The sequence below is a fragment of the Bicyclus anynana genome, chromosome 3, assembly GCF_947172395.1.
Source record: "Bicyclus anynana chromosome 3, ilBicAnyn1.1, whole genome shotgun sequence".
In the NCBI taxonomy this organism is placed as follows: Eukaryota; Metazoa; Arthropoda; class Insecta; order Lepidoptera; family Nymphalidae; genus Bicyclus; species Bicyclus anynana.
The window spans coordinates 10,012,840-10,142,334 of record NC_069085.1 but is presented as its reverse complement, the minus strand read 5'-3'; the positions used below and the strand labels follow the sequence as shown (position 1 = coordinate 10,142,334).

The 129,495-nt window shown below is 34.9% G+C and overlaps 9 protein-coding genes across 16 annotated transcripts in view; 3 read left to right on the top strand and 6 right to left on the bottom strand.

The window, feature by feature from the left end:
• The window catches only part of LOC112049737 (uncharacterized), a 4,642-nt gene extending 3,269 nt beyond the window's left edge, over window positions 1–1,373 (bottom strand). Inside the window, exon 1 of the mRNA XM_052891170.1 lies at window positions 940–1,373. Within this exon, the coding sequence (XP_052747130.1) occupies window positions 940–1,317 (378 nt within the window). The 5' untranslated portion in view covers window positions 1,318–1,373. The remainder of the gene's footprint in view (window positions 1–939) is intronic.
• An 11,795-nt stretch (window positions 1,374–13,168) lies between these two features.
• On the top strand, window positions 13,169–57,976 carry LOC112049384 (homocysteine S-methyltransferase). 3 transcript variants are annotated; one of them, XM_024087241.2, is made up of 7 exons: window positions 13,169–13,212; window positions 19,337–19,527; window positions 35,955–36,125; window positions 40,513–40,613; window positions 51,923–52,084; window positions 56,246–56,460; window positions 57,039–57,976. In XM_024087241.2, exons 1-7 carry the CDS (start codon window positions 13,184–13,186, stop codon window positions 57,232–57,234), a joined length of 1,065 nt encoding a protein of 354 aa, XP_023943009.1. In that variant the 5' UTR covers window positions 13,169–13,183; the 3' UTR covers window positions 57,235–57,976. The 3 variants fall into 3 exon arrangements, with proteins under 3 accessions (XP_023943009.1, XP_023943011.1, XP_023943010.1); XM_024087243.2 differs by lacking the exon at window positions 13,169–13,212 and adding an exon at window positions 13,240–13,394; XM_024087242.2 differs by lacking the exon at window positions 13,169–13,212 and adding an exon at window positions 13,521–13,685.
• A 5,139-nt stretch (window positions 57,977–63,115) lies between these two features.
• On the bottom strand, window positions 63,116–82,237 carry LOC112049390 (rho guanine nucleotide exchange factor 7). Of its 4 annotated transcripts, none has more exons than XM_024087257.2 (10): window positions 82,098–82,237; window positions 81,511–81,721; window positions 80,605–80,767; window positions 79,850–80,068; window positions 78,883–79,081; window positions 78,209–78,430; window positions 77,619–77,831; window positions 73,866–74,130; window positions 73,040–73,240; window positions 63,116–63,432 (listed from the first exon to the last, which is right to left on the bottom strand). In XM_024087257.2, the coding sequence occupies exons 2-10, from the start codon at window positions 81,692–81,694 to the stop codon at window positions 63,179–63,181; spliced, it is 1,920 nt and encodes a 639-aa protein (XP_023943025.1). In that variant the 5' UTR covers window positions 81,695–81,721; window positions 82,098–82,237; the 3' UTR covers window positions 63,116–63,178. The 4 variants fall into 4 exon arrangements, with proteins under 4 accessions (XP_023943025.1, XP_023943022.2, XP_023943024.2 ...); XM_024087254.2 differs by lacking the exon at window positions 63,116–63,432 and adding an exon at window positions 63,630–71,649; XM_024087256.2 differs by lacking the exon at window positions 63,116–63,432 and adding an exon at window positions 63,630–71,649 and having other exon boundaries at window positions 82,034–82,170.
• On the bottom strand, window positions 74,185–77,485 carry LOC128199914 (uncharacterized). Its single transcript, XM_052891410.1, has one exon. It carries the CDS (start codon window positions 76,827–76,829, stop codon window positions 74,868–74,870), a length of 1,962 nt encoding a protein of 653 aa, XP_052747370.1. The 5' UTR covers window positions 76,830–77,485; the 3' UTR covers window positions 74,185–74,867.
• A 3,106-nt stretch (window positions 82,238–85,343) lies between the features above and the next one.
• On the top strand, window positions 85,344–97,070 carry LOC112049385 (ankyrin-3-like). 3 transcript variants are annotated; one of them, XM_024087244.2, is made up of 10 exons: window positions 85,344–85,560; window positions 85,754–85,949; window positions 86,587–87,070; window positions 87,655–87,812; window positions 89,060–89,235; window positions 89,514–89,664; window positions 90,611–90,735; window positions 91,454–91,583; window positions 93,050–93,233; window positions 94,402–97,070. In XM_024087244.2, the coding sequence occupies exons 2-10, from the start codon at window positions 85,856–85,858 to the stop codon at window positions 94,778–94,780; spliced, it is 1,881 nt and encodes a 626-aa protein (XP_023943012.2). In that variant the 5' UTR covers window positions 85,344–85,560; window positions 85,754–85,855; the 3' UTR covers window positions 94,781–97,070. The 3 variants fall into 3 exon arrangements, with proteins under 3 accessions (XP_023943012.2, XP_052747368.1, XP_052747367.1); XM_052891408.1 differs by having other exon boundaries at window positions 85,344–85,637; XM_052891407.1 differs by having other exon boundaries at window positions 85,344–85,949.
• A 1,122-nt stretch (window positions 97,071–98,192) lies between these two features.
• On the bottom strand, window positions 98,193–105,017 carry LOC128197996 (ankyrin repeat domain-containing protein 39). Its single transcript, XM_024087245.2, has 3 exons — window positions 104,881–105,017; window positions 104,028–104,249; window positions 98,193–103,120 (listed from the first exon to the last, which is right to left on the bottom strand). Exons 1-3 carry the CDS (start codon window positions 104,987–104,989, stop codon window positions 102,933–102,935), a joined length of 519 nt encoding a protein of 172 aa, XP_023943013.2. The 5' UTR covers window positions 104,990–105,017; the 3' UTR covers window positions 98,193–102,932.
• A 43-nt stretch (window positions 105,018–105,060) lies between these two features.
• Window positions 105,061–105,431, bottom strand: LOC112049388 (uncharacterized). The gene has a single exon (XM_024087248.2). The coding sequence runs from the start codon at window positions 105,367–105,369 to the stop codon at window positions 105,061–105,063; it is 309 nt and encodes a 102-aa protein (XP_023943016.1). The 5' UTR covers window positions 105,370–105,431.
• Window positions 105,200–106,123, bottom strand: LOC112049386 (uncharacterized). Its single transcript, XM_024087247.2, has 4 exons — window positions 105,976–106,123; window positions 105,678–105,781; window positions 105,425–105,607; window positions 105,200–105,338 (listed from the first exon to the last, which is right to left on the bottom strand). The coding sequence occupies exons 1-4, from the start codon at window positions 106,055–106,057 to the stop codon at window positions 105,327–105,329; spliced, it is 381 nt and encodes a 126-aa protein (XP_023943015.1). The 5' UTR covers window positions 106,058–106,123; the 3' UTR covers window positions 105,200–105,326.
• A 20,019-nt stretch (window positions 106,124–126,142) lies between these two features.
• LOC112043188 (trissin receptor-like) overlaps window positions 126,143–129,495 on the top strand; it is a 112,895-nt gene continuing 109,542 nt past the window's right edge. The window contains exon 1 of the mRNA XM_052891231.1: window positions 126,143–126,338. The gene's annotated coding sequence lies outside the window, so the exon portion shown is untranslated. The remainder of the gene's footprint in view (window positions 126,339–129,495) is intronic.

Below are 129,495 nucleotides of genomic sequence, written 5' to 3'. Positions count from 1 at the left end.
TAATCCAGGGTATTACCTATCTTCGTTTTAATTTTCAGCTAAATCGGTCCAGTAATTGCAACGTTAAAGAGTAACAAACATCCAAACAAACATCCAAACAAACATCCATATAAAGTTTCGCGTTTATAATATAAGTAAGATTGAAAATCATTAAATATCGAAAGAGTTCAATTCTGATTGAGATTGTTAATTGTCTGAAAGAGATTATGTTAGAGATTATAGGGCCACTTCTTTAGTGTAATAATATTTAAGGGACTGAATATGTAGCTGTAATATGTTTTGGTTGTAACACGCAGGATGTTTGCTGAGTCATCACGGTTCGACCTATTTTGAGGTTGCACAGAACCTCCGGGAGAACATTACGAAGATCGATTATTTATTAGTGAGTTAGGTAATAATGGTTATGTTTGCTATTCAGTGCTCAATTTATGTCATAAATGCATTGAGTAATACGTAAAGCAATTTGGTTTTTAATGTGCCTTTGAATTTTTCATAGCAAAATATAAATGTAACAAAATATTAACCCTGGGCATTACATTATTAATTTTTAATATAAATTATATTGCGAACTATATCATATTCACTAGTCAACAAGTGCTATTTAGGTCAAAACTTTTCACCTTCTCCTAAAAATATGGTTGAGGTGTCATATGATTCGGAATTGCATGGAGATAGTTTTTGAAAAAATTGAAGGGCTGTTCGCAAAAATTGCAAAAGTTATAAACAATTAACAAAACATAAAAAAGGGGTTTGTTTTTTACTTATATTTCAAAAACTTTGTAAGATATTTCGAATCTGACAAATGTTTAAAAAAAAGGTCTTTAAATCCTAATTTAATGATCTAGGGTCTCTTATGAAGAGTTCGACATAGATTCTGTAGTGCGCCATTTTAAAAGGCTGATAACGATGAATAATGAAAATATTTTATAAATAACAAACCTTTTTGTCAACCAACGAAAATATAATCGGCTTAAGTTCTGTAGTTTCAGACCAGAAGAATATGATTTTCCACTGAGAGTCCACAATATCGTAGGCATTGAATCGCGCGCCGCGTTCAAACTCTTCGCAAGTTGTAGCGGGTTGTGAATGGTCTCCCTCAACACAGACGAGCCTCGCAAGGGCGAGAAAAACAATTTGAATTGTCTTCCGAGAAAACATCCTCTCTTTCAGGTCAGTAAGTATTTTTATACTGCTGTTTATGTTTATACATGTATGCTTTTTATATGAATCAATGTGAGCAAAGATTAGTTTAATTGCAGAATAACCGCACTTAATGAAAAAGAGCAACAAAAAAATTGAACTTTTTACAAATATCATTAATTAAAATAAATACTAATTACTGAAAATTACATGTTCTTAAAGCTTAGCTAAAATGTTTTGGGGGGCAAGGAGGAAAACTTCGCTATCTTAGTTAAATATTATTATTTTATACAACCCATTTCCATTTATATTATTGCGGTTTTCCACGTGTTACATATACACTAATACACTAATCTAATCTAGTGAATCGACTTATTTTGTACAACAGTTATATATAGTCTTAATATGTAATTAATACTGTGCAAGTGTGTTACAAAGATATGATAAGATATTTTGGAAGCTAAATAAGATCACTTCCTAACGTGCGATTGGACTCAAATTATGTATATTTGAGTATTCAAGGTAACACTCATTGATACCTATGGAGGCAATGCAGTAGTATGACACCATGAAACCTTAGCAACCCGTTAACTATATAGGATAAACGTATGATATGGTTGAGTTTTAAGCCTTGCAAACTCTGGTGTTACATCACTATATTTTAAAATATTAATGAATATATTAATTGTAGTATTCGTTTCAATTGAGGCTAATATAGGTACCTAATGTTATTCTTTGACAAAAATATGTTAAATATGTTGAATGTTATTTATCAATATTGAACTGTTTGTAAATAATAAACGAAAACCGACGAATCCAAAAGTGTACCACGTAACCAAACTCAAACAAAGCCAGCAAGTAATTTAACTGAACAATTTAAAGTAAACTAACTTTACGAAATTCGTAAGATAAGCCAGGAGACCAATAAACGAGTTTTTTTCCTTATTTAGGTTTAGGGTTACTTAGAGTGAGGTACCGTCTGTAACAAAATTCATCAGGAGACTTTACTTATGAATAATTATATATTTAAAGCCGTTATTTTAGAGGAGGTACCTAAACAGCCATTTTTTTTTGTACAGCTATGGAACGGCAAATAGTCAGAGGACTATTTGTCTTCGTCCTCCTCTACTCCTTACATGAAGTATGAAGTAAGGAGGTAAGGAATCCATTGCCCATAACAGAACATTACCTTTCCGAACGCACTCCGTAGGAAGACGAACTACTGGGTAGGTAGATAGGTTCCTATTACATAGGGTTGACAACATTTTTCAACCAAATGTAGTATTTTTCGGAGTAATCTATAAATAAATATAAAGTAGGTACACGAAGAAATAGTATAAATAGTATTGAAAACAAAAAAAAAATAGGAAGACAGTTATTATTTATATGAAAATTTCATTTCAAAGAGCTCTTTATGCTTATGCTTTATTAGGTACATTAAATTTTCAAATTAACGAAATTATTAAGTAATATTTTTATTAAATCTTTTAAAGTTTGGCAGATATAAGTTCAGATACACTACACGCTATTGAATCAATCAAGTTAATCATTTCTTCATTTTCAAATAAAATATTTGCTCATTACATAATAGATTTCGGTGTTAAAAATTTATAATAAATTTTTGTGTACTATATATTCTTCAATAAATATATATAAAGTATCTACTCAGACACAAATAACGTATTATATATTATAGTATGGTTGGCAACCCTAATATTACAATACGCTTCTCTGCGCCCTTTAACATCATAGCTTCATATGCCTGTAATTTCACCGGAAATCATAACATTGTTTGTTAGCGTCAGTGATACGAATGAAGGTAATAAAAACTACTAGCGCTGTAATAATACATACATGATACAACGCTACTAGGTACTACCAAAGAAAAGTGAACTACATTTATTTATTGGAGCATTAAAAAAAAACATTGTTTTGTTAGTACACACGTACTCGTATCAATTTCTGTATCCATGTATCCATGATTATTTTATTCAAGACTTAATTATTATCTCTTTTAAGAGATAACCCGCAAATGAAATGACAACGCTTTTGCTGACCTTGTGTACAAATAATATTAATTATTATTATTAATTAACGGTAGGCCAAGATGGAAGATAAGAAAATGAATGACAAATAGATGAAGAAGTCTATTTGTAATTAAATATACAGGATGCTCGGGAGTATTTCCCATAACTTCAAGGTATTAAAGATACCACATAAAGGAACCGAACCGCATAACTATTATTTTATTTACTACAAAAAAATATGTTTTAATACAAAGTAATTCAAATAATATCGACCATCCAATTAACACACGCCTTCACGTATCAAATCGACGACAATTTTTTTTAAAGAATATAACCCTAGAGTTATGGGAAATAACTATGTTGCTCCTGAGCAACCTGTACATCGATCTATTTTTGTTTCTATAACTTATTGTCTAACTAGCTGTGCCGTGCGGTTTTACCCGCGGAAATCCCTAAGGAACGTCTAAATGTTTCAAATTATAATCTACCTTTAAACCAATTTCATCTAGATCTGTTCAGCCATTTTGACATGATTGAGCACAAATTCTAATTCTCTCTCTTCTACTAACTCTACGCTGTAAATTACAACCGAAACTTTATGTTCGCTACTCAACATACTTACTCGTAAGACTAACCTGCCCCCTTTCCCAATAATCATAATTTATCATGACCCTCTTAGAGGCACAAAGCTTTGTTAAAGGTAGGAAACTGGAAATTATTAAATACCTATTACCTACCTACCTTTAAAATCCTTTTATGGATATTGCTTTTCGACTCGGATTATGGTTATGTTCTTTTTTAAATTAGCGGACGCCCGCGACTTTGTCCGTGTGAAAATCAATGAAAACTTTAAACCCCCATTTCACCACCATTTATATTTTTGCGTGTTTTATTATATAACTAGCGGAAAGCCCGCTACTTTGGACGCGTGAAACCCTACCCCTAATCTACTCCTACCCTACCTAGAGGTAAAACAACCTCTATTTCACCCCTTTCAAAGAATAGAATTATGAATAGAATATAAGTATAATAGTTACTGTATATACAGACGATTAAGAAAGTACAAAGTTTAATTAAGAACTGAGACTCAATTAGTCAATGTTGTTATTTAACAATGTAAAAGCAAGCATTGTTTTTGTTTACAATTTAATTTACCAGAGGTTCCAAGACTATGGTTGTACAATCAAAGATCGTACAATTTTGTTATACTCAAATCTTCAATATTTTCACTAAAACAATAATTTCCGCAAGACATGTGAAAAACTGAATTTGACCCAGACGAAGTCGCAGGCATCTGCTAGTTTTTTTATAAAAAGGAAATCTTTGGTCACTTTACGTACTCTCATCATCATCATCATTATCAGATGGACGTCCACTGCTGGACATAGGCCTCTTGCATGGACTTCCAAACAAAACGGTCTCGAGCCCCAAGTATCCAGCGTACTCTATTGTAATGCAAATAAAAGCTATTAAAAACATAGAATGTATGTACAATTTAATTTTTCCTTCGCTAGATAGAAGTAAATCTAAGCTGCAAACAATTTTCTCTCAGAAATGCGTAAACTAAGCGGTATGTAATGCGGTTAGAACGAACTGAGCACCGTGAATAAACAATGAAACTGAATTTAAGTGAAAAATCACACAAAGCCACAGTGTTGAAGAGTTTATTTAGCTTCAGTGACCTGAAATTATACTTTGATATTATATTTTTTAGTTTAGTACATATTTTATGGGTACATAATTTTTAACTGAATTCAAAAAAGGAGTAGGTTCTCAATTCAACGCGTATTCTTTTTTTCGAATGTTTGTTACCTCATAACTTCATCATTTATTAATCAATTTTGAAAATTCTTTTTTTTTAATTTACTTTTTTTATTTAAAAGAGAAAAAATTAACCTACTTCAAAGGTGCATTACTCTAAAAAGCGAAAAATAGCATCGTACCTATGTCCTTTCTATTGATCGCTTTGAAAGCGGTGCCAAAAAAGCAATAAACTTTAAGAGCCTATTTGACATAAACTTTAAACCGATCAATAGAAAGGATATTTGTGAAAAAGATTTTATTAGGGTTCTAAATACCTTTGAAATGTGTTCTATATTTGATTATCTTGTCAACACCTTTTCCTTTCTACTTTAGAACAGATATTCTATATTCTGGATACTCTGCTGAAAAGATCCCAAAATTAAAATTACATTCTACTGAAAACCTTTCTGTTAAGTGGTTAGATTTTACGCAATCGTAATAATTGCGTATCTAATGTCGACAGGCGTTATAAAGTAACTATTAGATTTACCGATTTCTATGCATTTGTTATTTTTTCAATGTTTACGGATGGAACCTTCGGTATGCATGTCTGACTCGAACATGGCCGGTTTTTTAAGTATTCCAGTTCACTTAGGGCAGTGATCCCCAAACTTTTAGTACGTCTTGAACGTCATGTTTATCGGTTTTGTTTACCTAACCCCTCTGCTTAGTTATTACGAGTACCTATTGCAGATGTATCATCATCAAAAATGTATTTTTGAATGCCGAAATAATACATTTTAAGTTTTACACATTGCTTGACTGGCCACTTTACATCACCACATTCACAGTCTCAAGATGCCTGTATCCAGTGACTGCCTTTTAACTAACTTTGAGTAAGTTCGGGTCACACAGCGGGCGGTAGAACGAGCTATGTTAGGAGTATCTCTGCGTGATCGAATCAGAAATGAGGAGATCCGCAGAAGAACCAAATTCACCGATATAGCTCAATGAGTTGCGAAGCTGAAGTGGCAATGGGCGGGGCATATAGTTCGAAGAGCCGATGGACGTTGGGGTCCCATGTACCATGTTCATCGGCTGATATGATGATGATGAAGTTAGGGTTAAAAGTACCTTTCAGAATGCATTAAAACACATGTCCTCCATACCCACATTAAACAATTTATGTTCAATTGCACTACAAAACATTGTTGTACAAAATCACTAACACGACAACATCGTGGCGGTACGTTGCTTAACAAAATCTGTTGTCTGTGAAGTCGGTTTATTGACGATAGTTGAACGTGACAACGTCGTAAGAAAATGGATGGAATGGTTTTTTTATTATTAGAATATACTTTATTTCTTGTAAAATAAGTTGGCAACCCTAGAGCGAGGGAACATATCCATCGAGTTATAACACGTCGTCACTTCAAAACCGAACATAAGTCACCAATCACCCTCTTATTCTCTTTTACTGTCATAACAAATTTATACAAATTATAATAATATTTTTAGCAGTAACTTCATAAGTTGATTAAAAAAAAGAAAACCAATGTCGAACAAAGGATTCACAATATTTGTCAGGACAACTTAATTAACAAATCGAACTGTAACCAAAATAAGATCCTAAAATGGAATGACCTTGAATGGAGTCACGCACTTGTGAACGTTGTGTGTAGGGTTAAAGGATCCTTTGACAGTTAACTAACACTCCCCTTTTCCACTCAAGTCACTCTCCCCGCCTATCCCAAGTAACTCATAAATAATTACACAACAAGAAATGTAAACGGCTAGAACGCCACGAGCATACTGAAGCGACGGGCGCCTTATATCGCAAGTCGTCCCTGCCAACCGATCGCTACTCCTCTCTAACTCCCTACTCTTTAAGGAAAAAAGTCGCGCCACCTAGCGTCCGCACGAGCCAACACGAAATTGAGCGACGTCATACCGTCTCAGACTATATTTCCTACAATATAATTTATTATAAATGTTAACACTAGCCGTACCAACTCGAGAAACTCTTAACATTACCATAAATAAAATTCAGTCACTATTTTACTATGTAGGTACGTAACCTACAATGCACTTCGCATCGGGAATACGCACAGTCAAATTATGATCATCGTAAACAACATAATAAACTATAATTCAAAAGCACCACACACACAGTAATCAAATACAGAAATATCTGGACTCTCAGTCCTCTAAATTTATTTTTACAGCGCTTTCCCAATATTGAATTCCATTGTTTAAACAAAGAAATTGGATTGTGAATTGTGAATGCTAATGTGAATACCAACTTATTGCACGCGCGCTACTTTGCACAATATTTACATTAGAGATTTAATTAAACTAGGTAGGTAGTCAATTTTATTGACGTTATTAACTTTTAACATTGGTAGGGTATTTTTTTCAGTTTTAACTGTTAGCACATAGTAAAGAAGATACAGAGTGAGTCTTTACAAGCAGCGTGGTGACGCCGGTGAAACCCATAAAAACAAACGTCACGCGTCTCATTGACATCCGCTTAAACAAACTTTTTTCATAATTTGTATTTCAAAATTTAACACTAACAACAATTACATAAATTAATATAATCACACTAATATTATGAATGGGAAAGTTGTGTCTAGGTATGTATGTTTGTTACTCCTTTACGCAGCGGCTACTGAAGTGATTTGGCTTAATTTTGTTATAAAATATTGTTTAAGTAGTTTCTTTTTTCATTTACAGTTTTTGATTATCAAAAATCAGCCATGTTTTATTTGTTTTTTCGTTATTAGAATGCAATTTTTTTTTAGCCCGCCAACCTAACGTCTAAGCTCCATATCTCCTCAGCTCCTGTAAGGTAGGGGGATATGGATATACAGGCCTGGCCCTGTAGTGAGCAGTTCAAATATTCTGATAGTGATGAGCTTGTAGAAGAAAAAAAAACATCTATCTCAGAATTATATTCCTTCAATTCCGTATTCTTGTCACGAGAAACTGAAATTGGGACTAGTTATTTAAAATGAGATGATCTGTTTGATTAAACATTGAGGTGCACAAGTATATAAATAACCGAGGGCACAGAATACATATGCCGAGGGTCATTTGGTACAACGTAGTGTACCAGACCAACGCGGAAATAATAAACTGTGACATCATTGCCCAAACAGCGACAGCGTGTTCCATCGTAACATGTACCTAAGTGGCGTGCACAGGATGTTTAACTAGGGTAGGCGTTATGCCGCGTGGAATTCAGTTTTTCTCAAATCCCGCGGGAACCGTGGATTTTGCCGGGATGAAAAGTAGCCTATAACCCTAAAACAGAATGTAATTAAATGTTTTTTTTTTGTTCCTCACCTTCTTGTAACAACGTGCTAGTGGACGGACGTATTGCCTACCTTGCTAAAATAATAATATTTTGGATAATAATATAGTCAGTTATATCCATCGTATTGTTTCAATACTTCAAAACCCACTAACCAATACGAATATTATTTAAACGGATACATATCACGATAAATAATAATAATATATTTGAACGCTTTTCTAACGTCCGTTAAAAAAACTCACGTGCGAATGAGGGGCTTACTGGCTTAAGCATCTCAAGTTGTTGCTTCCTATTTGATGCTTACATGTATATGAGATAAGATAAGCTTGTAGGTAATTACATTTAGTGCAGACAGTAAATACTGTCTGTAAAGTACCTACATACTAATGGTATTTATCTATTAGCTAACGATCCTGGCGTCATCATGGCACGATTCTTATCGAATGTCGTTATTTAATACAAGAGATAACACTGAACGACTGTCTCGCTAAATTTTATTTATCTAAATAAAGGAGAATCTACTCGTACTTTGTCGATTTTCCTTTAAACAGAATTTTTTATATAAAACTCCTCGAGTTTCTTTTGTTTTTCATTTATTGTAGTTACAAAAGTATACGTAAGTAATATTAGATAGGTAATATATGCAAGTATGAATTTCATTTTGTTTTAAGAAAGCTAAATATGGAGACATTTACAAAAATATACATTTACGTATTTAAAAATATATATTATTTGTAAATACGCGTTAGGTACGCAATTTCGTAGAATTTTCGGATTTTATCCTGATGAGTTCGTTCAATCTTGGTATTTTCGGTATACATATGTTATTATGACCTACTCGTCGTACCTAATAGTGCGAAATCCAACATAAGAAATATAAATATATTTTAATGTCGGATCTTAGACCATAACTGATATAATAAATTGACGTACCTTTGTAACATAAAAGACTATAATACCAATTAGAACGGATCAGTAACAATACATAGTACTCGTATTTTCTAAACAAATACAAGACGTAGCTCGGTAGTCCAGATTGTGAAGCTTTTCCACAACCTAAACAGTAGTCTGTAGGCACTATTAGTTAACAAGCGAGCAATAAATGCTCTGGTTGTAGTAGAACTGTAAAAATGAAGCGTTAAACTGGAGCAAACGATAAATAAGCAAATACGTTGGTGTATTGAGGTTAGGTTTTGGATTGGGAATAAATAGGACATAACCGAACCGACTCAAACAACTCTCTGTGTCTGTTTTGCGAACAATACAACTGTTTAACTCAATTTCGCCGCAAACATAATCGTATTAAATAGTTTCTGGCAAACTAACCCACTGCATCAAATTCACGTTTTACCTACCTGTCTGTGGGTGAATTCAAACGCAAACCCGGCGGCTGATAGGCATAATTGACTTGCATGAGGCAGATAGTGTGATTTGTAACTCAAGAAGTAATTGAATAGTGCAAGGTGCTGCTAAGGTCGAGATTTCTAGTAGGCATGAGATATTACCAAGTTTTTTTTTATTCTTTACAAGTTTGCCCTTGACTATAATCTCACCTGATGCAGTCTAAGATGGCAGCGGGCTCTCGCACTCGGGCCACTGACCACAACCACCAAACGCCGCTACTGGCATATTTCCTGTAGTTTTCACACATTTTATATATGGACTCGCCTCACATGGTTGACGCCGGTGGCCGCCACACGCTACTATCGTCGCTGCTCGCTGTGGTCCGCACCGGCCACTACACGTCGATACAAAACGCCACAACACACTAATCGCGCACCACTTTCACTGGGTTAAAAAAGGAGCAGCCTCCGACCACAAGTGTAGACCTCCGGCCACAAGTGGCTGTCGCGCGCTTCAGCTACTTTTGTGGCCCCTTCTTGCTTCTTGTAACGGCGTTTGTGGCTGTCGCGTGTGGCCCGTGTGCGGCGACACTAACTGTATTGTAATTACTATTTTAACCAAAGTCAATAACAACAGCAACTTTAAATTGTGTCAAATTAATAGATTGAGATTCGTTCGGAAAATAACTAAATATAAAAGTTACAAGTCACTCATTACGAAATCTAAAAAACGGCTTGACTTACAAATATGAAATTCGGCAGTGAGGTAGTTTATACTTAGTAGACGTCCACTTATGTTATCGCCGCGTTGCAACGACTTGCGGTTCACGGCTTCACTGTGCTCGTGAAATTCTTTATCTTGTTGTGTAATTCTTTATGGGTTACTTGGGATAGGCGGGGAGAGTGACTTGAGTGGAAATAGGAGTGTTTGTTAACAGTCAAAGGATCCTTTAACCCTACACACAACGTTCACAAGTGCGTTACAGTTTGATTTGTTAATTAAGTTGTCCTAACAAATGTGGTGAATCATAACCTTTGTTCGACATTTTTGTAATCACTTCTGAGTCTGCTAAAACTTAGAATAGATTTTGCGACAGGGCTGGATAAGGGGGTCCAAGGTCGGACGAAGTCGCAGGCATCCGCTAGTTCGATATATTGATGAAAGACAACCTAAGTTTCGTAATGTGTGTGTGAGTAGATGTGAGGAGTATTTCTGATGTTTTCCCAAACATTCATTGAAAACTTTGTATTAGTGTTTTTCAAAACAATACAAAGGCCAATAAACTACGACATACTTTCAATATGTGTATCGCTATACCTATAAAATAGTTCCATTTTAACTCAGTAGATATCGGTGTAGGTACATGAATAAAAAAATAGTGAGTTGTTACTTAATGAAAATTTTTGAAAAAATAGGTTTTTTTACCCATAAAGGGTATGATAGTCAATTATTTGTATTTCCTAATTACGTTAAAAAATCTTAATATAACACAGTATCTTGTACGTATTTAAGGTCCTTTGCCTTTTAAGAAAAACTTAGCTAAGTGTCTGGGAATTCTAATTAATTTGTCTTTATAATTATAGTAAATGTTTATTAAGCTTGTATAATAAAAAGACAATTGTCAAAACTCAATTGTCATAATATTTATAGCAATTTCTAAATTGAGCTTGTATTTAAAAAGAGGACAATTGTCAAAACTCAAAAGTATTTACAGTAGGTACATCTTTTAAGTCAGGTACTTTATAAGCGGCCGTTTACGTGCATGTGTAATTGTTGAGAGCGTGCCAAAAATGTTGTTATTACGACCACGCTTTGCGTTCTAATTTTTGTGAAACATGTGGATGGAACGTAATGCCAGTGAATGACCGATAGCGCGCTAAACATAGATAGTGTGTTTGTTCGATTTGGAAACAGTTTTACTGAGCAACTATTAATTCGTATTTTTTCTGTCTGGAGACCGTCTCCATTCGAGATTACATACTGATAAGGCTTGTCAGCGATCATTTCATAATGTAGACCCTGCTGTGTGTCTATAAATATAATAAACTATAACCATACTATGCCATATAGATTAGAGCTATTTTTGGAAACCTGATTGAAGATCGACTATTTAAGGACAGCAGGGAAAAAGAACCATCGTTAAAAGAACCACTGACAAAGATATACAATTTATATGATTATTTTTTCGTTATTTTTCTATTTAAAATTAATTAAATAATTAATGACGAAACTATCTGTCAATTTTACAACGAACCAAATGCAAGTTGCAAGTTCTTAAAATGTTATATTGAAATACAAATTATTTGTTGTTAATATAGGTTACTTTTCAAAATGTTTGACAATGAACAAACCAGCTAACCTGCCTGCTGCTGAACAAATAATTTTAATTATTTCTTCTTTTGCTAGGCTAGAATGTCCCAAAAAAACTATTTTAATATTTCCTATAAATTCTTCTAATGTTTGCCAGACTAGAACAGTGCAGCATTTGTAAGAAACGCAGCAGTTTCATATAAACCTTGGATGTTATTCCAACTAAATTACGTAAATTAAAGTAATTTCGTTGCAGTAATATTTTGTTAAAATAGCGTTACTACTTTCTACTAACACGAATCAGCTCTCACTGAACAATCTCCTTCGTGCCTTCTCCATCTACTCGACACTGGCGAGATAAACCATTAAGAAGAATTGAATTGAATTAACACGAATATACTAATGTCACTTTATGTAATGACGAATATGTCATTTATAATTGAAAAAATAATATTAGATGATCGCAAAAACGAAAATCTATGTAGTGACTCGTGTTTTTAATAGTACACCGAGATACATAATTGACAGGCAAGTCAAATCTGTTTTATATAATAAAAGGACTAAGAGACCAAAAATTGTACCCTGTTGGACTACTATTAAAGTAACCGAGTCCAGTGACTTTACATCCATAAAGAATATCATCACTAAATCCGTATTTTGAGACCAGCTTGTTTTGTAATTTTTTGAGATTATCTTTGTTTCATGAAAAAATTTAACTAATTTACGGCTAGTAAAATGTTTATAAATGAAGTAAAACAATGCACTTTCTTTTACGTTGCCTCTTAATAAACTCTCAGCTACAGTTCGTGAGGAATTCAGTGAATCTGTTAACAAAATAGGAACATTCTGGAAATAGTTTTTGCATCTCTTAAGTATTAATTTTATTATCTTCTGTTTTTCAACAGATATACTTTTATAAGTATATCTGTTTAAATACGTAATAATTAATTATTGACAACTTTTTTATAGTAATTTTATTTAATTAATTCGGTATACTGCCTCTTTATTGAGTGTCGAGTTCACTGTGTATTTATTTTAATTAGGGTCTTTAATTTTTTATTTTTTTATATACGAGTAGTACTCTAGCGCATTTTTGAATTTTGCAGATTTTTGTCCCGATAATTTTATTATTACAGAGAGTGATACACATTTGGGCGACGGCTTTTGAGTCCATTGCTCCAAGCTGATAACTCTATTAATATCTGTCTCGTCTTTTGGACCGCATGTTATTAGCCAATCGCTAGCCACTAACAAGCACCCAGTGCTCACGTGTTCAATGCACGGAGAAAAAAAAAATACAATGACTTACAAAAACATACTAAACACGACGTAAGTTTCGAGTTCGTATTATTGTAACGTAGGGAACTGTCGCCACACCTCACAAGTGCTCGTCCGAAATTGTTGACTTAGGAACAAGAATAGATGTTCCGATTCGGGTTAATATTATAACGCAGTGAAGAGCCACAATCGTTCGAGGCCATTGCCCGATATTCGGACATCGTTGATGTTGTGTAAGTTTTTGGGGTACCTATATTCGTCGCTCGCTTAGTAACCAGTAATTATTAAATGATGTTGTTGGTCGCATCACTAGAATAAATATATTTTATTCATTTTGTCCATAGCGATAATGATAAACCTCAGTGTGAGTGTGGTGCTGTCGTAGGAACAACGTGCGATACGCGACACGCGTTTTAGTGATTGTTTGCGCGTTGCTGTATAATGATATCTAAACAGACATAGTTGCAATAGCTACTCATAGTCGTTCTTTCGGTGATTTCATTAATAAATAATCTGTGTTTAAAGTGAGTATATATTTTCCATTTATGCTATATTTTTCTTCGCATATAGCGTGTTTGTCAAACGTTATACTAGTGTTTTCTTCATATAACAAAACTTAAATAAATTCATGGCAACAGCCGAAGGTTACCTCGAACTCGGAAAAATTTGACCCACCTACGTAAAAGTTAAATTATCTGTTTATATTAGTAATATCAAGGAAAGCTAAAATTGTTTCATCATATGATTTTTTCATTTATTTATAACTCCTTAGAAATGTCTTACGAGTTGTCGTACGAATTAAAATAAACGAGTTTGTACGGTTTAAGTGTAAATAGTCGCTTCCAACAAATTATTTGTTATTAGTAAATATAATAATAAGTTTATATTGTTAGCATTAATATAGAAGGGCATATTCGCTCCGCGAAACATCTTTATATATAGATAAAAAGTAGTAATAAATAGTTCACGTACATTTTAGTTAGCATAGTTATTAACTAAATATGTTTCTTTTATAAATCTTACGTATCTAATTTTATTGAAAAGCTTGTTTTGTTATGATGAGTTGTATCGTGTTTTAAATCGTTTTAGGCCCAAAAGCTTTAAAAACAAACACACGCATTTATAATATAAGTTATAATGTCAACGACAGTAATTTTTTAGGTAATTAGGTACTTAAGGTAAGGTCAAGGTACCCATAGGGTTTTACCTGTGAAATATTTTATATCTACCCTCACAGACACATGAGTAGCAGTGTTGTTGATTTTTTTCGTGGTGACAGATTTGACACGACATGAGTAGGTACTCCTTGGGGAACTTCGGCAAATCTTCAGATTTCTTGTTTGGAAGGCGTTGATAAATGTCGATCATTCTTTGGGATGATGTACGTAAATGTAGATTATACATAGGTAGCTACATATTGCATCATTTCTTCATTATCATAAATTTTCTTGTGTACGAGAATGAATGACCACATAAGTTAATAAATTAATAGATGTGATAGGCTCTATTATTAGTCTGGATAAAAAATACAATTTAATGGCAACTTGTTTATAAAACTAAAACTATAGGATTAACGCGACTTCGTCTGCGTGAAATTGGATTATTCCGGGATAAATATGTATTAATTTCAGGGTATAATCTAACTCCATTCTAAATTTCAGCCAAATTCATTGAGTAGTTTTTCCGTGAAAGAGTAAACATTCATATATCAATCTATACAAACTATATGTTTTATAATATTAACTAAATAGGTACCTAGGTACTTTAGGTAGTTCAAGGACTTCTTGAATCATTCCCTAGGTGTCGCTCCGTGTAAGCACGTAATTTTCTTAATGAATCCAGCTCTTTTTTTTTAATTTCCAACATTCCCCGACCTTTCATCATGAAATACTGAAGTAACGAAAAGTGTAAGAACATCTTAATGAATCATAAATCAGTGCGCGAAAGCTTGAAAAATTCGGTGAAATTGTAGGTGTTAAAATATCGTTTTTTGGTGACAACAATATTTTAGGCGCTTCAACATCCACCTGAGACGCGAATGTACTCGTAAAAGTGGGAAAAAGGAAAAGTGACAGTATTAAAATAATAAAGATGGTGACATTTTGTTAACTAAAGTAACTCGCCAAGTTTATATCGTATTCGTTGTTTGTTTAGGCATACATAGGTATTGGAGCAAATAAAAGTCAACATGAACTGTTAGAACGTACCTATCTACAAACCATTAATTTTTCTTGGTGACAGATTATCCCTGACTTTTATATACAAGTTATCAATATGATAGAACGATTATTATTAATAAAATAACACTTTCTAGTAAAATTACGTTCATCTACCTAACCTTGCAGACTTAAAATATAAAAATATTTTGTACTAGCTGACGCCGCGCGGTTTCACCCGCGTGGTTCCTGTTCCCGTGGGTATACGGAGGTAATATATAGCCTATAGCCTTCCTCGATGAATGGGCTATCTAACACTAAAAGACGGAACAGTAGTTCCTTAGATTGGCGCGTTCAATTGAACAAACAAATAAACTCTTCAGCTTTATAATATTAGTATAGATATATGGTGTAAAGGTATATTCAAGCATTAGTTTTCTTGTCGATTATTACTTTCAGTAGTTGAAAAAATTAAGAGTTAGAATATTAAATTCCTTTTTTACTGTCCCCGAGGGATATAACTTTCAGGCAGTCATCTGGTTAATATTAGTTGATAAAATTTTAATAAGTAGGTAATTCAATTAATCAGGCTAAGGCGCAGGTTACGTTATGATAAAGTAAACTTATACACATTACGAGTAGTAATAAAATTTAATTTTAATCTTGTTAATAAAAAAAAAATCTTATTCTAACGGCTCATCTTCCAAGTCGGGGCTTTTTCTAAAAGAGGGGCCTATGGAGCTAAGCCACTACACTGCTGCAATGCATGTTTGGGTCTTTAGGCGTTTTAGGGTGATGATATTTGACTTTAACTATCACTGTCTGATAACGACCACGAACTACGGTTCAAAGTGTTATTCGAGGCAAGGGGTGTAAGATCACTAACTTCCCTACTAAATAGATTATTGAGCTCCCAGGACTCGAACCCTTGTCAACCGAAGTCACGAGGGCTAACCGCTGGACCAACGAGGCAAGAAAATTATATGAACGAAACATAAATATACACAAACAAACCTTTATCTGAAAGGGAAATGCCATACGAAGTGACAGCGGTATTGTTTGGAGAATAATGAGAATTGATTTATATCCGCAAAAAGCAAGCAAAAGTAAGACCAAAGTTCTCACGCCTTTGTACGATAAAACTAATAACTGCCTTTGTCAATGAAGCGCGCCCTCCTTCCATTTCATCTGTGAACCCTTGTGTTGATGATATTGATCGCATTACACTGCGAAAGCAGACACGGAAACATCTCAATATTTCACGCTCCTAATTAACAGAACTTCAAATGAGATGGAACTATTGTGATAAATCCTGCTAAACGGTCTAGAATCTAGACGGGAATGTTTTAATAATAAAATTTCTAAATTTGTGACTGAAGGTAGGTATGCAAATTACACGAAAAAACACCTTACTGTTACAGTATAAGGATAGGTCAATATATACATATATGAGTATATATTAACAGTTTATTATTAATTTATTTTAAAAAAGCGTATGTAGGTTCAATTTATTTAAAAATATATTTCTATTGTATGTAATATAACTGTACTATTAATATTAGTGGGTAACTACCAGATAATAATTAGCTATAAATTTAACTAAAGGTATACGACATTTTGACAATATCTAATAGTAGGATATTATTTTAATAGCAGCTCTTAAAGTTACCATAAAATTCATTATTATTTATTGTTAACATTTAAGATTAACTACTATAATTTAATATATGCAACTATTATAATTAATAGATGAGATATATTATATTCACAGATATATACCTACCCATATATAGATATAACACAACTTTGACTTCCTTTTGATTTAGGTGCTAAATTAAAAAAAAATCGTTATTTCTGACCTACCCACCTACTTACTTCGTAAAATAACTATATTTAAAATAATTATGGTCTAGAAAAAAAGATTAGGGTGAATTTACATAGAAATAGCCTATGGCTTCGTTTTTTTGGTGTTGTCTTTTTATATACTCTAGACAACAAGTAGCTACCCAAGTTTCAAATAAACAAACGATCAAACTCACTTTCCCAATTGTTATATATACTCGTAATTTATAGTATAGTAATGATAGTCTGGAGCAAAAGTCAGATATTCTGGATAACATTTTCTCAAAAGTACCTAGCTCCAATAATAATTTTAGCAAGTCGTATGAATAGCTTGGCAACTTACTTCCCCGCACGCACGATTTCACACCCGCGCAGTCTTCCCCCCGTCGCCCGCATATCATGGGAGTGTCATCAACGAACTTGCCAGACTATAGACAGTAGTTTATTAACATTTTCTGAAAACCTATCTCTTTCCAGATTAAACAGGTAAAATACCTCTAAAATATAAAACCTAACAATGAGTTACTAAAACAGAAAAACGTGTAGAAATCTTCTACAATCTTTATAAATAGCTTCCTACGTTTCTTTTGCGTTCTAGTGCATAATATAAGATCTCGTGTCTAAGTAGGTAGGAATGTTACAATGTTGCATGGACATTTTGTTTATCTGGTAGCGGCTGCGATAACTTTACTGTATGTAGATTATATTCATACCTACTGACAATTGCATGCTGTCTTGTCTAGGACAAACAGCACGTGTATAGTGCAACTGTATAACCACCAATATCGAGCTGTTTTATAGTTAGTGTTAGTCATACTATTTTCCGTGGCGGACTGTTTATTAATTCACTTGTGAAAACATAGGGATCTAAGAAATCTATTTATGACTTTGTTAAACTTTGTACTTTAAAATAAATAAAATATTTGCCATTTTTTTTAAACGATAATTATTCCTGTTCCCCTTCAGTCGGATTGTGTTAGGAGTGCATACCTACGACAATAGTAGTCCAGCGGGCGGGTATCGAACCCATGATCTCTCGGTGTTGAGTCCAGTCCCTTTGCCGTTGAGCTATTGAGGTTAGCATATTTATTTATTACGCATGCACGGGGAGGATATGCATGTTATTCAGTCCGTACTAAAGGAACCTTCTGTCTCAAGTTATTACGTAATTAGTTAACCTAACAACATCTTAAAGTGACCATATCATTATTAGCAATATTTTCTATTTTAAATAACATAGATTGTCTTGGTAGGATTTCCCATGTAGAGACTAGATATATTAAGAAGGTATATTAAGATATTTGTATATAAAAGTACCTACCACATTGTAAGTCCACGATGATGTGTCGATATTAATGAAAATTTGTACACTGTCTAGTTTGCTCCAACTTGAGAGTTAGCTAGTTTTAACTCAATTAATAGTCACAATATTATTTCACACGTTATATATATTTGTACAAATATGATATTACTCTGTCAGTTAGTATGTATATTATGCGTATATGATGTTATATATATATTTTAGGATCCAAACATTAAATTATTAAATAAGCACATATACATTAACAGTTATTATAACTAAATTAACTCTATACAAAATTAAATTAAAATAAACTAATATTAAACTAAACTAATATTATTAAAAGATACTTATCAAAAGCCGCCTTTGCCGGGCCCATCACGAAGGTTATTGAAATTGCACAAGATAGCTGCCCAAGGTTCGCCTGTCTTCCTAAGACATTTACTCATCTCCAAATTCAAAATTCGAAATTGATTTGTAAAGATTCCACCACCACCGGTTCGGAAGGCAGGTTCTGCTGAGAAGAAACCGGCAAAAAAACTCAACAGTTGCTCTTTTAAAAAATTATATAATATTATAATTTACAGTTGATGACAACATTACAATTTCTTATAGTTTTACTTCCTGTGCGAAGGTGGAAGCTAATCCAATGGCCTCCAAGCATCTTTATCATTGAGGGACTCATCAATGGTGTAGTAGCCCTGACTAAGTCCTTGTGAAGAGTCTGTGCACTCCTGCCCCACGGACGCCAAACGAGAAGAAATCATATTGGGCCCCGAGACTATGATTTTAATACCTCCTGACGCTCCCGTGTGTCCGCCGCCTCAACAATTGAAATTAATTGACAACTTTAATTGAATTTTCCTTTGTTTTCTAGGTTAATAACAATGACTCCCACACAAGAGGACGGGCTCGAGCCGCCACACATCGTGGTGCTGGACGGCGGGTTCTCCACGCAGCTCTCGTGTCACGTCGGCCACGTCATCGACGGCGACCCCCTGTGGAGTGCGCGCTTCCTACACACTCACCCCAACGAGGTCGTCAACACACATCTGGACTTCCTTAGAGGTAACTGTTGTAAATCATCATCATTATCAGCTGATGGACGTCTGCTGGACATAGTCCTCTCGAAAGGGCTTTCATACACCTTGGCATTAATCAACTCGCAACAACCGGCACCACATTACTTCCTTGATGATCGGTCCACGACCACCACAATAGTAAAGGTCAGTTATTTTGCCAGTCGTGCAAACGGATTTTTAAAACTAAGTTTGGGTAAACCAATCACACCCAGGTACACTCTAGACGTTGAAGCCAACGTGTCGCCAATGAAGAATACGTCAAGGCGGATAATCTATAAAAGTATTTTCAATTAATTGAAGGGTATAGGGTAATTCTTAGAAAAAGACGTACCCACGTACGTAGCTCAAACCAGTGAAATCCTCGTCTTAGATGGGAAAAATTATGTTGCGTGAAATCTTTGGATTATTTTCATATTACCTACTTAAATATCCGCGTCATTGTAGGGAAAATTAAATATTACTTAATATAAACTAGCGGAGTAGCGGACCCTAAGTATCCTATGTCCTCCTGGTTCTAAACCTCTCAACAAATTTTCAGCCAAATCGATCCAGCCGTTGTTGAGTTATAAATAGTGAAACTATTTATTTTTACCGTCCGGAATTTAGCGGGACTGGCAGGCAAAATTTTAAATAAATTATTTTGACTTCATTTACGATTTCCGTAGTTCCTTTTGTTTGGGTTGTGTGTCCAATAAGCTCGTTTGATGGTCATTGCTTGGGTAACGAAGAATTTTACGTACTATTTGAAGAGGCACTAACGAGATCTTATACGAGCTAAAAATGTGAGCGATGAAAGCGAGCTTCTTACGAGTACTCTTACCTATGTATTGCTCATATTACTCTATGTATTACTCTTATGTACTTATCTAAGTATTCGTAGCAAAAATATCTTAATTGCACACTACCTGGCGCAAAGCCTGCCTGCCCGTAATGTAATTGCCATTCCATTACTCCGCTAATAATGAAATTAAACAAAATTTTGTAATACAAATAGTTGGAAGTTACATTAATAGAAGGATGGAGATGAAGACCAGAGCAGAGATGGTTGGAGTTGCGAAAGAGTAGAAGGAGAGTGAGTGGGTGTTTTGCTGTGTGGGATGAGTATAATGTTTACATCTTTAAGCTGGTGAAGTGAGGCGACCGCTTGTAATATTCTTTCGGCTAGTGGATACAACCGAGTGACTTATTTGAAATTATGAAAACAGCATTCTATTCTACTCGACCTAAGATTGAGACAAGATACCTACATATTTAATTTTGTTTCTAATTTATGTGAGAAATATGGTATTTCAGAACGCGATATACCTCTTTTGTCTTCGCATTTTCGTAATCCAAAAACTGATTGTAAGAAATCGCAACGAATCGATAAGGTCATGAGACACAGTTTCGTAACACTCCCCGATTATATACAAAGTGTAAATCTTAGTGGACAGCAGAATACAATAAGGAACTTAAGCTAACTTATCCTAACAAATATACAAATCATGGCCACGTGGAATGGTGACAAGAATACTGACTGCATTGGACTGGACAGCCAGGCTGATCCTTTGCGCAAAAAAAATTCTTTCTTATGTTATAGGATCCCCATAACCAGATGGCTTCAACATATTATAACTAAACCAAAGATCGAATATCATTATTTTTTTATATTTCACGCTTATCTTCCTCAGACAAGGTTGCGGATAACTGCCATTATAGATAAACAACGAATAAACGGGTCAAATATTTTATTATAAATAAATATGTATTGTTTCTATACAGATAACGGTGCCTATGTATGTAGCGTGCGTAAAAGCATGTCTACACTAATATTTTAAAAATTCTTTGACCAACGATTTTTTTACACAACAATTAGGTACTATAATATACGATACGTTAATAACCATTTATTTTCCAATAAAAAGCTTCACACTATCAAAAGTAATAACAGCTAAATATTATTAATATTTTAACATAAAAATGGAATCGACTTCAAACACGTATTTCAGTTATTTTAGTCTTGACACAAAATTACTATACCGATTTTTATGAAAATGAAACGGGACTAATCTGGACCTAACCTAACCTAACCTAACCTAACCTAACCTAACCTAACCTAACCTAACCTAACCTACTCTTTCAAACAAAAAAAAAATTCTAAATGACGAAGTTATTAGGTAACAAACATTAAAAAAACATACTAGTCGAATTGAGAACCTCTTCCTTTTTTGAAGTTATTTAAAAATATTATATTTTCAAAAATTTTAAAAATTGCAAAAAACTAAATTCAATGCGGACAATGTTATCTATACTTCTATACTAATATTATAAAGAGGTGAGGTTTGTGGTGTTGTAGGGGGTAATCTCGGGATTTACTAACCCTATTTTTTATTTAAATTCTTTGACTAGAAAGCCACGTTATTTGTGTCTTGCTATATTTTATCCCCGTATTTTCACGGGAACGAGAACCACGCGCGGCGTCAGCTATAGTCCCAAATAACCAATCGTTCTCGTGAAACATCTGTTTATGAATGATCTATGTCATTATAGGGATAGATGAAACATATGAGTCAAATTATTTCTGGCTCGGTTTAACTGTAGCGTGGCCAAGAAAAACTGCGTTGTTTATTAATACCTCTTGTATAAAAATAAATGCAAAAGACCGCAATGTCGAAACCACGGTTGGTCGATACACATCGACGCATTGAATAAACACGATGCTTCGATTCCTTTCTGCGTTTAATAATATTATATCAAAAGAACGAACTGTTGGACTGAAACTATACAGTACTGATAGTTCGGGGATCCGTAGAACTTTTTGTACAACTGATTACTATCAAGTTAATTTTTCGTAGGTAGCTAGCTTTATTTCGATGAGACGATCAACTTTTTTATTTACGAAAATTGTTGACACTGGTAGCTGAGTTACCAGGAAATAAAAATTTCTGAGCGTCGGAACGAGATAATGTACCACGCAATTTGTAAGACATTGTGGCTGTTAAGTTGTATAACTATTAATTAATCAACAGTAAAAAAAAATTGGTTAGTGACAACTTTTGATAAACTACCCTCCTCCCAACTTGTATTAATAACAAGGTTATTAAAAGTTGTCACTATTTTTTTACTGTTTCTTGAAAATAAAATGAAAAATGAAAATGAAATTTATGCGTTTTAAACATTACATTAAACAATAGGACTGAGACCTTCTTTTAAATAAATACCTGTGTCAGAAGGTATAGCTGCTTAATTAATAGTTATACTACTTAACAAAACTACGGATCCCGGACTATTACAAACATATTTCGATTTACAACTTTCATTAATTTTACAGCGAATTAAGGGGCTAATCCGTGCAGTGATAGAAATATTCATTAGACCGGATATTATGGTGCATGCGTGATCTATGCGGTCGGAATTTGGTGCAAAACCTTGTTGTGTAGTATGTTAAAATTAACAAAACACAGTATAGGATTGTAATAATTTGAATATATAAATATCAAAGGCTAAGGCATGATGTGTCTTAGCTTTGCGGGTGAGTTTTTGAGACGGCTATAAATTAAAACCTTTTTCGTGCGAAAAAAACTAGAGACTATTAATAAAGAGAGAAGAGAGAGAAATGAAATCGGACATTAAAAACAATAAGATCGCATCTCTAATTATAATCAAAATCGAAAAATAATGTAGGCACATCTTTCAAAAGGCAAAAACTTTTCTCAAAAATATTAAAGGAGGATGGCGAAAGTGGGAGTCACACTCTGAAATATTTATTTATTTATTTATTTATTTTTATTAGGATAACCAACAGCTATTACAATTTCACATGTTAAAGATTTACATTTAAATAAATATATGAGTAGTTATTGCACAGCTAATTATAGGTTAACACAGCGTACACAAATTAATATTATGTCAATACTACAGTTGTCAGAAATGAATGAATGTCAAATTACACAATACAAATTAATATGCAACAAATGTCAGACTACAATATACTAAAAGGAATAAAATTAAAAAACAAGTCATAAAATTAAATATAAAAAACCAAAAAAAAAAAAATATCTAAAAAATTACAAAAAAAAAACAAATTACATTACTAAAGATTACAAAACAATTACAATAAAAATATTATGTTATTACTTTTATTACATGTCATTATTATAAGTCAATTATAATATTATGTCAATACCAGTTGTCAGAAATGAATGGATGTCAAATTAAACAATGCAAATTAGTATGCTAAAAATGTCAGACTACAATAAACTAAAAGCAATAAAATTAAAAAACAAGTCACATAAAATTGAATATAAAAAACAAAAAAAAAATTACAAAAAAAAACAATTACATTATTAAAGATTACAATACAATTACAATTAAAATATTATGTTATTACTATTATTACATGTCATTATTAGTCAATTATTAATTAAAAGTCAATTATTACTGGATGTCAAATAATATTAAGTATTGGCTTTTAATACATTCGTTACTAAGCGCTTATAATTGTTGAGATTATTGTGGAATAAATCTATATCCTTTTGATGTTTCACACACTCATTGAATAAGTCCGATACCCGAGGAATGGGAGAAAATTTGCCTAATTTTGTTCTGTAGGTCTTATGATACAACAAATTACAAGGGTATCGAGGCCTACTTGAGCGCGGTGCTCTAATCGAAAAACTTTGAATCATATCAGAACAGTCAACTTGATGGTTAAATAACTTAAATAAGAATGTCATAGCCATTAAGCCTCTTCTAACTAAAAGACTCTCTTTCTTAAAGTAAGAGAGTCTGTCTTTATAATTATGCAGATTGATTTTAAATTTATAAGATATCTGTCTCAAAAAGCGTTGTTGTACTCTTTCAATTCTTTGTATATGAATTTTAGTATATGGCGACCACACGGTGCAGCAATATTCGAGTTTACTCCGAACATAGCAATCAAACAATCTAATTATAGTGGACTTGTGCTTGAAGTTTTTTGAACTTCTCATTACAAATCCTAACGATTTATTAGTCATTTCTAAAGTTTTGTCTATATGGGGTACAAAACTCAATTTGCTATCAAAAATTACACCTAAATCGCGAACTGTCTCAACTTCAGCTAGTTGCTTGCCATTAATATCATATAATGATAATATTTTGTGTTTTTTCCGTGTAAATTTTATGTGGTAACATTTTTCAACGTTTAAAAACATTTTATTGTTCTTACACCAATAATTCAATCTCCCTAAATCTTCCTGTAACAATTTTATATCTGAGTCACACCGAACAACTCTCGTCAATTTTAGGTCATCTGCAAATAGGCTCACATTACTGTTGTAAAATATTTTGGTTATATCATTAATAAAAATGTTGAAGAAGAGAGGTCCTAAGTTGGATCCCTGTGGTACCCCTGATAGGGCTATAAACATTCCTGACTTAAATCCGTCGACCACCACAACTGACTTTCTGTTAGCAAGATATGATTTACTCCACATCAACAAAGTGCCTGAGATACCATGAGCACGGAGCTTGGACAGTAACAGACGGTGATTTACCTTGTCAAAAGCCTTTGAGAAATCAGCATATATAGCATCCATTTGGTGACCATTATCAATGCATTCTGCAATATTTGTTACATGCAGCAGTAAATTAGTGTTAGTAGATCGTTTGCACATAAAACCGTACTGCTTGTCACTGATGTATTTTTCTAAGTGATTATACATGTGCTGGTAAACTAATGCTTCAAAGGCTTTTGCAACGGTCGATATAATAGATATAGGGCGATAATTCTTAACATCGTTCTGTTTTCCAGACTTGTAAATAGGAACTACTCTAGTTTCTTTCCAAACATCAGGAAACTGTCCATCTCTTAAAGATCTGTTATATATTATGCAAAGTGGCAAGGATAGTGGCCACGCGCATTTAATTAAAAATATTGGGGGTATGTTGTCAGGGCCAGCTCCTTTATACTGGTCAAGTCTTTTTAATTTTTTAAAAACAGTCGAACGGGAAAGATAAAGATTATCTATTTCATCAAACTCATTTAAATTTACTAAACTTAATTCATTTTTGTCTTCTGCATCATGTTCATATACTGAGGAAAAGTGACTTGCAAATAGTTCACTTACAGACTTAGGGTCACTTGCTTTTTTATCATTCAAGGTCATAATTGGAGGGTAAGCACTATTTTTATTCCGAATGTTTTTTAAATGAGTCCAGAAATACCTCGGATTTTTTCCTATGGCCATTTCTATTTTATTTATATAATCATTATAACAAATTGTTATTAATCTATCACAATCTTTACGTAAGTATTGGAATTCTAACAAATCTAACGGGTTTTTATATTTTTTTACCTTCTCGTGATATTTATGTTTTAACTTAATAAGTTTTATTAAATTAGAAGAAAACCAGACAGGATAAGTATTACGTTTGTGTTTGCTTATGGGAACGTGTGAACATATAATATTACGTAGAATTTGATAGAATTTTGTCACCATTGCATTTATATCATTACACATAGCAAATGCATCTATCCACGATATGATATTTAATTCGTTAATAATTTTTAAATAGTCTGCTTTATAGAAGTTCAGAGAATTCCTAGATTCATTCACCTGCTTAGAGTCAGCAATATTTTGAGATATTGTGATTTCTAAAGGGGGGTGATATTTATCCACCTTTCTAATTGAATGTTCACATTTGCTAACCGTTATCTCTTCGTTTGTTAATATTAAATCAAGAATTTTATTTTTATGGTTATACGTTAAATTAAATTGTTTTAAACCATTCAATGACATAAAATCTATAAGGGAGCTTTTCAATATGCAGTTACCGTAGTGAGATGGTTGTGCCTCAGAAGTATGATCAGATGATGCAGACCATATTATACCACTAAGGTTAAAGTCACCAGTAATTATTGTGGTGTTACTGATGTTATTTAGGACTTTATTAGTGTTATCAAGAAAATTTTCAAGTAATACGTTATTAACGGGTGGGGCTAAATAAACAGCACATACATGTAAAGATTTTTTACCATGTTTAGTCATAAGATCAATAGTGACCCATATATCTTCACAGTCACTTTCCCACTCAGTTTCCCGCCGTGAAACCAGTTGATTTGAGACGGCTATGAGTACACCACCCCCAGTATTTTTATGTCCAAATAATAAGGACGTGTCCCTATCACGTCTGTATACTGTATATCTATTATCGAAAATTTCTCTATCAAAAATGCTTTGGTTAAGCCATGTTTCCGTTAATATTATAATATGATAATCGTGATTAAGTATTTCATGGTATATTTCGTTAGTGGACGAACGAAGTCCCCTAACATTTTGATAGTAACAGTTAATTGAATTGAATTTTGAAAAATAAAAATAAATTGTCATGCATTACAATACATATAACTTACTAACTATTATCTAAGACTATTTTAAATTAGCTAAAGTGTCCATATTTCTAATGAATTTATATTCCGTTGAATCGCTCTGGCGCATATATATACACCCACGTTTAATCCAAACAAATCTATAATTAAGTTCTTTTGCCTTCATACGTGCAGCAGCATGTAAAGCCTTCTGGTTAGGTGACAAGTGTTCAGCTACGTATATGGGTTTTTGTTCACCACCAAGACCGACATGACTGGTATTTAATTTATCACCGACCTTCGCGGCTTTTTTGTTAAAGTTAATTACTGAAGCCAAAAACTCATCGCGTATTCTTGGACAGCTAAACTTAACTATGATGGATCTTGGCCTACGACTATCTTTTTGTATTTTTGACGTTCTAGTACACAAATGGATATCAGTTTCCTTTAGATTGTATTTAGTAGTATTCGCTATCTGATTGACTACTGAAAGTAAATTTTCGTTACGGTGTTCGGGAAGACACTGAATCTCAACATTGTTAGCTCTAGAATGCTGTTCTAATTGTGATAATCTAGTATTAAGGTCATTTATGCTAGTTTGTAAAATTTTATTTTCATTTTCTAAAGAATTAATACTCTTAATTTTTAGCTGGATTTCTTGCTTTAGCTCTTCATGCTTTTGCTCCATGAAGGATATAGAATAAGTAATTTGAGTGACATTTTCGGTTATTTCTTGAAGCTTAGAGCCAAACTGTGACATTATGTTGGTTTTGAACACATCAAGTAAAGCCTTTAGTTCTTCTCTAACAACCTGGCGCACATCATCCAATGTTAAGTCATAAGAAGCGCCGGAGTCACTGTCAGATAATTGAGATTTTTTCCTTTTATTTCTCTTGGTAACATTCTTACTGGTTTCTTGACTATCTTTGCTGGACGGGACACGAAGAGGAGTGTTCGAATTGTCTTTACCAGGACGTGGACGATTACACGCAGGACACAACCAACATGACAGAAAATCTGAAGATAAGTCCTTAAAGAGATCATTTGAAGTGTTCACACAAACAAAGTGATACTTTTTAATACATGCTGCACATTTTAGTATTTCTGTCGTTTTGAAATTGCGACTACAACACTCATACATCTTATCAGTTTGGGTTCTCAACGAGTCTGCCATTATTATATATATATTTTTATCGCAATTTTGATTTAGATTTTCAACTGAATAAATGTTCATGCAGAATCAAATTATTTTTTGATAAATATTAAATAGAAGAAATTAAAATCGAAAATTCCATTAATTCGGCAGTAGGTTTCGAACCCGGGTATATTGAATTACACTCCGACGTTCCACGCACACCGCCAATTAGTCCTATTCATAATGTGCGAAATTGTACATCAGTATTAATCAGTAGGCTTAGGTATGCGCAACACTAATGAATCAGTACTTTAATGTTTTGTTGATTTTGGATACCGTCGAAATGTATTAGCGTATGCGTGTGCCACTAAGTGTCAGTATGGTCTTATCGATAAATCCTAGCTCCATCTACTGGTATATGATGCAACTATTTAATCAATTGACAGTTGTCAGTCAGCGTCAGTGGATCCAGTGATCTGATTACATAAATTAGCGTTCGGCCGATAGGTGGCGTTAGGCGTAAGTCGATTGATAACGTACTGCACCAATTCGTCACTGTTTTTTTAAAATTCAACGGTTGAATTAAACTTAAACACTTGTTTTTAAAGTCTTATGCACAGTTTTCAAAATCGTCACAGTTTATTTAAACACACTTCAAAGAGTTATACGGTACAAAAGTAGTTTAATTGTAGTATATAAGTAAATAAATTAGTAGAATGTACAAAACTTAGTCATATTTGTTTACACGGTCAGATCTTATTAGCGCACTTTTATGTCGAGTCTTTTCATTCACTTCACTGAATTTTCACATTCACAACATTTGTAAGCCGCTTTAGGATAGATTTATAAAGATTTATATTTTTATTTACATAAACAATGCGGAGCCTGTGTAACTGTGTATTGACAGGACAACGGTGGCGCCCTCTCTCGACTATCGTACACTCATACATTTGTATTAGCTTGTAAAAAAATATTGAGATATTACAGAACGGGAATCAATAGAAAATCCACGGGAACCAATAAAAATAGTAAAATTGTTCTACAGTTGTATGTCAGCGGCGGTGTTTTTTAAATTTATGTATAGATAAGGTATCTACTAATTTTCCTTGCTTTTCAAGACTGCATACCATTTGCTTTTTTTTAGTTTAATCACGATAAACAACTCTTAATGTGTTTCCATTGTGTATGCTACTTCTATCTGCTAGTCCCAAAATACATGCAATCTCGCCATTCTCCTTTCTAGCAATTTTTAAATAAAGGGTGAAAATAAGTTGTGGCTGTTGTTTTATGATTTTAACAACCCGGAAGACCTAGTTGTGTAGAAGGTATGTAAAGTTTAGCAAAACACCGCATAGGATTATAATGATTTGAATATAAAAATATCAAAGGCAAAACGTAGACGTGTCTAAGCTTTGACTTACGCAGGGATGAGTTTTTGAGACGGCTATAAATTAAAACCTTTTTCATGCGTTCTATAGCGACAAAAAACGAGAGAAGAGAGAGATATTCGACCATTAAAAATAACGAGATCACATAACTTTTATTTTAATCAAAAGTGAAAAAAATAATGTAGGTACCCCCAACCTCACTTGTCGGCGGGTAATTGAACCGAACGTCAGACAGATTTATTCACTGAAATATGAGCTTGAGAGACAGGCAAATGTTCACATTGAGCTAGCATTCAGCGTATCTAATGTTCCGAATTCGAGTAAAATATGCTAAGAGTATCTTCAGTCAGGAATACGATGCCTTCAACCGGGAAAACCTATTTCAACAAACGTAATTCTGTTACAGATATTTTGTATGCGGATTATTTTGGTAAACAACATGTTTAAACCTTTTCACCCACTGCTCTCAACTCGATGTATAAATTGATTTCAGTGAAATATAAATAATTATACAGGGTGCTCGGGAGTTTTTTCCGTAACTTTGGGGTTGTTTTCTTTACTGAAAATTAATTTAAAATGTTTAAGGAACACGTGTTTTTGAAATGATGTTTGGATGTTTGTTACTCTTAAACGCCGCTACTACTGAAGCGATTTGGCTAAAATTTAGAATGGAAATAGATTTTACTCTGGATTAACACATAGGCTACTTTTTATCCCGAAAAAATCCATGGTTTCCCGAGATTTGCGAAAAGTGATGATTTTAATTATATGAATGTTTGTTACTCTTTCACGCCTCGACTACATAACCGAATTAGCTGAATTTTGGTAATGAGATATATTATAGCATGGATTACACATAGGCTACTTTTTATTACTATTAGGTTTGTAAAAAACTAAATTCAACGCGGACGAAGTCGCGGGCGTCCGCTAGTAAATAATAAATAGACAATCAAGAAAAACTAATAAATCTATGTAGGTACTATTGTTAAATAGCAGATACATCGCGGTTTCACCCGCGCAGTTTACATTCTCGTAGGAATACGGGAATAAAATATAGAATGAAAGAAAGAATTTTTCGAATCAGTTCAGTAGTTTCAGAGCCTACTCAATGCAAACAAACAATCAAATCATTCCTCTTTATGATATTAATATAGATAATATCGTTAGATATTATGAGATTTAAACCAAACATAAATACCAGCACACAAGTAAAACTAGCAAAACCATGTTTTTCTTAAAACATTTCAGAAAAACATGGAAGATGTCTGCGTGTTATATTGAAAAGATAAGTTTTTCTCGTGCGGTCCTTATGCTCAGGACCTCCTTTGCGTGCTTTGTACACAACACTCTAGGGGCAGGATCGTGTCATAGCGCGCTGATGAGGGCTGCTACAGTCAGATGTAGGTTAGCTTTCTTAGGCGAATACTTACGGCGTTTATTTAAACCGTACAATAATAATGTCTGAAAATATATGTTTTGGCCTATTTTTTAATAGCAGAGATGAATTATCTCTTATAGCAGAGGGGATATACAGTTTAAATCCAACACGCTGTTGTTCCAATGTTGCTCCAATGTAGTTAGGCGGGCGTAGTTTGAGTATCATTTTGTAAATAACTATTATTATTGATAGTGACAGGGCTTCGGAGAGCTCATTAAGCTCTCCGAAGCACGGTGCCAACCAGGTTCCCAACTCGAGACTGCCAGAGAGAATAATTGAAAGGAAGAATAATTATAAAGGAAATTTATAGTTTGACACATAACATATCCCAAAGGAATTTATGTTCCATAGCCAGGCTAACGAGGCAATGGAATAGAAAGAAAGAAAAACTTCAATATTATGTCTATTTTTTGATAATAATCAAAATATAATAATTATAGATATAAAAATTATGTTTTATATAAATCTATAAATCCTATTTTGTGGTATATCATAATTCATGACAGATACATTCTCTTTGAAAAATATAGCACTAGTAAAAGTATACAACGATTAAAATTTAGTGCAACAGCATCGCTACCAGTTGTCTAAAGTAGGTCGTATGATAGGCTACCAAGAGATACAATAGGTCCCAAATGTTTTTGTTTGACGATTGTACGGAGTTATGGTAACGTACAACGATTTCATAATAATAGATATGTTACGTGCCTACAAAATCACATCAAAATGTGACTAGAATTTAGCTACTCCACTGAGCACACACATGCACATTTTGTGTTTACTTAAATTATATAAATAATACGACAGACTCTACAACGTTATTTTAGTAGGCCCTTATGTCGGTTCATCATTGTCAACTCATATTCGGCTCACTGCTGAGCTCGAGTCTTCTCTCAGAATGAGAGGGGTTAGGCCTATAGTCCACCACGCCGGCCCAATGCGGATTGGCAGACTTCACACACACCACACACACACATTAAGTCAGTTATCGCCTTGTAAAGTACTACGGGACACCCTATATTTATGTATATAAAGTCACACTTCCTGAACACACAACTCGATTTTGTAGACAATATTTAGGTATTATTTGTTTATAATATATCTTTTGTTGTTTACTATGCGACTAAATAAAATTAAGACAATTAACCTCTTTTGTTTGCCCCAGTTTCGACGCGCTGGTGACTTATCTAATATTATAAAATCTTTGGTAACGTGTATATTTATGCTCGATATAAAAAGTATTTATCAAAGATATCTGCAATGGTACAATAAGCTCAAACAATGGTTTTTGATGTGTTTTTTTTTCTTATATCTTATAATAATATATTAATTACTATAACTTATCAAAATTTGTAACTGTACAATGTAAATACTCTAGATATGAGAATGATGTTATAAAAGAAGAGCGAGACCTTCTGACACAGGTATTTACTTAAAAGAAGGTCTCAGTCCTATTATTTAATGTAATGTTTAAAACGAATAAAATACATTTTCATTTTCAAAATTCATTTTCATTTTCATTTTCAAGCTCACACTGCCTCAAAAATCTCATATCAACCGACTCAATTCTCGAAGTTTCCGCGGATGTCTTCTAATTTGGTTAGTCCCATTCGGCGAGACTTCTGAAGTGCAAAGTAATTGCGTTGTTCTCTGTTACAAAGGCGCCATGCGAATGAATATCTAGACACATTACACGGAGCTGACTGCTAAATACGTACATACAAGTGCTCTATCAGTGTACGGTAGATACTCGCACATACGTGCATGGCTGACAGTGCCGGATTTACCACAGAAGCTGAAAAAGCTGAAGTTTAGGGCGGCGAAATTGCAGTGATAACGCTTCCTTACCCCATCACACCTTATAAGAAGTGCAGTAACAACAAGTGTTTTTCTTAGCTTGATATATATCCAAAATGATGTAAAATTAATCCCAGAAACTAGATTATTCCGTACAAAAGGAATTAACGTTATTGTGAATAGTGTACCTATTTTGAGAGGTCGACAATTTTATAGCTTTGCGGCGGCAAATGTGTAAATCCAGCACTGATGGCTGTTTTGACGAATTACACGTTAGGTCGCTTTTAGCTTGTCATTCCCTTGCATCTGAGAGCGAGAGTGTGACCTCGTCTCGTGTCATCGTCCTATGAAAGCGCTTTTCTTCGCCACAAAACGGACCGTTTCTTTTCATAAGGAAAGCTGAAAAGTGTCTGCAAGCAAATAACTCCCTAGAGGCGAAAAGCCTACTGCCTTGCTCTACCGCCCGACTATGATACGAATAAATATAAAAAACGGACAAGTGCGAGTTGTCCGATTTGCTTACCAAGGGTTCCGTATAAATTTGAAAATATTTTTTTTTAGTAGGTAGGTTGTGTTGTTGTATGTTGTTATTTATGTTGGCTATAAAAGTATTGCTCTAATGAAAAGACAAACTAGTTTGAGGTACATAACTATTTAGGTTATTGGAAAGTTGTTATTATCTCCATAGATCCACAAAAATCGGGGTCAGTGTATCGACCTAAAAAAAATAAGTTGTATCTTTAAGCATACTGTGAGGCAAATAAAAGTCAGTTAAGTCTTACTTAAATGCTAATGCTTACGAAAATATTGACACCTGCATTAAAAACATTACATTGCCAAATATCAAGATTCTAGGTCAATGGGAAGTAACCTATAATTTCAAAGGCGATTTCTTTGTTTGCAAATGAAAATTTGCTGCATAAATATGTAATGAATGGCTAATAAAAATTATCAAGATTTTCTAATGTCCAAGTGATTTTACATGGTTTTTTATTTATTTAGATCTACGGAACCATAAAAAGCATACTTAACTCAGCTCTTCGTGGTTTGATGTATCTAGCAGAGTTTACTCGTGCTCCTGCAACATAAAACACACACAGTATCTTAAGAGGCGTAAGCACCGTGGATACATGTGAAAAAGCTGAGCCTATCTTTTGCTTATGATAATAAATTTGGCAATTATTAACGATTCCTCAAAAACTCGTGACTTAATGTAGAAACATATTGAATGTTATTACAGACGGTTTTATAGAATACTAGCGGACACCCGCGACTTTGTCAGCGTGGAATATTTTTTTTGGAATGAAAAGTAGAATATGTGTTAATCCAGAGTAAAACCTATTTCCATCCCAAATTTCAGCCAAATCGCTTCAGTAGCCACAGCGTAAGGAACACACATACTTACACACTTTACACACACAAACTTTCGCCTTTATAATATTAGTACGATAGTGTGATACATAATGTAAAAATTGCCTACTTTCTGAATTACACATTCTCATTCCCATTTTTCATTGGATAAAATATGTTTTAAAACAATGCTAAGATTATGGGCAAAAGTATTAAGCTCATAAGCTATTTCATTATATGATCGCTGCTATGTACGCTGCCAAGAAAGTGCGGCATTGTTTATCGTTCGTGTATTTACGTTTAAATGCCTACATTTGCATAGTAGAGGAGACAGCAGGCGCTACATAGCCGCGTTTTATACCTAGTACATCGGTGATCGTCGGTGCTTGAGCTCTGAATACATGACGACGTCGTCATTAATCACCTTGTCTCTCTAATACGTTTTCATTCGGGCCCGTCTTCTGTTTATTACATAATTAATTTCTTCAGCCCAACGAATATTCCTTTCCTCGGAACTGGTTGTTATTGAACTTGGGGATCATGTTGCGTTTGCGATACAAAGTTTTAATGAATTGTTTATGGCTCTAGTTTATGCTCGTGCCATAGAGTAATGATGATACAGAGTGAGTCTTTAAAAGCAGCGTGGTAAAGCCGGTAAAACAAATAAAAAATTAAAATTCACGCGTCTCCTTGACATAAGCATATACAAAGTTTTTTCATAATTTAACACTAAAAACAATTACGTAAATTAATATAACAACCAATAAAAAAATACTCCATCTTATATTTCTTTTGCTATTTAAATATTTTAAGAACTGTTCTTTTGTGAACAGTTTTTAAAATATTTAAATAGCATAAGACGTAATTTTTCTTGAAAATCTTGAAAATTATTGATGCGATGCTTCGTGTCGTACTGACTCGAGAATGTATTCGTTTTTTAATTTTGTATTTGTAGCGGCTACGACACCGTCGTGTTCCGTGCGCTCTATCTGCTTAGTATTGATTAATCTGTGGCTCGTGCTCAGTGTTTACCCTTCTCTTAGTTAACAATGCCAACTCATCTTTTGAACTTTGACCATATTTACCTAATTTGATACATGTTCATTTATTATATAGTTTTGAGGGACTTTCTATGCTGTCGCTGTAGAAATATTGTTACCAAGAAATTAGACTCGCTTTATGTTATACAGCGTGTTCCGTAAATAGTACGATATATTTTACAGGTGAGAGCTGACATCAAAGCCAAAAGTACATACATAAATAAAAAAATCCCGTTTTTGGTAAAAAAAAAATTTTGGCGTAGGAAAATGTAAACTTTTATTACTTGAAACAACTATTCAAAAATAATATCCAAGTATACAATTAACGTTTAAGCACATAGTATGAATAAATTGCACGGTAGGTGGTGATTTTTTTATTTTGTAGAAAAATTAATATAACTTAAAAACCGTAAAATTTTTGCTAACAGAACATTGCGTTATTTTAGTAGGCCTTGATGTCCTGTAGAGTACGTCGTAATATTTACGGAAAAAGAAAGTCCAAAAATATATTAATTTCGTTATTATTTTTAGTGTCTGTAACATAATATAGAAAGGCTACTTCATGTTAAAGACACCAAATAAAACACCTTTTTAAATATACATATTTAAAAAAGACTAACGTGCAGCACCAAAACGTTTTTCTAGTTAGAAAATGAGCTCAAACTTAATGGGCTTACTTTAGGAGTTGCAATAGCCATCTTGCGATACTATCCACCACAACAACTCAATATAACAATATTATTGTACTATCATAGACACCAAATTATACCATAGAGTCCAATCGATATCGAACAAAAGTGCTTCTCATTTAGCTTTGAAGATTCGCTCCAGTAAAAGCTTGTAGAAAGCTCTGCGGTTATGTCAGAAATTATGATCAGCAATGAATGTAGGTAATGATCATTAAATGTATTCCTAAATGATGATAATGATTGCAGCTGGCGCTCATCTAATCATCACAAACACGTACCAGGCGTCGGTGGGCGGGTTCGTGGAGCACCTGGACATGACCCCCGAACAAAGTTATGATCTCATCATGCGAGCGGTGGACCTGGCCAAGCAAGCGAGGACCTTATACCTTGAGGAATACGAGGATTACATACAAAATGGTAAGAAAGTACAAAATTAACCACAGAATACCGATTTAAATTGCGAATAAACGATTATTCTCGCTGCGCTTTGTCGACGTGTTGACAGCGCGCATTTTCAAAGACAGCTGACAACCAATGTCAATCAGTGAAATACGCATTGGTAAAGCTGGATCAGTATGAAAATAATGGAATCGGCTTATTTTCTCTGTTGGCCAACATTATTTTGTCTAAGATTCTAATGGAGTAATCTAGTAAAAAATACAAGATTTTTTAAGATCGATTTTTCATTTCTGTACCGTTCTGAAAGTTTTCCAAAAATGGGCCTTATCAGGAGGCACTATCAGCATATTTCTGCTATGAGATATAGGTTTTCTTGATATAGTACCTATCTAATATTCGATGGACCATAAAAGGCCAACCTTTATTAAGTGGAAAAGCAACACCTATAAACAATCACCGCGAAATGTTGCTCACATTTCGTGGAGCGTGCAGAGAACACAATATCCAAAGTGTCTCAACCTGCTAGGCTAGGTGTTAAGCCTCATGTCACACGAGGCATAACACCTACGCCTCAGATTAAGTCAAGTGAGCTCATCACAGTGGAACAAAGCAATACTGCTTGGCGGTAGAAATAAGCAAGGCTCTAAAAGATACTATAAGATTGTAATAGAGAAATTATTTTTAGCCGCGAACAGAAAATTCTTATGCTTACTTACTACTCTCTTACTATGAGATTTTCTTACTATTAAACATTATTATTAAATGATTTTTTTTGGCTGGTTGGCAATTTATTCAATTCAGGCTTTTCACTCAATTAGAGAGATTTGGGAGCATACAGTTTAGACTTTCAACCCACCACACTTCATCTATGCAGGGTTGGTGATATTATAATGGTTAAATAAATATGAGATCGTCACTGTCTTTGATTAATTATTAATTAGATGGTTCTCGATTCGTCGCTTATTCCATATTCTATATTACTAGAATCTAGATCTTAATATTCATATACTATTCTTGAGTAGAAGCAGGCGTTACGTTGCGGAAGTTCATTATGAATAATTCGAATTTGAGCATGGTAGAGTAAACATGTCCTAGATGCACCGGTTAGAAATTTTTGTTCAGTTTTATATTTCCTATACTGTAATTCTCCAAATAAAAATAATGTATGAATTAAGACTGTGAAAGCAAATTAATATCTTTAATTGATTATTATTATTATAACACTAACTAAAAACTACACTAGCTAAACTCACGTAATATTAGGTCGTAATACGCAGTTTGGATCATGTCGCGATGCAAGAACCAACTCATGACTAAGGGCCCCGTATGGGTTCGAAACTAGTCGAGCATACTCTGACCTAATATCACGTAAGTTTTAGCCGTGATTCATAATCAATTAATATGAATAACACTCACGATAGTTTAAATTCTAATTACCTACTCTTTACAAAATGTATAAAAATTGGGTTATTAGGTATGTTACGAGTATATATACCTACAGTTTTGAAGGGAATGAAATGTCACCCTTGCTATCAATGAATAAAGTTGTTATGACTCAATATATTATGCTACAAAATAACCAGCGGCGGTGTCAACGTAGCCGAGGTTGGTCCCTCAAGGGACGGCTGCAAGCACGCATTAATTACACTTTCCGAGGGTTTACAATATTTATACGGATAATGTTAAAGCATAGGAAATGAAGTGTTGCACGTTATCCCGCGAACAATGAGTTGCTATACTCGTACATGGGTATGAAATTAAAATTTTATTATCGTTAAGGTTAATCATGTATCTTAGTAAAATGTATTACGTCTGATTTTATAACAACAAAGCATTTTCTTTGTTTAGGCATTGCTTAATGAGTCCGTGATAAACGCATTTAGGAGATTTTCACGAACGGAATTCCGTGCGTCCACTATAATAATATAAGTGCCTACTGCTTAGTTATATATATCGGGCTTTGAAATACTGAGCTTATATTTTTTACCTCTACATCTACAAGTTAGCTCTTGACTACAATCTCACCTGATGGTGAGAATCGGGTTAACTTGTTAGGAGTAGGATGAAATTCACACTCCTTTCGGTTTCTACACGACATCATACCGGGACGCTAAATCGTTTGGCGGTACGTCTTTGTCGGTAGGGTGGTAACTAGCCACGGCTGAAGCCTCCCACCAGCCAGACCTGGACCAATAAAGAAAACCTCAATCGGCCAAGCCGGGGATTGCACCCAAGACCTCCGTCTTGTTAATCCACTACTACGGAGGCCGTCTACGGAGGCCGTCAGCAAGTTTCTTTCTTTCTTCTAAGAAATTTTCTGTAGATATTCTCGGTCTTTTGGGAAGATGGTGATGTCACACAACCGTGTCACAGAGAGCAATTTAAGCCGTCAATCCTGTTATTATGTATCTCGGTGTATTCATATAATCAGACACTACATCGTTTTTCATCGTATTTTAATTTTTTTCAAATTATATAATATCGTCGTTTTACGTAAAGTTGTACCATTTTACCGTTGTATAGTAGTGGAAGTAGCAATTATTAACGTTATCTTAACAAAATACTAGTATTTACTTTTTAATTTTGTTGAAATATTGATGTTAGATGATTTTTAAAACAAAACATCATTGGCACTTGATGTAAAATGGCGTAGTCAACGTCATTTCGTAGAAATAACTATGTTAGATTATCACGTAAATACGACGAAAATCGATGTAGTAACTCATTTTTTGAATGGTACACTGAGATACATAATAAGACAGCTAATAATAATCATTAACATCTGATAGCGGTTTTAAAACATCTAAGCATTAAATCTCACTTCTCGTTTGCATAAGTAGCTATTATAACTATGGGCACCAACAACAGGCCCCATGTCCACAAAATATATCGTTATCTAACATTAATCAGTGCCGCGCTTTAGTAAGTAGTTTAGCTCTTTTTCATTTAGCCTAAAAACATGCTGAAGCAATGAAATTTCACTTCGAACTAAAGAGCCGGATTTAGACGTCATGTTCTTGTTTGCTCTGTAGAATAGCTGGCTTCCGAACCGGCAGTAGAGTCTCTACAAACAGATAAACTTCGTTTCAAAAGTATTTGTAAAGTAAGACTTCGAAAGCTTGTGGACAATAAAGTGAAACCATCTATTTATACTGCGGATACTCTGTCACAAAGCTACTGCTAAAAGCTAAAGTGCTATTCAATTGTCATAATACCGACACGTACGTTTTTTTTATATTTCCCTTAAAATTTCGATTGTGCGAGACCTCTATTGAGCAGACCCCGGGGTTATGGCCACGGTTTTCCTCCCCTAAATTCGGCCCAGCCGAAAATCGTCGGAGTTTTCCGAGAATAGCCGAACATCAGCTCAGCTACCCGGACGTCCGGGTAGGTGTTGTCAAACCGAACACGTTGCATTGATTGCGGATTGTGTGTATTTAGAGTGTACACGTAAAGTTTGCTTTTCGAGATTTTTCCATTTGTTTTATTTTATTATTTGTATGCGGTTATAATGTTGAAACGTAGTGAATACTCACACGATATAACCTGCTAGGTATATTTATTTATTATAATAAAAAGAATTGGTAATAATGTGGCACAGACAGACGGACAAATAAGTTGTTATAAATAAGAGACTCGAGACCGTTATGCTTGGAGTTCCATGCAAGAGGCCTATGTCCAGCTGTGGACGTCCATCGGTTGATAATGAAATAAGGGTTGTTGATTTTTTGGTACAGAAACTCTTTTCTCGGAGAGAGGTCTATGCCCTATAGTGAAACATAAACATGAGCTGTCTATGATGGAATACTACCGCAATCAACGATATTTTATACTAGAGATAGGGCACTAGCTCATCGAAACTGAGGCGGACAAATGTGCATAATTGTCTTAATTTCATTTAGTCGCTTATTAAACAACGAAAGTTATTTAAACATATAATATCTAAATATTGTCTACAATTTCAAGTGGTAAGGAAGTGTAAAAAAAATTAATAAAAAAATTCAACCGATTTCCAACTCAAAAGTCGGATCACTTGCGGTGATTTTTTAGGCACTTAACATATCTATAGTATAAAAAAATAATTGGTCTAGGCTCTGAATTCCCTCTTTAGGCATTGTCTACTAGTGGACCATTCAAATCTATACTAATATTATAAAGCTGAAGAGTTTGTTTGTTTGTTTGATTGAACGCGCTAATCTCAGGAATTACTGATCCGATTTGCAAAATTCTTTCAGTGTCAGATAGCCCATTTATCGAGGAAGGCTATTATCCCTATATTCCTACGGGAACGGGAACCACGCGGGTGAAACCGCGCTACGTCAGCTATAATCTGATAATGATGATGATACCATACAGCTACTCATCACATACCGATATTTAATTGTCATCTATTTGTTTAACACAGATCTCATCCCATTAGTGGTGGGGGCGGTGGGACCATATGGCGCCCATCTACACGACGGGTCGGAGTATGATGGCAGCTACGCGGATACCACATCTGTTCAGGTATAATCAACGCTTAATCTAACGCGCGAGTTTAATCCCTGTAGACTATAATAGCGTAGGTATTGGTACAGTTTACTACGTCGTAAATTGTGAAATTAAGTTCTAATTAGGTACTTAGATAAACCAATCATCATTACGATATCCTAACTTAAGCTAACCAAAGTTTTCTATGCGTTCCTGTTTAGTGACTTCACCCACCACCTTCACATTTCACCAGTGTTTTCTTAACATCTGATAAAACTATGAAAATCTCTATTGTTTTTTAACAATTTCTAGATTCAATAAAAATAATGTTTATAACTACCCGACTATATAAAAAGGAGTCTAAAACGGTGAAAGTCGAGAAGGTGAAGGTCAAGAAATGCATAGGTACAAAAGTAGCCAAGGTAGAGCGTCTTACCATGTACTAATGGTAACGGTGTTCCTAGCATAATTAAAGTAGGTAGAGAGTGAAAAATTTTGTACCTATGCATTACTCTATTTCCATCTGAAATATTTTCTTGTTTCGTCCTTTTTAGACCCTTTTCTACGTAGTCGGGTTATAGGTTCAAACAATATTTTTTATTGAATACTTTTCCGTTTCTGCTTTCTCGTGAATTTTTGAAATCTGCCGTTTTGCAGGAACGTGGGTAATTTTTCAAAATAAATATACCTAGTACCTACTTATTATTATGTTTTATATTCATTGTATGAAAGGAGAAATTTTAATTTAATGCCTGGTCGAAAATACCTCAAGGCATTGAGCCTATTGATAGCCTTTGTAATTTTTTCTTTTGTACAATGAAAATTTAATACAAGCGAACAAAATTTGGAGTTATCGCAATATCAAATAACATTAACAAGTATATGAAGTGAACACTATAAACCTGTTTTTATGAAAATTACCCTATAAAATATGTACGCAAATTTACAGTTTAAGATTATGGGTATTATGGTGAAGGAGAGCTTTCCAATAATATAGAAATGCATTATAATATTAAAAAAATATCACACACGGTATGAGTATGGTACCATTCTTTTGAAATACGTTCAGACGGCAATGTTCTGTACTTTTTTAACGTACGCGGTCAAACGTTTCTTGCTGTATTAACGTCGTGGGAACGGTTTATGAACAACGTATATGCACTATTTATTCGTTGAAATCTTGCAGGATAATGCAGTGTGAATCTGTTTACTAGTTTTATATAGGTATATATAAGGTATATAATATAGGTATATGGTAAAGTGAATATTTAACACTAGGTATTACCTTAAGTCAGCCACTGAAGATTAAGTAATCTCACATGCTAGCAACAAGCTAACGGCTTGATGTTCGATAAAACTAATCGTGTATTGGTCGCGATCGGCATGATGTCATGTACTTTGCGACCAACACATCAGTTTTATCGGTTGTCAAGCCGTTAGCGCTGCAGGCATGGGAGATTACTTGATCATCAGTGGCTGACATCAAGTTTAAGTGCGTTATGTTCTGTGATCAATACAAATGAATACTGGAAGAGGAAGTTATTTAACAACACACAGCTTTTTATCCCGGAAAAATTCATGGTTCCCGCGGTATCTGTAAAATAGGATAAAGTGTAAGTGGTGTTCCATTTTGGAAACTATCAGGAAGAACAAAACGTACGCTTAGTATAGGTACAATATATGAGACGTGCAAATCGATATCCAATGCATTACATTTACGGAGACCATGTTGTTCTAAATCAGTCACAAATAGAACAAACAACAAGGCTCGTGCTTACTACGTATTATTAGAAATTATGGTTAATTATAAATTAAGCTCGTAGCGAATCAGGTCTTTGTCTATTTCTATTTCCACCTGGCTAGATTTTAAGCGCCCCGGTCAGCCGATCGATTATGTATTAAAGCTTTTCCTCGTCCATCGGCGGAGACTATAAAATTGTAATTTGAATTTTTATTGTTCTTCGTCAATTTTCTTTCCTGAAACTCTTTCCATCCAGACGTGTACGTGAAATAACGTAGTAGGTACTTAGCTTGCTTATTGCCTTAAGTTTTCTCTGATACACTAAATTACAAAATTCCGATTAGTTTTGTAGTTGCTCGAAATACTATAAAAGTTATTTGCATTCACCTTGAGTGCAAATCACTTTTTTACGACTTTCACCGAGCGAGGGTTGCGCAGGGTGTCTGATCCACCTGTCTACGGAGAATTCTAGTGAGATATCAAGGGTTTAAGATAACATTCAAGATGTTTCCTCCTAAATGTTTCATTTCATTACATTCGGAGCGAGTGTTTATTGACGTATCTATCTAAATCTACTATATAAAAATAAGTCAGGTTTTCCTTCCTGACGCTATAAGTCCAGAACGCACGAACAGATTTCCACGGTTTTGCATTCGTTGGAAAGGTCTCGGGTTCCGTGAAGTTTACAGCAAAAAAAAATCAGGAACAGGTAGGGGTAGGGTAGGTAGGGGTAGTTGAAAGTTTACATCGAGTTTCACGCGGACGAAGTCGCGGGCGTCCGCTAGTATATTGTTAGGTAAATAGATTAACTCCAAATTAATGGAACATTTTGTGTGACTTTTTTGTTTTGTTTGTTTGTTTTTTTACTTCAAACAGGAAGTTTTTGTTCCATCTCGTAAAGTGTGATGCTACACAGGTACCTCAGTCCCTCGTTCCTTGCCTGTGGTGATTGCAGAACTATTTAAACAAGATGAATCGGAATGAAATTGTATGGAATGAGTTGGTATTACTTGGGACAGAAATCTCTGACAAGGTGTCAGCAACTTAAATTTTAGAACATAACTTTACTTCTCCACTCCCGAACCCTTTATTTTTTTTTAATAACCTACTATCTAAATTCGTATTGTGTTGTTTTATCTGTAACCTCCCTAAATGATTTTAATCATCTGTCAAATTATTTGTTTTATTTGTCTATTATATATTTATATAAATTAACTAAACTGCAAATTACCACATTTGGTTTTACTGTGCACTGGTAGTTTGGTATATTATATTTATTTATATTATTAAATGTAGAAAGTATTATTTTAATTCGACTAGTTTATGAGTTCTTGGGATTAATTAGCGCGTTCAAACAAACAGCTTTAATATGTACATTGTACCTACAATATTACAGACTATTATTATTTATTTTATGATAATTATGATGTCAATAACATTATGCGCTATCGTAGTAAGTTGGTAGGTGCATGGTACTGTTGCTCTTATGTTTGTAATACCTACCGTATTATCAAATATGAATGTAATTATGAACATTGGTAAGTATAAAAATATTCTTGTCTTGTAAATTATTATTGTTAGCAATCATTTACTGTGTATTAACCATCAATAGTAACTGAATAACTGTAACATTTATATAAAAAATAAACAAATATTAAAAAAAATTGTAAGTTACCTAAATATATACATATAACTCAAAGGTGACTGACTGACATAGTGATCTATCAACGCACAGCCCAAAACAATGGTAGATATTATGACGTAAGCATCCGCTAAGAAAGGATTTTGGTCAATTCTATCCCCAAGGGGATAAAATTGGGGATGAAAGATTGTATGAAAGTTTGTCAATTTTGCGGTGATTTGGCGATTGAAATCGCCGTCACGATGTGCATGACATCATGCCAATCGCGACCAACACACGATCAGTTTTATCGGACGTCAAGCGGTTAGCGCTGCAGGTATGTGAAATTATTTGATCGTCAGTGGCTGACATAACGTAAGTCAAGATCGCAGTCAAGGCCTAGACACATATGTACAGTTTTATTAAAAACATAGTTACTCTTGGGGTTTGGAACCTAAAGAGGCTCTTGTGTTTTTAGAGCGTTTTCGTGACACGTCTGTGAAAAGTCATCAATTTTAATTACCAAACAAAAATAATAATAAAAAAAGCTTCAGCTAGATGAATTCCAATACAGCGAAGTAAAGGTTAAAAGCGTCGGCTAAATCGTAAAGAGGGTCGTAAAGTTGCCTGCAAATTAAAATTTACATCGGCTATATGAAAACTCCCTTTCCACTCCAGTCGTCTTTTTTCCTTCGCCGACAATATTTGAGTTGGGACAGACGGTTAATTAATTAAAGCTAGGACAAATAGATATCAGAAACAAACATACGTACTTACGGTAGAGTGGCATTTTATGCTTTGTCATATTTTTATTACGGGCTTTTTACTTTCCCTGTAGATATGTAGTAGATGGCCAGTGGGCACGCGTAAGTGAGTTTGTTTGTTTGTCACGCTGTCCGCCTAAACCACTAAACCAATTCTAAAAGTTCTTTCACCAATTTATAGAATTAATTAAATAAATAATTTCAAAGACTATAATTATCAACGAGTACCTGCTATGTCATCAACGAGTATATGCTGTATTTTTTTATTGTATTCTCATGGGAACTATGTGGGGCTTCCGCTAGTAATACCGTTAGACGTTTGACTAGAATATAATCAGTATACTAAAAAAAAATGCCATCGAGATTGGCCATTGTCTTAGCAAGCGCTGGTGCTACGTGTTAACACTTATATTTTTTAAGACTTAAAAAAAGGAGGCTCTTAATCCGAAGCGTATCTTTTTTATAATAATTTAGTAAAAAATGAACGAAAAAGGTTTATATGAGTGGCGAGCGTGGATAAACAAAGTAGGTAATAGCGGCCGTAGCAGACACGTGTTTCGTTTGTACTCGTAGATAGAGTTCGGCGTTATATCCCCAGAGAGTCATCATCTCTAAAGATGCAATCAACACTGCTTAGAGTTGAGTCTTGGTGATTTTCATATTCCATAAATCTTGCGTCCGTATTCGCTTCGCCGTGGATACCTAACGTCGGCTGTCTTTGTGTTTGTGAATGGTCTTCGTCAACAAGGTTCGGTACAAGAAGGTTCCTTTTCTCTTGAACTAATAACGAAATGACTCAAACAAAAAGTCGCTCCACTTCTTGTTTGTCCCTAATAGTAAGCGAGTACTGTACCCGTAGTCATAGGTTTACCTTTAAATATAAAATTACTGCGATACTTATTTTGGGTAAAATATCGATTTATATTTCATCATAATAATTATGATGAAAAAAGCCGTGATAGCCTAGTGGATATGACCTGTGCCTCCGATTTCGGAGGGTGTGGTTTCGAATCCGATCCGAGGCATGCACCGCCAACTTTTCAGTTGTGTTTATTTTAAGAAATTAAATATTATGTGTCTCAAATTATGAAGGAAAACATCGTGAGGAAACCTGCATACCAGAGAATTTTCTTAATTCTCTGCATGTGTAAAGTGTGCCAATCCGCATTGGGCCAGCGTGGTGGACCATTGCCCTAACTCCTCTCATTCTGAAAGGATACTCGAGCTCAGCAGTCAGCCGAATGTGGGTTGATTTTAATTTTATTTTATACGACGAATTATAATGATATCTTAGGATTGGTTCTTCAATTCTTCAATATAGATGTACAACCGTCTTAATCACGTCAGCTTTCAATAAAAAAAGATACGTGTGCGTCTTGTGAAGCTTGATAGAAGTGATTACTTAAACCTGCTGCCGTATGCGTGAGAAAAAGGGAAGCCAGACAGAGTGGTGCCGTAACGCGTTACGTTACGAAGCAATTTACCCTCCAATAAGAAGATATTACTTAAAAAACTGATCACGATTGTCCATACGTTTAGAAGGCCAGGTAGGTACACGGAAACACAAACATATTAAATTTTCGTCGAGGGTAAAAAGTCACATAAGTAAATCATCAACTATGTACTCAATACTGTCTTTACCATAAGGCCTCCATTCTCAGCGGGCCCCGAAGGACTGAAATTATCAATATCCTTCAAAATATTGACTTTAAGGATATACCTAATAGAAGATTTTGCTCAACAGAAATCCTGAAAAGAAACCATTAACGTAACTGTAACCAAAAAACAGCAGCATTCAGTATTTGATAAATGGTCATACTTGAAAAAAAGTTTTGTTAGTTTCCAAAAGGGTCCCAAATTCTTGTGTGCCCATGGGCCCCAGCCTAGTTTAAGACGGCGATGCACGTACTTTTTGACTTTCTAATGAGTTTTGAGCAACGGGACAATATATGCATAGGTACCTACCTAATATTTAAAATATTTTGTAAAGGGGGATGAATTCAGGGAAATCGTCAGCGTAGAGGTCGTAAACCCAACGTAAACGCCTTAATTTAGCGAAGAGCATTATTGGCTTTTACAAAATACTTTCTCATTAGATTGTATGAACGTCGTAGAAGGTATGTTTCGCGGTACAAAGACTTGGTAGGTAACTTTGTTAACGTACTTTTGTTGAAAGGGTTGGTTCCAACAATATCTAACCAATTAGTACAGTGCCTACAGTTTGTTTATTCTATGACAAGTTATTGCTTGGCAACTTCGCTCGTAACACTCCCGATCGTTCGTGTAGCGATGAATGAAAAACCTACGACTGATGAACCTCACTTCCCCGCACGCACGATTTCACACCAGCGGAGTCTTTCCCCCCGTCACCCGCATATGATGGGAGTGTCATCAACGAACTTGCCAGACTATAACCCTTGACTGCATTCTCACCTGATTTTAGGTGACGATGCAGTCTATAATAGAAGCAGGCTTACTTGGACGAGGTATGCGGCATCTTATCGGAACGCTAAATCTCTTAGCGGTACGTCTTTGCTCTAGGGTGGTAACTAACCACGGCCGAAGCCTACCACCAGACGAACATGTTATTACTAATTGACCGTAGGATTTTTCTAAATTTTCCATTGTTCCTTTGGATTTTTTCCAAAATATTTGTCTTAAGTTGTCATAAGCCTGATATTAGAGTATTGTCAGGTACCTGTTAGATGATACAAAACAACAAAAAAATCAAATCAATCAAGGCGAAAAGACGAAAAGATAATTTAGATAACTACTTACTTAATTATCCTTTTTGTAGTGATAATTGAAATATTGACCTCTAATATAAAGGTAAACAATGGTAAACAACATAGGAACTTAGTTTAATAGAATACTTGATTAGGTACGTACTTAATCAAGCATTTATATTCCCTGCACGTAGAAACTATTTTGGCAGCAGTTTGATCAGAATCATAGTTAAATAATGCGTGGCTTAACAAAGTCTACAAAATATGGACGCTCAAGGCACTCACAGACTCCCAGTCCAAGCCAATTCCAGACAGGAAACTATTTAGTGCCTAGCTCCAGCCTACATGTAACGAGGAAGCCTTGTTCCTACGAACATCAATAGAATATAGGCTAATGCCTAGCCATATATCTGGCTACTATTCTGACTTGGTCCACTAGCTTTTATTGAAGCGCCAGTTTGGTTTGGAAACTGTATCCGAAAACTACTTGACCGTATAAATGTTTGTTGCACTTAAATACCTACTTCTTTATTTACGTCTTCATTTAGCTTAGCACGATATCATATACGTAGGTACAGAGGGTACCTACATAGTATTTTGTAGGACGTAGATACTCGTATTTCTGTGCTCTGAAGTTTCTAATATACGAACCTCCTTCTTTTTATTATCGCACTACAAGACATAGGGTTGATTATTATTCCTATAAGACGTGGATGCCCTTCAAACACGATAAGAAAAACTCTTTATTTATTAGCGTGGTTAGGAATTCGTATGCATTTTAAAGGTCTGCTTTTCCTGATTATTACCTACATTTAGGTTTCTAAATTAGGATTGAATAGTTATGTATCTACGAGTATCAGTACAATAATTTATAATATTATAATATCAGTAGCTATTAAGTTGAGGTGTTTGTTAGGTTGGATTCTTAACCTCAGGATTCAGGACAAAAATCGAATGGAAAAACTATTTTAGTTTTGGATAGCCTGATAATTCAGAAAGTTCTACCGATGGCTATGGCTTTTAAAGCAAGTGAAACCGCAGGACACAAGCTAATCACACTTCACACTAACATAAAGAAAATTTTCGTGTTTAAGTGTGTATGTTTTTCCTCCTTTACGCTGCGGCTACTGAAACGATTTGGCTTGTTGATTAACACACAGGCTACCTACTTTTCATTCCGGAAAAATCCATGGTTCCAGCAGGATTTGTGAAAAACTGAATAGTAGTACGAAATAAATACAGCCTAAATCCCTGAGGAATACAACAAGCATTCAACAAAATAAAATACAGTAATGGCGCTGAAAATTCAAATAAAATTAACAACCCACAAAGCTGATTTTGAGGTGTGTAATCAGTAATCAGCATTAATGTATTAAACTCGTTCCTTTTATTAATAGCGTTGTCATTTGTCTTCGGTTTTAGGGGCTTGTCCCGATGTTGGGAGCGTCTTGCTCGTTACTTTATCAATTTGTTACAGTGAAACTTTTGTTTATACGTAGGTAACTACTAGATACTAGAGCCTCAATAGCTCAACGGTAAAGCGGTCAGACTCATCACCGAGGAGTGGTGGTTCGATCCCCGACTCGTGGTCTATTGTCGTACCCACTCCTAGTCTTTCCCGACTAGTTGGAGGGAAATGGGAATATTGGACATATTTAATAAAAATGTGTTACTAACTGTATAGGTAGTCCGTATTTCTTTGGTGACCCAATTCATTTCATTTGAAATTTTAATTGCTTAAAATTATATTGTACTAGCGGCCGACTCCGCGTGAAATTTTGTTTTAAACAAATCCCGCGGGAACCGTGGATTTTTTTGGGATATAGAGTAGCCTATGCTCTGCTCCAAGGTCCTATTTATATCTATACTAATTTTCATCCATTAGTGGTTTAGCAGTAAAAGGGTAACAGACAGACTTACTTTTGAATTTGATGAGCATGTGTCTTCATCATGATCATTAGCCTAATTATCTACAATTTGAAACAATTCTACAATTTGAAACCGAAAGGGGTGTGGATTTTCATCCTCCTCCTAACAAGTTAGTCCGCTTCCATCTTAGACTGCATCATCACTTACTATCAGGTGAGATTGTAGTCAAGGGCTAACTTGTAAAGAATAAAAAAAAAAAAAAAAAAAAAATTTGGCTGGCCAGATGTAGAGGTTAAGGCAGCGTAGTGCTCTAATCTGGGTTGGTAGGCATCTCTAATGTTGACTCTGTACGACTCTGTGTATGTGCACTTTTTCCCTATCCCTACCCAACATTACCCTACCGCTATCCTACCTCTATCCTATTCATACCCTACCCCCACCCTACCCCTACCTTACCCCTACCCTACCCCTGAAAAATTATAACCTATTAAGATTTTCTTCAATTGTATTTAAAATGAAATAAGTTTGTTCTTTGAAAAATTGTAGTCAAGAAACGATGTTTAAAGTTGTCGCTTTCAGTAAGGCAATAAGAATATTAAGTCTGCAGAAACGGCTATCTCGGCGCATTCTCTAAAAACTAGTTAACTCGCCACTTGCCTTGAATTTAGATGTGGTCGATAAATAAAAGTATATGTTTTCACAATTTTATCAAGATTTTCTTTTATGAGTTATGTATGTACACTGCCATCACTGAAGTTTATAGAACCAAAGCTGAGACACTGAGATGACTAGACATACCTACCTCATTTGAAGGTCGAAAGCATAGATTTATAACACATAGATGGTGTGGGCGCAGGATTCGTAAGCCGTTTTATGTGCCCCGAAATAGGAGCCCTTCACGCATCGCTACGCTACGATAAGTACGCTTGTGTGCGTGTAGGCGAGTGAAATTAGTTTATTAGCCCTTACACCCACATAGTTACAGAAATTGCTTACGTTTGGAGTGAAAAATTGCTATGCGTAGGTGTATAGGTTATTAGTCTAAGGTCGAAAGTTTGTTAGCTTATGCATGCAAGTATAAAACGTAATTTTTTGATATTACCTACGGGATATCATGAGGAATTACGTCTCCAGTCTATAGATCCATAGCTTCGTAGCAACCCCTCTTTTCTTTATTCTTTACATTTAGCCCTTGACAACAATCTCACCTGCAGGGTTATTATGTATCTCGGTGTACCATTGAAAATAATGAGTCACATGACTTTTCGTTTTTGCAATCATCTAACATTGTGTTTTCAACGAAATGACACAATTACTACTAGTGTAGTAGCAGGTAATAACATGCGTGCGTAATGCTTTTAATACGGTCGATAGGGGAGCTATGCCAAATGAAATTCTGAAATAAAAATTTTAATAAAAAAAATTCAACCGACTTCCAACTCAAAAATTAACCTAAACTAAAAAGCAAAAAATAATATCTTACCTATGTGCTACCTTCTGATCAGTTTGAAGGCGGTGCCAAGCCAGTGATGTTTTAATTCAAGCCGTTTAAATTACACAATTTCTGTGGTTAATTCAGAAACGGCTTTAATTAAAACACGACACTGGATTGGCACCGCCTTCAAACTGATCAGAAGGTAGCACATAGGTAAGATATTATTTTTTGCTTTTTAGTTTAGGTTAATTTTTGAGTTGGAAGTCGGTTGAATTTTTTTTATTAAAATTTTTATTTTTTAATTTTTAGTGTTAGCACACCTAACTGAGTGTGAACAAAAATTAATGAGCAATTAGTTGAAACGTTATTTTCTTAAGATAAGTATCTAAGTCCTTCTATCCCAATTTTAAAAATACTACCTTAACTCATATACAAAATTTCACTCCCCCTTCATCCACACGTAATATGAATATTCAGAAAAACGTGAAAGGTGACTGTCCTCCGTCTTCATCACCAGACCCCCTATGCAGTCACAATCCATATGGGTGGAAAGTTCTCATCAGTATAAAATTTATCAAGTCCAAACACAAGGTAGCTACTGTGAACCGTCGAGGAGTTCCCTTAACTATCCTTCGTCTTCATCATCAGACCCTTAATACAGTCACAAACCATCTAGGTGGAAAGTTCTCATCAAAACAAAGAAATCAAGCCCAAACAAAAGGTACCTGCTTGGGCTGCAGCCCAAGCAGGCAGGCAGCTTTGCTTGTAAATCGTTGACGAGTTCCATACTCTGTGTATCAGCTCCATCATCAGACCAACTCCAGACCTTCATAAAATTGTAGTGGTTTAAAATACCTTATGGAAACACTAACAAACGCACTAGCCGTCTCTACGATTTTCGAAAGTTCCTCTCGATTTCTCCAGGATGCCATCATCAGATCCTGACATGAAAAAAATGGGACCACCCTGGAATCAAACCCTTCAAAACAAAAAAAGAATTTTCAAAATCGGTCCACAAATGACGGAATAATCGCTGGACATACATAAAAAAAAAAAAAAAAAAAAACATACATACAGCCGAACGTAGAACCTCCTCCTTTTTGGAAGTCGGTTAACAAATTTAAGACTAATACATATTAAAATAATATATTTACCTATCTGCCTTCTCAGTTATTTCTCTCTATTACAGACAATGCGTGAATGGCATCGACCACGTATCCAGGCCCTAGTGGAAGCTGGAGTAGATTTATTAGCCCTGGAGACTATACCTTGTCAAGAGGAAGCAGAGATGCTGTGCGACCTGTTAAGGGAATATCCTAATATTAAGGCGTGGCTGTCATTTAGTTGTAAGGTAAGTAACATTCATGTTAAATTAGTAAGTTTGAGCTCCTTTGTCAGATGAGGCGTCGCTTAACACGTTCGCTACGGCACTGATTTTTCTTTACTTTCCTCTGGTGCAGTACGAGGTTTTTTGACCTCATACTAAAACTTTATGTGGTGCGATTCGAGGTCTATCGACCTCGTATCTCTTGACGACACTAGACGTACGAGGTCAATTGACCTCGTAGCGCAGCGAACGTGTTAAATATTTATTGCAGGTAGGCGAATCCTATTTCAAAGCAAAACGACTGAATGGCCTTTATGGACTGAATGGCTTTGGTTGTTTTGCATTTAGCTATGTTGTTTTTAATCGCTAGGCAGGCACAAGTAACGTTACCTACTTTCCCTTGGTTTGGCCTTTGTTTATAACATTTTCATGTTACTATGTCTACGAAGGGTCGTTCCTTAGAACTTGTAGGTGATGGTTTTCGATTTAACATAAATTTAGCAGGCTCAAAAGTGGATTTAAACAATAAGAAAATTTGTGTTGAACAAAGGTTAATTCACAAATTAAGTCAGGACAATTTAACTAACAAATCGAAATGTAATCAAAATAAAACAGAGTTCACTGCTTGGTGCTACTCCACGAGAGATGTTGGCGGATCGACCACCACCAGAACTCTGAAGCCGTCCGTACGGCAAGCCGGCGAGCGCCTTGTCTCACTAGTGGCTCCAGCCCGAGCGCTCCCACTTACAAACTCCCACTAATCCGGAAACATCTCGCGCCACCTAGCGTCGGCACGAGTCAATACGAGATAGTCGAGTGTCGTCATATCCGTTTCTACCAACAATAACGTTATTGATACTTATAATATAACGGCTACAGACCTGCAGTTTTGCCTGTAGGTGATTATATCTAATCGAAATTCCATTAGAAAACACTGCACAGTTCTTAGTTTTACCTACACACGGACGTTTAAACTGAACAGTTCGACTGAATGTGCATGTGTGAGTATAACTGCAGGTGTGTAGCAATGCAATAACGCAGTTTAAATGAATAAAAATAACGCACTTTTAACCGTTTTCAAAAAAGGAGGAGGTTCTCAATTCGACGACTTATGTTTTTGTTTCATGTTTGTTAAATCATAACTACGTAATTTATAAACCAATTTTGTAAATTCTTTTTTTTATAGTCATTTAATTTTCATGAAAATCAGTTTAGTAATTTGTGTTTAAATCAAAATAACTGAAATATGTCTTTGAAGTCGGTTCCATTTTTATGTTAAAAATATTTATAATAAATAAAAATAATATTTAATAAATAAGTCGGCATAAAAAGTGGGGCATGATAATGTACTGAAAGTGTTAGCTTCCACACTCGAAAGCCACAGTAATGAGAGCAGACTGATAACTCGGCAATCGCATCCGCTAATCATTCTCACAAAGTCATTCAACGTGTCCGATTTAAATGACACGAATTGCATGCATGATAAATGAATTGCAGACAATCCCTAAAAAGAAAATCTCATTCTACGCTTCATTGAGACTGTTTTTTTTTTCATTATGTTAGAAAAACCATCAGAGGAATGGGTAGAATAAACTAATGGGTACCTCGTCCAAGTTAAGCCCGCTGACATCTTAGACTGCATTGTCACTTAACATCAGGTGAGATAGCAGTCAAGGGATACTTAACTTGTCATAGACTTTAAAAAAAGTGCTTGGAAACCATTGGATCAGCTTCCACCTTCAAACAAAAAGTAAAACTATAAGAAATTGTAATATTGTCATAAATTGTAAATTATAATACTGTATGATTTTTTTTAAAAAAGCAACTGTTGAGTTTCTTGCCGGTTTCTTCTCAGCAGAACCTGCCTTCCGAACCGGTGGTAGAATCTTTACAAATAGTCAACTGACGTGTCAAAAGTGCTTGTAAAATGAACCTACGTGAAATAAATGATTTTTGATTTTGAAAATAAAAAAATATTCTCTAGCTGACGTACCTAATCATTATGTATGGTCCTGTGGTATTAGGTGAAAAACCTTACATAACATAATGCCGAACAAACTATAATAAAATTATGTGCATCAACCGACCAAATATAAAGATGGCGGTTTAGGGTCTTGACCATTAAAACACGTCACCTCCCAAAAGCATCATGGTCCCAAGTCCCAACTGTAATAGTTACCTACCCTACTTGCCTTTACTTTACTAGCATTTGCTGACAAACTATCTGCTTACATACCTTAAGGAAAGCCTGGCTATAACGGCAGAACGATCACAACAAGCTCTATTAATACTTAAATCAATATCATTAAAGATTTTACCAGTGGCGAAGAAAATCAAACAGTTTCGAACACTTTTATAAATAAGCATCTACCTCTAACACGTTCGCCAGCCAACATTAAAGCCAACAGAAATAGCACTGAGTGTTTCTATTTCGCAAGTGGATAACGTTGTGGCGGTCCACTCGATAAATGAAAAAGAAAATTTAGAAAATATACAAAGGAACTTATTTAACTTACCTACTTTTGTGACCTTTCATCTTTAATCCCTGATTGTGGCTTGTCGGGAGGTCAGCCAAGCGATAAGTTACAAAGAACCAAATTCAAGAGGCGCTTTGATATACTCCTACGAACATAATAAATAATGACAATTTATGTTTAAATCAATATAGATAGCTGCTTGTAAACAATCTTAGGTACAAGTTCTATTTATTAGTTAGACACGAGTAGGTACACATTTTATTGATATGTACCAAATTTAATTTAATATACACTACAAACAATCATAACTAAGGTCTTTTAATTATTTTATATGGGAAGCAGGGTATTCGAGCGGTTTCTCATCTTAAAACACATCTAAATCTAGGAACCATTGGATAAGATCGTGGACCGTGGTCATATGAGAGTTCATCTAATAAGTAGGTACCTATATAAAACAATAAGCTGAAAAAGTTTACCATAATCTCTTAAATAACTTAAAAAGAATATTTGGCATATCTTTTAAATACGACCAATATTCCCACTTGTTTCCAACTAGTCGGGAAAGACTGTGTTAGGAGTATGGGTACGACATTAGTCCAGTGGAGCGGGGATCGAACCACCACCCATCTGTGATGGATCCGGATGCTTTACCGTTGAGCTATTGAGGCTCTAAGATAAAACAAAACATTAGTTTAGTAATTTCAGATCTCTAGTAAATAAAGTATTATTTAGAGCAACAAAGGCCAACTTCTTTATTTTGTTTAGGAATCGGGCGTAGAAAAAAAAAAACAAAAAACTGCTCTTGAAAAAGCGGACGTCTGCTGACTTAGATAAAAGTTAGGATATCGAACGCCTAAGTGCCTTTTAGTAGTAGGTAGCTTTAGCACCAACCTGCCTTGATCCATCCAGTGGTTAGCTTATGTGGCATTGGATTATGAGGTCTCGAGTTCGAGTCGAGATTTTTCCATTTTTTTCAATGGACGTCCATCATATTTAGTGATGATGCTGATGATGACCTAACCATTGGAACAATGCGGTTAATTTACAATGGTTCAATATAATCATCATCATCATTATCAACCCATATTCGGCTCACTGCTGAGCTCGAGTCTTCTCTCAGAAAGACAGCGGTTAGGCCCATAGTCCATCACGCTGGTGCAATGCGGATTGGCAGACTGGACACACGCAGAGAATTAAAAAAATTCTCTGATATGCAGATGTTTTCCTTCCCCGTTTGAGACATGTGATATTAAATTTCTTAAAATGCACACAACTGAAAAGTTGAAGGTGCATGCCCTGGACCGGATTCGAACCCACACCCTCTGGAATCGAAGGCAGAGGTCATATCGAATGGGCTCTCACGCCTTAATATAATATTAGTGTAAAAATATTACTGTTTAATAACACACGTAATAACAATACATAATACGTAGAGTAACCTAATCCGGCTCGAAGGACCACTGTTGGCACTGGGACGTTGGTATATATAAAATAATAGGACTGTAAGGAAAGGAATATAGTATATTGTGTAGATGGACGATGATCACTGGTGATATAAGGGCTGACTCATTTACAGACTCCCCTATGCGAAATTGCAATCAGTATTCTTGCCACCTTTCCTCAACGGCATGATTCGTAAAGCAATTAGTACCTATAAGTTTTTCGGTATTATCGATGTTGCTCTACTGTATGGCGTTTAATTTTTCAGGATAACCAAAGTATAGCACACGGTGAATGTTTTCAAAAAGTGGCCAAGAAATGTTGGGAAGCCAATCCAGAGCAACTCGTGGCTGTCGGAGTAAACTGCTGCGCGCCGTCCTCCGTGTCCAATCTGTTGAAAGGGATCAACGATGACCGCCCACACGCACCTATTCCTCTCATTGTTTATCCGAGCTCGGGGGAGAAGTACAACCCTCAAATTGGGTAAGAAGCTGCAGCAATATCATTATTTTTTAGGCAAAAATTCAACAGATTTTAATGCATCATTAGATAGAGTCATTAAAGAGGAAGGTTTATATGTATATAAATCATCGTCATCAGAAGGTTTATATGTATATAGGTAAATCATTGTCATCATCATAATCGACATAATATATTCGGCTCACTGTTGTGCTCTCAGAATTACCAGACCAAATAGTCCACCACGCTGGCACAATGCGGATTGGCAGACTTCACACACGCAGAGAATTAAGAAAATTCTCGGGTATGCAGGTTTCTTTACGATGTTTTTCCTTCACCGTTTGAGACACGAGATATTTAATTTACGGTTTACTAATCATTAATTTCTCATTGTTGTGATAAATGCTATAGTTTGTATGTAGGTACCTTATATTATGGGTTACATATTCACGCAGTACCTATCTACATACCAAAAGGCTCAACAACCTAAAATTCACATAATCTACCAATATTATATAGGAGTAAAGTTTGCGGTATATGTACCTACCTACTGATCCGTTTTTGAAACTTCTTTCACCACTAAAGATACTTTTTTATTTCAGATGGATAGACCGCGACAAATGCGAGCCGGTGGAAGTATTCATCCAAGAGTGGCTGGACCTTGGCGTCCGATACGTGGGCGGGTGTTGTCGCACGTACGCCGCCGACGTATCGCGGATACGCAACCAGGTGCACTGCTGGCGCGACCGCTGGCGCTTCCAGCATCGTTACCAGGCGAATACGTCACCGCAAAATTAATTAACGTTGACCATAGATATGTAGACGCTGGCGACCACAGACTATAAGCGGAATACCAAAACTTATCCATAATTCATCAACCTCAGTTATTTATAAGCGACGAAGGTTTTTTACAGGGTTATTATTATGGCGCAAAACATACCTATCTATCAACGGGGAATGCCATATATTGCGCCTAATATATTTATAACGCTTTTATTTTGAAACTATTATATAACTGTATCTAATAATAAACCATTCAGTTTTGGACATAAAATTATTTATTAATCGAATTATATACTGAATTTTATTAAACAGTCCACGATTGTTTTATGGTAAATTTTAGCGACTATTGTATTTACCAATAGTTTGACTAGATTTTCATTGTGAAATTTGAATAAAAATGAGTTTTTAATAATTGTACCTACCTGTTTATAAAGTACCTACCTATAATAAAACGCATATTGATACAAAATTGTTAAATAAGTTTTAAAAGCAACTAAGACCCAAGTAATAATTTGTTTTCTTTGAAATGTATAAAATATGAATTTAGTAAATTGTTATAATATTAATATATTGCGATACTAAAATAGTTTTAATGCTTACGTGAAAGTTTATGCTAAAGATAAATGATAATTTTCCTACCTTACCATTGATTGATAATATCTTGATCTATTTTTAATTATTAATGTAAAACAGAACTGATTTGTATATAGAATTTTGTTAATATTTACTGATTAATAAATCTGTACACATAAAATAATGTCTGACAATTTATTTCCCTTTAGGTAGAACCACGTAGAACCTACATAACCTACATCCCTACTCAATTTTTTTTAGTTTTTTTCAATAAGATTTTATACTTTTATGAAGACTTGAATTATTCGAGTAAATAAGTTCAACCACTTACGAGTATGTAAGTAATAATAATATTCACATGTCTAACAATAAAATTCATTTTGTAAAGGAACTCCGAAAATTGCCTAACGTAAGATGCTACGGTTTCATACATAAAGGGATTTCAAAAGGTATTTGTAACGAAATGCGAAAAATATCAGGATGTCTGCAACCTATCTCTGGAAATTTGAAAGACAGACATATTGTCGAGAAAATTGTGAGACGCAAGGTAAGTATGAAAGAAGGCGATAAGACACATAATGTAACGGACGGACGGAACTATAATGACAACTGACACCGACACCTCTTTAGATGACGGTCGACTATAACAGATATTGTGTGTACTTGATGTACTTACTTACTACTTCGTTACTTTACAGCAGTTGATGCCTCGGTGGCTCAGTGGGAACCCTATGCGGCTTTATATCCTGAAATCCGGAGTTCGAATCCTTGGTCGAGCTATAAAATGAGTTTTTCTTTATGGAATTAAGAATGATTAGTTATTGTATTTCACCTGCATGCTTCGGATAGCTCGTTCAGTTCCTATTCATTATCATTAATAGCTGATTGTGATCGAAGTTGATAGTGAAGTGAACTATTAGAGATCAATCAGTAATAAAGCATCGTAATGGGTCCAAGCGCCAAGTTACCTGACCAATAAGGAGACTCTTGGCTCTACAATGTGTCAGACCAATCCGTAATAAAGCGTCGTGGTGGATCCAAACGCCAAGTTACCGGACCAATAAGGAGATTCTTGGCTCTACAGTGTCTCAGACCAATTCATAATACAGCGTAGAGGTGGATCCAGGAGCCAAGTTACCGAACCAATAAGGAGACTTTTGGCCCTACAGTGTCTCAGACCAATCCGTAATAAAGTGTCGTAGCGTATCCAAGCACCAAGTTACCTGATCAATAAGAAAACTCTTGGCTCTACAGTATCTCAGACCAATCCATAATAAAGCGTCGTGATGGATCCGAGCGCCAAGTTACTGAACCAATAAGGAGATTTTTGGCTCTACAGTGTCTCAGACCAATCCGTAATAAAGTGTCGTAGCGTATCCAAGCACCAAGTTACCTGACCAATAAGGAGACTTTTGGCCATACAGTGCTTCAGACTAATCCGTAATAAAGCGTCGTGGTGGATCCAAGCGCCAAGTTACCTGACCAATATGGAGACTTTTGGCTCTATATTTCCTCTCATGAGTGCACATTAACTACTGAAGTCTTTGACACGTACCCACTCGTAGGTACCTAGGTACTAGGTAGTCTTAAAACGTGATACAATATTACATTACATACGAATACGTTACATACGAGTACCTTTGTACAAGGTCTCCCAATGGCCGACAAAGTAGTTGCAAGATTTTTTAAGACCAAAATCAAAGAGCTCAAGGATAAAATCTAAGTATGCTTTTAAAAGAGCGATGAGTTTTTTATGATTTATATTCTCTACTAATGTAGTTTTAAAAGCTGAAAGAAAACTACTAAAATGGTGTTCTACTATAAAACTAAAATATTGAGCAATTCAGTTCCATTCGTAATTTACTTATATACTATAGGTAGCAATAGGTAGCAAAGTTCATATTTTAGTTCGGACGTAGGTACTCGCTACACCGCCGCCGGCCGGAGCCGTCATTGAATTGAAATTTAAAATATCATTTGCTCTTGCTCCCAATACGCGACGTTCTATCAATGGCCACGATCGCTCCAAATTTTCATCGTTACGAAACCAATAAAACCATCTATCTCTGTTTTGATGTTTTCGTACAGAAACTGGAAAATGGATGAATTTTTAATGCCTTTTTTACGTTACAGTAAAGCGGTATGATGTAGTGGTTATTTGTTTTTGCTAGGGTACCTACCTAAATGATATTCCGGTAAAATTGTTATGGTAAAGCAAATATACAATTTAATATTTCAGATATCGTGTAAGGACTCTACTTGTGGTAGAGTCGCTATAGCAATAGTCTAACTTGACACTATGAAAGTGCTTGTAAAGTAGGTACCTACCTACTACAAATAAACTAATTTAACTGTATCTAATAGTACCTACTCTAACCTATGGTTTTTTTTATTTTTTTTTATTCTGTACAAGTTAACCCTTGACTACAATCTCACCTGATGGTAAGTGATGATGCAATCTAAGTTGGAAGCGAGCTAACTTTTTAGGAGTAGGATGACAATCCACACCCCTTTCGGTTTCTACACGACATCGTATCGGAACGCTAAATCGCTTGGCGGTACGTCCTTGTCGGTAGTGTGGTAACTAGCCACGGCCGAAGCCTCCCACCAGCCAGACCTAGACAAATTAAGAAAACCTCAATCAGCCCAGCCGGGGATCGAACCCAGGACCTCCGTCTTGTAAGTCTACTGCGCCACGGAGGCCGTCAAAAAGGTTCAGAGACTTGGTCGCTAACTATGAGCCTCATGGAGGCTCAGCCACTCAGCGGGCGATGGAACTACGCTATGCTCCAATAAAACCTACTCCACTTCTTTAAAGAGCGCATGTGATTTACAGAATTTTATATCAGTCATGTAAAATACCTAGGCATATATCGGTAGGTGCCCACATAAAACCTTAAAGTTTAGCACTCAACTCTAACTGTATAAAATTTTCGCCTACATACTTAACAATTGATATTGTGTCAATATTTCCCTTTCACTCCATTTGCGCAGTCGTTTGCAGTGAACCAAAGATATAGTTGGCATTTTAATCTCGACCACAATACTCTGTTACCCTCTGCCTTACACCTACAACTACGTGGTAGGTAGGTTATAAACCCAAATTAAACCTTAAAGTTTAGCACTCAACTCTAACTGTATAAAATTTTCGCCTACTTAACGATTGATATTGTGTCAATATTTCCCTTTCCCTCCATTGGCGCAGTCGTTTGCAGTGAACCAAAGATATAGTTGGCATTTTAATCTCGACCACAATACTGTTACCCTTTGCTTTACACCTACATAGTAGGTACCCAAATTAAACCTTAAAAAGCACTCAAGTCCGACTAAAACGTTTCCACTTACCTTAGCGTTTGCTATTGTGTCAATATTTCCCTTTCCCTCCATTGGCGCAGTCGTTTGCAGTGAACCAAAGATATAGTTGGCATTTTTATCTCGAGCACAATACTCTGTTACCCTCTGCCTTACACCTACAACTAGGTACGTGGTAGGTAGGTTATAAACCCAAATTAAAACTTAAAGTTTAGCTCTCAACTCTAACTGTATAAAATTTTCGCCTACCTACTTAACGATTGATATTGTGTCAATATTTCCCTTTCCCTCCATTGGCGCAGTCGTTTGCAGTGAACCAAAGATATAGTTGGCATTTTTATCTCGACCACAATACTCTGTTACCCTTTACCTTACACCTACATGCAGTGCAGTGGCTATTCGCCTGAATGGGCAGCCAGTGAATCGAGCCACCCGCCAGAACCCGGCGGCGGCGTACCGTAGTTTACTAGCTCAACGTACCAATATTAGCTATTACATTATAAATTTCCTATTCGAAACCTCAAATACTTCCTTACTCGTAGTTATATAAAGTTAATACCTCAAATACTTTTCCCTAATTTATATAGGAGTTAAGTTAAACCATAGATATAGTTGGCATTTTGGTATACAGATTTATTTTGGTATACAAATTTATTTTGGTTGGTATACAAATGAGTACAATACAGTTCCTGGTATGGAAATAATTCATTTCATTTATAGTCCGGTCAAATTAGCTCATAAAAAACAACGTTACCTTTACATTGATTCAGAAGCTGAAAATTTACAGTTATGTAAGGCATATTTTCAGCACTCTAATGAAATCCTGGAAAGTCCTCATTGATCATGTGTGTGCAGAAAAGTAATTCAAGGTCAATGGTAGACAAAAAGGGGTTTTTGAAATTTTTGGGGCAAATAATTAATTTTACGATAAAAAAAGCTTTGATTAAAATTGGAGATCAGGTGATTAGGTAGGTATATAGAAAAATGTCCGTAGGTGCACTTAAGTGTTTCTGTAAGATTTATCAGAAACGGTAAAAATCTTTAGACCAAGCCATTCAAAAGTTACCTGGATTACCTGGGTAATCTATATTAAAAGTTAGTTTCGTTATTTTAATATATACGAGTAAATGCGAGATATCACTCATTTTTTACATTGAAGTCCTTTTATCTTCAATAACATATTTTAACTGAAAAATTTTCTATTCAGCAATATGTTCAGTAATAGTACCTTCAAACTGGAAACCGGTGTTTATTGGCAAGACCGATTTCGTCTTATGAATGGCCTCAAGACGTGCGCAGTTTGAGTACGTGTGCACTCGGTATTAGTGCGATTGTGGACGAAGGATTGGAGAGCTTGATAAAGCTCGCTCATATATTATAATATGCGCTTTCAAGCTCACTTGAAATCTGTTCAGATTAAACTAAACTTGAGCCAATTCCGTTTGAAACTGTTGAGGTATATTAATCTTTGAAACACTAGTTGTACGTATTCATTAGTACCTACTTATTACGTAATATGATTACCTCGTTAGTTCAATGGTTAGCCAATGGGGAATGAGGTCCGTGGTTAGAGTTCTTGGTCGGGCTATATTGGGGTTTTTTTTCCAAAAAATTCAAAATAGCGGAATTGTGCGGTTTTACAACCCAATGCCTCAGAGAGCACATTAGTAATCCGGTAATTATTATTAACATGATAACAGTGACGTGCAAAAGGCTTTTAATAAGGATAAGCATTGTACCTACAAATTGTACAATACAGATTAGTAAATAGTCACAGGGAAGGCAGTGCCCTTCTATGTCTTCGAATGCCACTGCATGATAGCGATCGTTAGTGTCAAACCTTAACCCCGCCAATCCACATTGGAGACTCGTGGTTTGGAGGTGGATTTGACCAAATTCGTACAAATCCCTATACCTTTATAACTTTAGGAGGAATCTTTGTACGACCATTAACGCTCAATCAACTTATAATCTAGATGTGAAGAGTTGTTGAGAAATATTAATAAAACAATTTTGTTTCAAATACACGTTTATCTTTATTGTAATAATACTATACGTTGAGAGCAATCAATTGTTAACATTTACTCTCTTTTGCGTCTTTCAATATGTTACGAGTCTGTAGAGTGGCAATGGCAAGAGTGCGGTCCTGTTTCTCTTCATACAACTGAAGCTGCAAGTTCTTAACGTCTAACTTCAAAGTTCTTATTTCATTTTGCAGTCTCATAACAATGGACCACAAACTCGGCGAGCCGTGGTTCGACGTTGAATGTATGGGCAAGGACGGAGATCGGACTAACGCCTCGATAGACATCAATTCATCGTCACACTCTGAAAATAATAACGCATTATCAACTAAACGTACGTAGATTGATTATTGATTTATTAAAATTTTACCAACCTTTAATTAGAAGTGAAAATAGTCTGCGTGTTTCGTGTTCAAGTCCATAGACCGTGTTCTATGAATGTTAGTGGAAAATTATGTGCTTGTGGTAATATGAATATGCGGGTAGGAATATAATAATACACACTGTTCAATAATATTTATTTTCAATACTTATATAACTTACAATAAATGTTTCGTTAAAAAAATAAATATGCGTACACACAATATGTATATTAATAATATCAATATATTTACGTAAATAACTATGCGTATAAATAGATTAAATGTAATACATAATAGTATACCATCTCCTCCTTTGCCCTCGATTTTCTAGGAAAAAATCAATAATCACTATAAATATAATATCATGTAGATGTCTACTTGTAACATTTTATATATTGAAGATAAGATTATACATATTTAATTTGCAAAATGCAGTGAAACCTAATCAAATGATTTATAATACCTACAATATTTATATACGAAATATCGTATATAAAACATAAAGTCCCATGACAAGTCAAACAGTAGAATTTTCATTAAAATAAGAAAACAAATTGCAGTAGTCAGCGTGAAGTCAAAAGATAACAAAATGTGGCGCTATTCTACAACGATGTTTTTGAAGCCCGATAATTGGAGTTTCGAATTCATCTCTTTCTCTATCTATATGGGGTGTTAGACAGAAAGAGAGATAAGAGTCAGATTCGAGAATCAGTCGAGCGTTGCAGCTAAAAAGTAAATCGTGGCAGAGAAAAATAAATAGCAACAAAACAACCATCAAGTAATCATCATTATCAACCCATATTCGGCTCACTGCTGAGCTCGAGTCTCCTCTCAGAATTCAATAATGGGTCAACAGTTCGGTTTATCTATTATATCTCACTTTAATCAAATTTCACTGTACTTTGCATTGCTTTACACGACTTAAGATATTTGAAGCTTTTATACAAGCATTTTTTTTTTGTAATTATTTAGGTACTTGCATAGTTTCATTAATTCAAGCAGGAGATTACAATGGAGTAGAAATAATGACTAGTCTAAGAGGTCTGACATACATACATATTTTATTTTAATGAATAGAATCGCTTTTTATAAAATTAATATTCGACATAGATTTCGATATAGTCCGTGGAACAAAACTGCATAATAAAATAATTAAAATTTGTAAGTCACTTTGCGGAGGTTTATATAATACGTCATCAATCAATCGAAAAAAAATGCATGTAAACCTTTACATGTGCCTACCAGTGGCGAAGACGAAGAATGGATTTTAGATGAAGGTAAGCCCCAAATAAAAGAAAATTCATACAGCGTGATACAAACTACGGTTTCTCATATATCTAGATATACCTAGTACAATAAATATGCATGGGTGTTTATAGGCAACCCGGTGGTAATCGGCTTACATGAACTCTTACCTACCTATATCTATCAGGCTTGCGGGTTGCAAGAATGTTCCCAATAAGTGGTGAGGTATTAACTTTTAACAGTAAACCTACATTGAACTAAGTATAATACATATACATCAGCATTTCCAAATTTAAACGGAACAGGATGTAGTAAACCCTAATCCCTTAGTTAACCAACTACAAAACCACCATAGTTTGTGCTTAGTTACAAGTTTCGACCGCAGTTCAACTTGACTAAACCAAATGTGTCACGGATATTAAGCGGTTTGGTTAACTCCAGCGCAAAATTCGAGCAATTTTGTTGTTATTTTGTATAACATTTAACCTTGTAACATAATAAAAATACAGACTACATTGTACTAAATTAGAGTGGATAAAAACCTCCACATGAAAAAATTTAATAGAGCTTTGCGGAAATTCATGACGCGATTTCCGCGAAAGCCGCAAATAACTGGGTTCTCGCGGAAAATTACAAAATAAATTTATTATTCACTCATCCTATACCTAAGTCTATAAAGTGAGCCTTCTATATATCACAATAGTTTTTGAGGACGATTATGGTAGATTTTTTGTAAGCTTTCGTTAGTTTAAATTCCTTATAATGGTATCGTTAGTTTAAATTCCTTATAATTGTCAATATTAGTATTTAGATTTAATTATTCAGGATACTTAAATCTAAATACCACTTGGCGGTACGTCTTTGGCGATAGAGTGGCAACTAGCCACGGCCTAAATGTCTACCACCAGACCAGATCTCAGGTAATTTAGAAATTATAAAAATCCTAAACTGGTTCCAGCTGACCAGCAAAACCAACTGCGCCAGAGATCATCAAAATCGGTTCAGTAGGTCCAAAGATTACCTACAACTTTACAAAATTTACCCATAAACATATTCCTACACTACTCCCACCCTACACCTGCTCTACCATACCCCTACCCTACCTCTACCCTACCCCTGCTCTATTCTGCCCTGTCCCTATCCCACCCCGTTCTACCTTAAGTCCGTCCACTAATTTTCAGCAAAATCTGTCCAGCCTTTCTTAAGTGTCACTAACACAACTTTCTTTTATACAATATAAGAATGAAAGAAAGAAAACTTTATTCAGAATACACGTCACACAAAGGAAAGAGAGAAAAAATAAAAACAAAAATAAAATAATTTACAACTAGCACTATGGGATCCTATATAGATTACAGTAAAGTATAGTATAAACTATAAGCGAGCTCTTATAGTTACAACTATTAGCAATATAACGACACAGCCGCTTCACTCGCGCACATTAACCGCTCGGGATTTATTGGAAACGTTTCAACGCGGCACATTTAATAAGTAACCAGGTGTAAAATCGGTTCGCTTGAAATACATCAATGTTTTTCCATAGATGTGGAAGTTTAATCGATTCGAAGACTTCCATAAATTACGTCACACGTTGAAGGGATCAAGAACTTGTGATAAGAGGGGGACTATTTATACATATAAGTTGCGAGTATGTGTGATACGTCAGGAATAAATGTAAAGTACCTCATGTAACTTTTTATTTTTTATTTTTTACAATCTAGCCCTGGACTACATACAATCTCACCTGATGGTTTAGTGATGAAATCTAAGATGGAAGCGGACTAACTTGTTTTGCCGGTAGGGTGATAACTAGTCAAGTCCGAAGCCTACAACCAGCCTGACCTGGACCAATTATGAAAACCTCAACCGGGGATCGAACCCACATATCCACCGCGCATACCACTGAGCCACGGAGGACATTAAAACTGTACATAATGTGTATTAGGGTAGAAATATACTATTCACTATTATATTAGAATACTTTTTACTTAATACGAAAATGTTCAAAACAAAAGCTAGATAATCTAATCATGTTCCAATGAACATTTCAATTCAATACCTCATCAAATAAAAACCGCATTGAAATAGATATTTGAGAATATACTAAGCCATAATCAGACACTCATGCACTGCAAAGACGTAGACAACGTGATAACACTTCATTTAGCGTTATAAATAAAAAACAAATGTAGAAAACAAGATGATGACATAAACTTAACTTTTACAACATCTATAGGATACTGTTTAATATATAAAAACACTGATTAATTCGAGACTATCCAGTTCAGAGCAGCGCTAGCACTAAAATAGCATTGTTATGACCTAACCATTTCGAGACGTAGGTAATTTCAATCAGAACAATTACAAAGAAAGGCGAGAAAGGGGAACTCGCACATGTTACTCTCTATTTACAAATAGAAATCTCGAGATCGAAAAGGCGGAAAACTCCCCGTCTTATAAACGGGATAAGTTGCGCCGAGTGGAACGAAGTAGGCTAATATGTATTCGGCTTAGGTACGGAACACTCGTGTTATAGTGCACTACGCCATTAAATATTTAACAAATGCACATGACGGCTGCAGCCCCGTCCACTGTGATTACCTAGTGAGCCAGCACACTCAAATAACTGCCGCCGCTCATTTCTATTAGCGCCAACTTTGCCGCATAGCACATAACGTTGTGCGAAATTGGAAATGTGAATAATTGCATACAGTTTTGTTCCGCAGACACGAACAGTTTACGATTCACGTTACTTCGAGACTAATTAAAAACATGTTTGTATAGATATTCTATTTTGAATAGAAGAATAGAATAGAAAACACTTTATTTTGCGAGACCTTTTAACTTTGGATGTAACAGTAAGGTGACAGCACAAACGCGTTGTTTGAACTAAAGTAACATCAGCACAACAGAAACTAAGTGTAACTAAATTAATTGATGATACAGAGAGGCGTGTGACATCCCGAACACCAAAAAACCATTGCTTAGCAACTGCGTTGACAGATGATAATAATTTATAAACATAAATAAATAAATAAATATACTTACACAATACACACATCACTATTTAGCCTCAAAGTAAGCTTATAGCCTATTTGTAATATGTTTCTGTTTTGCTGACGCACCTTTAGTTACACATACAAACGAACCTTTCTGTACAACACTAAAAAGCTAAACCGTCTTTCGAATAAAATATCTGTCAATATATAAAGTTTTTGAAAACATTCATGATCGCAGCTCAAGCCAGTTGCATTGTAAAAATTTAAATAACGTTTACGAAAAATATGATATTTATAAGGAAGTATAACTTAATCGCTCTTTACATCTATCTTATAACATGAAAAATGCTTGAAACTCGTGATAAAAGATAGATATTGTAAAGCAAGATGGCTCAATCACGCGGAACACTAAATTCAATGGAAGACTTACTTTTTATTATACATCCTCTGATTTCTTGAGGCGACGGCTTGAATGAATACTCGAAGAATAAGAAACTTTTTATAAAATATATATTGAGAAAGAAATTTTATTTTATGCGGATCCATGAATAACTAAATGTCTACATAATAATGGTTTTTGTTTCATTTGATGAATTGCTTTCTTGTAGACAGATGTAATCATGAAAATAGATGGAATAACGTAAATTACATATTTTTACCTACCACCTTGAAACAACATAAGCGCGACGTGTAAATAAGAGATGCTGGTACTTTATATAATCGATAGCAACTAACAATATTTTTAATTTTATAAAGCACTTCATGAATATTTTTAAATGATTAAAATAAATAAATACGTGCATAATAATGTGTATGAAATACATATTGTACAAGAAGCGTTAAAGCATATATCATTTATTACTGCACGATCCGATCACGATACGATTCAATAAAATTTCGTAAAAGATTATTTTAAAACTTCAACAAGTAATGTTTACATTATTTAGTAATGGTGACAATGAAAGTCTGTAACTTAAATATCATTATAATAATTATTGTACAGGAAACCTTTCGTAAAATATAATCAAATCTCTGAGTATTTTAATAGATATCAAAAACGTAGAACAATGTTTGGACCCGCATCACTTATCGGTTATCGTGTGGGGGTGCTTTGACAAATCAAGCCACGGTTCCCTTGCCCTTTGATGACGAAAAACAATGTACGACCCACACCCGAGATTATACAAAAATACATGAGAATTCGTATATAGGAAAATTATTATAACTGCAACATAGTTTTACGAGTAATTAATACATATTTGGAAATTTTAGTTTGCATTTTGTCAAGATTTGAAGATAGTATTATAATATTAGTATACTATAACACAAAAAAAAACTATATATAATTTTCGTTTTAAAGTCGTAAGTGTAAGGAGATGAAGAAACTGACTATTATTAACCCGCGGGTATATCTGGTACGGTCTATCAGACCCACCTTGACATATAAATCTTCGTAATTGGTTCAAATTTGAATTTAGCGTGCAAACGGCTTCAGTGCCTGGTTATTATGAATAGTTCTAAGCCGTCTACTCGCTTCTTTTGTATCCGACGAGCTATCTTCGAAAAACGAATGAAATTCCATACCTCTGCTATTCGAAAAAAAAAACCGAGTTCCATGAGAACGAAGTCAGGGGCAATAATTTGTTATTAATATTCTCGATAGTGTGTTAGTTCAACCACCCCCTCTCCCCCTTCACCTCTTATATACGATTGGACCAGGCTTGGCTAGCGATTTGCGGGCACGTTATAATTAAATCGACATTATCACCAAGTAATTATTTAATTCCATATAGTAATTTCCATTCGATGGTAATATAAGATTTATTATACGAGAGTAAATAGTTAGGTAAGTATGCGATAATATTTTATAATGTTCGTAATAAAAGTAAATTCCCTATATTGTAACTGTAATAGCATTATTATTGCTTATAATTTTAAATAACGATCAAACAGGACGTTATTACCTCTATGCCTTTTCATACAGTCATCCTTGTTGCTACAACATAGTCGGAGCTAAACTTTTCAATAATACTAAAAAAATACTAAGGTACATTAGGTGCAACATAAGGCAACACTGGTATAAGGTAGACACATTTTAGTTCGAGAAATTAAAAAAAAAACCAATAAATAATTGATAAGGACGTAAGACAAATTTTCTTAAGATCCACTCTAAACTAAAGTTCCAAGTTATGGCTAAATAAACCGCAGTCAAGTGTTAACTTGTTGATAAATAAAAAAAACTCATCACTTGATGTATCTACTAGTTTTTTTTTAATTTACGGTAGGTACCTATACGCTACGTTCTCATAGAAATTAAGAAACAAAAGAAATTGAAAACTCAAAGAAATTAATTTCAATACCTCTACAATTCAATAACGCTACAAAACTCTTTTAATTAAAGTATGACGTATCTCCAAATAAAAACAATTAACTTTAGCAAGCACGAGAACATTGTCATGTCCAGCATGACCTATGTTTAATTCGTAACATAATAATTATTTGAAAAAAAGACGAAGAATCTACTTATACTTCGGAACTGAAATTCGTATACAGATGTCCTTACGTTCTTCTAGAAGTCAAAACTAGTGTTAGTCGTAAAAATATGCAATTTTTAAAGTGTGTAATATTTGTACACTCGCACACTAAAATAAAAAAAAAAAATCGTAAAAGCATACTACATTCTAACAAAGTAGTAAACAGTTGACACCAAATATCTACAATAATAAAATTATACAAAAATACTTTACACAATACCATGCACATTTATACGCACAAATAACAGCTCCTCTTTCTAAAAAGCATATAATAATAACCTTATTAATGTAACTATTCAAATAATACTGCACACATGCATTAAAATAATATTGGTACAATACAAATTACAATAAACAAATCTATGTTCACATAGATAACATTTTTCAACAGGCGATCACAAAAGCCTATATAAAATGGCACATACAATAATAGCATTGCGTCATGCGTCTCAATTCCATAGCGAAACTTTTGGAGAACATAAAATAGCGTTATTAATTGAATATGCAATTTCGAAAAGGGCACATGTGTGAAAATTTAAAATGTCCAGGAATTAAAATAACTAATTATTTTCCAAACCAGTGTATAATTTCTAAAAGTAACTATTGCGTTACATCTTGGTCATTAGCCTTCGAAAATTACTAAAATTATTTCTTTTTTTAAATTAATGTAATATGTTATTGAAATTTATATTTGTGAGATGTATGTACAGAATATCCGACATGTGCCCTTTTCGAAATGGTATATTCAATTAAGATCGAATGAAGTTAGGAGTTAGTTCACAGAATGATAAATTCATGAAAATATAAAACTGGACACTCGTCATCACGCACAAGTAGTTGAACGATGCGACAGCGGTATGGAGCGATGTACAATTAGATGAGCTAGTAAAATGATTAGGGGGTTCAATCGTGAGCTTCAGTCAGGAGGAGGACATTTAGTGTCAATCGAAGTGATGCGATTTGGTGAGCTGTTTGACGAAGGAGCCGCAGCACCAAGTGGAGGAGCGGGCAGAGCGCGGGGCAGGCGCGGGGGTCGGGGTCACCGTCGCACGCAGCGGCACCAAGCTCGGCTGCGACCCGCTGCGCCGCTCGTGTCCACCCATCCAATTCGTCCGGCGACGCTCCGAACAGTCCCAAAGATTAGGATTCGAACGATTCAACTGGAACTTTCGCTCCGAAAGCAACTTCCGCGTCTCCGGTGCCCGGAACAAGTAAGCGTCCGCCGCAGATGAACTTTTGTTGCGTTTCACTTTCGACGTTTTCCCCCTGACAGGCTCCGGCGTTTCACTCCTCTGACCGACCGCTAGCCTCGAGTTAAAGGGTATGTTAGTAGCGGGTGCGTGATATTGTACTTTACCGAGAGAAAAGTGGCCGCACTCCACTGCAGGTGCGATATAAAGGCAGCCGCATGTAACAAAATAGAAACATTCAGACTACCGTCACAGCTGGTTGTACGGACGAGTGTTAGTCGGTCGCATACGAACGTTCAGAAGTACTTCTGATGTGCTGTTTAGACGGTGTAATGCATATTTTGTTAGTTGTATCTTGAACTTTACCCCCATAAAAGTTAAAATAGATACAAGTTTTGTATAAGTTCTGCTGACTGATGCTACTGAGATTCTTAAAAGATTTGTAATATTTTATTCTATATTTGGCATTCTAACAAGCTTTATACACTAGTACTAAAATAATTAAATATTTAATAAACTGTTACTTTAAATAAATACTGCCAATGACAACGTTCACATTACAACAATGACTAGCTACTTTGTACTAGGATATTATAATCTTTATAAACGTACTTCTAAATAAACGAGATTATTCATTTGTATTTGTAAGAGAGAGAGCTACAAGAAAATAGTGAGTACATAAGCCTAATAGGATAGACCAAGCATGCTTATTCATGCACTGACACCATGTGCCTCTTAAAATAGTTCTACATTATATGTGAATAATATTATTGAGTATTATTATGTGTATATACATCGAATTACGCATGTCAACACGAACATCAAATATAACAACAAGTATTATATACTTTGCAAGCGCTATATAGAAAAATGGTTAGTCATATTTGGTTTAAATACTGATATTTTACAGATCTTTTACTCTAATAACCAACTGATTATACGGTTTCTTGTCTTTGCGTGTCTCCTCCTTGTAGACTCGAATATCTCCAGTGGGATATTGGGTACTGTATAATATAATTAAATCTATGTTAGTAGTATAACTATTTAGCATTTACAGTAATGTTATACTAGAGGCATTCCGGTTTTGTTTTGTTGGGATGTGACGTAAAAGACCCAATGTATGTGTTTTTTTTTTCTAAATATGTGTAATTTGTCATAATAATACGAGTATATAACATATAACGTGAATATAAGGAACTATATATATCAAATCTGAGTATAAACCATAATCGACAATAATTACGAATATAATATGTTTAATGGGATGTTTTGTAGTAATTTAGTTTTTTCACACTTAACACACTAAAAAGTTCACATAAATATGACATTTAAGATAGGTCCATTAAGAAAAATTTTCAACACTCCTTAATTTTCCAAGTTTGGGAAGTGTAAAATTGTGCAGTGAAGTGAAACAAAAATATTTGGGACAAGACTTAAATTTAGCTTTTAAATAATAGACATAATATTGCATTGTGTTTTGTGTGGGGATGCGAAAGGACAAAGACAAAATATAACGTGGACATATATTGTACAAGTTAGAGAGTTAGTTTCTAGTAAAAAAATCAATATAAATCTACTCACCAGAGCTCACGGCGTTTCTACAACGGGCCGAAGTGCAATATGCTTCGATGACTTTGAGTATGAGGGCGTCTTCTTCGTAGGAATTGGACTTTCGTTGGTGCGGAGCGTACGGATGCGTTGGGCCGATGTTCTCATCCGAGCCCACTGTGAAGGACTGCGGCCTGAGAGGCGGCGCCGGGCGGAGGCTAGTTATGCTCCAACCTACATAACGCATTGTGACAGTTACAATCTTTAACAAACAATATTCGGCTCAATATTGAGCACGATTGTCTTCTCAGTATGAGAGTAGTCCACCACGCTGGCCCAATGCGGATTGGCAGACTTCACACACGCAAAGAAATAAGATAATTCTTTGGTATGCAGGTTTCCTCACGGTGTTTTGCTTCACCGTTTTGAGACACGTGATATTTATAGTCTGGCAAGGTCGTTGATAACACTCCATGATATGCGGGCGACGGGCGGAAAGTCTGCGCGAGTATGAAATCCTACGTGCGGGGAAGTGACGTGCACCAGTCGTGGGTTTTTCATTCATTCCCGCCCCGCGCGCAACATCGGGAGTGTTACGAACGAAGATGCCAAGCTATAATTTTTTAAAATTTGACTTCAAATTGAAGAGGAAAATAAATTAGGCGACTAAAAAAGTCAATCGTAACAATTGTTTTGATAATCGATCGAAATAAAATCCATCTGGCTGTCTCCTACACAATTACTAAATTTATTTCCAGAGCACAAACCAAACATCTGGCGAAATACCTCGAACTGTCGTTTTTGTAGTTATAATTAGAAAATGAGTTCACATATCAAGGAAATTTAAATTAGGAGTTACCTTTACTGCTATAATTAGTATCCGCTGTGTCGATAAAGTCGACGGAGGAGAACTTCTTTCCTATAGGAACTTTGTTAGTTTTTGAAGGCGATTGGTCGAGCGAGTCGCAGGAATTGAGAAGCCAGCGGGCCGATTGGTTCTTCTGTTTGGTCTTTTGCGTCTGTTGGGTGTGCTGCGTGTAGCTTTGGTGGTTGTTGAAGGAGTGGGAGCGTTTGTGGTTGGTGAGGCCCGACGAGAGCTCGCTATTGCTGTCGCTCATGGCCATCTGAAAAATTCAATTGTTTTTAACGATTTGCAACTTTTAACCCATAATTTACACGCCTATTTATCATGGGATTTACCATACCGCGGGAACCATGGATCGTTTCAGGATAAGAAGCCTATAATTTCAGCCAAATCGCTTTAGTAATAACGGCGTTAAAGAGTAACAAACATCCATACCAACTTTGCGTTTATACAATATTAGTAAGATAAGATGTCTTGTTACTCTTTTTTCTTTTCTTTCTAACCATCTTTATTACCATTAGAACGATTAAATTTATTTAAGTAAATTTAAGAGAATGAAATAAAGCAAATCAATGAGTCTATTGTATTTAAATATGAATTACAGGTATCTTAAGCTAACACGGCAAATACACTGTAAGCCACAATTAGTACTAAAGGCCATAAAGGTTACAACTATTAGGTACACATTTTTGTTTATAATGGGCTTGTTTTTTTATTCACACTACTACAAAAGTTTATACTGCAGAGTCTGCCATTTAGCTGCGTCATTAATACAACCCATTCAATTGGGAGTTTGCTGATGAAAATATATTATTTATGTACATGGACAAACATAGTAAGCCTTTCCATGCACAAGTTTCTTAATATGTTAGTGTATGATCTAATTGCAGTGATATTTCTGTTAGTAAATGAATAAACACAGGCAAGGATGATCAAGTAAAGCACTGCAGTACCGGGGTCACTCTGATGACAATATTAATCTAGTGGTTACAAAATTCAAGGCAGCAATATCTTCAAAACCAGTGATACACAAACAGTTTCCTTTACAAAAAAATAATCCTTGCCTGAGTCGGTGACCACGGTAATGGGTAATTTTGCTTTCATCCACCAGTGGGCATACAAGTCCGAACGATACACCATGAAACCAGTCTGAGATTCCGTCAGACTCTTCTGCATTTTTGACAAATCTTCGCTACGCGATCTAGATTTTTGTGTTACACTCGATTTATCACTGGTTTGTTTGTTAACTTTGTTGTAAATATCGCAATTGCGAGAGGTCTCTTTTCGAGACAATCTGTTTGAGTTGTCATCCGGTTTCTCTCGGTATATTCGCATATGGTAATGTAGACTGGGTTTTGTGCGTTCCGTAATATTGAGTGTACTCCACTGACATGGCATTGGTTGCCGAACATTTTTAGGAATTTCCATATGAGTGCTGGGTTTTCGATAAATACGCGGAGGTACTTCGGGTTTAAGTTTTATTTCTGGAACGTATCTGTCGATGTGCCTGTGTATGGATGTCCTTTGAATTTGAGGCGAGGATACAGGGGGATTAGCAGCAAATGTAGACGTTAAGTTTGTATTGGACAAATCTTTTACATCGAAGCTGCTTTCAGAAGTAACACTAGTGACACATGATGTCCTAGCAGTAGACCCAAAAGGCGACGTGCATCTGCATTGATCTTCATAGTTAGCAGCTTCAATTTCAGATAACGTCAATTTTCGATGATTGAATGTGTTTTGAGACAAATTATTAAGAGAATCTGTCATATTATCCGATGACTTTTCGTGACTATCAGAGTCATTTCCGTGCATATTTAAGTCAGGAGAAGCCAAATTACAGCTTCCAGCGACCCCGGAATCCGATGATCTAGGACTTGGACATAAGGATCGATTGCAACATTCACATTTTCGACGAACTTTAGAGTTATCCGACTGAGAGCTCATTCTCTCTAGATGTGAATTGTTATTCTTTTTATTATTTTCAGTTTCTACCATAGACCTCGACATCGACCTCCTAATTCTTTTATCAGAGTTGATCGAGTGTTTGCGAAAAGGTATATTGGGGTTCAGATTAACGTTTAAAATCTTAAGGTCTTCGTCTTCGTTCCGGAACATAGGTGGTGGATCAATGATTATTGAATCTACCGGAAAGTCGCGACAATATTTGGGCGAGGGTGGATCTAGTACTTGCAGCAAGTCTGTCATGATTATATTATTGTTGTCATCGTCTTCTCGAGTGTAATATTCTTCATTAGACTTCCACAGCTTAGGATACAAGTCATTTCGGCCGCTGAAGTTTGGAAAACTTTGTCGTGTTGGAATAAAGTCCGATTCTTCTGTGCCTAGAGTATTGATTTGAATATTTTGATCCATATTTACCAAATCCTCGCAGCCCTTATAATTCCTCACTTCAAAACTAGAATTTTCAGCACTATCGGAATGTTGATTAAGTGAAGGATTAACATTTAAATTATTGGCTTTGGAAGACCTCTGTAAAGTGTACTCGTTCGAGTCTCTCAGATCAGTATCGGACGGGAGGGATACAAATATGTTTTTGGTGCAGTCGCCTACAATGTTAGTTTGCGGCATATCACACTGCATATCATTACTTGTGTCGAAATATCGCACATAACCAAAGTTACTTCCCCAACTGCTACACGACGATGAGATAGTCCTAGGACCAATGCTGTCCATGGCATTTTGTCTTACAATAAGATTATTTGAGCTAGAAGCTTCTGCATCAGTGCAACTCGAGTTCGAATAATCTGTTGTCTCCACCTCCCTATCACTATCTTCTGAGTTCCTATCGCTATCAGAACCTTCTGTCTCTGTGGCAATAGTACCATCGTTATCGATTTTAAGTTTGATGTGATTTTTATGCCTCCGTCTGACCGGGTATCCAGTCAATTCGAACGCTTTAGCCCACGTCTTTTCGTGTAAAAGTTTGCGCAACATTTGTCTTGTGATAACCTTTTTCTTGACAAGTCTTGCAAAATATTTTGTAAGGGAATAATAAGGTGACGCAGATGGGTAACTAGACGGTGGTAGCGTCACGTGATATAGGCTTCTGCGGCTACAGTTGATACTAGACAATGCCCCTTCCGAAGGAGAGCGGGTCAACTAAGTAAGAAATACATTTCATAAGACATTGATTCAGGGTAAACTACTAGTAAAACCTATAGATTAACATAAATAAATTTATCCTAATTTTGAAGCTATGATATTTTATTAATGAATCGTTCAATAGGTACATACAAGTAGCATTGTGATGATAATATAGTAGGAGTAGTAAAAGACAACTTCTTATCTTAACTTATCTCATGTAATCCGGATAGCAATTCAAATAGCGGAATGTAGGCTTTGATTAGCGAAGGCTAGCCAATTTCCTTTACATGCACACATATTTCATACTAGCGGACGCCGGCGACTTCGTTCGCCCTTAGACTGCCTTTACTCAACCCTGATGCAAAATCCGTTCTTAGCGGACGTCTACTAAGTACAAACTACCTCCCTACCAAATTTCATCTTTTTGCATCAAGCTGTTTCGAGATTTCGTAACGAGTGACCTTTTGCTGTTATATATTTAGATTAAGATTATTTCAATATGCAATTTCGAAAAGGGCACATGTCGGATAACATGTGAATTGATTTTTGTACCAGATTTCGCTATTTAATTTGCTTTTAACAGTAGATAATATGCTAAAAGTCAATGATCTACCAGGAAGTTATAAGTAATTTACTCACATGTGGTAGAGATTGTGGTTGTGCTGGCTCATGCGAGGGACTGCTATTGTTTGAGTGTTTCTGGAGCAAGCTGACCCAGTTGTCCGCTTCAGCCCTAGTCTGGCATACGGCTACTATTCTATCTATCATGGGGCCACTTATTTCAAATGCATTCTTTCTAGTTTCCGTGTCCTCAAGCTTACACACTGTTATGCCAGTTAATGGAAGACAACCCTGTAAACAAAATTGTATATAGCTTAATATTTACTAAGAGTAAGTACACTGTACAATCAAATCACATTTCACCGAAAATAGATATTGTTGATTAAAGAATAAGAGAAATTCAATAGAGTTGAAACATGTGCAGATTTTCATTTGTGCAACAATACCTTTAAAAAATCATATTAGCATGTCTATGGGTCTACTTTTCTTTGTTTAGGGGTTTATAAAAACAAAGTGAAAAGCCACAGGAATAGAACTAAAAACCAAAAAATTATTTATAATGATCAAATTCTATAAAGGAATGCTTTGTTATTCTGTGATACAAGATGGTTTAGATAGTTTTAAATACATTACAGTAATACTTTTCAGATACATCTAGAGTTACTTACCTCATAAACAAATGCAGACACCCTTTTGCTAACTGACAACAACAGTAATGCAGAAGGGAACAGCACAAGATATCTGTCTTGATGGGAGGGACCCACTGCGACACTGCCCATATGCAAGACGTCACCCAGTGACGTCAGCTCACCCCCAGGCCACCCTCGGACCTCTCCTGTTACTACTTGGAGCTCCAGTTCTTTTTGTCTTCGTAATGCTGCACAGGCACTCTGGAAAATGTTCTTTATTTTATAAAGTCACAATGATACTTCAATTTTATTATATCTTATGAATCTATATACCTGAGAAGTTTCATTATGTTTCATAGATGTGTGTGAAGTCTGCCAATCTACATTGTGCCAGCGTAGTGGACTGATGGTGGTGGCTAACCCCTCTCATTTTGAGAGGAGACTCATACTCAACAGTAAGCAGTATATGGATTCTTAAGTGATGACAATTACTCTTATATGTCAAACATCAGGTTTAGCTTTTGTTTTGTCAATTAAAAAACAGAACAAAGTCCCCATACTACAAACATGATATTTTTGCAGTTTTTATAGATATGGGACTCTTCACGCGAGACCGACTCGCACTTGGCCGGTTTTATTGTTTTGTTTGGTTCTAATACATTGGTAATTAAGAATGGACATGTTCTATGTGAAAATAGCTTAAAATGACTTACAGCGATATCTTTATAGACAACTGATGCTCTATGTGTATCTCCTCTGTCAGGATGTGCCTCATGAACGTGTCTCGCAAGTTCCTGTAGCATTGCAGGGTACTTCCCCAGGCGCCGGAAGGGTTTTGATAAGCCAGCTGTCAGAACTAAAACACCAGGACAAACTGCGCCTGCGTTCTCCATCCATGTGTTAAGATTTTCTCTGTAATTAGTAATACCATTTTAATAACTGGGACAGCCGAAAGGTGACATTATCACTGTCACTAATAAAAACATAAAAACTAAAAGTTCAAAGAACTGGGCCAGTCTAAAAACTTTGTACTGCAATACAAGTTCAAAAAGTAGTGCATTAAACTAAGCTATAGTGACTAAGCTAGTAAGAAGAAATGTGGGCAGACAGTATGGGCATTTTTTTTTTAATTTAGAGAGTTTGGTCTTTGACATTTGAGGATTATTGAATTGGCAGTATATTCAAATGCACCTATAAGTAACTTTTCCATTCTGATATAGGACCAAACTGGGTATATGTACATTGTATGTGGACATATTATGTTTAAACATGACAAATATTCCTCAGTTTCTTGCCACTAAACAAAAAGCCTGCGCTAGGAGTGAATTGATGAATCTCTCTCAAATTTTTGAGTCTGACCTCATAAATGGCAGCAGAATGAACAGAATTTTTGTAAACAAAGTGAAAACTTAGATGCAAACTATAAATCCAATTACTGTTTTGATATCTGGAAACTACACGTAAGCATCAAAAAATATTTTTATAAAAAAAAATTTTGGTGATAAGTAATTTTGCAAACTTATATTATAGTTATGTTATGAAGAGTTTATTGGTTGATCATGCATACTTCAGAATGGTTTTAATTAAAAATTGCAGTATTGGATAGTTGAGCTATATACAGCTACAATTTTATAAAATCAATCCCACAAAGCATAGCATAAATATAAACAATGAACTTACTTGTACTTATCAAGAATGCAAACAGCTTTGGGATGGCCGGCGCAGTAAGTTTGGTGCACTGCTTTGATCTTAGGAGCCCACTGCAGGAACAATCCCCCCACTCGCTGGTCAGGCCCTGTCTTCATTGCACACTCTTCTAATAAAGCCAGGAATTGTTCGTGGATTTGTAACACCTCATTTATGTTACCTGTTAGTTGTCTGAACTCATCTTTAGTAAGCCTAAAAGTAAAACTAATTATTGAGACTAATGAATAATTATAAAAATTATCTACCTACCTAACTAATAAAAAATTTAGCCAAAATTTAATTGGGGATGAAAGATTGTAGCCGAAAACTGTGGACAAAATGTTCTTTAGATACTTTAAAAAGATCAACTAAGCATTTTTGGAAATTTCACTTCCAAGTTGTTTTGTTTTTCTTAAAATGAATATTTAAGAAAAACAATGTCTTTAAAAAATGACCAACCCCTCTAATATTCCCCTGGCTCCTTTAGCAAGGAGATAATGAGGTTTTACTTAGGGGTTGAAAAATAATAGTAGTAACACTTATTAAATTATAATATACTAGCAGACCCAGTTAAACTTCTTTGACTTATGTGCACTTCTTCTCTATCCATACTCTACACTACCCTACCCCTACCTAGAGACCTAGACCTACGAGACTAAAAAACAGCAATTAATTTTTATATATATATAGATTATTATTAGTTTGGAGAACATCCCAATAAACAATATAAAATTATTGGATCAACTTACATATCACTTTTCTCCAATGGTTGTAAAAAATTGGTAACCAGACCTTGCATCTCTGCCACATGGGCCTTCTCAGAGTCTATTATGTCCTTCAGCACTACATTTCTGAAAGCTTGGATCTCTGAAGCTGCTCTTATTGGTGAGGTGGTTAATGAACCTGATGTATCTATTAAAATTATAGTAATATTGTAATATAATCTTAATAAATAATAATGTAGGTATAACATAGTATAAAACAAAGTCACTTTTTCTGTTGCTATGTATACTTAAATCTTTAAAACTAAGCAAAAGATTTTGATGCGGTTTTTTTTTAATAGATAGAGTGATTGAAGAGGAAGGTTTATATGTATAATAACATCCATGGTTCCAGCGAGATTTGTGAAAAGCTGAAATCCACGCGGACAAAGTTGTTTTGATAACTTAACTGCTTAAGGGCATGAAAGTTTGTGTGAAAATTATTTACATGCTTAAACATAGCAGGCATTCTCCTAGGTAGGAATACATTACAACACATATAACATGTTCAAATTTAAAACTTTTAAAAGAAAGTTATGAATAGTAGAATAATGATTTACTTTTAAATATTATAGATATTCTTTTATCATAATAGAAAAAACTGATAACTTCAAATCCACATAATCACACCAGCTTTCAAACAAAAAAACTGTCTTATTGGCCCATTCGTTTAGAAGCTACAAAACCACAAATAGACATATCAAATTTGTAACATCACTTTTACAGGACAGGAGGTTAGAGGGATATATAATATGTTTATTCTAACTGGACAGATAAATAGTATGTTTATTCTAACTGGACTTAGAAACAAATGGATTTCAAAATAAATAAAATTAAAATGGCATGTCTATGAAAGCTTAAGCTAAATTTACAGATAAAACAGTTTGTACTTGCCTTTATATTCAGTGACATAGTTGCTCGGGAACCACCCTGTGGTTTCACCTAATGTTCCTTCCCACCACCCACCCTCCTCCTTTTGGGTGACAGTGATAATGTCACCTTTTTTGAAACATAGCTCATCATTGTTTTTACCTTTGAATGAGTATATTGCTTTCACTAAGCAGTTATCAGTAGACATTCTGGACAAAATGTATTACCATGTTTCCTAAAATATAACTTTAGATGATTACACCATGAAGATAGTTCAATTTAGATTATAATAATTATGTTGATATGTTTAGGGGACATTTTTATGACGCCCACACCCTAATACTAGATGAACAACATAATCCTTGGAAAGCCATAATCTAAATTATGTAGTTCTACAACAAAAGAAAATTCATATTATCTACATATAACTTATAAACGTATGTCCTTTATAATGAATAATATTCCCAAAAAAAACTACTTCACTGTTAAACGTTTTAGGCTAAAAATAGAGGAGTCTATGTGAAGGAGTTTTTAACCAAATCCTTACACATATTATTGGTAGAACATAATTGCTATGAACAGAGATTAAATGTAAGATAATAATTGCGTACAAAATGCTTATAATTATATCCACCACATATTCAGTCACTTCAATCCACTCACGGTTTTCCAAAAATAAATATAACACAGAACAGATTAACAAAGGTGTATAATTTGACAACAGATCTAGCAGTCAAACTACGAATATATTTAGTGATGTCCAACTTCCGGATTGTTGAAATATCCGCGGATACAGATAATTGATGGCAATATCCGCGGCGGATACAGATATTGATCTCATTTCTCTTAGTTGCTACCTAAATATCTAATACCTTTTATATAGGATTTGAAAACTAATATGGTAAAAAATCTGTTAAGACTATTTTAGTATTTTAGTGGAGTACGAAAAATTTTTGGATTTACCGCCCAAAAACTGTTCGTATTTGATTAAAACACTAAAATAGTCTATACGCCATACGGCTTAATAAAGATATTAGAAAAGTAAAGGATAAATACACGAATCTTTGCTCTCCCAAAGTTATCTACGGATATGAATATGAGCATCCAGCATAGCACTAGATGATAGCTACCCGTAGACAAAGAATAAAATATTGAGGAATAAGGCACTTACTACATTCTAATCCTAATTCCTTGAAAATACCGTAAAATACAATCATTCTAATAAATTAAATAGCCGCTCAACTATCCAGCCGAATTTAAAAACACTTTTTAATGTCCCTCGCGGGTAAGTTACCTAATGTCATGTGCGTATCGCAAAACCGTGCGTCGTTATATAGATTTCAACTTTTTAGTTATTTCTTAGTACTCATCGTACGTCAATACAGAGGTCAGATGAACGGAAATGCTCGAATCAATGATTCATTGAGAAAAAATCATACTTGTACCCTTAGATACATAAATAATAGAGGATATGTGACAAGTAATTTTCCAAGTACAAGTAACCATGTTTGGTCACCAAATTGAGCTAGTACTGTTTTATCGATAATAATTAAGCACTCAATATAAAATTATACAAAATATGTTTACTAAAATGAAACATGTTAAATTCTGTCTTACATTATTATAATATTAAATTCCATACAATTGATTTTCTCATTATAGTGTTTTGTATTTAACACAGATTAATCAATAATAAACAGATGGAGCGTACGGAACACGACGGTGTCGTACCCGCTACGAATATGAGATTCAAAAACGAATACGTTCTCTTGTCAGTACGATACGAACCGTCACATCAGTAATTTTCAATATAATTCAAGAAAAATGGCATCATATGTTTCTAAATATTTTAAAAACTGTTTTCAAAAACCAAAGAAATAAGACGAAGTATTTTTTTACTGATTATATATCAATTTATGTTATTGTTTTTATATGCCAATGTCAAGGAGAAGTGTGACTATTGTTTTTTTCATGGGTTGCACGCACGCTTCAGCATGCAGTTTGTAAAGACTCTCTCTGGTTACTCTGTGATACTTAATAAACATTGTATAGTATAAATTATTTAAACTATAGGTACAATGTTTTGTATTGGCACTCACGAACGTTGGCCTGTGTTTATGTCTTGGATGTGTAACGATTACTATCAGATGAATATGATGTTGTCCTAGACCACCAGCCTAATACTAAACTCTCCAAGTCGCACAGTTTATGCACTGAATCCTCAAGGCAATAGGAAACAAAAATCGTAATTCATCAACAAAATTTATTTATAGAAGTTGCAAAACTTACAATTTTTGATACAAGGACGTTATATATAACAATAAGTAATAGGCTAGTTGACACTTTTTTTCTTGTCTTTTAAAATTTGATTATCGTTCTACCAGACAAATTTTTTTTTTTCGTATTTTTTTGAGACGTTATTACAAGAAAATTTTAGTTTTTAAGTATGTTTTTGACAATAGAATACAATACTTGTATTCCATTTTGGGAAACAGCATTATCATGACTCTCTAATAACAGATTAAGATTCACTTCTTGCAAGGGTTGTCGTACTTGTTGCTCAGGTGATAAATTCTGCAATAGGTAATTTTTATTCTTTGGTTATCTACTAAAATATTACTATAAATGCAACATTAGTATTTATATGAGTACATAAAGCAACCAACCAGCAAAATCTTTTTTCAAATTTGTGAATGATATCTTTCTCTTACAAAATTTGCTAGTATTCAGATATTTTAAAATGAGGGAATTCCTATATTATCACAAACAAGAATGAATACGAAGAATGATGGACAGGCATTGTCTTTGAGGCGCGGAAAGCATAATGTTAAATTAATGTGATCCTTCTTAAAATGATCACTACATATGCAGCTGTATCGTGATGGCTTGAAATTAGGCCTGTTAATGCTGTTTAGCCATTTTTGTCTTAAATTATGATTTTTTGGAAATCTGAAAAATATAAAATAACTACACTTATAGAACATAAAATAATTTATTAATTTATACGTTTTCGCTTATCTCGATGATATAGCGAAACAAATCAATTGTTCACTATTCATCGGTATTGTAAACAATACTTTCCCAACACTACGTATACGGTCAAACCAAAACTCGTGAAATAATTCAATTCTTTAAAGGATTGCCCATAAAACCACATATGGTAAAGCTTTAAATTAGTCAATGGGACAAATTAAAAAAAAAATACCATTAAAATACTCAATATCAACAGAAAAATCAAAGATTCCCCCTAGTGTTGTTTGGGTTTTGTTGGTGCAGGCAACAACTGCGCACTTCACCATTGTATAATATTTAATTTATTTTGCGATTCACAAGCTTATTGGTTATTATTTCCGTAATATTTCGAATACCGTTACACCGGAACCACAACAATTGCCATTTTGAGTCACCAAAATCAAAAGATAATTTGGTCACAACTGACATAATTGATGTTGTCATGTAAAATATGTCTAACCTCTTTACGCAATGACTTAAAAAATATCTATCTCGCTCCATTAAGGTAACTTTCTTTAAGTTAGAGAGGTTACGAAAAAATTTCATTTATTCTTTAAAAAATTAAATCCTTGACTAATTTTGACGTAAAATGCCACAGGTCCATTATATATAGGTGTCAAAGCTTGTACCGAATCGTAAATCTATGGAAAAAATATATGGAAATGTCATCCGCATTAAATTAAGATATTGTACCTTTAGATTCGGCGGTACAATTTTTTTTACATTTTCTGTCTACGTTTTTTTTTTTACAACACCACGTAGTATCTTATTAATCTGTAGACAGCACAGACTTTAATGCAATGTTGAATGTTTTATGTTCAATTCTAATAATCTGTGGTCCAATAATCGATTTGTTTTTAATTCAAAAATCAAATTCAAGTTCTTAATCAAAGTTTTAAGATTACTCGTTCCTTGTTCTAAATATTATATTGCTGTGTATTATTATAATTGTAAATAGAAGTGATCTCAAAACATAATTTTAAAGCGTAATTAAATAACTGCTTAAATATAAGTCATTTGCGTGTGTAAAGCAATATAATAAAATAACTTAAGTAAAAAAATGTAAACAAACAAGATTTTATAGTATTTCATAGGAAATGAGTTTTTAGCGTTACGGTAACAGTTAGCTAAAACTGAGGGTAAACTCTTCTTCGGGTCCTTAAACACTATCTATCCCTGGCTGCAGTCCATGAGATCCAGAATACTTGCAGCCTTCATCGTCTTCGAAGCTAAAGAGTATTTATTCACTTTTCAGTGTTTTCATAGGGTTAATATACCCATAAAGCTGAGGGGATACATTGAGTAAATTAAACAAAGTTTGAATAATTTTTTCGAGTTGTTACATTAGATTTTTAACATGTTTAGAAATATGGAACAATCATTAGAAGACAGATTATATGATTCAGTGCTTCAAGACAACCTCGATACTGTTTTACACTTTGTGTCTCTAGGTAGGTAATTTTTTTTTAACTGTAATTTATCAATCTATTTTTAATGGCCTTGTCTGTCATGTATAGAAAGAGGCCTCTTTCTTTCCAGGACAGGGGATTTTGGAAATTAGATCCACCTTTATGCTCTAACGTGGGCTAATGGTGATTCTGTATGTCTGTTAGAACCACTTAGTGCAGGTGCGTGCCTTAGAGGAGCCCTGCATCAAAATTAGTTGGGGGGCCCAATTAATGAAGGGTAAAGATTTCTTACAAAAGAAACAAAAATGCTCGCTCAAAATAAATATGACTATGACTTAACCTAGGATGTTTACATCTTTTAGATGCATGCTTAAGCAAGGAATTAAGAGAGATTGTGGATTTCCTAATTTTTGTGTTTAAAAGTGAACAGCCCCTGTAGTCCCATATCATTGATACAGATAACGGTGGTAGCTATGCCCCTGGAACCTCTATCAGATAATAATGATTAAGATGCATGCTCCCCAGCAAGCTCTCCTAGGTACTGGGTTGTAACACAACCTAATTCTCAATGCTATTGAGAGTTTACACAAAAATAAGGAAAAAAAACCAATATTTTATTACCCAACCTAGATCTCTTACCTACAGTTCTATATTTATATTCAATATTAAAATTTTCCAGGTGCAAACCCAAATAAAATAACTTGTCACGGTAAAACATCAATGGGAGAGGCTGCTAAAGGAGGAAATATGGCTATTGTCAAGGCACTAATAGATGCCTGTACTGCTAACAGCACAATAAAGAAACCTTCACAAGGTTGTACTAAGAAGAGATATTCAAAATCACATAAGAGGAAATTAAATAGCAGTGAATGTGAGGAGACAGTGGTTAAATACAAAAACTTAAGTGATAGAACTTTTAAAGAGACTCAGATAGATGAAAATGATTCATTGAGAGGTCAGACTCCTGAAAAAAATCAGGGTTATTTTGTTTTTATACACAGTGACGGCTCCAGTAGTGATGAAAGTCGTATTGGTGGTAGCAAGTCTCCAATCAGCCCTTCCTCTTTAGCATCCACACCGCAAGCTGAGTTGGAGTGGGATGAGGAAATAGTTAATGTAGCACCAAGCACAAGTGAAGATGAAACATGGACATCTATGTATAAGTAAGTAGTATGATGCAATCTTTATGATATCAATCAATACAAGATTTTAGATGTAGGCAGGGCATCACACTAAAAGTGCCTTCCACCTACATGACATTGCATCTTGATTTTAGCATAATTTATGTATGACCTGCGTCTAGCAACTGCTGCAGCTAATTTCTGAGATGTCATAAATATTGCATCAACTATATCAGTGTTTGTGTAGTGCAAAATGTTTACACTGTGTGCCTTAAATTATGAGAATCAGAAAATCACTAGCCCTACCTAATTTTTAAGGGCCTGTGTAGAGCCAGGCATATTTCTTTTAATGATATAATACAATGGTTTGATGGTGTAAATACTACCAACTTCTCAACTCTGTCTGTGTGAAACTGTGATAGTCTGAATGTTTCTTCCTTTTTCATTTGAGACATACGATTATATTACATTGATATTTCTAGAATTGTAGCAATATTTACCAGCTCTCTATTTGTTCAATGCCATTTTTATGGTAGCAGCAGTGTTAATATACTATATGACATAAAAAATCTCATTCTTTCTTTTTTAACTCTTGTATTAAGCTGCAAATTCTGTGAAACTTCCAGATGGTATGCAGCAATTTTGGAATGCACTGGTGCTGCAATTGCTTCCGCATCAGTGGTGACAAATGGAATTGACCAACAAGATGCTTTTATGAGGACAGCACTACATTATGCAGCAGAACAAGGACATTGTGGAATTGTTAGATTAATTTTAGATGCAGGTATCACAATACACACCTCATAACTTAGTTTGTGCCTTTGCAATGGGGATGATGATTAGGTATTTATTGATTTTTATGATATATTCGGGTAAATAAGCCTAATGTTAACTAATTTATACATAAAAAACAAAGATTGTCTGGATATTTGCAAAATAACTAAGATTATAAAATTTCAAAATCTATTAAAACATCTTTTATCGTAATTAGATGAAAATTCATATTAAACTCACAAATAACAAATATATTAGTAATTTTGCTTGAACGCCCATACAAATCTAACAATCAGTAGTTCATATGTCTCGTAGTTCATATTCAATTTGTATGAGGCGTTTTTCAGGGATCCGTGGCAGCGCCGCAAATCTGACCCTTTTAATCCCTTTAGCTCCGAAAGTAATGATCACAGATACCCTGTTACTTTTACAAAATTGCTTTACTATTAGCATACTCTTAATTTATATATTATTTAAAAAACCGTCATCATCCCTTCGACCACAGACAGACTTGTTCAATCACAGACAGGCTCCCATGTTGACACCTGCTCTACTCTCTATATAAAAAAGTAGTTATGTGCAACTGATTCCATTAAATTGCTAGTGCCAGATCCACCGTGTAACAGAGAAAAAAACTCTGAGCCCCAGACTTGTGACTCAGGTGTGGGGTTAGAGTCCTTTAAAACCAGTTAATCTGTTCCTCCAGCCCAACCAAGTTTGACATGATCTTATTAGAGTAGCTTTGTACACCCTTTCCAATGTAGAACTTATTGCAGTTCCACTAAAGTCAAGATCTTTAAGCTGGTTAGAGATTTTGCTGGTATGGTACATGACAATTTTTACTTAGGTCATATTTAAGAGGAACACTTCAAATTAATGAATAGTTATATCTTCACATCTCTGTAATTATGTACATTATCAAAATCATCATTATCAACCTATATTTGGCTCACTGCTGAGCTTGAGTCTCGTCTCAGAATGATAGGGCTAAGTCCACCACGCCGGCCCAATGCAGATTGACAGACTTCACACACACAGAGAATTTAAAAAAATCTCTGGTATGCAGGTTTCTTCACGATGTTTTTTCTTCACCATTTGAGACACGTCATATTTAATTTCTAAAATGCACATAACTGAAAAGTTGGAGATGCATGTCCCGGACCAGATTCGAACCTACACCCTTCGGAATCGAAGGCAGAGGTCATATCCACTGGGCTATCATGGCTCTGTAATTAAGTACAATGTCTAAATCTGCAGGGTGTAAAGTAGATATAACAGCAGGAGATGGGTTAACGTCTCTCCACATTGCTGCTATGAGGAATCACGCAGAGATAGTAAAACAACTTTTGGCTGCCGGCAGTCATGTCAACTACAAAACTCATGAAAAAATGACACCCTTACATTTTGCTGCGTCAAGGGGATTCCTAGAATTGGTAGGTATGAGAATTTTTTTTTATTGATTGAGTCTGCTACTTTTACATAGTTTGACATATACAAAAAATTCAACTTATGAACTAACATGCACAGCTTAAGAAAAATCGTTTTAATTAGATTAGATTAGATTGAAAATGTAAATATTTGTTTTGTAACATTATTAGATAAAAGTGATATTGCAAGCAATGTAGCAAACATTGCTTGCAAAAAATTATTTCAAATTCTATTTTTATATTTTTTAATATTTTTTTATTTAATTTTACTTTAATCTTTTAAGGTGAAAATATTAGCCAGTAATGGAGCTTACTTAGAGGCGCGCGACACAAGTGAACGTACCGCTTTATACTTAGCAGCCGGACGGGGTCACGTGGATGTTGTGCAGTATCTGATATCTGTCGGAGCAAATGTTAATGGCGAAGAAATTCATGGTATGCACAAAAATATAAGTCCTTGTCTTCTGTTAAATAAAAGTTGCTATTTCCCTTTCTTAGACTGTACTCACTAAGTCAACTTTGTACCTACCGCATCTATATGTATCATAACCATTTTAGGAATGGTTGTTTTTCTCAATTTTCCTAAAGCTATAAAAGCTCTTGTGTTATCTATGGTATAACAAACCTGAGTTTGTTATATATTAAATGTCTTACCACCATCATCACAATCAACTGATGGACAGTTGTGTGTGATATAGTTTGGCTAATGAAAGTAGAGAGTTGCCTGGCAAATTCAGAAAAATATCTACTAATATTTATTTAAAAAAACGTAAATGTGTGAAAACATGTATACGTACAAAACTCGAGTTATTTAAGAGTGTGCAATATGTAATTTGGTGGTTACAAATGGTTCTGGATCTCAGATTCTGGAAAAGTTAGGAGCCTGATATTTGGGTAAATGATATTTCAAAGTTTTAGCTTCGTTATGACTATACAAAATACACAATTTGTAAAACTTCTCTCGATAGTTTATTTTTTTTGAAAAATACATGTTTTGCTCACATTTTGCTTTCAATCTCAGGTAAAGGTATTTTCTTAAATTTTTGTTTGTATAGAAAATTTGATATATATCTTGAACATGGCCATTTTGTTTTTCGTTATGTAGTTTAGTTTACTTGCAATTAGGTAAAAATGGTTTTGGCGCTCACGTCATAAAATTTGCGTCGTGCGTCAATCGCTCCGTGCTTTTCACTCACGTGAAAGTCATAATTCGGCGTCTCGTTTGCGCTTTGAATTTTATCCATATCGTACCGACGCGCTGCGCGCTCTTAAATGCACTATTGTTTTGTTATAACGCCTTAAATTTCGTTTTAAATTTGTTTTTTTTTTCGATTTCATTATGTACTTCCATTAGCCAAACTCTAGATGTGTATATTTTCAGGTTACACACCTCTTTGCGAGGCTGTATGGCAGCGGTACACTCAAGTGGTCGAAGTTCTTCTCTTATCCGGAGCTAGAGTGACTCACTCGCACAAATTACTGCATAACGCTATTATACAACGACAGGTAAGGTTATGGTATAGTTACCATAGTTAGGTATAGGTTATATTAATTGTTATTTATTTCTACATAAGTATACAAAGTTTGCACAGAGTAAAGATCATACAGAGTGAGTCTTTACAAGCAGCGTGGTGAAGGCGATGAAACCCATTAAAAACAAATGTTACGCGTCTCCTTGACATCCGCATAGGTATACAAACTTTTTTCATAATTTGTATTTCAAAATTTAACACTAAAAACAATAACGTAAATTGATATAATAACCAATAATTATCAATAAAAAAATACTCCATCTTAATTTTTTAGATTTTACGAACAGTTTTTTTAAATATTTCAAAACTGTTCACAAAGTATTTGGAGCGGTTACGACACCATGAGCTCCATCTGCCTTTTTTTATTGTTTACAAGTTAGCCCTTGACAATCTCACCTGATGGTAAGTGGTGATGTAGTCTTACATGGAAGCGGGCTAACTTTAAGGACGAGGATGAAAATCCACACCCCTTTCGGTTTCTACACGGCAACGTACCGGAACGCTAAATCACTTGGCGATACGTCTTTGCCGGTAGGGTGGTAACTAGCCACGGCCGAAGCCTCCCACCAGCCAAAAGCCTAGCATTCTTAATCTGTGAAAGTTTGGTAATAGATTGTGTGGTGGGAGATTTCTTTCACAAATAGCATTGTTACTCTTTAAAATAATCTGGCTTATCTTTTTTTTCATTTTAGGAGGACATAGTCAGAATGCTCGCAAATCTAGGCGGTGGTATAAATTTACACAATGACAATGGTGATACGCCGTTGCTTCTATCGGCGAGGTTGGCTCAGCCTGCTGTTGCTCGGATACTTCTGGAAAAAGGTGAGGTGTTGCAAAAACTGCTGTGGAATAGGTACCATCCATACTATATTTTCTTTGTAACGTGGTGCAGGTGACAGGTATCAAGTATCTCAATTTTTTATCTGGCTCAATAATACACGTTAATACAGATTAAACTGCCATATCATATAAGGAATAACAATGACATTTGTTAATAAGTTTTGATAGCGATCGTTTATCTCAAGGACAAAAAGAAATAACTCAAGTAAAGAGCAAATACAGAGATAGATATTTAGTCTTGAATAGCACAGTTTTATTACTTAGACCTATATTTATATATAGGTATAAGTAAAAAAAAATAGGTATAAGTAATATACCTATATTTATTTCAACTCTCTTTATAGATCTTTCTTGAGACTTTTTTCTTTTATCGAATAAAAAGTAATGGAATTTTGATATTTGTATGAATCAATTTATAATGAAACACGGCTAAAGTTACTGTTTAGAACGTCGGTATGCTCGACTTTCGAACCCATACGGGGACCTTAGTCATGAGCTAGTTCTAGCTACGCGGCACAATCCAGTCTGGATGGCGGCATTCATGGCATCAATATTCGAAACAAGTCGGGCGTTGTATCACGTGAGATTTAGCCGTGTTTCATAATAAATTCATTTGTACCCTCAGACCAATTATTGTATAAGACCTGCCTCGCTAGACGTTACTTTTCTGCCAAAGTATATGATCAACGATCTAATGCGATTATAAAAACTGTATAGTATCGATGTTAAATAGTTGTAAACGTGTTCGTCGGTTAAAGAGCTCCGTAAAAATATTTTTTTGTGTAATTGAATGGGGATGATGACTAGGTTTGAATATATTGATTTTTATGATACATTCGGGTAAATAGGGTCAATGTTAACTAATTTATACATAAAAAGCAAAGATTGTCTGGATATTTGCAAAATAAATGAGATTATAAAATTTCAAAAACTATTAAAAATATTTTATCGTAATTAGATGAAAATTCATACAGTTTTAGCTTCCTTACATTAAATGTGACATTTTTTAATATATGAACTATGAGCATAAACGCACAAATAACAAGGATATTAGTAATTTTGTTTGAACGCGCATACAAATCTAACGATCATTACATTGCCTATGACGTCATTATTTCGAGCCATTTTGTATGGAGCGTTTTTCAGGGATCCGCGACAGCGCCGCAAATCTGACTCTTTAAATCCCTGTAGCTCCGAAAGTAATGATCGCAGATACCCTGTTCCTTTTACAAAATTGCTTTGCTATTAGTATACTCTTAATTTATATACAATTTAAAAAACTGTCATCATCTCTATTGTGTAAAAAACGGGCAAAAACTTAGTACAAGATATATACCAAATATAAGCTCGTTTTCTTCAGAAAATGACAGAAAATTTTGTTCGTGACTATGAGTATGATACAGGTCCTTCTATAATTGGTCTGAGTTTGTACCTATGTATTGTTTTAGGAGCCAATGTCAATTCCTGCAATAGTATAACGGGTGCAAGTGCGTTACACATAGCAGTGGAGAGTATAGAAAGCGCTGAGGAATTTGAGCAATTGCTCGTCTGTTTGATAGAATACAAGATTGACTTGAACTCCACCGCTCTTACCGGCGACACAGCACTTAATAGAGCTCTGTTACTACAAAAGTAAGTTTTCTCTCATCTGCTTTGTGCTTCATCATCATCATCATCATATCAGCCGATTGACGTCCACTGCAGGACATAGGCCTTTTGTAGGGACTTCCAAACATCACGATACTGAGCCACCTGCATCCAGCGAATCCCTGCGACTCGCTTGATGTCGTCAGTCCACCTTAGCTTTGTGCTTATCTGAAACATATTAGGCACATGTCCACAAACATTATGGACTAGCTGACGCCGCGCGGTTTTACTCGCGTGATTTCCGTTCCCGTAGGATTGCGGGGATAATATAAGTTAAAGTCAAAAATTCATTTATTTCAAATAGGCTTAGTTTACAAGCTCTTTCGAAACGTCAGGTAATAATATTAAACTCAAGATAATGGTGATAATAATTATTATTGAATAGCACAGATTAACCAACCCAAAATGACGGTGTCATACCCGTCACAAATACGAAATTCAAAAACGAATACATTCTCGAGTCAGTGCGACATGAAGAGTCGCATCAGTAATTTTCAATATTATTCAAGAAAATGGCGTCTTATATTTTTAAATATTTTAAAAATTGTTCACAATAACTAGAGAAATAAGATGGAGTATTTTTTTATTGGTAATTATTGATTACTAGCGGACGCCCGCGACTTCGTCTGTCCTTAGACCTCTTTAATCCAACCCTTATAATAGCATCGCTGTAAAAATGGAGTAACATCTCCCGTTTTCCAAACATTTCCCTTCACTGCTCTGCTCCTATTGATCGTAGCGTGATGAAAAGTACCTATACTATAACCTGCCCAGGAGTATGAAGAATAATTTTACCAAGTTTCGTTAAAATCCGTCGAGTAGTTTTTGTTTCTATAACGAACATACAGACAGACAGACAAAAATTTTACTGATTGCATTTTTGTCATCAGTATCGATAACCCCCTGATAGTAATTTTTGAAATATATTTCATTTACAGAATTGACCTCTCTACAGATTTATTAAAAGTATAGATTGTATTAATTTACGTAATTGTTGTTAGTGTTCAATTTTGAAATACAAATTATGAAAAAAGTTAGTAGATATATGTTTGATGACGTTTGGTTTTTTATGGTTTCACCGGCTTCACCACCCTGCTTGTAAAGACTCACTCTGTGTATTGATAATACCAAGACTTACTTTTTAACGTTTCAGAGACCTAGCAGCGGTGTTATTAATACGTCATGGGTGTGACGTAAATGCATGCGATTTACATTCATGCGGCTTGGACAACCTATCCATCGCTAGTCGAAGACGCTCCATACGCCTTGCTAGTTTGCTCCTAAAAGCGGGCCACCATATCCCAATACCAGATCCAAATAACTCTATACCCAAAGAGGGTACAACTAAAAAATGGCTCTACAATATTTGTAAACACCCACCTAGTCTATTCGATTTGTGTAGAATAACACTACGGCGATTTTGTAAGAATAGACCCTTGTTTAACTATGTCCACTCTCTACCATTACCGAAGAGTTTAAAATGTTTTCTAATGTTGGAAGATGAAGGTAACACGGACATTTATTGTACCTAAATGCGTTTTTTAGTCCTTCGTTGAGAAAATTAGATTACAATTTCTAGTCAATATCTAGTAGATTTATCTATTGTCGAGGGATGACAAATATTCGAAGTGATCTTAAAAGGCCCTTGAATTTTACGGGGCTATAACTTGAAATTTGGGTCAAGATGCAGTACTCTACTTAAGTTCAGATGGAACTATAAAACAATAAAAAAAAATTTTCAAAATCGGTTTATAAATTACGGAATTATCGTTGGACATACATAAAAAAACATACATACAGCCGAACGTAGAATCTCCTCCTTTTTGGAAGTCGGTTAAGAAAGAAGTAAACATGTTTTACTGTCGAGGGAACAACGCTTACACCTTGTGTTGAAATTTTATTGAAAAACGTTTTCCACAAAAACTTGATTTGTTTGATAAAATAATCAGTAGAATAGATATTTATGGAACTTCGTAATGATTTATTTCAATAAAACTGTGTCCTTTCGAATATTATGGCCTAACAGCCAGTGTTATGTTATTTTTAAATAAAATAATGAAACCTTACAACAACCGGATAAAAAAAAATATCGTTTCTCCTTACGTATGTTGTAGTCATGAAAATAATTGGGAATCCATCGGGTCCATGCACTGTATTCGATCTAAAACTATTCTCCTAGTCGTAGTTATATAGGTATGAATAAGAGTCTGTATATTTAGTACCAAAATTACCTAAATTAATGTACACAAGGTCATTAGTTGACAAAGGCGTTGCAGGGAATATTTTATTTAAGTAGGTGTATAGTATACTACTCGTAGTTCGCATCAAGTATTTGTACCACTCTATAATCTTCAATAGTCTTAACACTAAAAGCGCCAATAACTCATCGATTAGAAGGCTGGAATCAACATCATTATGTCCTAATACGATGTTCACTAGACAAGTTGGAGGGTAAAACAAATATTGGTTGTATTAAAAAAAATGTTCTAATGACTGCATTGTAGACAGAGAAGTAAAGACCACCCCCCCCCCAATCTACGGCTATGGTGGCAACCTGTAAGTTAGTGAAAAACTGGTTTAATGTAGTGTTAGTATGTCAAATTGTATATGTATATAACAATAATTTATAACTTTACTTACAACGGCACGCCAATCATTTGTCTATTTATTTATCTGTCTATGGGGTGCATATTTTAAATTAAATAAAAATATTGTGTGGTTGTGCTGTACCATGACGCGAATCTAAAAATGTATTGTTTTGTGATATTAGTTTATATAATAGAACATTTAGCTATAACTTTAAATTCATCATCATCATCATCATATCAGCCGATGGACGTCCACTGCAGGACATAGGCCTTTTGTAGGGACTTCCAAACATCACGATACTGAGCCGCCTGCATCCAGCGAATCCCTGCGACTCGCTTGATGTCGTCAGTCCACCTGGTGGGGGGTCGGCCAACACTGCGCTTACTAGTGCGGGGTCGCCATTCCAGCACTTTGGGACCCCAACGTCCATCGGCTCTTCGCACTATGTGCCCCGCCCATTGCCACTTCAGCTTCGCAACTCGTTGAGCTATGTCGGTGACTTTGGTTCTTCTGCGGATCTCCTCATTTCTGATTCGATCACGCAGAGATACTCCTAACATAGCTCGTTCCATCGCCCGCTGTGTGACTCTGAGCCTTCTTATGAGGCCCATAGTTAGCGACCAAGTCTCGGAACCATAGGTCATCACTGGCAACACGCACTGTTCGAAGACTTTTGTCTTCAGGCACTGAGGAATTTCGGACGAAAAGATGTCGCGAAGTTTCCCGAATGCAGCCCAGCCGAGTTGGATTCGACGGTTCACCTCTTTCTCGAAATTGGACCTACCTAACTGGATCATATGTCCTAGGTATATGTATTCGTCTACAATTTCGAGTGCAGCGTTCTCAACTATAACTGGGTGGAGCGATACATGAGCATTACACATTATTTTTGTTTTGCCCATGTTCATTTTCAGGCCCACCTGTTGAGAAACGCTGCTGAGGTCATTGAGCATAGTACTAAGGTCATCCAGAGTCTGTGCCATGATGACTACATCATCCACGAACCGCAGTTGAGTGATGTACTCGCCATTGATGTTGATGCCAAGTCCGCCCCAGTCCAGAAGCTTAAAGACGTCTTCCAATGCGGCGGTAAATAGCTTCGGAGAGATCACATCTCCCTGACGCACTCCTCGCTGCAACTGGATTGGCCTCGTAGTCTGATCCTGAATACGGACTGACATAGTGGCGTTTTCGTACAAGCACTTCAACGCTTGAATATACCTGTAATCAATTCGGCATCTCTGCAATGACCTTAGCACAGCCCAGGTTTCCACCGAATCGAAGGCTTTCTCATAGTCCACAAACGCTAAGCAAAGTGGCTGGTTATACTCGTGAGTCTTCTGTATAACCTGCCGCAGCGTATGGATGTGGTCTATGGTACTAAAGCCTTTTCGGAAACCGGCTTGTTCGGGAGGCTGGAAGTCGTCAAATCTATTAGCGAGACGATTCGTAATGACTCTCGAGAACAATTTGTAAACATGGCTTAGCAGCGAGATGGGTCTGTAATTCTTCAGCAAGGTGTTGTCACCTTTTTTGAAGAACAGAACCACCACGCTCCTATGCCACGCCTCAGGCGTCGTGCCCTCGTGAATGACGGAATTGAACAATCGCTGAAGGACTTTAAGTATCGGTTTTCCACCCGCTTTCAGGAGTTCTGCTGTGATTCCGTCCTCACCTGGCGCCTTATTGTTCTTCAGGTGTTTGAGAGCCACACTAATCTCGTATAGGCTGACGTCCGGGATATCTTCGGTATAGTGTCGGGTCAACTTGGCTCTGGGGTCTTTAGCCAAGTTGTCAACAGGCTGCTGGGTAGTCGTGTATAGCTGTCCATAGAACTTCTCGACCTCACTTAATAACTCGGGCTTGGAAGAAATCAGATTACCGTGCTCGGTCTTCAAACGCGTCAGCTGCCTCTGTCCAATAGACAGATCTCTGGCGAAAACTTTCGAGCCGCGATTGTTTTCAATCGCATTTTTAATACGCTCGGTATTGAAGTTTCGCAAGTCGCTGGTTTGCGACTTAGAGATCTGTCTACTGATTTGTCGGTATTTTGACGCATCTGCTGAAGACTGCAATCTCATTTCTTGCCTCTCTTCCATGAGTTTAAGTGTATGGTCTGAGAACTTTTTGGTTCTTTTCGTACGGTGGGTCTTATAGAACTTAGACCCAACGGAATGAACAGTTTCCACGAACCTGTTGTTCAGATCGTCCACAGTTTCGCAATTTGCTAGGCAATCAAAGCGGTTCTGCAGTTCTAGTTGAAAGGACTCGGGGTTTTGGATATGGGCACGAGTAGGTCGGAGCGTAGACTTTAAATTAATCTCAATAAATGATAGTGAAAATAAAATGCAATACTTGATTATTATTATTGTTTTTATTGCAAGATCAAATATCTAAACAGTACAAAGGTGTACATTAATAGTGAAAAATATAAAACACTTTCGATTATTTGGAGACTACATATAGTGATGCCTACAGACTATCTTCCGTTTCCTATAATGACAAAAAATATATTTATTTATTTATATTAACAAATTATAATATGTATATTACATAATTGAATACTCTTCCTCTGACAAGAATAGATGTCGATTTCATAATGTAACTAACTATTTATATATAGACTTTATTATAAGATATAATATTAGTGTGATAGTTATTTTTACGTGTGTGAGATATATTGTATAATCTCAACAGTAAGGGCCTTATCATACTAGCGGATTGCGAGCGCCCTCAAAGCGGTGCGGGCACGTAACGAATACGTTACGGGCGCGCAACGAACACACCACGCATGCGCAGCGGATTCGTTGCAGCCGCGTAACAAGATAGCATCATAAACGAAGCGAATCATAAGCAAATAGCCATTTTGTACTGTCGCGTACAAATTGTTTATGACAAGAACAATTTATAGGGTTTTTTTTGCAGAATAGTAATAAATTTCTTATAGTATTTACGGGCCTTTCTTCAGTTGACACTGGTAATTTCAAATGAGTGCCTTCATGTCTTAAGTCAGTTTTTAGCAGATGTTTTTAATTATTTTTTAATTCGTTTGCAAAACGACACAAAATAGCTCTCTTTCATTTGAGTAATAGTTAATGGATCTTCCTAAATTCGTCGATGCTTTCGATTTCGTCTCCAACAGCACTGTTTTCTTGTCAGAATCCATTTTGTTATGAAATGTATTGTACGTCGTTGATTCGCTACAAAATCGCGACGGAAACATTGCGTATTTGCCACGCCTCCGCGACGTCCTCGCTGTACAGTCGCGGCGTGTTCGCGGCGTATTCGCTGTGCGACCGTTCCGCTCCGCAGCCGCTCGCAAACCGCTAGTATGATAAAGCCCTAACACACAGTGACGCATACAAGGTGCAATCTACACATATATGCAATTATGCATCTTATATATTAGGATTAATATAAATGTTTATCGTAATTGAAGTTGCTTTATTCTAAGTACAGATATTCTATTTCTGAGAGACGGCTTGTAATAAATATTTAGGTTTATAGACGTAGTGACTGTAAAGAAGTGACAGCAAAGGAGAAATTATCATCTCCTTATACTTATCCAACCTAAGTGTGGCCAACAAAACAAGTCATTATTTTCCATTCCCTTTTATCATACGACAACTCATCATCTAGTCCTTTTCATCATCATCATCATTAACAACCCATATTCGGCTCACTGCTGAGCACGATTCTCCTCTCAGAATCAGAGGGCTTTGGCCTTAGTCCTTCACGCTGGCCAAATGCGGATTGGCAGACTTTACATACATAGACAATGAATTAGTTTGTCCTTTTACTAACATGATATAATCTTCTTTCACACTCTAAGCATTTTTTGGTCTTTCTCCCCTTTTTTGTGATATTCCATTTGTAACTTACAGCAAAGAATTGTATTTATAAATTATCATATGTAAATAGTTGCTAAGCAAAATCTTTTCGGTAAAAGGGTTCCGATGTCACACATCCCCCCTGTATCATTCTAAATGATTTAACAATGCGTTCAAATTTCCTTTAACCTTTAGTTTGCACAAACGCGTTTGTATTGTCCCCTTACCAACTATATCAAAGGCAAAAACCGTTCTTCTTAAAATAGAATAACTGTACATGTCTAATACAAAAACAATAAAGATAATTATATTTCAAGCAACCAGGTAAATGAGTCCTCGCACGCGCGTTAAAGGAGTGCAGTGGCCTAAATGTTTTTAACTAGAGTGTGCACTATAAAGAAAATTGTAAAATTTCTTGTTAATAATACGTATTCTGTGGTTAACATAGGTTTGTATCGAGTCCTTAGGGTAGGCAGTGCTGTGTTGCATCTATGAAGTGCACGCCATTGATATGACGATAAGAGGAGTGACAGAGGAAAGACATTGATAGTCCGCTCCTTTCGCTTGCTTGTTACCATTCTCTACATCATGACCCTTTTGTCAATAAATAATATTGCTTTATAGTTCAATATTATGTCTGATAGTTGTATACACACGCACACCAATCTGTGATATTAAATAAATTATTTATACGGAACCCACTTTGGGAATCGCAGCTCTACATCCCTACACCGCGCGGGCGAGGACTGTCAAGGCGGAATTATATTTGTCTGACGTGTCGTGTCGTAACGTATCAGAACAGAATCGGTATCATACATTTCGAATGCGACACATCAGAAGCCATCACGACATGTCACAACACATAAGTGTAAGCGTTGCCATACAAAATGTATCATATCGATTCTCTTCTAATACGTCACGACAGACAAATATAATCCCGCCTCGCGGTTTGATTAATACATTTTAACTACGTCAACACATTTACACTGTGTTATAGTTATATGAAAATGAAAATGTCATCTTATGTTGTTCAGACACTGCATAAGCATTTTTTTTAATATGAAATGGACTTTCACTTGACTACATCATGCCTGGAAAGCTATGATGAAGTAGCGCTTGCCTAGTAATCTAATCTTGAAGGTGCATAAATCATATCAAATCAAATCGATCGTGTCAAGAAAAACTGACGCACGTGATCGTGTGAATGCGTTGACATGTCAAGTTAAGATAATCTATAGTATGTTTAACGAGGCGAGATAAAGTATGTAAACAGATTGACAACATGATTGCTTGTGAATGATAAGGACAGAGATAACGCTCGCTCGCTTTCGCATGTAACTTAGTAACGGCCAAGTTGTTAACATATATTGTCTCCCTCGTTATACGTACTATACGAGAATATATAGGTACCAACTATAAAATTAGGATTGTTTAGATAAATATATAACACAATTTGTTGTTGCACAAACATCATATGTTTATATTTTAGAAATCTAAATAGGTCTTACTAGATTGAGAAAGTATTATAACCAGACCTTGGAAGTTCAGAAGAAGTTTCAAGACCAGAAGTCAATCCATGCTCCTATCATGGTTAAATTAATTAGAGAACTAAGGAGTTGGGATCGTAGTGGCTTTAAAGGGTAACAGTTTTTAAGGGTCCACAGACAACGTAAAAATAATGTTAATTTTAAAAATACTTTTTTTTTATATTCCCTGGTATATTGAGAAATCATTTCTCCAATAGCCAATCAGCATCCAGGCAACCCTTCGGAAAAAACTGTTAAAGAAACCTACTATCTCCGAAAGCCACCACAATCATAACACTATATTGTTGCTTAACATGCTTATGGTAGGAGCTTAAGCAGACAAATTTTCAGTTTTTATAAAAATGACGAACATCTAGCCATGACAGGCCATTAGACTTTACTAGTAAATCGCATTACCCGTGCTACAGACGTGCAGATTTAACTCAGTCGAACTGACAATAAAATTGTACGTGTGTAGTGTCCGTCAGTTTTAACTAGTTTTTTCTGATTTTGATTTTAAATTTTCGAAATTTCTATTAGATAAAACTGAAAGTCTGTAGGCCTGAATTACTAAAAATACAATATATTTTTAACAATAGTTTTAGTATTTGGAGTACATAATAAGTTAGTGAAACTGAAATTCTTCATGATCTTTGAATTATAAAGTAGGTACATATGGTATGTAACAGTTTAGTTATGTAAATATACAGGGTTGTTCAATGCCTAAATAAATAAATTATGATTATTAAAATGTTCTTTTTTTATTTATATTATATTATAGGTCGAGTATTGATAAAAATGGTTCAAAGATAACACTTAATGTTATGTAAAAGTGAAAAATAAGTTACAACATTATTAAAGACATAATAAAGACAATATAGTTTCAAAAATTTGCACAACTCCAGTAATTTTGTATTCAATCAACATTTATTGCATAGCAAGGTTAATTATTTTTTGATAATGTCAAAATAATTGACTGTTAGGTAATTAATACGAGATAATAATAAACATGTACAAAACATTATTAATCTTAATAACATATCCACAATTGGAATGCCAGAAACCTAAAATTCTTGATAAATTAGATAAGTTTCCTTAAGGAATTATTTGTTTTGAATATGTTCAGATGTGTAAGTTGGTCTAGTAATAATAAATAAATAAAATAAGACATCTAAATATTAAGTAAAATAGTGCATATAATAGAGAACACTTTGCATAGCATGCAAGAAACACTGACTCATACTCATGTAACAGAAACAGGCGTGTAAATTGAACCTAATTTGCCTGTAATTTTTCTAGCAACCATATCTTTCAGACCTCAATACAGCAGTAATACTAACCCGTGCTACCATACCATAGATATATTTCTTATATTCAATCTATGCATGCTACAAACATGCAGTTTTATTACAATTCTGTTTGAATAAAACTGAACATCTGTAGCGCGGGTTAACTGCGGTAGTTATGTATATGCAAACGCTTAACTGCAATCACGCATGATGCTAAGTGACAATGCTTGATGAACTCCTGTTGCAATGATTATATCTAGAATACAAATTCATAAATTGTTAATTCCACAGACCAACTGGACAATCTAAGATTCTAACCAATACATAAAAGGTCTGCTTCCTAACCATGCAAGTAATTTTTTTTTTAAAAATTACCCACTCTCAAAATAAATAATTGCTCATAATAAATTAATGTGCAAAGTGTAGGTTTAAATTTTTGCAAAAATCATATTATACAAAAGGCAAGTTTCCCCTATTATCTTTTATATCTGCTAATTTAGGACAAGCATCAAGCAAAATTTTAACTAGATTTTGTTTTTTATTTTCTACCACTTTATGTAGAGCTGTAGTGCCATCAGCATCTTGCAAATCCAGTAGTGCTCCATGCTGAATTAAATATTTCACTGTTTCCTCTTTACCTGAAAACGAAAGTTGTAAAGATACGTTGATCTTATCTACATTCAATTGACTTTCAAATCTGAAATTCATACATTATCTTGCATCATACTCATACCTATTAATCACTGTCAGTATCTATATAAATGTATAGATACATTATATCAGGTAAGAATAGTGTTATCTTTATTATATGCGGGCTTAAATGTTTTTTTGTCGCATAGCTCATTGGTTGCTTGTGTAACTGTAATAGCCAATGAGATGAAGATGCCATAATGAATGCCATATTAATAGTAATAATAACAGTTTTTTAGTCAAATCAATCAATACATATGGAAATTTTTTAAAAATCGTCATCCTCAGACAATAAAAGTCCACTTCTGGACATGGACTTCAGGTAAGGACTTCTTAAAAAAGAAAAAAAAACACGTCTCAGCCTCTCAGGCCACTTGAAGTTAGCCACTCTGTAATTTGTGTACCTAGTGGAAGTAAATAAACACAGATCCACTAACTAACTTAGTTTGTAAGGGATTTGTTATAGTAACGTCATGAAACAGTTGAAATATAGACCATCACGGCCGACAGGCGTTTTGGCTTGTATTGTCAAAAACATATTTAAAACTAAAATTTATATGTAATCAAAAAAATATGAAAAAACAATCTCAATCTTGTAAAACAATAATGAACTATTTAAGACCATTTAAAAAAAAGTGTCAACTAGCACATTTTGACATCTACCTAGTTCAAAAAAATATCCTAGCATCCACCAAGCATATACTATGTTTGTGAAACAAAAGTCAATTCACTCTAAGGATAAAAGGTAATAGTTCAGACGTTTAAAAAAAATTCCATTTTCAGCCAAGTATTGGTTATTGGTTGTTTCCATTTCCAAACCAAAACTAGTTATTTTATTTTCCTATATTAACTAACCTGCAGCTGCTGCTTTATGTAAGGGTGTGGCATTTCCACATCGAGTTGGGTAATTAATACATGCTCCATTCTCCACCAGAATGCTGCAGATATCAACATGTCCATTACGTGCAGCATAATGCAATGCTGTGTAACCAGATTTGTCCTCACTGTTAACTAAGTCCTTTGGATTTCTTGACTTATTGATCAGTGACTGCACTCTGTCTGTTTCTCCCGAGAAAGCTAGAAATTGTATTTTGATTAATACTCATATGTATCTTTAATTGCAAATTATTACTCATGCAAATTATTTATTTACACTACTATCTCATCTATTTTATTATCTTAATCAATAATCAAGTTATGATAAAATTGCTACACTTTTAAATATTTGCAACTCTTTATAATTAATTAATAAAAAGTTTTAAAGTGTAATGAACTAGTTCATTCTTTAAGATAGATATTCATCTCCATGGAATTCCATGGCATTCCATGGAATCACTGTACAGTTTATAGTAAGACTGAGAAAATCGTCTAGCAGCGCCCGGTACTTCTGACCGTTCCTTTATAAGACATCAATAACTTTTTCTCCTTTTGTGCTTATGCAGAGGAAGAGTGAGAACAACACAACTTGTTCTCCCTGCTTAGTCATATTTAGTTTTAGTTTATTCAAATTATGTTAAGATTTTCGATTCTAGTTAAGCTTACTAAAGTTTGTGCACTGTAGCATGGTGCGGGTGTGGGACAGTTTGTTTTACTCTTGAAAGTTTGCAGTGATTCACAATAAAAGTAAGTACCATGCTACAGCACACAAACTGTAACCAGCAAAATTAATTTGAAATTTAGTTAGGAAGTAAAACTACACATTACATACCTGCATTCCATATACTCCTCTCCCAATCCATCTCTGATAATGTCTGTCGCACAGATTCATTTGGACTAGTGGCATTGCAAGTTGAATGGTCACAATCTTTATGGTCCATATTTAAATAATAAGAATCTATAACTTTAAATGACAAGCAATATTTTTTTCAGTAATATGAAATTAGTTCAATTAAATTTCTCTTTGCAGTGTCCAAGTGATCTCAGCCTCTCCAGTGCTGGAAACAACTTTATATCCCAACTGTCCCAAAGCATTTATAGCATGAAGAACATTAGTTTTTATTGTAATTCCATTGACAACATTCGAACCAGATCCAGCGAATTTTTGAACAAGTGCTTTAATCTCTTCTTGTCCTAATCCAAAAGCTGAACAGTCTTGAGCGTGCAAAGAACCTTTGATAGCAACATAAACCACACTATCTGCTATTGGAATGGTAGTCAAACTGCTGGCTGAAACAGTTTTGCTTCCTTTTGTTTCCATAATAAATATGGTTTATTATCCAAAAAAATAAATAAATTAATTAAAATGTTTAAACCTCTTCGTCTTTATTGGAGTGTTGGTAGTGCATAGCCTCTTTACTGAAGTTTGTGATGTTATCCTGTTCAACAATGATAGAAGGTTCCGGCTCAGAAAATTCTTTTCTCATAGTCCACATGTACTCATTGTAGTCTTGTTTCACTGCAGTGGAACTTGAAGCAACGACTTTGTAGCCGAGCACCTGTGATATATTAATAAATTGTTATCTCTTATTATCTATAAGTGTACATAACAAAAGCAAAATTATTTACCTCTAAAGCGCTGAGTATTACGCAAGGATGTTGTAGATAAACAATCGTCGAGTCATCACAATATCCACCGCATGCAAACCTTTTGAGTTGTTCTATGTCACCAGCTATGTAGAGCGAACAAAGGTATTAATTTAATTACTAAACATTCATAGCTGCACGTAATACATTACGTGTTTACTTAAAAATGAGAAATTTGACACTGATAGGTACAGACGTGCGTATTAATTTATTTATGTGGGCGTAGATGTTCTCATTTTCAGATAAACATATAAAATATTATTTATACGTTAAAATCTACCTTTTAGGCCGGATACCAACACCCGCCAAGGGTTTTTATGCCCGTACGATGCTAGATTACCTCTGATCAAAATGTAGGGCATTGATTACAGATATTGTTAGCTTGTAAGTAGGAGTACACTATGATTAGTATATTACTTACTTATTAATAATCAAACACAACACTACAATATTGCAAACGAATGTGTAACAATACTAATTTACTTTTGTATTTGATTTTAGCGATAGTTGTTTATTTTCGTGGTCGTGGATAATAATTTAAAAACACAGACAACAAAAAATAAAGGTTACAGATACAGAATTACAGATAGTCGATAGAGATTAAAGAAGATCAAAGACACAGATTAGAACACATATCAAATCAAAGAGTATAATTTTCAAGTTTATGGTTTAACCATAGATGAACCACAGACTGAATACAAAACAGAGGAGAGTAAGTAACTAAGTAAGTAGTTATGTAATATTTGTATATTTTTTTTGTACCGAATCGTAAATCTAGGATTTTTTGTATATTTTGACGACTTTCGTGGCGCAGTACTTGTACCGAGTCGTAAATCTATGGGTGCAGTGGTAAGCGCGGTAGATTTACAACCCGGAGGTCCTGGGTTCGATCCCCGGTTGGGCCGATTGAGGTTTTTTTTAATTGGTCCAAGTGTCTGGCTGGTGGAAGAATACGGCCCTGGCTAGTTATCACCCTACCGGCGAAGATGTACCGCCAAGCGATTCTGCGTTCCGGTATAATGTCGTGTAGAAACCGAAAGGGATGTGGATTTTAAAAAAAATCGAATATAACATTGATCACTACATATTTAATATTTTTAATTCGGCAGTATAATATGTCTCGCAGGGACTACGGCGCAGGGACCACGGGGAATAAACGTTTACTACACAGCACAACAAAACTATGGTATACCTACATATCAATTTTGACAAAAATGTAACTTGAAAAATGAAGGATTTAATTTCGGCGACAAAAAGTATTTTTAGTAAGTCACGTTAGCACACTCATCATTTTAGGATACCTAATCAGGGACCCTAATAAATAAAGAGCAAAGCAAAGCAAAAACATCAAACACAATTTTATTTATTAAAAATACATTCATCAAAAATCATAAAACTTAATAAAATACTTCAAAAATAAACATTAGTAGTATATAATATAAATTATTATGTAAACAAAGTACCCTAACAAACGAACAAAAAAGAAAATAAATATTAGGTATTTTTTTGTTTTGTTATCGTTTTTCCTATTGTTCCTGTATGCTTGACTATATTAGTAACTAAGTTAAGTCGTAAAGAAACCCATAAATAAGGTGATTTTTTTATGAAAAAGAAAATTCAAAAAAATCACAATTACCCTATTAATATGCTAATTGCATTACCCTATTAAATGCACAAATCGCCTTATTCCATTACGTCGCAAATTAACGGCGTCGGCGGCAGCGACAGCTGCGGCGGCGACGGCGACGGCGACGACGCATGCAACTTCGGCGTCGGCGGCGACGGCTGCAGCTGCGACGCCGGCGACGGCAACGACGGCAACTACGCTGACGCTACGTTCATAATACGAAATATATTATGAAACATTCAATTATTTCAATCAGAGTCAAAGGATAGAGACACATTTTAACCAAGGACATCTATTTAATTCTGGAATTCAAAGTCTGGCAGCATAACATCAGATGAATACTTATTTTTTGTATTAAAATATTTTTAAAAGCCCAACCGTTTTTGAGCTAGAGGGCAGATAGTCTGCAGTGCACATACGCGCTGTAATGCAAGGTTTTATCTCGAGACTTTTTTGAGACAAGACTTTTTAGCCTGCAATAGCAAGCTGACGTCACTTAGGTAGCCTGTAACAGCAAGCCGATGTCACATTAGCTAGTCTTTAACAGCAAGCCCAACCAGCTGGCCAATCATAGCATCACGCCACTGAATGCCTTCCAGTGGGGTGCCTTCCTTCTAAGAGCATGAGGTTTAATTTGTACTGGTTAGAGAATAGTTTAAAATTGGAATGTGTTTCGAATTTATAACTATTCTTTTGTATTTCAAGTTGTCAATTATCATTTTATGTGCAACCTTCTGATCACATACGAAGTTATTTTTCGTTTTTAGTTTATTTTTGTGATTTTGAAGTTGGTTGATTTTTTTTTTGTTAAAAAGAGTGAGAGTCCTAGCATAGTGTACGAAAGCGTTACAGAATTTCGTTATTTTCATTTTAACACAAAATTACTGAACCGACTTCCATGAAAATTGAATGGAACCAATCTGGAAGTATAGCTACTCTTTCTCTTTCAAAATTGGTTAGAAAATGACGAAATTATGAGGTAACAAACATTAAAAAATTGAGAACCTCCTCCTTTTTTTTTTGAAGTCTGTTAAAAATATACGTCAACAGGGATATAATAAGTCCATTTGTTTCAATACAATACAGTGCTCAGACAAGTGACGACTTACCCTACGGGAGCTGCGGCGTCGCCTTCCGCACCGGTCTACGGGCTCGCTGTTCATACGTCCGTTTGCGCCGAGCTCATTTCTAAGAAATATAAAGGTTAACAAAGTAAACTCCGGAACAAAATAATGCATATAAACGAGCATAATATAATGCACACACGCATAAAATATAACTAGACGACGACGCGTCGTTTCACCCGCGTGGTTCCCTTTCCCGTTAGAATACGGGGATAATCTGAAGCCGATAACCATCATCGATAAATGGGCTATCTAACACTATTCAAATCGGACCAGTAGTTCCTGAGATTAGCGCGTTCAACCAAACAAACAAACAAACAAACTTTTCAGCTTTATAATATTAGTATAGATAGACGTGTGATGGCTGTGCGCCAGTAACTGCAAAGTTCCTATTCGTACCATACCGCGAGACTCAGGCTTCCGTGGACTAAGTCGAGGGCGTCGGCTAGTCACACTATATTATAAAGGCGAAAGTTTGTGTGTAAGTGTGTATGTTTGTTCTTCCTTTATGCGGCTACTGAAGCGATTTGGCTGAAATTTCAAATGGAGATTCTACACTGAGTTACCATAAATACTTTTCATCCCGGAAAAATCCATGGTTCCTGTGCAAAACTGAACGGCATATTATACAAAAAAATTACTGTTCTCCAATCTTTTCTCTCAGCTCAAAGTCTTGCTTGCGTAGCGGGGAACGTTTTTTTTGCTCGGCATGGCGTCTTACGTTTGCAGCTCTTTGTCGCCTGCAACATTAAAGTCAAAGTTAAAATTTATTTATTTCAATTTAAAGGTTTACAAGCACATTTGAAACGTGTCAGGTTAGGTTATGAGCTGAGGTTAGGTGATAATTATATTTGAAAATTGAAAATCCGAGAACCCACAACAAACCCAGCCAAGGATTATTTTGTTTATTAAGATTTTACATTTTTTAAGTAATAAGTTATATAGCGCATTCAATTTCCAAGCTTTTTTATCGTTTATTATAATCATTCCGTTCTAAAGGCAATAACAATATTTCCATTCTATAATAGTCTTTGTTAACTTCTACGAAAGTTCTCTTCAAAAATCGAAAGTAATAAGAAAGTCATTTGTTGTGAAAACACATACAATCCGACGGTTTAGTTGGTCCAGTGTGCTAAATCATACTTTTTTCAAAAATAAACGGAGGTAAAAACTTTCATTCACTCTACTATATAGTAGGTATGTATTAGGAGACGCGTATAAAACGCGAGCCATTTGTAACCAATTAGTAACCAAAAACCAAGGTTAAAACATACAATCCTAATAACTGAAGCCTTGAATAAAGCCTTTTTACCTGAGTTATAGACTTTCAGTTTTTATTGTAGTTTTATCTTATCGAAAAGTCTTTCAAAGTTATTAAAAAAAACTCTACAGCTAAACTGACGGACACTATACATATACAGTACACACGGATACAGTTAAAACTGGAGTTCTATAGTCTGGCAAGTTCATTAATGACACTCCTATGATACGTGGGCGACGGGGGGAAAGACTGCGCGGATGTGAAATCGTGCGTGCGGGGAAGTGAGGTGCATCAGTCGTGGATTTTTCATTCATCGCTACACGCCCCCCAGCCCGCGTGGACCACTGGTAGTGATATGAACGAACTTGCCAAGCTATATAGCTCGCATTACTTGTGTAATAAGGTGACAAGAGACGTCGATTTCTCAGCGTAGCGCCGTGGATCGTTTTCGCACTTCTTTATGACGTAATCTATGAGTTCCCCGTTTAGTTTCTTCTCTTTCTCTGCATCTTTGCCGCTTCTGCGTTCCTCCTGGGTTACTGTCTAAAACAATTATTATTCAGATGAATCAAGCAAAGAATCCAAGGAAAGGCAAACGAAGGCTTGGTCTTAGACGTACATCTTGGATCGAGAGCTTACGCCAGTGGTTCAAGATGTGTATCGGATCCAGAGGCGTAATTATACAAGGTGGCTAGGAAGGTTAAATACCGGACTAGTGCGCCTCGGACTCGCCTACCGAGGGTTCCGTACATTCTAGGTACTTATTTGCTTAACATATAATAATTAACTTTTATCTTACCATATTCGAAAATATGACATCAATTAATTAGGTGAAATATTTTTAAACAAATAAATACGAAAAATTTTCTAATACAATTTTACAAAATTTAAGGACGTAATCAAAATAAACTGTCAAACCATTCTTATAAAGTCAAACTGAGTCAAAATCTGAAAAATTTTAAATTTTGAAGTTAGCTTTATTTCTTTTTTACGTATGAGTATTGACTATTGCAGCCAGCGCATAGACGAGTATCTTTGACATTATCAGATTAAACATTAAGAAAAAACTACAACTGACTCCAAAACATAAATGTACCCACGAAATTAATAGGGCGCGCACGCACGCATGTGGTACGCTGTTTGAGGCAGCGAACGGTGAAAGGTGCGCAGAATAGGTTATCGATGGCCTTGTCTCGTTTCTATACAGAGTCCATGCATAAGTTGTTCTCTTTTTAAAGACTGCGACGGATGCTAAGAATGCGTATACCCTTTATCTACCCACTATATTTTTTGGTCTTTCAAAATGTCAAACTTACAACAAACAACAAACTATAGTGCTACATCTTATCTGTCCGGCGAGGGTGCCGTTGTCGCAGCACTTTTATTATAATGTCCTTTGTTTTATATATAGGGTTGTCCCGTACATAACAGATAGGACGAAAATGGTAGATACACCTCCTAATAACCATTTGCGTTTTATCCATTACTTACGGGACATCCTGTATAGTTCGCATTATCAAAAAGTTGCTTCATGCTACAAATATTTGGATAACCTCTATATTATTATACTTAACATGTATTACAGAGTACTTGTGTATACTCTACCTGGTTTATTTTAGGTTATTTGTTTTGTAAACAGAAGCCCGATCTAAATATTTTTTATGAAACCGTTGAGTTTTTTTTTAACTATTACTGGACCGGATCGAGGTAGGTAAACATTGTACCATAAACATTTTTTATATCAACATTCCTAACGAATTTAGTTGGTAGCTATGACTATAGTGTCTATGGTGTATCACTATGTGTCCAGTCTCTATAGATATGGGTATGGTTTAGGAACCCATTATTACTTAACTTAAGACGTGGCATTATAAAAGCTGTGTTAGAATAATCGTTTAGATGCAGTGACTAATTAAGGAATTTTCCACTGCCCCCATGGCCCCATTTTCCACCCTCCCCATCCCCCATAGAGAATAGGGTAGTTGAATCATATCAACAATATAAATTTCGTGTAGTACATGGAATAAGGATCCGAAATAAATCGATATCAATTAATAAAAGTTAAGGAAATCATAGAAAACTCAATTTAAAAAAATCAAAAATCGTCAAAAACGCTGTCATCTATTTTGTGACGTCACGATAGGAATAAACGTCAAACGAATTATTAACTAATAATTATGTAAAACACTCCACTTGGTTACGGTTTAGTGTTCACGTGATGTCACGAAATAGCTAAAATATTTTGGCTCGTATTCTAAAAAATATTTTAAAATTAAAAATTTCATGTATTCATGTCACAAAAAAAATATATTTCTTTAATGTAATAGAACACTAATAAACAATTTAAGATCCTTTTAAAAAAGTGTCAACTAGCCTATAAACTAACAATAACCTTAATAAGTAGGTGCCGTAGGTAAAATATAAATGTGTTGTTCCTCCTGCCGTTATCGATTTCACTTTTTTGCTTTGCAGTAATAATCACCGAAGAGGTATACCTAGTGTTTAAATTAGTGTAAAGCTTGCATGCTCTCGACTCTACCTACAGTTACAGTTAATACGAGTATTAATCCTCCTTAATGTTATTAACTTGCCACCCTAGGCTATGGGTTGGCAACTCCCTTGTCCTACTTAAAAATTATACCAACGAAATTACGCTCGTACCCACTTCCGTGGTAAATTTTTTAATTAACAATTTCCTGCTAAGTCTGCGGAAGCTTTGCGTCAAAAATTAATAATAAAGATTTTCAAAGTTTGGAGGTTAAAATATGTACCTACTCATATTTTTTTTTCACTTTGTCGGTATGAATCATCATACTGGATAGGTAGGTAAAAGTGCAAAAATGCCAAAATGGTAATGAAGGTTAATACTCAGGCTAATAAACAGTTATGGTTGGGTAACAGCTGTAGATATAAGGAACACAGCCAAAGAGATTGTGCGCTAGCAACAGTCTAGGTATTTAGATTGACCTATCTAGGTATTTAGAAACAGACAGTTAAAGAAAATAAATACAGCTTTCATTTTACTATAAAATGTTATTTCAGCTGCGAACATGTTTTAATACTGTGCGAAAAATATTCTTATTTCTTTTGAGAAACAGAGTTAGTATATGCTTTAAAACTACTAAAGGCGAATTGTGAACAAAAGAAAGTATATAATATTATGATAATTATTAGTTATTTATGACTAATGGACGCCTGCAACTTCGTCCGCGTGAAAATCAACGTTAACTTTCGACCCCTATTTCACCCCCATCTATTTTTATTATCGAATGTTTTATATGTAGTTATATAATAACCAGACCACTAATCATATAACAAAAATATTACTCAAAACATTAACGATATTGTTAGAAAATTAAATAAGAAGGCATTTGTATTAACGGATATGCTACATTATATGTTACAATCTGGTTATAACTGTAGTGTTGTCAATATACCATAGGTACCATGACGTATAATGACGAGTAATTCTTTGTTCTTAAAATTAAACTAAAATATACGAAAGTAAACTAAAATAAATAAATAGATTTAAAAACGTATATTGACATAATTCATAAATGAAGTTATGTCAATATCCATATAGATAAAAGATTGATGTTTGACTATATTTTGTTCTTGTTGTTTATTCCGTTGGAAAGGTATAAAAACGTGGCTTCATGGATGAGGCGAGCTCAGTTTTTTTGTGATTATAATCGAAGAGTTGTGTTATTAAAGTGGTGTGTTTGTGAACCTCGAGTTTCTTTTCTCGCCACCCCTAATAATATAAATTTTAAAAACTTCAACCCCTTTTTAGGTAAAAAGAGGTTTTATACGGATAATTTTGAAAAATCTTAATGGCATTATTTTTATTATTTTTTTGGTAGTACACCAATTTTATAGATGTGGCTTGAAAAAGGACTTTTCACACAAACTTTCAGAAGAAGGGGGATTGACCCTTGTGATTTAATTTTCACGACAATTAGTAACCTTCTTCGTATTATGGCCTCCAATCATGCCAAGTTTGATTTGAAATCATTCAGTAGTCTCAGAGTGATGCCGGGTCAACACTAAAATAGGGACAGACAGACAAACAGAGAAGCAAAAAAAACATTTTTATTTGGATTCAGTAGCTTATATGTATAATGCCCTCTAGCAAAAATATTCAAAATATTTTCAATGTACAGAATTGGACCTGTAACAGTTTTGTTATAAGTATAGATAGATACCTAGTAAAATAATGTTTACTGTACTTAGTTCGATGATCATAGTTAGCTCGAAAACGAAGCGAAATAATTTATTTTTCATATTTTCCTACAATTTAGTAAAATGTCGGAAAAACGATACCTAAAAAGAAATTTTAAATCACCAAAAGTTAATATGTATTCCCATTTTCATTAATTTTATGTATTTTTTTATATTGAAATAGTTTTTGAATTTTGGTGAGGCTAATTAGGCTTTCGAACAGTAAATATTATATAAAAACCCTTATACAGATTAAACATATGCATGTAGGCTTTAAATAACATTTACATTGGACGGACGAAATAATATTTTACTTCCTTTTGCGAGAATAAAGTGTTAATGGTATAAATTACTCTGGACTTTATTTATTTAACAAAATTATAAAAGTTTATTAAGATAGGTATTGTGTGGGTTTTTGTTATATTATATTTGTTTCCAATCCCTCAAATATCCAAATATTTGGCAAAAAGATAAACCATTCTAGGATTACCTATATAACGTAATATTTATATAAATGATGTTATCTTTAAACAGTATTTTAGTCCCAGGGTTCAAGAGAAAATCCACGAGACTGAAGTTGCGAGTGGAAACTAGAACTTTATGTTCAATATTTTTCACGTCCGCAGACAGAATTACGATACAAACGTAGAATAGCATAAAACTAAAAGATATTTATAGTAATCGTAAAAATATATTTTTAAAAAACTCACGTACTATGTTTTTAGTAATATGCGTTTTGTTTATAACATTGTATGAAGACTTGTTTCATCATCACCATTATTATCAACCCATATTCGGCTCACTGCTGAGCTCGAGTCTCCTCTCAGAATGAGAGGGGTTAGGCCAATAGTCAGTGGCGTGCATAAGGTTGTCGATCAGGGTATGCACTAATAATAAAATTATGCAAGCTGGAAAAATCTGTATTTAATAAGCACTAAAAAGACAACTCTTAGGGTATGCAGTACTTTGATGCATGTATGAGGTGCACGCCACTGCCAGTAGTCCACCACGCAGGCCCAATGCGGATTGGCTGACTTCACACACGCAGAGAAATAAGAAAATTCTCTGGTATACAGGTTTCCTCGCGATGTTTTTCCTTCACCGTTTGAGACACGTGATATTTGATTTCTTAAAATGCACACAACTGAAGAGTTGGAGGTGCATGTTCCAGACCGGATTTCAACCCCCACCCTCCGGAATCGGAGGCAGAGGTCATATCCACTGAGCTATCACGGCTCTCAATGTTGTAAATGATGTCTACAGATTTGTTCATATAATTAGATAGAAGAAAACTTGTTTTTAATATCATTATATTATGTATATTATAAAATAGTGACGGACGCCTGTGACTTGAGTAATTCACAAATACTGCGGAAACCATGGGTTTTCCAGGATGAAAAGCCTTTAAGTCAATAACCTACTCTATCTTTCAAAGAAGTTCCAAAAATAAGATTAACCGTTCTAGAGATTATTCTGTGCAAACAGATATATACAGACAGCCAGACAGGCAAATAGCCAACATTTTTAAAAGTTTGTTCGTGTATAGTATATCATGTAAGAAATAGGGAAAACACTTATATAGGGATAATATCTTAAAATCACAAATAAACACTTAAATTTTATGTAGTATTGAGTATTGACTTAAATACATTATTTTCATAGAATAGTTACTTACCATTTCATTACAATCATAAAAATGGTTATTAATTTCGTACTTTCCTTTTTCCAATTTCGAGCTTTATGTGTACGATCACTATTATTAAAAATCATAACCAATCCACATACATACCTATACATTAATAGGGCCAGACAATACCATATTTGATGAAGGCTGTTTGCCAATCAACGATTCTACCATAGGTTTTTTTTCTTTACAAGTTAGCCTTTGATTACAACCTCATCTGATGGTAACTGATGATGAAATCTAAGATGAAAGCGGGCTAACTTGTTAGGAGAAGGATGAAAATCCACATCACTTTCTGTTCGAGACACACACGTGAGTTTTAGCTGGGTTTCATAATAAATTATTAAGGATAATACTCACGATAGTTTAGTATACATTTATTCAATTAAAGCATCTGTGTCGTACTTATTTCCGAGTAAATTTTCGTAGCAAGCTACGAGAATAGCGTAGAGCGACATTATTTGGTATTGATTTTATTGTTATTTTTAAAGGACTGTATTATTTTCTAAGTAGATTTCAAACCATTTGCGCCTCACATCCGTTAGGGACGTTGCCAAACCATTAAATATATTCGGGAGCTGCTAAACATCATACGCTTAGTACCTATTAGGTAGAAAAAGGTTAGGAAATACTACAAATGAAGGGAACGTTGTGATTTATTCCTTGTGGTCCCTTCGAAATGTATTAATAATTTACTGTAATCGATTTTGTAATCGATGTTTTTTAATAAATCAGGAATGGTTTTATTGTATTTTATTGTTTATATTTATTAATATAAGAATTTGTGCATTTTTGATATTTTTAACTTCCCGCTAGTACTTATCTACTAAGTAGATAGTACTAAGCTTCTTTATGTAATTCGAAGTACATTTTTTTCAAATCAGTTTATTCAAAATAACAGATAACAGATTCACATTCGCTCTTATAATATTATTATTACTGAGGATCGGTGTAAATAAATATTTATTTTTGTGCAAAGGCGAAAAGTGTTAAGAAAGTTAAATATTCTTTTTAAAGTAATGGCACAAAAGTCAACATGCAGGTTTCAGTTCAAAAATAAAAAGATGTATTTTTTACGATCATATATTACGCCAATAAGCAATTTAAGACCTATAATAAACCTTTCCTATTGTTAAAATAACCCTCTGTTTAAACATATTTTAAATTAATTTAAGGAACCCTAATAAAATAAATCGCCTGTTAGACCTGCTATTTCAGTTGTTGTTATGGCCTCTTTGAGATGAGAGCACGATTAATTAGCTTTTTAAAAATAAGTCCATCGAATCTGGTACGACTTTCGACATTCCGATCATTAACCTATCATCAAATATTTAAGATTCTGTTCGATTGGTGTAAATTTATATACTTAGTAATTTAAACAACTTGGATGTTTTGTGTTTACGTGTTGCGTTTAACGTACGCATATTTCTAACAAACCGTATAATATTACAACAGTTATTTCGTTTGAACTCGAATCTCTGTGTTCCTTTAAACTATTTTTATTGCGAAAGTGATAAGTTTATGGGATTTATGTCTGCCACTAGTTGCTAATGCTCTAGTTGCAGCAAACTGTAAACTAACATCAGTGTACAAAATAAAGAACTTTTGCGCAGGAAAAATATACGTATCAGTAGCCTTAGCCATGTGGCATGTCGATTGTCTTTCTACAAACGCTAACGCTTCGAAAACTAACAAAATGTATGGGAATGACAGATCCGATCAAAACTTAATCCCTTGACCTGTCGATAGTTAATGAGATTTCCATACATTTTTTACGTTTCGAAGCGTTAGCGTTTGTATGAAGAGAATCGACGTGCCACATGACTATAGTCCCAGCATAGACTTATAAAAGGGGCAGACGGTATCTTGCTATCAAACAACTGTAACTGTAGTAAATTAATAGTGGTCTGTTTTCATATGTACCTACATGTGTGTACGTCTCGGCGTGTACGTATATGCGATCTGGCATCATTGGGGTGCGTCACTTATTAATGCTATTAGATGGCAGCGTGCAAATTTAGCAGGGTACGATTTATTAAGACCATTCATTCCTGATTAATATATAAGCGGTATCGTACTAGAGTCAACTATTGATGCGCGTTTTTAAAATAAAGAGGTTGTTCGAAGGTTTGTGTACACCTGCAAACGTGCGCTTTTGATAAAGCGCACGGCAGACGCGCTTCGTCAGAATTTCGGTCAAACACGCATTGCGTGGGCGTCTGCTGCACGCTTGTAGATACATGGACTGCCGTGTTGTTGTACATTTAAACTGAACCAGTAGTATTGATACCTTGACTTCGCTCGTAAAACGCCGTACGGAGCGCGGTGTATGTACGCTGTCAACGCCCGCTGAACGCAACGCCGAGCGCCTAATGTGTAGGTACTTGCTCTTAGTGCTATAAAAGCACTAAAAACACGTCGTATCAAATAAGTCAAAGTCAAAGTCAAAATCCCTTTATTTAAATTAGGCTTAGTTTACAAGCACTTTTGAAACGATAGGTAATGTTAAGTATTAGATAGTAGAGATAATTAGTCAAAAACTGAAAATCAAAGTTAGAAGGGTTCGAAACTCGCTTTGAATTACACCGAAACTTAAAGATAAGCTTTCAATTTAAAACAACAGAATTTGAATAATAGATTAATGGTGAGCAGTGCCTACGGTATGCAGTAGGCCTCTTCACAATACAATTAGTAATTTCCAATTATAAAACGATTGGGATCTATTCCAATAGCACAATAAACAAGCGTAAGCGAGCGTCATTCGACTATTTTCAAACGGTTCTCAAATCACAATAGTTTATTTAGCACTAACTTTTGCTCGTGTGAGATATTGCAAGATATCTGAACTGAATGGATCGAAAGCCTGCAATAGCCAGACATACCTCATCTTAAGAAGGTGGAAAGTCTAGAAAGTCAAAAATTTATTTATTTAAATTAGGCTTAGTTCACAAATAACACTTTTGAAATGTCCAGATCATCATGATCATCATCATCATCATCATTATCAACCCATATTCGGCTCACTGCTGAGCTCGAGTCTCGTCTCAGAATGAGAGGGGTTAGGCCAAATAGCTGGCCTAATGCGGATTGGCAGACTTTACACACGCAAAGAATTGAGAAAACTCTCTGGTATGCAGGTTTCCTCACGATGTCTTTCCTTCACCGTTTGAGACACGTGATATTTTTAATTTCTTAAATCTTCTTCTTCTTCTTAAGAAATTAAAAATGTCCAGATAATTATGATAATTAAAGTCAGCCTATAAACAATTCTCTTTAGAAAATTTTAATTTGTAAAATACCATTGATGCTTAAGCTTTTTGCTAAACATTTTTGCTGGGGTGCATCTAATGATTTTTAGTATTAGATATATATTTAAGCCTTAATAGCTTAACGGTAAGAGCGGTCGGACTCATCACCGAGGGGTGGTAGTTCGATCCCCGCCCTGTTGGTCTGTTGTCGTACCTAACACAGTCTACCCCGACTAACTGGAGGGGAATGGCAATATTAGTCATATTTCAAAAGATATGGGAAATATTCTTTCTATATCTATAAAAAGATTAATTAATATGTTTTTTTTTTTAAGAATAATTCCTTTCGAAGCTTTAGAAGCGTGCCTTCAAAATCACCGCCAAAAGTGATCCAAATTTAACTCCCCACTGAGAGCACACGTGCACAATTTTGTGTTTACTTACAACACTAGCTGACGCCGCGTGGTTTAACCCGCGTGGTTACTGTGCCCGTAGGAATACGGGAATATATAGCGTATAGCTTTCCTCGATAAATGTGCTATCTAACACTGAAATAATTTTTCAAATCGGACCAGTAGTTCCTGAGATTAGCCCGTTCAACCAAATAAACAAACTCTTCAGCTTTATAATATTAGTATAGATTAGATGTATATTTATGTATATATTTTTTACCAAAGAATTGAGAAAACTCTCTGGTATGCAGGTTTCCTCACGATGTCTTTCCTTCACCGTTTGAGACACGTGATATTTTTAATTTCTTAAATCTTCTTCTTCTTCTTAAGAAATTAAAAATGTCCAGATAATTATGATAATTAAAGTCGAAAGATTACCACATGTCATACCATAGCAAAATAGGTACGGTAGCCAATTATGTAGTTTGAACTGTGGTGGCTTGGGAGGTAGCAGACATTTGCTATCTCCCAAACCACCACAGTCCGTTTAGAATCGGCTTGAGGCTACCGTCCAAGTATAAAGTCTATTTTTTTATTATTTTATTTGGCATATGAAAAATCATGTCCCCTGTCGTCGGTCATTTCGCGGCATCCCTGCAAAAATACCGATGACGATTTTTTCAATAAATGTAAAAAGCCCCAAGCGAAGGGTTAACAGTCTTCCAACTATATACATATTTCCTTATGGTAACCTGTAGAAAATAACAAAAAAATACGGTTTATAACTGGACAGTTGAGTATGTGGAGCCTTGAAACCCAATGATATTTTATACTAGAGAATTCAAAACTGAGGGGGATAAATGTGTTTTAATTTAGTCGCTTATGAAACAAGGAACGTTATTTAAACAAGTAATTTAAACGAGTTGTATGTTCAGGAAGTGTAAAAACTATATATACATAAATAAATAATGGAATCAAAGGCAAAATTGTGCATGTGTGCGCTCAGTGGAGTCGCTAAATTCGGATCAATTTTTGTGGCGATTTTATAGACACGTAACCTATCTATAATATATAATTACCATTGTGGAAAACCTGTGACCTATCAGTACCTACCATACAAAGCCACCACAGCGCAAACTCCATTATTGGGTAGGTATTTACCTGTAGGAGCATGAGCAGAACATAACAATTAATAAACAAACTAAACATGGTTCAGCCTTTCTAATAAGGTACGTCTGGCTATTGCAGGCTCTCGGTCTAGAAACGAATAGGCTTGAGGCGACGTTTGCTAAAGTAAGTTATAGGCATAATAAGCGTCCCTTTTGTGATTCAGTAGGTTTGAAGTGACGGTCGTGATATCGCTGAGATAAAAAAGGCAAATTTTCTATAAAAGGGCTATTTTTGGAGTGCTCACAGACGCATTATCTTAAAGTAACAGATGATGACTGTAGTAAAAACAACCTTATCTTCATTTCAATAAGAAAATATATTGAACATAAATATTTCAGTTTATTTATTTATTTATTTGGTTCATTTGTGATTATTACAGTATTTACATAATTACAATCTAAAAAATACAAATACAAGGCTCTACAATCAAATTAATGTAGACACGGCATGCTTATTTCCGTAATATTAAAATTAATTAAAAATTACAGTAATCAGTTTACATAAAAAAAACATTTAAGGGTTATAAAAAAAGAAACATCTTACAACTACAATTTGAGTGTTAGTTGAAAGAAACTCGCTATGGTACCTGTAACCATCGATCGTAGATCGTTAGATGGGCCAAGAAGCGTCGCGGAATTGTCATTGGTTTCGCAAATACTTACGAATGAAAAATAACAACTTTCTCATTATTCGTGTTTCGGCTTGTGTTTTTACACTTCCAAAATGATCATGAAGGCATAATTAAGGTATAAACAAGAAAAAACAGTAAAACATTTTTTAAGTTACACCATGCGCTTGTTGCATACTAAGTTAAGATGTGCGTGCACGTCTTTGAGTAATGACATACCATCCTGCGTTCTTCATTATGGAGGGGAGGGATTAGTTTTAAGTAGCTTACAAATCAGTAGATATTATTATATCTAGAGATTTCATTGAGGTTGGTGTGAACTAAATTAAAAGCGTCAACTAATGTCATATAGGGAAAAGTTTGCTTAAAACTAAGAGCTACTGGGTTGAATTTTTAACCTGAAAACACACCCAAAGAGGAAGATGAATGATTATGAGAGATATGTGGCATATTTTAGCATTATTTATATTAATGTGGGATAGATCTCTCTGCGGTCGACATAAATGACCCATTAGGTTTCCGGTCAATGATAATTTTATACTATACATCGGTTACGTCCCTACAAAATCACCGCAAAAAGTAATTCGAATAAAAAAAAAGAAAAAGCTACAACACTGCACAATTTTGTCTTTAATTAAATTATTGTATATATAGTTTTTACACTTCTTGAACACACAACTCGACATTGTAGGCGATATTTATGTATTATTTGTTTAAATAACGTTCGTTGTTGACCACAACTAACATTGAGTTGTGTATATATATCTCTTTTGAGCGCCTCATTTTGCATGCGCTAGTAATACGACTAACAGTATTTAATATCATTGGTTCCGGTACGATGTCTTGTGGAAACCGAAATGAGTGTGGATTTTCATCCTACGCCTAAAAAGTTAGATCGCATCCATCTTAGATTGCATCATCACTTATCAGGTGAGATTGCAGTCAAGGGCTAACTTGTATGGATAAAAAAAGATGATCCATTACCTAAAAACAACAGCGTAGAGAGCAGAGAGAGTAGAGAGAGATATATCTATCAATGATTATTTCTTACAACAATTTAGGCAAGTTGAGTCCCAGTTGTCCGATTAGGTTGACTTATAACGGTAGTAATAACACGTCGGGGAAATATAACAATGCCCAGAAGAAAGCCAATAAAAATAAAAGTTTATCTATTAGGTACATCTGCGACATGAATGTGGCATTTTATATTATGTGATCCACACATTAAAAATGCACCACTAACCTTATTAGTATCGTTAGAAATTTCCGTTCAAATGTTTTAGTGCTAATTTACAGTAGCGACCAATACCGTCTATATTCTTCATAATGTCATTAATAGGTTCTTTATATCATTATTTTTTTTATTATATCATTATTATATACACCGGCGAACATTTTGCCCTAGAAAAGTGATGAAAAATGTATTTTTCTTCAAGAAACATACTTTTATTAAGCTAATTGTTTATCCAGATCTTTATTATTATACATCTATCATCTCCATAAACTTTTATACGGGGGTATTCCCGGGACCGACGTTGTATGGGCCGGTGGGCATTTCCCAGGTATAATTAATTGTTTAAATAACTTTCGTTGTTTAATAAGCGACTAAATGAAATTAAGACAATTATGCACATTTGTCCGAATCAGTTTTGATGCGCTAGCGCTACCTCTAGTGTAGAAATATACAGGGTGATTCGGTCTTTAGTGCGGATATTTTTTTCGTGGTTCTGTATCATTAATAGAACATAAATCTACAAACAATTCGGTACATTTTATGTAATATTTTTTTTTTCAATTTATGACTCAAAAATAACAAAATAGTAAATAACTTTAGCTAACGATAACTTATTTTTGAGCTAAAAATAAAAAGAAAAAATACGTGATCATTAAATTTTGTTTATGTACAAAATATAAAAATATCCGTACTAAAAAAAAATTCTTCCTGTATATTATGTACAACATAAAACGTTAAATAAAATTTAGTAGGTATTAGAAATTTTCACGTCAAACCTTTGATGTCTTGAAGCGAACAATTTATTGTTTGGGAATGTACTTTGACAAATCATTTTCCTGTTAAAATTTAAAGCAATAGTCTATGATGGTATTTGAAAATGTTCAAAGGAGAGACGTACACCTTTAAGTACAATGATTAAACGACATTCTATTTGAAATTCGTGTCAGCCTATAAACAATTCTCTTTAGAAAATTTTAATTTGTAAAATAGCATTGATGCTTAGCTTTTTGCTAAAAAATTTTGTTGGGGTGCATCTAATGATTTGATGATGATATGATGATGAGATGGTAAGAGCGATCGGACTCTTCACCGAGGGTGGTGGTTCGATCCCCGCCCCGTTGGTCTATTGTCGTACCCACTCCTAACACAATCTTTCCCGACTAACTGAAGAGGAATGGGAATATTGTTCATATTTCAAAAGATATGGGAAATATTATTTTTTTTTTTTTAAATATATATCTTTTTTTTAAAGAATATTTCCTTTAGAAGCCTTAGAAGCGTGCCTTCAAAATCATCACCAAAAGTGATCCGAATTTAGCTACCCCACTGAGCGCACACATGAACAATTTTGTGTTTACTTACAACAATAGGTATATATTTATGTATATGTATTTACACTTCCTGAACACACAACTCTATATTGTAGACAATATTTAGGTATTATTTGTTTAAATAACTTTCGTTGTTTATTATGCGACTAATTGAAGTTAAGACAATTAGCCACCTTTGTTCGCATCAGTTTCGAAGCGCTAAATCTAATAGTATAAAATCTTTGGGTATATCCGATTTTACTTATCATAACGCACGCCATTGACGATCAATTATTCTCACGTTTCTGCAGCACCCACGACTATTACTGATCGTATATTGGTCACTGCGTGCATGACGGCTTGACTTATGAAACATCTTCGCTGCCGTTCGCGCTGCAGAAACGTGAGAATAATTGGCTGTCAATGGCGGACTGAGAATTGGCAAGATATCAATTTCTGCTCGAACCAGCAACCGTTACTACGTGGCCTCACGAGACCTAACTAGAAGCACGTTTCATAATTTATATTTATCTTTATATTAATAACGCTAATACCTAATAATAAATAATGTTTAAGAGCAGTAAATGTATTTGATATCGCTTCCCGGCGAAGCACTGCCAGACAAATAAATGAATGAGACGAGCCCAAAGCTCTAATGTAAACTTCTAATTATATTTATTCTGTAATGGTAAAGAAAATCCGAGTGTCAATACTTTTTTTATATCAGCCTAATTTAGCAGCCCACCATTGGGCCAGGCAAATTCCAAAGACACATTAATTTAAAACAGTATTAAACTAAATATTTAGTATAAAATCTTTGATTAAACATCATTCAATGGACGTAAATAAATTTAACAATCTCATCCTATACCCGCCAACCCGCATTGAAACAGCTTGATGGGTCCAAGCTCCATATCCCCTCTCTTACTCGTATAATATGGGGAGGCATGACCCTGTAATGGGCCTTTAAAAAAAGCTGATAATGATAATTATGAAACATCTAAATATACAAACGATAAACTCAAACTACTGAATGGATTTTCCTGCGGTTTTCCTGCGGTTTTCCTGCGGGAACAATAGATAGTATGAAAAAAACCTTAGATTGTTGAGGTTTCTAAGAATGATATAATAAACCTAACTACCTATCTATATTCCAAAGAAATGGGCACGTACATTGAAAGTTTACGTTAAACGATAAGTTTAGTTTAATATCACATTTAAAATCAAAAATCAAAATCTTTACAAAATCGGAGCAGAAGCAGGATTCGTCATATTTAAAAAACACAACAAAATAATTAAAAAATATAGCTACAGTCTAGTATTCTAAAAAGCAAGGCGATTCATACAAAACATTAAAATGGCGATTAAAAATTAGGGGTGGATGAAATATACTTTATAAAAAAATCGGTCGAGCCATTTTGGAAAAGCGCGACTACAAAGACTTTCACGCGAGCTGTTTTTAATATAAATACACTATAAATAAGCCTTTAAAAAGATATACGAGATTTTCATATTTCATCTACAAAATAATTGTGTGCAGATAAAAGCGTAGCACGATATGGGACGATTATTATTAATGGATCTTTAAAAAGAAGCAGCTGTTGATTTTCTTAGCCGCTAGTTATATTTTCTCCGTAAAATCTACTATATACGAAACCTAGCGTTAGTAAGTAGTTACTATGAAAAGATTTGTCGGTATCATCATTATCAACCCATATTCGGCTCACTGCTGAGCTCGAGTCTTCTCTCAGAATGAGAAGGGTTAGGTCAATAGTCCACCACAATGCCCCAATGCGGATTGGCAGACTTCACACACGCAGAGAATTAAGAAAATTCTCTGGTATGCAGGTTTGGTTACGATATTTTTTCTTCACCATTTGAGACACGTGATATTTAATTTCTTAAAATGCACATAACTGAAAATTGGAGGTGCATGCTCCGGACCGTATTCAAACCCACACTCTCCGAAATCGGGGCCAGAGGTCATATCCACTGGGCTATCATGGCTCTTGACGGTATTAGAGCCTATCTTTTTAATTATTAATAAAAATAAAATTTTTGACGGCCTCCGTGGCGCAGTGGTATGCACGGTGGATTTACAAAACGGAGGTCCTGGGTTCGATCCCCGGCTGGGCCGATTGAGATTTTCTTAATTGGCCCGGGTCTGGCTGGTGGGAGGCTTCGGCCGTGGCTAGTTACCACCCTACCGATAAAGACGTACCGCCAAGCGATTTAGCGTTCCGGTATGATGTCGTGTAGAAACCGAAAAGGTGTGTGGATTTTCATCCTCCTCCTAACAAGTTAACCCGCTTCCATCTTAGACTACTGCATCATCACTTAACATCAGGTGAGATTGTAGTCAACTGCTAACTTTAAAATAATAATAAAAAAAAACATAGTTTACAGTTAAGTTTTTTTTAAAAAAGTGAACGGAAATAGTAGACAATGTAAAACTTTTTTAATTACAAAACTGCGTCCCGTAACGTTAATGTACAGTTCTGTATAGACTGTACGCTGAAGGGCTGGTATTGTTCAGTGATTGTGCAGACTGGCTTCGACGCGGTCGTGGCGTGTTTCCCGTCTCTAGCTTTTCATGTTGCGAATTTTCCGAAATCGAAACATTTTCGAACAAGTGTAAAAAGTTCTTTAAAAGTGATAGTGATGATTTATTGTTGACTATTACATTTTTTTTCTAATAGTTAATTTAAGTTTGGTTGTACAGTTTTTAAAGTTCGTTTATTAAGGTAAGCTTACTTATTTTAGTTTTTAAATAAGTAAATCTACTTGATGGTTAGGTACTTTATTTTATTGTTAAACAAATAATAAAGTTTTAAATTTTGATTAGACTATAGAACATAATTTTAAAATCCTTTAGGTATATGAAAAATTTAATTTAAGAGATTTTAAATAAATATGTTGCTTTTAAACATGTTCCTAATAGATACACATTTTGTATAATATATTTTTTACAATAACTTCCACCTAATTTATCTTTACGTAAAGTTATGTGAAAACGCAGCTGCATGATAAAAAAGTTCATTTTCATTTTTCGTCATTATATATACCTATTAAAGAACGTAGACATAAATGTCTAAACAGTATGATATACTTAAGGCTTTTAATCGATTACTAGGCTTAAATTACGAATATGAGTGATCAATAAAATAACGAATAGAATATCTAATAATATCTTAATTAATCTTTTTATTTTATTTATATATACTTTATTGCAAAACATACAAAACAAAACAACAACAAAGAAAACATAGAAAACAAGTATGTGTAAACCAAAGAAAAAAAAAGTATATTTATTTATACTACATGTATAACTATAAAATCGAAATAAATAACGACTAGAGAAGCCGATTTTCGAAGCTAGTCCAATATCCAATTTACTGAACACTGAATAAGACCTTTTCCCTTTCATTGTTATCTCACCTAAACAGGTAACCCGAATAGACAGAGATTACAACAACCGCAGTTTCATCACAGATAATCTTCCATTGCTTGCAATTGCTTAATTAGTAATGTTTCATAATCTTTTTCTATCGATATAATATAGGTACTTAGTAGGTTTCGCGCTGCCGTTTTTCCGATTTTAATTCATCCATTTATTTATATTCATATATTTCCTTAACCTTGTTAAATAGTACCTATATTATTATGCAGGCCGGAAATAAAGCTAATTATTAGCAAATTATTTTACAGCGTAGGTTTTACTAACTATGTAAATAGTTATTAAGCAGACACGGCGGCTGGATCTTCGGCTGTGGCTAGTTACCACCCTACCGACAAAGACGTACCGCCAAGCGATTTAGTATTCCGGTACGATGTCGTGTAGAAACCGAAAGGAGTGTGGATTTCATCCTACTCCTAACAAGTTAGCCCGCTTCCACCTTAGATTGCATCATCACTTACCATCAGGAGATTGTATTCAAGGGTAGAAAATAAAATAAATAATAAAACTAAAAATTTCAGTTTTTTATTTAAATAGATAATCCATGAAAGAAAAAGTAAGCTAAAAATTATTATTAAAAAATTAGGTAAGCATAAAAATGGTCAGTAAACCAACTGAAAACTCGCAATATATTTTTGGGAACATTATTATCAAAATGTACACTTACAAAGATATTTACTTACTCAATTTTTCCATTTCTTAATGTTATAATATTTCATATTTAATTTGATAAAGTGTTCAAAGTGGAATGTCGCCCACGAGACAGAATGCCTACCTGTTTTCGACCGTATTTACATTCTTCTGGGTAAACTAGGGTATTGGTTTTACAGTTCTGAACTTCTGGAAATGAAGGCTTTTTTAGGGATTTGCTGTTTAAAATAATTTTATAATTTTTTGCAGAAAACCAAACCTTCTTTTTTTTTTACAAGCGTTTATTTAACACTAGTAGACGCCGCGCGGTTTCTCCCGCGTGGTTCCCGTTCGCAGGAATACAGCCAAAATATAGCCATAGCCTTCCACGATAAATGGGCTATCTAACATTGAAAGAATATTTCAAATCAGAACAGTACTTCCTGAGATTAGTGCGTTCAATCAAACGAACAATTTCTTCAGCTTTTTACATTAAACCGCGCGGCGACAGCTAGTTCTACATAAATCGAACAGTAGTAGGAGACAATGATTATTATTTTATACGAGTTTTGTTTCACCCGAATAGATCACATTTCTATAAAAATATCAAATGATGCGATCAAATAAACAAGTGAATCCTTATAACATCAGCCTTATTCCATCAGCCCGGAGTGTCTTGGAGCTGTCCTATCTCTATACGAGGAATTATTTTAAGAATTTATGTTTATTAAGGGTGTATGTTCAAATCCGGCTCGAGGTATACCTCCAATGTTCAGTTATATGCATTTTATTAAATTATATATCGCGTGCCTCAAACGTTGAAGGAAAAACATCGTGAGGAAACTTGCATACCTGTGAATTTTCTTAATTCTCTATGTGTGTGAAGTCTGCCAATCCAATTTGGGCCAGTGTGGTTGACTGTTAAGAACCCTCTTATTCTGAGAGAAGACTTGTGTTCAAAAGTCAGCTGAATCTGGGTTGTTAATGATGATGTTAGTTAGGTACCATATTGCGACACAGGTTCAGTCCGGCTTCAGTAGATACCGTACCTACACGTACAGACGTCAAGCAATTTAGCGTTCCACTAGGATGTCGTGTGGAAACCACAATATTTGTAGTTAAGTGTCGTTAAATACGACACGTAACTATGCGTTTCAATTTTAATTCACTGGTATTTTGATTATGAAACAACTCATAACGATTTTCTTCTGTGTGGAATTTCGAAGGTAATACCTATTTATAGAACTCTTCAACAACAGGAAAATACTCTTTTTGGTGATATCGATGAGAAATATCACAACGGTTAAAGCGTGACATATAATCTATACTTACTTATAATAAATCTGTAGAGAGGTCAATTCTGTACATGAAATATATTTCCAAAATAACTATCAGGGGGTAATTAGTGGTCGATACTGATGCCAAAAAAGCAATCAGTAAAATTTTGGTCCGTTTGCCTGTCTGTATGTTCGTTACAGAAACAAAAGTACTTGACGGATTTTAACAAAACTTGGACAATTGTTTTTCATACTCCTGGGCCGATTATAGTATACTTTTCATCACACTACGACCAATAGGAGCAGAGCAGTGTAAGGAAATGTTGAGAAAACGGTAGAAGTTACTCCATTTTCTAAATTTTCGTCGCGTGTGCAGCCTTAATAGGTAGGGTAGGGGTAGGGTAGGGGTAGGGGTAGGGGTAGGGGTAGGGTAGGGTAGGTATAGGGTAGGGGTAGTTGAAAGTTTACATCGACTTTCAAGCGGACGAAGTCGCGGGCCTCCGCTAATAGTTAAAATAAATTGTTTCATACGTAAAA

Excerpts from the sequence above, each read along its gene's own strand:
- LOC112049384 (XM_024087241.2), top strand. The coding sequence starts at position 13,184 with ATGACTTACAAAAACATACTAAACACGAC. Across the intron at positions 19,528-35,954 it reads ACATCTGGACTTCCTTAGAG|CTGGCGCTCATCTAATCATC; the intron begins GTAACTGTTGTA and ends TAATGATTGCAG. Across the intron at positions 40,614-51,922 it reads CGGATACCACATCTGTTCAG|ACAATGCGTGAATGGCATCG; the intron begins GTATAATCAACG and ends TCTCTATTACAG.
- LOC128199914 (XM_052891410.1), bottom strand. The coding sequence starts at position 76,829 with ATGTTGCGCAAACTTTTACACGAAAAGACGTGGGCTAAAGCGTTCGAA.
- LOC112049390 (XM_024087254.2), bottom strand. The coding sequence starts at position 81,694 with ATGTCTACTGATAACTGCTTAGTGAAAGCAATATACTCATTCAAAGGT. Across the intron at positions 80,768-81,510 it reads CTATGTCACTGAATATAAAG|ATACATCAGGTTCATTAACC; the intron begins GCAAGTACAAAC and ends TAATTTTAATAG. Across the intron at positions 77,832-78,208 it reads TGTCTGCATTTGTTTATGAG|GGTTGTCTTCCATTAACTGG; the intron begins GTAAGTAACTCT and ends TTTTGTTTACAG.
- LOC112049385 (XM_024087244.2), top strand. The coding sequence starts at position 85,856 with ATGTTTAGAAATATGGAACAATCATTAGAAGACAGATTATATGATTCA. Across the intron at positions 89,236-89,513 it reads CAAGGGGATTCCTAGAATTG|GTGAAAATATTAGCCAGTAA; the intron begins GTAGGTATGAGA and ends TAATCTTTTAAG. Across the intron at positions 93,234-94,401 it reads AGAGCTCTGTTACTACAAAA|AGACCTAGCAGCGGTGTTAT; the intron begins GTAAGTTTTCTC and ends TTAACGTTTCAG.
- LOC128197996 (XM_024087245.2), bottom strand. The coding sequence starts at position 104,989 with ATGGACCATAAAGATTGTGACCATTCAACTTGCAATGCCACTAGTCCA. Across the intron at positions 104,250-104,880 it reads GAGGAGTATATGGAATGCAG|CTTTCTCGGGAGAAACAGAC; the intron begins GTATGTAATGTG and ends TACAATTTCTAG. Across the intron at positions 103,121-104,027 it reads ACATAAAGCAGCAGCTGCAG|GTAAAGAGGAAACAGTGAAA; the intron begins GTTAGTTAATAT and ends TTTCGTTTTCAG.
- LOC112049388 (XM_024087248.2), bottom strand. The coding sequence starts at position 105,369 with ATGGAAACAAAAGGAAGCAAAACTGTTTCAGCCAGCAGTTTGACTACC.
- LOC112049386 (XM_024087247.2), bottom strand. The coding sequence starts at position 106,057 with ATGCCCTACATTTTGATCAGAGGTAATCTAGCATCGTACGGGCATAAA. Across the intron at positions 105,782-105,975 it reads GTTGGTATCCGGCCTAAAAG|CTGGTGACATAGAACAACTC; the intron begins GTAGATTTTAAC and ends CGCTCTACATAG. Across the intron at positions 105,608-105,677 it reads TAATACTCAGCGCTTTAGAG|GTGCTCGGCTACAAAGTCGT; the intron begins GTAAATAATTTT and ends AATATATCACAG.